The sequence below is a fragment of the Choloepus didactylus genome, chromosome 19, assembly GCF_015220235.1.
Source record: "Choloepus didactylus isolate mChoDid1 chromosome 19, mChoDid1.pri, whole genome shotgun sequence".
Taxonomy (NCBI): Eukaryota; Metazoa; Chordata; class Mammalia; order Pilosa; family Megalonychidae; genus Choloepus; species Choloepus didactylus.
The window spans coordinates 32,939,136-33,054,170 of NC_051325.1; the positions used below are offsets into that span (position 1 = coordinate 32,939,136).

Genomic DNA, 115,035 nt, shown 5'->3' on the forward strand with positions numbered 1-115,035 from the left:
GATAGTCGACATGACGCACAGATGGTGTATTATATGTAGCCGTGTGCTCAAGAGGAAATAAAAGTGAAGCTAGCAAGGAAGACAGGGGAGAGGGAGAGAGCCGGGCATCTCAGCAGAGTGACGGGATCAAAGCTCTGAGGCAGGCATGTGTGGGCCCGGGGTGTCCGCAAAATAACTCAGAATCGGATGGGGCTGGTGCGGTGTGAGGGAGGGAGGAGGAAAGCCAGGGCGGGGGCGGGAAGGACCGCGGAGGGCCTTGGATGCTGTGGTTGGGCTGGAGCGTTGACCCTCAGCGACATGGACGCTGTCGTTGCAGGTTTTGAGCAAAGCAGATCTGAGGGTAAATCAGGTCCTGCAAACATAGGGCAGTGCCAGGTGAGGGCATTGGCTTCTGTCCTCCAGCTTCACTTCCTCCTCTGCGAGCGGAGCTGGTGACCGCCATGCCTCCAGCAGCCATTGCAGGGAGCCGGTGGGACACCTGCTGCCTGTCCCACTGTGTTACTTCTCCGCGTCTGCTCCCTTCCCTGGCCACTGGGCCCCACTTCAGGTGGCCCTGAGAGGAGAGACCCTGGGGAGGACCCAGCAGGCAGGCAGGGCTGTGGCTGCTGAGAGAAGGAAGACCTTTTTGAGTGACCAGTCCAGTTGTCTTGCAGGATGTCCCTCAAGTTGAGTGAATTGGATTGTCCCTCCTGATTAGATTCAGGTTAAACATTTGGGCACTAACCCTTCCTCAGTGAGGTTGCGTCCTCCCCATCATATTACATAAGGAGGATCACTTGATTATGGTGGTTCTAATAGATCTTCTTCATTTGTAAAGATGACCTTCCTTTTTGTAAATAACTCATCTGCATGATGATAGTTGAGACTGTGCGGATACCCTGTTTCTCCACAGAGGTTTTAGCAGCCACTGATAAACTTGTCTGAATCAATCGTCGCATTGGTGGCTGCAAAATGGAGATTTTTCTAAATCTGTTATCCTTTCTATATTCTTCTGTAAAGAAAAGTTTTCCCTTGCTTCTGTCTTCCCTTTTTGTAGACACTCATGGATTATTTATTATTACCAATGTATCAAAAATCCATTATCATCATTGTTCCTTTTGGTGCTTCAATTGCCTGAAGTTTGGCCAGTGGGAGCCCTTTCAACCTGGCTCTTTTTTTTTTTCTGAGGCAGTTTTATTGAGTCATAATTTATATACAATAAACTGCACATATTTAATAAGTTTTGACATATGTGTGCATCATGAAATCATCATCACAATCAAGGTACTGAACCCCAAATTTCCTCTTGTGCCTTTGGAACTCCGTCTCCCAGCTCCCTCTGCTCTCCCTTCCCAAAGCAATCATTAATCTGCTTTCAGTTGCTACAGATTTGTTTGCATTTTCTGGAATTTTATATAAATGGAGTCATACAGTATGTATTCTTTTGTGTCTGGTTCCTTTCACTCAGCATAATCATTTTGAGATTTGTCCATGTTTTTATGTATATCAATAGTTCATTGCTTTTTATTGCTGAATAGCATTCCATTGTGTAGATACATCACAATTTTTTATCCATCCAGCTGTTGATGGACATTTGGATTGTTTCCAGGTAAACAAATAAAGCTGCCGTGAACATTTGTGCAAGTCTTTGCATGGACATGTATTTCCTCTTCTCTTGGGTAAATACCTAGGAGTGGAATGGCTGGATCATATGGGCAAGTCTATGTTTAGTTTTTAAGAACTGCCAAAGTGTTTCCAAAGTGGTTATACCATTTTACATTCCTATCAGCTGTGTATAAGACCCCCGGTTCTACACATGTGTCAACACTTGGTATGGTCAGTCTTTTTAATTTTAGCCATTCGAATAGGTACATGGTGGCATCTCATTGGGGTTCTCATTGTATTTCCTTAATGCACCAGGGGCTTACTTCTGGGAACTGGGCCTGTGGTGGGCAGCATGCCCCATGAGTTGGGCATCTTTTCATGTGCTTATTTGCCACATGCTTATCTTCTTTGGTGATGTGTCTGTTAAAATCTTTTGCCAATTTTTTATTGGGCTGTTTATTTTCTTGTTGTTGAGTTTTGAGAGTTCTTTACATATTCTGCATCCAAGTCCTTTATTTAATATATGCTTTGTAAAGATTTTCTCCCAGTCTATGACTTATCTTTTCATTTGCTTAAGTGGTCTTCTAGGGGTAGCAACAGACAAGATGAAATTTGAAGGATTATGAATACTGAATCTCTATATAATTTTCTTCTTCTTAGTTGCTAGGGTATTAGAATAGCTAGAAGGAAAGAACTGAGATGGTGGAACTGTAACCCATAGTATCCTTTGAAATTTATTCTATAGCTACTTGTTAAATTGTCATTTGAAAGTTATCACCTTTTTGTATATATGTTATATTTCACAGTAAGGAAATAACTAAAACTATGGTACTGTAAGTCATAACACTTTTGGAAATTTCTTATATAACTACAGGTTAAATAATACTTTGAATGATATTACCTTTTGCAGATATGTTATATTTCACAATAAGGAAGTAACTGAAACAGTGAAACTGTAAAAAAAAAAAAAAAAAAGAGAGAGAGTGAGTCTTAAGAGCAGAAGTTGTAAATCTGATGTAGTTCTATTTGTCCATTTGTTCTTTTACAGATTATCCTTTTGGTGTTGTACCTAAGAAATTTTTGCCTAATCCAAGGTCACAAATATTTTCCCCTATCTTTTCTTCTAGAAGTTTGTGTTTTAGATTATACATGTAGGTCTATGATCCATTAAAAAAAATTTTTTTATTGTAGCAACATAAATACAACATAATTTTCCCCATTTTAGCTACTTTCAGGATACCATTCAGTGGTATTAATTATATTCACAATATTATGTTACCATTACTCCATCCATTACCAAAACTTTTCCATCACCCCAAACAGAAACTATATGTACCTATTAAGTATTGACTCCTCATCCCACACCTCCTGCCCCAGGAACTTGTATTCTACTTTCTATCTCTATAAATTTGCAAATTCTAGTTATTTCACATAAGCGAAATCAAACAATATTGGTCCTTTTGTGTCTGGTTTATTTCACTCAACATGACATCTTCAAGCTTCATCCATGCTGTAGAATGTATCAGAACTTCATTCCTTATTACAGCTGGATAATATGATTCATTTTGATTTAATTTTTGCATATGCAATGAGGTATAAATAGAAGTTATTTTTTTTAAATGGATATCCAATTGCTCCAGCACCATTTTTTAAAAAGTGCCATCCTTTCTCCACAGCATTGCCTTTATACCTTTGTCAAAAATCAGTTGTCCAAATATGTGTAGGTCTATTTCTGGAATCTCTATTTTCTGTTCTATTAATCTACTTATCTATATTTATGCCAATATCATGCTGTTTTGATTACTGTAGCTTTTTAATAATCCTTGACAGCTTTTTCTTTTTCAGAATTGTCTTGACTATTCCAGGTCTGTTTTATTTCCGTATGAATTTTAGAATCAGCTTGTCAATTTCTACAAAAAGTCCTCCTGGGATTTTGACTGTGAATGTACTGAACGCATAGATCAATTCGTGGAGAACTGTCATCTTAACAATGTTTTCTAATTCATGAACAAAGAGTATCTCTCCATTTATTTAGTCTTTCTTAATTCCTCTCAGCCATGTTTTGTAGTTTTCAGTGTACCAAGCTTTCATATCTTTTGTCAGACTTTTCCTAAGTAGTTCATATTTTTTGATGATATTGTAAATGATATTTTCTCAAATTCAATTTCCAATTGTTTATTGCTAGTATTCAGAAATATAATTGATTTTATATTGATCTGTATATATCCTACAACCTTGCTATACTCAATTATTAATTCTAGTAGCTTTTCTTGTGGACTCCACAGAGACAGTCATGTCATCTGTGAATAAAGACAGTCTGATGTCTTTCTCTTCATATGTAGGCCTTCTATTTCTTTTAATCTATTTCTTGCCTGATTGCTCTGACCAGAACCTTTAGTATAATGTTGAATGTTGAGATTGGACATCACTGTCATGTGCTTGATGTTAGGGAGGAAATATTGAGTCTTTCACCATTAGGTATGATATTTGCTATAATTATTTTCATAGATGCCCAAGGAAGGACAAACTTGGAATGCGTTCAGAAGAGAGAATGCCATGGGTTTATCCAGCTGGAGCTGGTCTGGAGTTGCTGGGTGAGGAGCAGGCACCCCTCCCACGTTTGGGAAGGGGAGCAGGCATCCAGCAATCAGTGGCATGGGCATGTAGTGGGAGCCCGGGCACCGACAGGGGCAGGAGGCTTTCAGAGCCCCTGGGCCTCACATGGGCTAACAGAGGAAGTGTGGCAGATCTGGGTGGACCCTCCAGGTCACAAGCAACTGTGTGCAGGCCATGCAGGGGCTTTGGTTTCAAGGGGGCTGCAGAGAGGTTATTGCCAGGTTGAGGGATCACGTGCTGGGGCCGGGGCTGGGGTAGGCAACCACCAGAGACCCCCTCACCCGCACTGGAAATGGCAGGAAGCCTCTTCCTCCTGCAGTGTCCCTTCAGTGTCCTTTACTGAGAGCTTAAACTTCTGCTCACTTTACTTTTTTTTTAATTCATTTTTATTGAGATATATTCACATACCATGCAGTCATACAAAGCATACATTCAGTTGTTCACAGTACATTATATAGTTGTGCATTCATCACCAAAATTAATTTTTAAACATTTTCATTACCACACACACAAAAATAATAAGAATAAAAATTAAAGTGAAAAAAGAACAATTAAAGTAAAAAAGAACACTGGGTGCCTTTTTGCTCCCATTTTTCTACTCATTCATCCATACACTGAACAAAGGGGAGTGTGGCCCATATGGCTTTCCCAATCCCATTGTCACCCCTCATAAGCTACGTTTTTATACAATCATCTTCAAGATTCATGGGTTCTGGGTCGTAGTTTGATTGTTTCAGGTATTTACTGCTAGGTATTCCAATTCATTAGAACCTAAAAAGGGTTGTCTATATTGTGCATAAGAGTGCCCACCAGAGTGACTTCTTGGCTCCTTTTGGAATCTCTCTGCCACTGAAGCTTATTTCATTTCCTTTCACATCCCCCTTTTGGTCAAGAAGATGTTCTCCATCCCACGATGCCAGGTATAGATTCCTCCCCAGGAGTCATATTCCACGTTGCCAGGGAGATTCACTCCTCTGGGTGTCAGATCCCAAGCAGGGGGGAGGGCAGTGATTTCACCTGCCGAGATAGCTTAGCTAGAGAGACAGGGCCACTTGTGCTCACTTTAAAGGAGAGATGTTTAAAGGAATTCTGTTGCTTGTCACAGAGCGCATATTTCAGGAGCATTCAGAGCTGATAGGCAGTAAGTTAAGAACTGATACATATGGGCAGAGCTTACTATTTGAAACTCTTTCTGAAGTTGGCTGGAGAGTGGGTAGGAGGGTCTCAAGAACAGGGTAGTGGTAGGAGTGAGATCAAAGGGGCAGCCCTGGGAAGCAAGTTGGGGCCCTGAGAGCAGAGAATTGGCTGGCTCCGGGGTGAGGGCAACTGGCTCAGTGATGCAGCCATCCATCGCTGATCATCTTTTGTTCATAGATTACTGCTTATTTGATGACCCAGGAAAATAAAGTCCAGCTTTTCTGTGCTGGAATTGGGTAGCCTCCTCTCCTTGCCCCATCCACAGGCCTGGCCTAGCGGCCTGTCCAGAATTACGGGGCTCAAATGTCCACAGGTAAATAGTGGAACAGTAACCCACAGCATCCTTTGAATTTGTTCTATAGCTACTGGTTAAATTGTAATTTGAAAGCTATTACCTTTTTGTATATATGTTATATTTCACAATAAGGAAATAACTGAAACTATGGTACTGTAACCCATAACAACTTTGGAAATTTCCTATATAACTACTTTCTAAATCATACTTTTAAAGATATTATTTTTTGTATATATGCTATATTTCACAATAAGGAAATAATTGAAACTGTGGAACTGTAACCCATAATATTCTTTGAAATTTGCTCTTTAACTACTTGCTAAATTGCACTTGGAAAGTTATCACTTCTATGTATATCTGTTATATTCTACAACTACAACAACAAAAGAAACAGAAAAAAAAAAATGTCCATAGGTGCATCCCGGTGGCAGAGCTGGGACCAGACTCCTAGTCTTTTAGCTCGTCAGCTCCATCTTGCCTGAAGTGAAAGCTCTTAGGATGTGTTCTCCAGATATCCCACACCCACCCCATGGATTCTGCCTAGGCTGTTCCAGTATTTTTATCTGTGACAGAGAACTTAGCACACAGTAGGGGCTCAGGAAACATTCACGTGAGGCAACACAGGTCTAGAAGGATTTCACCTGTGTGAATTATCAGTGCCCAGCAGAAGAGGTGCTCAACAGATGCTCAAGGAAGGCAGCAAGAAAGCAAAGTAGGGATTGAGCAGCTTGGGGGGTCCATTGAAGGTGCCCAGATGTGGCCACGTGACTAAATTCTAGCCAATGAGATATGGAAGTTTTGTGTGGGACTTCAGGGAAGTTTCCTTAAAAGGGGCCGGGAGTGGGGGGAGAGACCAGCTCTCTTCCTTCCTTCCTCTTTGCTGCTACTTGAAATGAAGACGAATGCCTGGAGCTCCAACACCCATGAGAGGCAATTGCTAAAGATGCTGGAGGCTTGATGGCTCCATGTCACCAGCAAAATAGACCTGGAGTGCCCATCTCCAGATTTCTTTTATGTGAGGGAGAAACCAACATCTTTCTTGTTTAAGCTGCTGTTATTTGGGGTTTCCTGTTTGTGCAGCAGTATCTAATCCTCACGGACACAGATGCAGTTACTATCCCCATTTTACATGTGAGGAACAATTGATTCAAACCCTGTAGAGCCCTGTGTGCTGAACCACTAAACTACAGGTGCCTCCCAGCAGAATGCTAATGGCACATACCAGGCACTGGGTAAACACTAGCTGGAGGTGGCCAGGCTCCGCCGACATGGGAACCAGGAATGTGTTTTTTGGCAGCATCCTTGGCCTGCTGGCATGGGGAACTGCTCTGTGTTCTCACTGCATTCAAGTTGTCTGGGCCTGGGCCCTACAGCATTTTGGCAGGGGACTCAGACCGTGGTTATTAAATTCCTCATATTCTGGTCTGCCCTCAAGGAACCAGTAGACCAAGCACAGGCAATTACTGGAAGCTTTTTCAAGGGGAAGTGATTCCAACTCCAGGAGAAACAGGACAGGCCAGCTAAAGTTCTCTGGAAGGGAATCAGTGTCTTCAAATTGCAAAGATGACCTTGTTTAACATCTTTCAAAGTGGGCTCCAAAGCATTTCCCTTAAAACCCCAGTATCAGGAGATGTAGGTGTTCAGTGTGGAAGCAGTGATCTGAGAAGCTTGAGAAACACGACTTATTACAGGACTTCACAGAGCCTTTAAGTGCACTGGGGCACTCCAGGGGGCAGGGGGATAACTATACAGCATCCCTTATTCAACATTATTTGAATTTGGAACCCCTTCTTTGAGGAGCATCTCACAGAATGTTTTTCCCCTTTTGAAAAATTTTATCAATAGATACCATTTATGGATAATTTACTGTATGCCAGGTACTCCGCTATGTATCATATATGCACTGTCTCACCAATTCTCAGAAAAAGTCAATGAATTGGATACTGGTATTGCTGCCATTTTATAGGCGAGAAGACTGGGGGGCAAAGTTACAAGCTTGTACGTGGTAAAGCAGTAATCCGGACCCTTCTGTCTGATTCAGAATCCACCAGTCTATTAGGCCCAAGGAGAGGAGAGAGTTGCCTCAGCTCACAATGGCAGGAGATCATGCTGGACCTGGATTCAGGTTTCTTGGCTTCTGTTGCAATTGCCTTTTCTTCCTACTTTGTTGCCTCTAAATTCATGAACATGTGTCAGTTTGCGGGTGATATCCATCTCCCTTAATCGTATTCCCCTCCCACACACCCAGAGCTGTGGCCCGGTACCACCTCCAGGCCTGGTTCTTGCTCCATCACCAACATGCTAGATGACCTGTCACTACTGCTCTGGGCCGGGCACATGGACTAATCCTTGAGCTGGACCGAGAGTCATGGGGCATGCTGCCCACCACAGGCCCAGCTCACAGAAGCAAGCTCGACTGCTCTGAGTGTGTGGATTTTACATCTTTAAATGGTTGAAGAAAAATAAAAAGAACATTTATTGGGTCACAGCCACCCTCATCTGTTTATAGTGACTATGGCTGCTTGGACACAAGGGCAAGGTTGAGTAGTTGTGAGAAATCCTATGGCCTGCAAAGCCAAAAATATTTACTTTTTGGTCTTTTACAGAAAAAGCTTGCTGACCCTGTCCTAGATGAAAGAAATCAAAGCCCAATAGTATCATTAACCACATTTGGTGATTCCTTCTCAAGCTGCTTGTTTCATTCCTACAGCTCAGGGGTGGACACGTGGACTATGAATATGCCTCAGGAATGGAGAGAAGTTGCAGGCCAGGCAGAGGAGGGTGAGCCAGGGCACAGGGGCCCTGGATTCCTGTGCCCACCCTATCTTCTGCCCTGTAGGCTCCAGAGCAAGTTTCTTCCACTGGAAACATCCATCTACTTACTCAATAAGCATGTAAAGAATGTCTAATGCATGTTGTTTATATATATTATGTACAATACATACAAAGCTTTCTGCTAGTTGCTAAGCACTAGGTAGAAAGATAAGGCATGTCGAGAGATGGAGTGGTGGTGGTGGTGGTGGGGGTATTTCTTTAAATAAGGAAGCCAGGAATGCTCTCTCGGGTAATAGGAGACCCGGATGAAGCAATGAATTACCACATCCCAGGCAGAGGAACAGCTAGTGCCAAAGACCTGAGATGCAAAAGTCCTTTGTGCTTAAGGATGAACAATAAGGCCAAGATGGCTGGAGGGCAGCGCCTCAGGGGGTGTACTTGGGTCTGAGAAGGAGGAGGAAGACTGAGAAGGACCTTATAGGCCAAGGGAAGGGGTCTGGATAATATTCTAAGTGCAATGAAAGCCAATAGAGTTTGAGCCTGTTCTCATGATTTAAAAGGAAGTCTTGTTGTGTGGAGGCTGGATTGAGGGAGTGGGACTCAAGGCCAAAGCATCGCCTTAGGGTGGGATATGAGGAGGCCAACACCTCCTGGGAGGCAGGGAGATGCTACAACTCTCCAAGTCAAGAAGAAGCACTAGAAAAGGCTGAGGGTAGTGTGCCCACTCAGAACATTAGATGGTGAGCAGACCCCATCAGGTGGACTGTAGGCTGAGGGCCTAAACCATGGCCTGGAGATCTACAGGCCTCAGGTCAGGCAGCAGGTTGGAGGAGCCTGGTCACTTGGGCCTCATCTCCTCCAGAAGGCCTTCCCTATGCCCTCTGGATTGCATGAGGCTTTCTCTATGGCCCACAGCTCCTGATACTTCTTTCTCTAAGAGCACAGCAGGCTATGATGGTGTATCTGTCTTTTAAGGAATCCTTCTCCGTCTGGACGAGAAGCCTCTTGCCAGCAGGTGGGAGCAGGTAGGCAGGGGAAGATCAGTGAAGGCCCAGAGGACTAACTTCTGCTACTGGAGTGAACACTGGCCTGGCTTGGACATAACAGATCCTTCCAACCAGACTGTAACTTACTGCAGTCAAGTCTGGGTGACTTACCTCTCTTAGTGAAGAGACCCTTGTGTGAGTGAGATGTCCCGTAATCCTCATCACCCATGTCCATACATGAACACTGTGAGTTCCTCAAAGACCCTTCATTTCTGATGCCTGCCCCAACTCTATAGTGCCTAGGACATTCCCTGAAGGAATGGCCACCATGTATTTTGCGTAACTCTTTATAGTTTTTCCAACCATTTTAGGAAGTATTTGCTACTTTGCACATGGAAAAATGGAGTCAGAAAGGTGATCTGTCTCAAGACCAAAGACTTAGTAAATGGCAGAGCAAATTTGTTAACTCTACTAGGTATACAGACACCTGACTAATATTTGCTGGTTCAATCAGTGACTGAATGAAGCATCTAAAGCATCTGACATCTTAATCTGCCATTATTTTTACCTTGGTGAAGGCATGGAGGAAATGACTCCTAATGGATCTGGATTTCTTTTTGAGGTGATAAAAATGTTCTGGTATTAGTGGTGAGGGTTGCACAACTGAATAGCTAATATCAACTGCATTGTATGCTTCAAAAGGATGAATTTTATCTCAATAAAATTGGAAGAAAAAAAAAAAAAAAAAAAAGTGTGGGTTGTCCTACAGGCTTCAGGTCATCGTTCAGGGTGGGCATGGAAGTATCTTCTCCGTAAGGAGGCGCTTCATCACCAGCAGCCACTGAACACCAAGCCCTGGGCCTGGAATGCAGTGTACTCGCTCAGATTAGGCAGGAAGCCAGTGACTTCTGCCTTATCTTTTCCTTGAACTCCACATTTCAAAGTCCTGACTCTATCCTCCTGCAGGAGTTTTATTATTCTTGGGTTCACCAGGTGTCCTCAGGAAAAGTCCCCTGGGCGGTAGGGGTTCCATGTAACACATCACTCTTACTCAACTTATAAGCTTTGTCAAAGCTGCACAGTGCTGGGAAAGTCAGGCTTAAGAGTTCAGCAGATTCCACGACAGTCCCAGCTGTGTCCCTTTGGGAAAAGGAAACTATAGAACCATTTGTTGAGACCCTACCTGTCAGGCCCAATATTAGGTTTTTATTTAACCTTCAACTGCTCTGAAGATAGATATCATTTCCATTTGACAAGAAACGGAGGTTCTGGGAGACTAGTTACCTGTCCCAGCTGGTCAGCAGCAGCAATTTGTTCTTCCCAGGGCACCAAGCATTCACCTAGTGGTCTTGATTTCTCTGGGCTTCAGTTTTCCCATTAGGAGAGGGGCACACACCACACCTACCACGTAAGATGTACACAAGTAGGCCTTTCCTCATAAATGCCAATCCCCATTCTTCATGGAACATGACTTTTGTTGGCCCAGGTGGAGTGGGAGATGGGCACTATGCCATTTTTCCACCCCCAACCCAACCACTATGGCCTGGCTTGACTAGACTCCTAAGCTCTCGGCAGAGCTCAGTTCCAACCTTCTCCTCTGATGAGGCCCAGCTCTTTGAGTCACCCTTGCTTCTGTGGTTTTGAGAACTGCCTTTTTCTTTTTATGAAAAATCCCTAGAGGACAGAACTTGCAGAATCATGATGCTGGGGTTGAAAGGGCCTTTGAGGTTAACTGGAGGAGTGGCTGCAAACTTCTTCTCCTGCCGGCCCCTCTGAGGAGCACACCAGGCCTGGTCTGGATTCTTGTTCCCCTAAGTACTAGGTTTTTTCACGTCCAGCGACCTCTTTCCTCAGGTGTGGAATGGGCGTGCCAGGTGAAGGCCCGAAGGCAGTCTCCTCAAGCACTGGCCGCCGAGGCAGCTGAACACCCTTCCCCTCCCCCCTTCCCAGCCCCCCCCAAGGACTGCAGCACCGTGGCATGGGCTATTTGTGCCTCCCAAACAGATGCCAACAAAACCACAAAACACCCGTTTTCAAATCACATATGGCTTCTTTGACCCCATCAAATAACTTTATTCACACAAACGTCCCTTAATTTACAAAGCCTCAGTCATTCATACACATTAAGGGGATCCACAGTGTTCAAGGAACTTAAATATAATGTATCATACCAACCCAGTAAACCAAGTACAAAAAATATTCATATAAAGTTGTTCACACATAGGTCCTAGATTACCAGCTTCTGTGCAAAAAAAGAAAATAAAAGAAAATAAACTTAACTAGTATTTGAAACTCTGTGCCTGGGTTAAAACATCCTTCACACCTAACTCTGTTCCACCTGGATGTTAAGCCACTGAAACAAGCTCTGTTGCTCTACCAGAAAGAGGCCATTGGGCACAAAAGACTTCTTTAATGTCCCTAAATCAAACTCCCTTCCTCTTGTGGCCTCTCAAGGAAAAAGATATGGGGACCTCCCTTCTGTTACCCCCTGAAATCTTAGGGGGCCTTGGGCGACTGTGGCCATGTCAGTGCTCAGGGGTTGCTTCTGCGGGTGCTAGGGGGGCCAATGGCAGTGGATTAATCTCTGGATGACGGCTATGGACACTTTAGTTGGCCAACCTTAATGCCACACCTGCTGGTTACTCTTTGGAGGCATCTCTGCATACATGAGCCCCCTTGCTTCACCCTGGCTCTCAAAGTCTTGGTGGGGCAGGATCAGGGACAGATCTGTGTTGTCCTGAAGGCTGTGCTGCTGCCCAGTATGGGAGACTGGCAGAGGCAACACCAGTCAGTTTCCCCAAATCCGGTGGTCTGAAAAGCTGAACAATGCAAGCATGGCTGCTCTGAGGTTGCCAACTCCTAGGAGACTCCCAGTAGCCGTGTCTATCTGGGGGCTGCCAGACAGGTCTAGGAAGGGGAGTGATAACCCAGGAGACCCACTTAGAGTAAGAGCCATTGGTGTCCCCAGATGGGGGAGGAGGATGTGTGAGCAGGAACAATGGTGGAAGGTGCATTTGGTGGGCAGGGCCGGAAGCCCAGGCAGAGCAAGGAGAAGGAAGAGTTAGGTCCCTCCTTAGACTGTAGAGGCCCAATCCTGCTTTTCCAGCCTCCAAAAGATATCCCAAAGCTAAAACCCAGACATCTGTTTTCTAAAAAAAAAAGTAAAACAGCCAATAGCACAAAAAGAAAGATTCCCACAATGCCAGCTCCTTCCTTAGAAAGAAACTCAAGCAAAAGTAATAAACTTATTGCTCCAAACACTGGTTTTCTAGCAGACAACTGATATGCTAATGGGAAGAGAATCTTGGAGGAAGGGAATGACAAGAATGGAAGGAATGTCCAGGGGCGAGAAGGCTGTGAGGAAGGCGGTGAGTGGTCCTTAGCACCACAGGTCAGCGAGCAGAGGCAGTGAAGTGTGTCCCTGCCCCTCACATCTCTGCTTTCACTCGCTCAGGTGCCACCACTGGCAGCCCCATAAAGGAGGCTCTGCCCTGTCCAAAGAGTCAAACTCTAGCTTACAGTATATCCATCTCCACCCAGCATTGGGCACATTCCTGCTCCAGCTGTAAACAGGGTATTTCTTAAGTAAACATTTAATACACTCCCTCAGAAAGGCAGCCATGGAGGGGCAAACCATGTCTGGGTGAGAAAAGTCCCATTCTCCTATCCTAATGCCTCTGGGATGAAAGGAAGCCAAGACCTACGACCTTGGCCCCCAGTGCACACGGGGTCAGATGGAGCCACTCTTAAATGAAAAGGCTGGAGGTAAGAGGCGGGGGGCCTGCTGGGCCGTAAGAGGCAGAGGGCACACCTGTTGGAAGCACAGTTGTTCTGTTCTTGGCTAAGGCTGCAAGTCAGTGCCCTGGTGATGGGACCCCAGGAAGGTATGGGGTAGGGGGTGGGTGGGTGAGGGAGTAATCCTTCCCAAGTGGCTATCTGTGAGTGGGAGAGAGTGAGAGTGTGACAGACAGACACAGACAGGGAGAATGAAGCCACACACTTCCAGCTAAGCTGGGAGGTCTGGGCAGGGCAGAGCAATGGTCTAAGGCACTAACATCCATCCTGCTGATTCCTCTCACTGACACCAAGAACCTCCCTCCAACAGGCCATCCTTTCCACAGATCCAAGATGACAATAACTGTGGTTTTATGGTTTGGAAACTCCTAGGACTAGAACAGGCCCAAGTCCTCAGTGGAGAGGCCAAAGAAGCAGGAAGAGGCAGGGAACAAGATGACGATGACCCACAACCAGAATAAGTGAAAGTGGCTGAGAAAAATGACAGGTGCCACCTGGGGCCAATCTCAAGACTCATCCACTGACTGTGGGCAGAGCCAGCACTTACCTGGGGCTGACCTTCTGCCTGCTGGCTAGAGAGAGCAGGGGAGGGAAGGAGAAGAGAAGAGGGAGACAGGCACTTGGGCTAAAGTGTCGGCCCTCATCTGAGCTAGGGAAGGAGGTGCCATCACCAAACAAGAACTGGCTGGTCGTCCTGGGAGGTGAAGGCGCATGAGGCTGCCCACCTCACCCCAAAGGTACAGACATTCTGTGACACACAGGGAATATTTAGACAGAGATTAAGAGACCTGGGGAGGGCATAAGAAAAATGTAAGCTAAAAGGTAAATAACTTATTAGGCTTGAGCCCTCGTTAGGGATTTTAGAGCATGGGGCTGTAGCCAGGGAGAGTGGGGGTGCTGAGTTTGGGGACTGTTTTTCCCATGTGCTCATGTACAGAGACAGCTGCCCCCAAGGGAAGGCAGGGTGGTGGGGCAGAAGAGGAACCTGCACTGCAATTAGGGGACACCACTGTTCCAACTCTCCCAGCTGCGACTCTCAGAGTACACTCGGGAGGTTGCCCAGGAAGTCAGAGAGTAAGAGATGAGACAGGCATGGTGGAGTTCAGCCAAGGAAGGGAAGGGCCTGGCTACCACCTGCAGCCCTGCTGTGTCCTGCAAACCACAACCAACCGTCTGCTTGTGAGGAGAAAGCAAGCTTGGTATTTGAAGGGTTTGAGAGAAAGTCTAAAGGAACGTGAGAAAACATAGTGCTGAGTCTGGCCTGCTGCTGTGCTGGCCTCCCCCAAACTCCCAGAGCCAAAGGACTGTTGCTTTCAGGAGAAAGACCCCCTTGGTCACAAACCAACTTAAATGCCTGCCACTCTCTCCCCTATCAATCCTATGATGGTTTAGGTAAAACAAAAAATAAAAACAAACCCAAAAGAACAATTCCTTTCCCCTTCCCCAGAGACCCTTTCCAATTTGGCCATTATGGGGTGAAAAGCCTTTGGAATTGCCAAAGTAGTGTCCAGACAGAGAAGGATGTCACAGGGACAGCTCCCCTTCTCCTGGCGCAGGGAGCAGACACCCAGGCAGAAAGAAGCAGCTCTGAGGAGGGAGCCTCCCTTAGAGAGGCTGCAAGGGCATCGTGATATGCACAGACAGACACTGGTGGTGGGTCAAAGTGGTTGTGTCGGGGGAAGTTTGAAGGTGGCAAGCCCAGAAATGGGAAGCAAAGAGCTGCAGGCGTTCCACTCCATCCCTGCTCTTGGCAGGTCTGTTCTTTCCCCACCAGACACCTCCACACCAAGAGTGGGCACCTAACAGTAAGTGTCTGTGGCTGAGAGATGTGGCGCTTGACATTATGTCTGCAGGCCGAGACCATGGGCACAGGCATAAGGGCACACCCTTTCCCCCTACAAGGAGGTGGCGGTGGCAGCCGGTTCAAGACACCCTGTTAATTGGCAAAAGTCGTAACTGCATTTTAGGGTCTGGGCAGTCTCTGTGACAACCTGGGCAGGCACATCTAGAAAGAAGGCAATCCAAGAGGCAGTTGATGATGGTTCTGACTTCAAAAGCAGTGGCAGAAGTCTGCTGAAGACCCAGCTATGTCCCAGGCAGAGGTTTGGCACAAGTTTTTTCCTGGGAAACTTCCTCAGGGAAGGAAGAACATTAACAGAAAGGTAGATTTGGAGAGCTGGGATGGGGAGGTGATGCGACTGCCAAGGGAGTGGGAGATGATCCCCGCCACCCTCCTCCCCTTTGAGTTCCTGGTTATCAAGGGCAGAGGAGGGAACTGGTCCCACCACTGCCAAGTTCTGGTTGTGGCCTGCAGCTGCTAACAACTTAAAGAGAACAACCCCACAGTTTAGACCTTCTCTCTTGAGCGCCCCTGGCCTTCCTCTTCCAGGTAGTTCTTCACCTCTGATCATTTTGCCAGTTCCTGCGGTGGGTGGGGGACAGCCCAGAGGCCTCCTTATGTTTTCACGTCCCATTCTGGGAGAAATCCCCCAATTCTCTCTGGAGAGGCAGGGCTTTTCTGGGGAAGTGAGGTGTTACATTTGAAAAGCAGAACTGAGATTTGTGTAAAAGAAAGAAGACAGAGGGAAAGTGAAGGACCAAAACAATAAAGGCTCCCCCAATTCCTTATAAAAATTAAAAATAAAATTTATACATATGCTTTGTCCACGTTGAATTTTTTTAAAGAAACTGGTGCCTGTCCATAGCATAGCTTCCTGCTTTTCTAAAGTCTCAACTGGTTAAAAACAAAAACAAAAACAAAAACAAAAACAAAAAACAGGGGGTGGGGGGAATGGAAAGATAAAAAATAAAAGGCAAAAAAAAAAAAAAGCAAGCAAAATAAAAGGACAAAACCCAAACAAAAGCTTCACATTGCCGGAGATCCAGCTGTCGGGAGAATGTCAACCAGCCAAGCCACCACTTGTACCCTCTTGTCATCCTCTGTGCGAGACATGATGAGCCTGTGGGTCCCGAAGGATCAACCTGGAAGACAGAAGGCAGGGAGGGGTGGACATTGGGTCAGCAGGCTTGGGCGCCTCCAAGCTCCAGCTCCACCACAGGGCACAGGACCCAACCCAGATGAACTTGGAAGCTGCGTGGGTGTTGAGGGTGGGGTGGTGGGATTGGAACAAGGAGTTTTCTCAGTAGTTTATGTAGCTAAATCTAGCGTCACTACAACCACTCTGATGCAGAGACATATTATTCTTCATTTTCCAGATAAGGAAACCAAGGCTAACTTGCCTAACCTGCCCAAGGTCACATCAACTAAGGGGCAGACCCGGTTGGGAGCCCAGGCATGACAAATCCAATCACAAAGCCCATCCCTAACACTGCACTGTTAGGACAAAGACGTCACTGGACCCTGCCTGATGACAGACGTCATCTGTCCCCACAGACCTTGCCAAAACCTTGGTTCCACTCATACTTCCCTCCCCTCCCTCCATGACTGATTGTGCTGTACTCAAACTTCACAGCAACCCTCTCAAGATGTATTCATTCTGTTTTAGAGACAAGAAAGTGAGGCACCTCAGAGATGTCATATCAGGGCCTCCAAGAACCTAAACCAGGCTACCTGCCAAGGTCTCAGGAGGAGCCAATTCACCCAGGGGCTATGCTGGACTCAGAGCCAGGTTTCCAGGGTCGGCTGCTTGGTCCCACTCTGCTGCACTGCAGTCCACTGCCATGGTTAAGACTGCAAGCTCTGGAGCAAGAATCGGTGGCAAACAGGCACCGCCATTGGACGGTGGGCAAGTTCATGTCCTCTGTTCCTTGGTCTCTTCTCTGTACCTAGTTACAGGCTATTATTTGGACTCAATAAACTACTACATATATAAAATTTAGAATAGTGCCTGGCCCTATTATTATTAGCTATTATTTGAGAATTGTCTTGGTACGAGGCTCTCAGGAATGATTCGAGAGGCCTGCCCTTCAGGGACTTACTCTAACAAGAGACCTAGGACACAAGAGTCTACAGTGACTGGCTTTGGGCCAGTCCTCTTCCCCACTTAGGCTTTCTAGTCTGAGCTAAGGACAGCCCTGTCCTAGGCAGGATGAGCCATACAGGATAGTAATGTTCCATCCTGGCCGCATAGGGGAATCATCTGAGTTTTAAAATGTCTGGTGCCACCCCAGAACAACTGTTTCAGCCAAGTCTTTTATTTTGTGCTTAAAATCCCACCATTAATGTTAATGCTTTGCAAGAAACTACTAAAAGCCATTACTGTCACTATCACCCCAGTCTCAGATGGACCAGGGACCTAAGGAAAGGGATTCAATGGGAAAGGCCCATCATCCTGGAAACATTGCCTGAATCACAAGGACCACTGGTATCCAAATAGCATCCCTCTCCCCAACCCTCGAGATCCTGGCCTTACACTTCACTGCTTCCACCATTAATGCAGCTCAAGAAAAGGAGCTGCTCTCCAGAGAAGTCTAAGAAAAGGTCCTACAAGGGGGAGATGGGGTCACAAGAAGACAGGATCAGGCCTGGCTGGACTACTAGTCTTGGACAAGTCACCTCTTCTAGAAAATGGATAAGTGAAGTGCTTCTCAGACTTTAGTATGCATACAGATCACCTGGGGAGCTCCAGAAAGGCATGTCTGGAATGGGGCCAAGATCCAGCATTTCTAACACTCTCAGGGGATCCTGAGGCTGCTAGTCTGCGGATGGCACTTGGGGCACCCAGGGGTGAGTTTATACTCATGCCTGTACCAGGGCTGTGCTGAGCAAGCTTGTTGCTGCTGGGGGCCTTCATTTCCAACACAATAACATCTGATTTAAAGGAATTCCACTTCTATGGCTTTATCCCAGGGCAAGAATGTGGATTTAGAATAGGGTTGTTCACTGAAGGGTTTGTCCAAGTGAAAAGCTTGGACACTATCTCAAAGTTCAGTGGGGGTTGGCTAGATCTATCAAGGCACAACTGCACTGTGGAATCCTATGCAGCCTTTAGAATGATGTTGATGATTATGCAGTGATAAGAAAACACATTCTTCACCTTTTGGAAGTAGAAATAAGTTATACAATAGTTTGCACTCTATGATCCCTTTTAGTCATGCACACACACCTTTCATCCTATTTAGCAAAGTGGCAGAGCAGAGGGCATTCTCATGGGGAGTCTGGAATCAAGTGCATCTTGAATGAGTCCATTCCAGAAGAGCCTGCTGGCTGACTCGCTGCCAACACAGCATCCGACTAGACCTGAGCTGGGTGGACAGTGGTCACAGACTTAATCCAAAACATGCAGAACACCTTTTGTGCATCAGGCACTGTTCCAGACCTACACTTTATTATTTAATTCAGTAGCCACTGGCCACGTGTGGGTATTAAAATTAAAAAGTAATAATCCAGCTCCTCAGTCACATAGCCACATTTCAAATGCTCAGTGGGCACAAAGTGGCCAGTGGCTACTGGACTGGACAGCAGGAGGAGAGCATTTCCATCATTCTATTGTACAGCACAGTTTCTAAGGTTTATAGATTTAATTCAGACAACTGCATGAGGTATTAACCAATTTTAGAGATGAGGAAATGAAGAAGTGCAGGGCCATTACTCTCAGTCCTAAAGCTGCCTGGAGTGAACCAGGTCTGACTCCAAAGCCATATTCTTTTCCTACTGCACTATGCATTCAAGGAAGTTAGGGATCAGAAGGACAAAAGAACTTTATCCAGTCTAAGGTTTTCATTTGACACATGGGAAACTGAGTCTCCAAAGGTAGAAGTGACATAAAGTCACACAGATAAACAGTGGCATTAGGACTTCAAGACATTCTGTCCCACCACTCTGCTACTCCCACCCACTCCCACCTGCCTTGCTTCTCTTCCCAGACTGTTCTCTGCAGTCTAAGAGGTATGCTCTGGTAATCCAATGCCACTGAACCCCAACTTGCTGCCTATGTAGCCTGGCAACACTGGCTCATTGCCCTCAGCTCCTGGAGGGACTGGCTGGTAGAGGCAGCAGGGTACAGAGATGTTGGACAATTTACTTCCTCCCGTCAGCCTTGTTTCCTCCTCTGAGAATTGAGGCTCTTTTGAGGTTTGAGTGGAATGATACCTCAAAAAGGTAAAGTACTTGGCCCACAGCATGTACTGATATGCTTGATGAGCCTCCCCGCCACCCTCCAACCAACGGTTATATGTTTAGATTTAAACAGGTCAATGGTCCTCAGCCATTCAGCCATCAAAATGGTTTCAAGCTGAGTGAGGGTGCCATGAAAGGGCACTCTCATGCACCACGGAAGGGGTATAATAAAACCTTCAAAAAGACATTTGGCAAACATTTTCAGAGCTTTAAATATGTTTAGATCTGAAGACCCTGTAATTCTACTTTTGGAAATCTATTTTAACCAGTAACCCTAAAAATGGGAAGGACTTGATGAATAAAGATGCTATTTGAAGTATCATTTGAATTATGAGGCAGTAATAGCTCACCCACAAGTCCAAAAATAAGGGATGGGTAAACGAAGGAACCATCCATTCATGATATACTGCAAAGGAGAGGAGAGGAGATGGTGTGTGGCCTTCTGAACACTGTGGCAGAAACACTTTCCTGGGTTAAGTGGAAAAAAGTAGGCTACAAAGTTGTGCGATATAGTTATGACCACAGCTATGTAAAAAAACAAAACTTCCACGTGTAGGAAAATCCTACAAGAAATATCAAAATGGTGGTGTGCTCGTCATGGGTGACGGTTCTTCTTCCCTACTCCTCCTCTGTATACTTTGTATAATAAACATACATCACATTGTCATGCTTTACTTTTTAATGGAAAAAATAATGTACTTTAATGAACAAGAAAAGCTGGCAGCCCAGACAGAAAGGTCTCTGGAGCAGCAGTCCAAGAGCCTAGGTGCCGGGTCTAGTCTGGGCTCTTCCACAAGCTCGGTGGACAAGGAGAATTTCCCACACCTGTCAAAGAAGAGGGCACAGGTGAGGAGTGATCCAGGGTCTGTGTACAGAGTAAGGAGGGGATAGAATACAAAGACCCTGGAGGGCTGTGACCTGGAGAGGAAATGCCAGTTCTCAGGCCCAGTCTTGTACTCTGCTGTTTCTGTTACCCTGACTGTTACTTCTCCTCAATAAAAATCCACTGGTGGGTCTTGTATCTCAGTTTTTTATTTGGAAAACTATAACCTTCATATACATATCTTCTAATGCTTCAGCCATCTCAAATTCCAGTTGTATTTCACATGCCTACTGCTCTTTCCCCGTGCGTCCCGCAGACAAAGCCGATCACCTAGAAGATGGGCGAGGTTAGGGGGACAACCTCAGTATCCAACACACTAAGATCTTGAGAAGTATGACAAGGTCTGAGAAGTTGTAGGCCCACTTGTGATCTACTAGTTAATCTTAAATTACGACCTTAGTTAACCTTAAGGTATGACCTTTTCAACACCCCTTTCCTCCCTTCCTGATAGGACCCAAGTAAAGAACCATCTCCGCAAAAGGAGGTCACCAGCAGGAACATGGCACACAGCAGCTGAAAAGCAGTGTCTGTGAGGAGGCAGAACGATTCTGAAGCCAAAATTCCCTCTTTACATAATAAACTAGTGGAAGAGAATGTGATTGCAGAAGGTCAACCAAACAGCACAGCCCTCTGCAATAGCTCCTAAGACACCAGCTTGTAATGACTGCTGTAATCACCGGCTCCCTGGACAGAAACTGAAACTGACATTTCCCATTGGCTCCCCACCCTCCAGCTTTGGCATGGCTCTGGCCCTCCTAGTTGTAAGCCTCAGGCCAGATCACAGGTCTGAGCCTGGTTCTTCCTTGTGGGCAGGTAGGAAAAGAGAAAGAATTCTTTTTTCTTGGAGGACCCTGTCTTTACGGTTCCTCTCTGGTCTCCCACCAGAGAAGGTATACCTCCCACAGGGAACCAATGGCACAGTACCTGTGCTGGAAGATAGTGGAGCCCTTTCTAGAACCATGAATGGCTTGGACCACATAGTTCTGGGTTAATGCAGCAGCAGACTCTCCCAGGAAGATGTTGGAACAACAAATGGCATAACCCCAGCCCTGGCAGGCCCTTGGGAGGCCTCAGGTTTGTGGTACTTCATCCCAGCAGACTCCGTATCTCAGCTCCCTCACTGCCTGCGTTCTGGTCTGACTGCCTGGTTATCAGCTTCAACCAGGTCTTGCCTGGTCCCCTTCAGTGGAAGTCCTCCTGATTTCCCTACCTGACCACAGAACCCTCCTAGAGGACAAAGCCAAACCCACCTACCTACTAAGCATAATAAAAAGTGGTGATATGGTAAATCTGCAATTGCCACCTGTAGTGTGTACCATCTTTCACGTCCATGATATCTAATCTTGTGAGGATGGATATTCACCCAGTTAGAGGAAAACAGGCCCAGAGAGATGGAGCAGCTTGCTCACATTACAGAGCTAGTGAGTAGTAGAACCAGCACTTTTCCAACTTCACTGTCCAAATCTCTGCACTGATAATGTTCATTTAGTGTTTTCAGAGCCTTAATACTAACTGTTCTAAAATGCCTTAAAAGCCTTCTCACATATGTATTTCTACATGTTCTCCCAAAACATGATCCGGATTTATCTAGGAGTAAGATCAGGGTATTTAGGGGGCAGCCTCAACCAGTGGTTCTAATAGCCTGCATTTGAGATGGTCTTGGTGGGGAAGGTATTAGTGATCTGGGAAGACATGTTGGCAAATTCTTTCTTTTCCTGTTTCGGCTTTATACTAAGTTCCCTCAGTCAATCAGACCTCTTAGTTTCACCATTGTTATTAACAGCAACCACTCACTGAGCATTCAATATGTGCTGGGCATGTAAGTACTTTAAAGGTAACAACAATCTAGCAACAGAGATGCTGTTAGCCATTTTATAGACAACTTTCAACTTTCCTATGCTGCTTTCCATTCACTGTGTCCCCAAATGGACCAGTGTTTTACATCTATTGCCTCATTTACCTCCTACCTCTGAGGTAGGACTTATTATCACATCAGTTTTAGAGATGAAGCTCAGAGAGAAGAGGCACACAACTAATAAATGGTAGAGAAATGGGTTTATAGACTCAGATCTGCCTCACTCCGAAGCCCCTGCTTTTAGCATGTAACTCTGTAATGTGAAATCTCCTAGAGACAACAAGTGCTTAAAACCCATTCAATCCTTTCATTTAGAAATAGACCCACTCAGAAAGGCTCAGGGAAGGCTTGGCTTGGGTGCTGCTGCAAAGATCTGGTGTCCGGGGAACAAAGCGGGATGTGGTGTCAAGCAGGCAGTCCTCTGCCAGCCAAGCAGTTGTCTGGTCTGTCCAAGGAGACTGGGGAACTAAATTATTCCCACCAAGCCCATTAGCAGCATGGAGAACAGAAGCTGGGGACGGAAGTGAGGGGGGAGCAAGCAACAGGATGATAGGGTTAAGGCCTGAATGGGATCATATCCACCTTTTCCTCCCATTCTCTAACCTGCAGAGATGGACCATTAGGTGAACAAAAGATCATCTTATGTTCTGAAATTATGCTTTCCTACTTTGTCGGTGTTAAAATGTCATTTCTTTGATGAAATGATGATGAAAGTAAATGGTAGTGGTTTAAAATATGGGTCCCCTACTCCCTAGTTTTAAATTGTACTGGCTATGAAATGTGTAAGTCTGGTAAATCCAGGATTTAAAAATCTCCAGGAACCACAACCACATTTTAAACTCTATCTAACAGGAAAACAGCACAGGATCTATGGTAAGACAGTCCTGGGTTCAAATATGAGCTTTGCCACTTAGTAGCCATTCACATTATCTGAAAATCCTTTTCCTGACCAGAAAATAGAGATGGAGCTATTTACCCTTTTGGGGTTTTCCGTGAGGTGTGACAGAGAATTCAGGTACACTGCCCATCACAGTACCTGTACAAGGTCGGGTGCTCATAAGAGCTATCTCACTGTTGGTTAATAGCCACTGTGGTTCTTAACTATAATTTATCTAGAGTCAAGGCTTAATTCAGGAACTGTCTGTCCTATGTTCTTGATATGGAGATAGCAAAAATGAAGGCAGTGGTGGTGGATCGGGGGAGGGGGGTAGCTCTCCAATTCCCACTCTGAAGGCTCTCAGCCTCTGCCACCCCATTACTATAAAGGCCCCAGGGACAGCCAGTGAGTGTCTTCAGCACCTTTGGACCTACTCACACCTAAAGATGGATTTTTAAAGTCCAAGTGAAGGAGCCCAGGGACCTAGAAATCTGGATTTTTGCTAAGATCTGTTTTCTGTGGTGTTGTACAAAAGTTATCACAGCTCCCGTTACAGGGTAGGCTAGTACCCCAGACACCACTGGCACTAGTTAGAGGGTGGGCTCACAAGCCAGCCTACAGGCTTCGGCGTGGCTCAGAGCACCTGAGGTAGGCCTACCTGCTGCAGGTAGGCAGGACTACTGAGCTTCTAAGACGTCAGGTGCAGGCCCTCACATATGTGCTCTCTCTACTCTACACAGACATTCATCTGGGAAAAGGCTGCTCTCTGGAGATGAGGAATTTCAGTCGTGGAGGTTACTGAGCAAACTGTAAAAGGTTAAATGGCTACTAAATGGTTAAATGGAATTCAAACCCAAAGCCCACAGTTCTCTATTCCACCTTGCTTCTTATCTTAAAAAGGAAAGCTGTATGCATGGACTAAGGCACAGTATAAACTTCAAGTGCGGCATTACTGGGTGAGGAGCTCAAAAACTCATTCTTACTCAATTCTCCCTGCAGTCCTCCAAGGTGGTATTTTCACAGTAACTAATGACACCTTTGATGTGCTGGACACCATGCAAGGCTCAGGTTGTTAATTTCCAGCTATCATCCTGTGGGGCAGGCCAGGTATCACAGGCCCCACGGAAGCACAAGGGAAAGGTAATCCGTCAAGCTCGCAAAGGACAGTCATTCTCCTTCTAAACGGGATTAGCTCCAAAATGAATCATTCTTCTGTAGTTTAATCCGCCAAAACATCTGGCTCTTCATACTCAGATATCAACATACCAGCCCTTGGGAGTTCAGTGGCTCCAGACACTACTCTCTATCCCAACCAGCCAGAAGAGGTGAGGCCAGGAAATTTCGGATGCATCATCACTCTATGTCTTAGCCATCAACAGTGGTTCTTAACAGAGGGTAAAACCAGGGACGAATGGGCTGTGAGCAGCCTACAGCACAGACACGGATACTGTTGTAGGGTCAAAAGAATGAGGGTTTTCAATCACCAGGTCTACAGAAGGGGCACGGTTAGGGAAAAGTGAATGAGAGCCAGGGATTATGAAATACACCAGGAGTTTCATAGTCGTTTACATCAATCTGGAAGATGACTGGTGCCCCATCTTATGATCTCTGAGCCCTTGCCAAGAGACCAAAACAAGACAGATCCCAAATGTGGGTGTGGTATCATTCAGTGTATTTTACAAAATGGCAAATAGTGTTCTTTCAGGAGCATGGGCTCTGGAGTGGGGCAGATATAAAATGTTTTACCCAGCTTTAGCAAGTTAGCCCTCCTGGCCTTAATTTTTTCAACGTAAGATGTGAGGCTGCCCACCCCACAGGGGGTGAGGATTAGTGATGGTATGCAGAAAAGGCACAGTGAGGCACACGGGAGGTATGTAATAAGCTATGACAGCAGCTTGAAATCCAGATCCAAAGCAAAGCAAACCGAAACCTCACAGTAGCCAGTCAGTCAAGAATTCCAGACAAGAGGACGCGGCCTCAAGTCAGTCTCCCGAGGCGATGGTGTTCTTTCTACCCTGGGCCTCAGCACCTGCTGCTCGGGGTTGCCTTCTTCACCCCCACCTGCCTTCTTGCTCTGTGGGCTCAGAACACATTCACCCTCCAAGGCCCCCTCCGCATGCCTCCCTTGGGAAGCACTCCCAGAGCACTCGATCTAAAGGGACTCCTCTGTCCTCCAGTGACCCCCACTGGCCGTCCGATGTGCTCCCACCTTACCACCCTAAGACTACAAGCTTCCATAAGGAAAGGAACAGTCTTGTGTTTCTCTTAGGCCTCTCAGGCTGCCAAGCACAGCATTGGGATTTTAGAAGTTCAAATATTGGGCGATTGATGGAAACTGGGAGTTAGTACATGCCAATAAAAAAAAATTTATGAACTTTATAGAATCATTCATTCAACATGACAGGATTTTAAACATAAAAACATAATTATAAAAATCCCTGCCTTTGGTTGAGTTCCCACTTCCCTGCTAAGTACTCTGTCCGAGTTCCCAATGAACAACCCAAAAACCCAGGTACAGAGAGGGATGCTTAGCCTCACCTCAGAAAGCTGGGGCCACTTTCTCCAAGCTCCGATAGCTGGGAAGGGATAGAGCGAGGACTTTACCCAACCCTGAAGCCTGTGCTTTTCCCTACCATGCTACACAGCCCCTCTCCCTTTCCCATACCTTCAGAGCTGGGTGGGGGAAATGAGGCACAAGGGATTAAGGATTTTCCTGACATTACATGGCCTACTGGTTAAAGAACCAATCAGGAAGCTGCGGTCTCGATTCCCCCCCTCTCCACTACTCCTTCCCCTGCTGACCTTTCCACAAGAGGCCCTCCCTCAAAGGAGAAAAACAGAGCCAATTGTCTGTGCAAATACAGTCTATTTTATCTGGAGAAAGACCTTGAGATTCAGGGGTGGGGCTAGTAGGAGCTGGCCTGGCTTCAGAATAAGTCCCTAAGTCAAAGTTAGTCATAGTAAGAGGTTAATGAGAAGAACAGATTAAGGACTGGAAGACTTGGATTTGACCCTAAACTCTGTGGACTTCCCCAGATCTTAAAGACCCAGCATGACCACTTCCTGGGTCCAACCACCTGTAAAATGGCAAAATGCCCCCCAATTCTCCTTAACTAACCATTTGGCTCCACAAATTCTGGCTGGAAGACACCCAGATTCCTCATTCAGATACATGGATTGTAGAAGGAGGTGGATGGGGATGGTGGGCAACTCTACTGAGAACTGAGTAGTAGTCCTCATACAGCTGGCAGTCTATCCTGTGCCTGAGAAGCCCCCCTCCCCCCATCCCATCCTCCACTGCCTGCTCACCTATCCACACGAGTAGAAGAAGCCAGCCCCGTGAATTCTCTGAATAGTAGACTGTTGCCCAGGCTGTTAATAGCACGATACAAACCTAGGAATGTATTCCCAGGTGGCACCCCATTAAGAGACATATAAGTAAAATGCTGGAATGATGATAAAGGATTGCCTGGTGGTCCAAAAAGAAACAGAAGTCCCGGCTTCTGGTGGTCTCATCTAGTTCTCTGCCCCAGAACTTCCAGAACTCCCCCCTGGGGACTCTGTTTCTTCATGTGCCAAATAAGAGGGTTGGGACCAGGCCAAGGGTTCTTAACCAAGGGCCCTTCTAACCCCAAAGACTCACAGGTTCTGCAAATCCTTTGAAGGTACATGAAGTATCGCAGCATAAGGCCATGTGCCTTTTTTCTGGGAGACTATCTCCAACATTCAGGTTCTGAGAAGGGTCCCTGAACCAAGGGGACCTTTGTGGACTCCTGATAAATTAAGGCAAAAACTCTAGAAAGCAGCACCTGAGTGCTAAAGGGGGCTTGCCCATGGCAAAGGTGAGTAGTACAACCTGTGAGGCAGGGAGTGAGGGTAATTAGATCAACAGGGAGTGTTTTGGGGGAGGCAGACTTCCACCCAATAGATCAGAGCCCTTTGGAAGGGTGGGATGGTGAGGGCCATATCCCTGCAGACCCTCTCTGAGCAGATGAATGCTGTCAAGAGGAGCAGACTCTCTGCCATGTCAGGGAAGCTTAATTCAAGCACACTTGCTACAATGAGAATACACACTCTCCCAGCCACAACCGGCAAGCCCTATGTACAGCTGGGCACAACTTACTGAGAGAAGGTGTGTTTACACAAGCAGGTGTCGGCTCCATCTCGAGCATGTCAGAAAGGTTGGTCAGGGCAGTGATTGGTTCTACACAAATTGCAGCCAGTGGTCACTGTAGACACTCTTACAGACACGGAGCCGTGGCCACACAGTAGCAGTGATTGTGTTGTCACCACTGCTGAATTGCACAATATTGTGAGTGTGCGGCCAAAAATGCTAGCATTCAAGTCTGCCAAATGCAGAAAACGAAGGATCACTGGGCAAGACCTAAGGTCTCTGTGGTGACCAGCAATACGGAGGACTCGCACCTGAGTCATCCTGTCTGGGTCTGAGGATCCAGACACACTTGAACCAGGTCTTGCTGGCCTTGAAAAGTCATGAGGCCATTAGGGCACCAAGGTTGGAAGCTTCTCCTAAACACCTGAGCTGGTAAACAGGTACTGGATGGAACTCAAGGCAAACTCAGGGAAACACTCCTGGTAATTGGCAGTCAACTATGTGAATACCCCAATTCCCTTCCTTAACTTATTAAGTGTATGAATGAAATAAAAGCTGCCAACTGCCACAATTGGTCCCCAAAGAGTCTGAGGTTCAGCTGTGGCTGCTGTGATTAGCAGAGAAAGGGCTGGGGGAAAGGCTGGGGTCCTGTGGGGGTTATCCTTAAGGGTCCTTTCTCAGGAGAAAGATGTCTAAGGGGTTGTCACTAGCTAAGAGGGAGGAGTCACTCTTCCATATGGAGAGGAAAATTTGTGGTTATAAAAGGAAAGTCTTCACCAAGGTCCTGCCCATAGGGTGGTGTGGACAAAAGGAGACCATATGGACCTCTGGTACTTTTGGTTAAGGTAACTGGCCCAAAGCCAAACATGCCAAGGGGAACTCACTGGGGGCACTTGCTAAGTAGGATGGAGACCTTAGGGGAAAAGGGGACTACAAATTGTTAGTGAGAAGTGAAGTGAAAATGAATGATTAGCCTATGAGGATTTGGTAAAAATAAACAAAACGGCAGGATGAAATTAACATAGACAATACACAGAACTCTCACTATATATTAGGAATTAAACTGGATACTTCGTATTTCTTGAGCATTTAGTCTCCACAATAGTGCACACATTGAGCTTCACTACCTGAACTTTACAGACAAGCAAATGGGGTCCCAGAGAAGTTAGATGACTTGGCCCAAAGTCACCCAGCTAGTAAGTGGCAAGCAGTGATTTAAATCTAAGTCTATAGGTCTATCAGGTTCAAAAGCAAGGACTTCTTCCAGTAATGTCCTGACACAAACACAGAACCACAGGGTTTCTACTTACCCTATTTCACTGCTGCCATTTTTTTCCTTCATATGCCCAGGAGGTGCCTGTGTAGTTTCACACCTTCTAAAGACATGTACTGTCAGGTGCGGCATCTCATCTCCTTCCCCTGGGGGCAACAGTTTTCCCTACTGGTACCAACTCAACTTCCTAAAATACACCTTATATGGCCCCCTCCTCTCCTCACTTGTTTTATAAGATGAAGTTCATCCTCCTTAGACTGACAGTCAAGGCTCTGTGCAACTCAGCACTATTTAACTCCAACTTTTGTCTCTGTGTGAACAGCCCAATGACATGCTCGTTCTACATATTCATAGTGTTCTGCCTTTGCTCATGCTGTGTCCCCTGCTTAGCATACTCCGTCCTCCTTTCAAGGACCATCTTAAGTTACATGTCCTATATGTTGCTACTACTTTTTCAACAAGCCAGCACTCCTTTCCTCTGGCTTCTGTGGCATTCAGACAGTACTGTGACATGTGCATCTGCTATTAGGCCCTATTGCTGGAGCTCAATGGAAAAGATCAAGGGCACCTGAGCTCCAGCCTGTGTTAGCTGCGCTTCGGTGCCGTGGAGTGGCAGTGGAGAGGACAGCAATAACCAGGGCATGTGAGGGGATTTAACAAGATAACAAACACAGAGAGGAGAGTGCTACGCCTCACAAACAGCATGTACTCAGTAAGTTCAGGTGAGAGAGAAAGAAAACCCTCTCTCCTCCTTATGCCTTACGATGACAGACTCCAGGCTGCACCAGGCTTGTTCCTACCCAGAAACAAATATAGTGAATGGAGGACATACTCTTTCTACATATTCCCAGAAAGTCTTTGGTAAATGAGTGCAAAAAAAGACCAGGGTCTCCTGGGTTCCAAGGAAGGGGATCTGGTGAACAAGCAGGGGAGCCAGGTGGGGCCAGCCCCTGCCCCATCAGCCAAGTGGGAAGTTAAGGCTGAAGGCCCACCTCTCAGCTCCTGATACTTATACATAGAAACCTAAAGGCAACTGAGACCAGAGACTTTCTCCCTCCTTTCCCCTCCCTCCCCTCTACTCCTTTCCTTAACCCAAAATAGAATGTATTTCCCAATTTACAAATTAAAGTGTCTCATATAATCACTTTTATAGCCAGCAATCATGGTGCTGATGTTATCTAACTACTAAAAACTAAAAGAGCAAAAGGCCAGCGCTAGAAAGCTGCTTTTACAGAACTAGCTTGCCCATGTGACAGGACTCTGCACAGGTTTTCAGCTCTAAAAAACAAAACTTAAAGACAAAAAAACAACAAAAATGCTATGTTCCTGAGAAACAATTACAGTCGAGTTCATATGCAAATCAAGACACAGAAGAGCCACACGCATCAGTCACCTAATAAGAAACTGATTACAAAGGGAAGGACAAAACACAGCAGGGCCCAGCCATTAAATAAGGGGCACGAATACAGCCCAGGGTCTAAGGACATCATTCCCTGCCTGTGAAGGTGCCCTGGGGTCAGCACCAAACTCCACTCCAAAGGATGTGCAGATCCTGGAAAAATAAGGGAAGCTTGTGAGCCAAGATGCAACAGTCCTCCAAGGAGAACCAGAAACTCACTCACAATTTACCACAAGCATCCAGTATTGAGAGGATGGTTTTGTGTCCTTACAAACAAGATACATTTTTGTATTACCCACCACTCAAAAAAAGCTCTACTCCTCCAGTGTTCACTACCTCTAAAATGCCACTGACTGCTCAATAACTCGAGCCTCAGAAAAAGGAGTCTCCCAGGACTCAACATCTGCAGAGTGTCCACTGCCTGCCTTAGCATCCCCTTGCATTAATTTTCCATTGTGTCAGTGAGGGTTTCAAGGCTCAGATTAAAATGGCCTGAGGTTTAAGTGGACTGAGGTCAAGGACTATCTTCATCTCCAGGGCTCAAACCTGGTACACAGCAAGTGCTCAGTAATGCTTATGGAAGGAATAAATGACGTTTCCAATCAGTATTCAAAGCCATGTCTAAGACCTCCATTTAGAGACCTAGTCTTCTCCATGCATCTCACTGCTTCCCCGTTCTCTACCCCACTGAACTCTCAAGTCCCCTTTTCCTTAAGGGTGGTCTCATCCTTTCAGTCACTCAGCCTTCATAGGGACTCCAGTAGCACCCTGGGGTGCTCAACTGCTGTCATCCTAAAACAGATTATTAAAATGGCTCAGCAGTCCTCTTCCCAGGGACAGGGAAGCCTCTGGTGAAGCTACATCGTTTCTCCCCGGAGCAGGCCATAGGGCTTCACCTTATCCTAAGGACAACCGCACTAAGGGAGTCAAACCAACCAAGAGTCAGGGGAGTCCTGGGACCTAAAATCAGTTCCTCTATGGAACTGTGAGCAAGCTGGGGATTGTGTCGATCCTTTGGACACCCTGCTTTTCTGGATGAGGAAACCAAGGCTCAGAAGTGACTTGCCTAAAGTCACAATTACAGAAGACAGAGCCACGATGAGACCCTCTGTAGGTTGTTACGGCTCTTAGGCCTAGATCCAAGCTTTTTGAGGGTCAAAGCGTAGAAGACAAAGTAGATGGTTTGCATGTTTAAATGATGTTAAGGTGGCTAATTATACCTTTGCCCTCTTCTGCTAGGGGAGCTCTCATATGTGAGCCTGAATCAGCATCACCTGGAGGGCTTATTAAAATACTCCTCCCCCAGTTTCCAATTCAGTAGGTCTGAGGTGGGGCCAGAAAATAAGTATTTCTAAGAAGCTCCCAGGTGATGCTATAGCTGCTGGTTTAAGGCCCAGATCATGAGTGCCACTATGCTAGGGTTTCCCTTTGACATTGTGTGTGTGTTGGAGGTGGGGTGGGATGTAGTGAGGAGGAGCAGGGAGAGTGTGGTGGTTGCTTGGAGATACCTGCAAGATCATAAGGATAAAATCTTGATCTATTCAATAGAAAACTCCTTACCTGTGACACCTTCAGTTTCTGCCACCGATAAAACTGATGTGATCCCTCTAACCATGGTAACACTTTCCTCTGGGTCAGGTAATTAGGCTGCAGATCCTGAAGAATCACATTGAGGTATGCCTATGGCACTAATACTCTATGCTTGACTCTTAATGAAATTCTAAGACTGGGTGGGAAACACATTCTAGGAGAGCTGTCTCACTACAACAGGACCTCCAAATAGTGGTATGGAACTACCTTATCTCCAAAAGCTCTTAGGGCACTAGGACTACACATGTTGGTGTCCATGCCCTAAGACTTCCAGGAAGGGACAGGGAGGAGGACCTCTGGACCATGTCAGCAGCTACATGTGGATTTCAATTTAGGCAGCTGGCCTAAATCCTGAAATGGTTTTTTCAACGGTAAAGTCAACCCTGTGTTTGTCTGAGGTGTGGTTATTTTCACTCATTTCTGCTGTCCCAGGCAAACGAAGGGTTTCTTCCAAACATTCATCAAATCCAAGTATGCAATCTGGTTACTAACAACAAATAAGTCTTTACTTGTAACTTCCAGTTCTCTTTATGTCTGGTACAAGGCTGGGCTGGGCTGGTAATGCCCATGCAATCTGCCAAATCTGACAGCACTCAGGCAGCCTGAGATTTGCCCTAGACTTAAGCTTTCTGGGAGGACATGTCTTTGACATATCTGAAAAAAGCAAAAGGTAAAAACCAAAGGGGTGCTGTAAATGAATTTTTAAGGGTTTCCTTTTCCAAGAGGATGGAAGTAAATGAAGAATGAGTCAAAATCCATTGGCTCACATCATCTTTGTGACTTTCCCACTGGAACAAATGATGAATTCTAAAATCCTGTACACAATATACCCAAGTCAATCTGCTTCCCATGACTGCTACAATATCATGCTTCTGAATTTGGAAAAACCAAAGTTACCATTCATAAAATTACCTCCCCAAACCCCACATCAAGATCCCTTCTGCAGCCTAGGGAATAGAAGCATTTCCATCTTTCTCACCATGCCCTATGGTGAGCCTGGGTGGCTCTAATCCATTCCTCCAAAGTCCCCAGACATCACTTTCTTTTTCAAAAAGCAAAACACAAAATCTGACCTATGTACAGTGGAGGCTGAGTTATAGCTTTCCCCTGGCACCTCTAACTGAAAGTGAAATTCCTTTAAAGTTGGGAAATACATTGCAGTGTTTTATGGTATTGATTTATTTTAAACTTGGCTGGCAGTTTTAAGGCCTGCCATGCCTCCAAATCTTAGAAATGCTGCAGGTCTCCAATTCTTCTGATTTTGTAATACCTCTGAGGACTCACTAGTGGAAAGAAAAGAAGGGCTAGGGCTTGGATGCTGCTGCACTAGTTTATCAAAACAGAACCTAAGTCATTCTCCCCAGGCCCTAGGTCCCAAATGATCTCCACTTGGGAGATTCACTATTAGAACAGTACCCTTTCCCCTTGCCAGTTGACAGTCCTGTATACAACAAAGCCTTAGACTGCCAAGGTGAGTTTCTGATAAACTCGAAATGGAACCTCCTCATTTCTCTCTAAAGCTACCTTTAAAATCAGCCCCCATTTGACTCCTGGGGATGAGCCTAGACCCTGCACCGTGTGACTGAGAAAGCCTTCTGGACCAAAAAGGGGAAGAGAAATGAAACAATATAAAGTTTCAGCGGCTGAGAGATTTCAAATGGAGCCGAGAGGACATTCTGGAGATAATTCTAATGTGTTATATGGGTATCCCTTTTTAGTTTTTGGTTTATTAGAACAGTTAGAAGGAAATATCTGAAACTGTTGAGCTGCAATCCAGTATTCTTGATTCTTAAAGGAGAGCATATAACTATACGGCTTATATGATGTGACCGTGTGATTGCGAAAACCTATGGCTCACACTCCCTTTGCTCAGTGTACGGACAAACAAGTAGAAAAATGGGGACAGAAAGTAAATGAATAATATGGGGTAGGAGGGGTATGGGATGTTTTGGGTATTCTTTTTACTTTTGTTTTTATTCTTATTCTTATTTTTTGGAGTAATGAAAATGTTCAAAAATTGACTGTGGTGATGAATGCACAACTATATGATGATACTGTGAACAACTGCTTTACACTTTAGATGACTACAGGGTATGTGAATATATTTCAATTAAAAAAAAACCCAAACACAGCCTCCTCCTTGAAGCTCTCCCCAATTGTTCCCTTCCTCTTTGAACTCCACTGTTTCCAGTCTTCCTGTTATCTTTCCTGAGCTACAACAAAATACAATTAAGTGCCCATGTCTTAGCCCCACTACCAAACTATAAGCACCCAGAGGACAACACTGGGGGTCTAAACTACCAACATCACCACTGGCCAGCTACTTGCTACATGCCAAGAGGGCTCTTGCTCACCAAACTGACTTGGCCCCAGAATCCAACAAAGGGCTGTCTTGCAGCCACATCAATCAGAGCAGGCACAAATACTAAATCTGCTTTCGTTAGGATTCAATGAATGAGCTGGAAGATTTGTCAGAATCACAGCCAAACCCTGCCTGTTGCTTTGAGTCCTCATCAACCTCAAACCCCAGGCTAATTCACTTGGAATGGGCTTCTGCTTTCGTACCTGGGAAAAGACACAACTTGGACTGCCTTTGGGTCATGTCAGAGCCCTTTCGTTGTAACTGGTGCTACTGTCAGCATCCCCTCAGTGCCTGGTGCTTTCTTGGCTGTTACTAGGCAAGGGGGTGCTTTGGGTCTTCCACTTTTCAACCTTTTGGTAATTTTGAACTGTCTGCTTACATGGCTTCTGCCTGGCCTGTTTCAATCCTTGATTATAATCCAGCCTTGCTTAGCCTGCCAACACGTGAGCCTCTATCAGTGTGGCAGGAGAGGAATACACACGAAGAGGAAGATAATGGGTCCCTGCTGCGGTGCACCTGTGCTTTATTCAGTCGTCAGATTGTGGAGGACACTCATGGGCAGCACTTGCGCTTATGCCTAAGGAGCTCCTGTGTAGTGCTATTTGCAGGGGGAATGCACCATCTACCTTAAAACATAGACCTACCCAAAGGTGCTTTTGAAGAGGCTGTAAGAGACAGAATGAAACAATGGAATTTCCAGTCAGGCACCTTGTTTCAAATCCTGGCTCTCAAAACTTGAGCAAGGTGGCTCTCAGTTTCCTCATCTACAAAATGAGGGCAAAGAATCAGGCAGTTATGCAATGATGTGATTAATATATTAAAGTGCTTAACTCAGGGCTGGGGATAAAAAGTCAGGGGACTCTGCAAAAGTTTTAATAAGCAGTAGCTATTATTACTGGTGGTGGGAGTGTCTTTGTGCCCCTGGGGTGAGAGGAAATGGGAGCTGGAAGGACTCCTAAACCATCACACATCAGGCAGCTTTGCTCACAGCTGGATGATATCAAAAGCCATTTTGATTTGCCTGAAGGGATAACATCTAGACTAGGTGGAGCCAAGGATGTCAGGGAAGAACAGAAAACCAGCAGCAACTGGGCCTTGATGTCAACAGCCCCCGGGCAGGCCTGTCCCTTCATGGATGCTTTGATGAACTGCAGAGCTTCAAGGGACAGATCATCCCTGGGGCCCCCAGCCCCATTACATAACTGGCAGCTCAGCTTCCTCCCCTTGAAGCAGCAGAAGCAGTCAGGGGATGGCAATAGCAGAGGCAAGAAGCAGGCCACTGGGGAACTGTGTGGGCCTTACCAAAAACCAGCCTTCCCCTTCTGGGGAGGAAGACTTCTTAGAAAAACCCCAGTAAAGATGAGGCCCCTCTTTGTATACTGGTATTTGGGGCCATCAGGATCTTCAGTTGAAGGCTAAGCCTCAATTTCCTAAATAAAAGACAACCAAACTCACTTGAACCTTTAGTCACAACCCCTCCGCTCTGGCACAGCTCTGTGAAGTGTCAGTGAGACAGGGTGAGGCAAGGTTGTTATTCCTATTTTACAGAGACTTAAGAAGCTCAGTGGGGGGAAAAAAGAGCCTCAGAACTTCTGGATCTGCCTGGATCAAAGAGCTAATCAATGGCCAAAATACACCCTCCTCTACAATCTCTCTACTTTAAATAAAACCCCATTCTTTTTTTCTCTAATGTTGGGCAGCTGCCAAGATCTCCTATGGAGCAAACAATATTCTCCATGACCCTCAGGTCACACCAACATCTGATTTCCTTCAGCAGGCCTTAGCTGCCCATCCCAATTTGTCATTCAAGGGCCTTAACTTCACAAGACCCTTGTAATGGAAGTTTGTCTAGCAGAGACCACATCCTTGGCCATGAGTGCAGATTCCCTCATCTCACAACGCCCTCCCTGGTAATGTGTGGGTGTTGACACCTGCATCACCAGTTTGGCTGGCATCCTGACTTGGGGCAAGGCTTGTGGTTGGCTGGCAGGAACCACTGGAAATTAAACACCTTCAGAAAGTGGCAAACAAGGGGGAGGGGCACACATTATCAAGTAATCTTTAAAAATTGATTTTTTGGGGGGGGACAAGTGGGCAGGGTGGCCTTGAGTCAAGTTTTTGTTTCTGGTAACCCTCAAGCAAAACTATTAAAGACCCCTGTTTGCAGAGGGGCATGGAAGACAGGGCGACATTGCCACCTCAGGCTAAACAAATTCTACTGTATAACATTTAACTTATAGTTTATATAAGGCACTTTCACTTTTGTGACCTCTTGTGCTATTCTCAACAACCTCAATAAAATAAATATGATCTACCCCATTTTACGGATAAGAAAACAGGCCATGTCTTTTTCTCATCTGGCTTCCAGGGCACCATATCTAGGTTCTCCTACCTCTCTGACTCAGCCCTTTCTCCCCAACCCCAATGTTGGAGGTTCCAGGACTCAGTCCTTTGACCTTTCCCCTTCTCTATACCCACTCTAGTCTCTTGCAATCTCTAAATCTATCTCTAAGCCCTTCCTTTCCTTTGAACTCCAGACTCATCCAACAGCCTACTCTACATCGATACCTGGATTCTAAACAGGCATTCCAAACTCTCAGCCACACCTATTCCCCCCCATGTCTTCTCCATCTCACCTGATGGCAACTATATGCTTCCCACTGCATAGGCCAAAACCCTGGAGTCACCCAAGACTCCTTTCTCTCCTACCTCACATCCCATCCTGTAGGAAATCCCATTAGCTGATTAAAATACACCCACCAGCTCCATTGTTTCAATACAGAATTAGCTCACCTAGGGTTCTGTAAAGGAGCCTCCCATCTTATCCCTTCACTTCTACCCTGCTTTCCCAGAGTTTATTCTTAGCACAGCAGTCAAAGTGATCCTTTCAAAAGATAAGATATCACAGAGTCGGTAACATGCCAATAGCTCCCCATTTCACCCAAGAATGAATGTCAAGATAAAAGCAAAATCCTTGCAATAGCCTACAAGAACTACTCTAGTTGATTCCAGCTACCTCTACAGTTTTCCTCTCCTCCTTATACTTCAGCTTCCAGGCCTTTATACTGGCTCCTCCCTCTGTCTGGGATGCTCTTTCCCCAGAAATCCTCCTGACTCATTCCCCCAACTTTTAACATTTGCCCAACTGTTAGTCTCAATGACATCTCCCAACTCCCCAGCATTCTGATCTCATTTACCCTACTCTCCTTTTTGCCCCCATAGCATTTATTTCCTAACAATTTCAAAATGTTTACAGGCTGTATTCCTAACAGAATATAAGCTCCACGAGGGCAAGAATTTTTTTGTCTGTTTTGCTCACAAATGTATCTTCTCTGCCTAAAACAGTACCTGCAAACAGTTTCCCAGAAAAAGTTTGTTGAATGAATTAGCAGAATTAGCTCCTCCATCTATAAAGCTTTAGCAGGGATGGAGATGGGAATAAGGAGTCTGGACTTGATGATCCATCCCAATTCAAGCCTGACGCTGTCACTAGCCAGACACAGTTCATTTATACCACAACTGGTTTGAAGCCTCTGCCACCACCAGGCTTGGCTCCCTGCCACACAGACCTGGGTACAGGCCCACAATTCTAAATGCCAAGCTGGGATAGGCTATGGTTAAAGAGGTACCAACTGACCAGGTACTGTGATTATCACCAGTAACCAAGTTCCTTTCCTTGTCTCTTCTCAAGGTTATCCTCTTTCTCCCAGATGAAGGAGCCAGTCCTATTTAGCTAAACCTTCACCCTGATAAAATAGTACAAATTCCAAGTGTGGAAGTCCAAATGAGAGCCCTGATCTCAATTAGTTGTGACAATCCCATAATCCTAACTCAAAGTCAGGTCCCTCTTTCAACATCTTCTTTCTACCACAAGGTAAGCTTGAAAGGTCTTTGGAAAGTGGAAAAGATGAGGTGGAAATGGAAAGCGACTATATGAAAACCAATTAAAACAATCTAACCCACTCTTTTAGGTTTCTAACACAGTACTACCCCAAACCTAGCTTTGGGGAGTGATACTCTCTTACTTTTTGGGCAGTAGGACAAACTGGCCTGGCACATGGAAGGTACTCAATAAATGTTTGCAGAATGAAAGAATTAAACTACTGACTCACTCCATAAGTAAGTCCACTGAGAATACTACCGATTATTCAACTCCACCCAGAAATTTAAGGGTGATGAAGGGAAAGGGAGGAAGTTCTAAGAACCCTGCCCTCCCCATCCTTACCCCAGGTGACTACTGGGATCAGTACCATCCTCCATTATTCATCTCAGTCTTCAGCAGAATGTAAAAGAAGCTATTTCCAGCTTTGCTATATTGATATTAAGCAAAAAGGCTCGGGTGGGGAGATGGGGAGAGGTGAATGGGGGACCTAGATATTGGGTATATTACTAAACCCCTTGCAGGGTTGTAATGATGAAACAAAATGGTACATGTGAAAATACCTAGCTTTTGTGGGGGTCAATGTTCTTTTCTTTTCCCTTCTCACATAACAAGGCTGGGGATCCTGTTAAGGATAATGGTTCAAATCTAATATACCAGCCAGCATGTGTCAACTGCCATCAGTCTCCCAATATTAATTACACTCCTTCAATTTCCATATCCAGCCAGCCATCTTACCAGTTTTCCCTGATCATCCAGGTACTCCTCTACTCAATTTCAAGTTCAACAACTTCTCTTACTAGTGTGAATAAAACAATTAGTCTAACTGGCTTCCCGGTCCCCAGTCCTTCATCTGTCCAATCCAGCTTGCACATGCTGAAGGAGCAACAGCTTTCTTAATACTGTTCCTGTTCTGGTCCGCAGTTGGCTCCCAAGTACCTACTAGGTCAAGGTCAAATTCCAGGATTCCATGTTCTACCTAATTTCTTATCATATCTCCCTTTCCCACACCTCACACTCTGGTCCAACTAGACTACCCCTGCTGTTTCTAGAACACTTCTTTGGACTTCCCGCCTCAACCTTTGTCCACACTGTTCCCTCAGCCTGGCAGGTTCCTGTTCTCCCCAATCTCCACATGTCTACATCCCTCACTGCCCCAAATTGGTCTAGTCTCTCAAATGTGCCAGGCTCACTCTGGCTTCAGGTCCTCCGCAGAGGCTAGTCCTGCCTGGAATGCTCTTCCCTCCCCCCAATTCCTTCTTCTTGCCTCCAGGCAGCATCCCTGAAAAGTGAATCTCCTGTAAAACCTCTTCTCTTTTATTGCAAATCAACTATTATAAATATTGATTAACATTTGTCTCCCTAATAAGCTGGAGAATTTGTCAGGATGGGGAAATCACCATTGTCACTCCAGAATATAGCATAGTATTTGACAACTGTAAGCCCGCAAAAAATCTGTCTAATGACATGGGGGGGGGGGGGCGGTGAGCGCTCAGATTACCACTGAATGAAAAAAGCAGGAAACAAAACTGCACCTAACCAGAGCATAATCAGAACTACGCAGAACTGGGTGGTGAGCAGGATATGATCAGGGACAGTATTTATTCTCTGAAAAATGGCCTGTATCTCTTCTGCACATTTTCTGCAGTATTTATTCCTTGATGATCAGAAAAAGCATTTCTAAAAAACTTAAAAGACCTGGCTCAAAAGCAATCCCTTCTCAGAAGACTTCTCTAGACTTTCTGACTAATAGGCAAATAATCCCACACATCTCATCAAGACTTGGAGGGTCTTTGATAACAAGCACTGAGGCATTTTCTCCCCACTCCCCAGGCCCAGCCCAGGGCCCAGGATGAAGAACTCAGTTTCAGTAGTAAGTGTGCATGCAGAACAAAAACCAAGTACTCACCTAGTTTAAAAACACCCAAGATGCTTTGCCCTGAATTTTAAGCAGCACATGTGACCTGGTCCATTCTGGTTTCAAGTTCAAAGGCATCAGGCCGGTCCTGTGGGTTAGCAGCTAACATATCTTTCAAGAGCTGCTTAATCCCCTCTGACATGGAAGTCCTGCGTTTCTGAGGGATGTGCAACTCCATCTTTGGGTTTTCTAGCAGTGCCTCACCAACAGGGACGATCTCGGTCCCCTGTTTGATATAGGTCCCCAGGAGCTCCTTCTTGGTTTCAGAGTCAATGAAAGTGATTCTTTCTATCATTGCCCAGATGATAATGCCCAGGGCAAAGATGTCAGCCTTGGCTGTGTAGTGTCCCTCCCAGACTTCAGGGGCCATGTAGAAGTCTGAGCCGCAGGCTGAGGACAGCCAGTACTTATTCACATTCACATTTTTGTTGTCTTGATTGCCTTCTTTGCCTCGGGGAGCCAGACCAGCACAGACCTTGCTTAGTCCAAAGTCTGCCACCTTGAGGATGGGGGTGCCAGACCGCTCAGTGATGAGGATGTTGTCTGGCTTTAGGTCCCTGTGCACAATGTGGTTTTTGTGCAGGAAGGCAATGGCGCTTGTGAGCTGTAGCATGAAGCTTTTATTTGTGGCTGGGTCCGGCCTCCGGGACAGAACGTACTGATTCAGGTCTCCACCTTCACAGAACTCCATGACAAACCAGAGATAGCAGGGCTCCTCAGCATAACCCAGGATCCTTTCTCCTAAATCAAAGGAAGACAGGAAAGACTTTAAGAGAGATGGACACAGCCACATCACCTTTCAACCAAAGGAATGCGGCAGATTAAAGGAAGAGTGATGGGGGTGACAATCATTCCAAGAAGAGCACAACTGGCGAATGACACAGCTTTAAACACACAGGTCCATCTGTCACTCACACAGGACAGGTCAAGATATAACTCTGGCGTCAGGCACCTGGGGTTTGGAATGAAGAGTATGTGGATGGGAACTCTGGTTTTATTGCTAACTGGCTGAATAACCAGGAGGTAACTTAGTTCACCTTTGCAAGTTTGTATTTCTGCTTCACCTGTAAATGGCCTACACTTAAACATTGTCAGCAGTGAAGCACTGCGCAAATGGCTATTACTATCACCACTTACTCCATGCCAGGCCAATGGCGTTCCCAACCTTCTTTTCTGGCCTACATAATGATCCTTGTTAATGCATCTAGAATGACACTAGACTTTCTTTGCCTATTTCAGATACATGCTCCAATTCATCAATATTTTCTGCTAACTCTCCATATGTCAAGTTAGAAGCATAACACATCCCTGTCCCTATGAAGCTTAGTTTCAAGGAGATAACAGGTATCTAAAACAGGAACCAACACGAAGCTGACATGCAATCAAGTGGCTACATCAGGCATGAAGGTAAACTTCTACAAAGTGAAGGGTAGGCAGGAGTCACCAGACCTGAAGGAATCCAAAGGGGCAGCACTCTTTGCAGGACAGGAAGTAGATGAGCTGAGAGAAGTGAGAAGGGCATTCTAGGCTGAGAGATGGAAAGAATAATGGAACAGGGGGGCAAATGGGTTGGAGAGGTGTAAATAGGAGGTCTGGTGGGAACAGCAGAGACCTACATAGGATGTATAAGGCAGAATCAAGTTATACGGGCTTGAAACCCCAGATTTACCTTTCTAAGAAACTCCAGGAAAAGTGGTGATTGCCATCTTAAAACAAATTCCAATATTCTTTCTAAGGCAATGAATATCACATTGAGCCCTTACACAGAAATTATTTAATAATTACAACCAGCCATAAGGTAATTTTAAGTAGGCAGATGCCTTATCTTGCTGATGAGTCTCAGTCTGTGAGTAGAGACTTGTCCCAGCTGGTCACATGGATCAACCCAAGGCCAAAAGACAAATCTTCTAATCCTCAGTAAGGTGTCTCCATTCTACCAAAAATAAGGGCTGCATCTCCTCACGTAGACTCTGCCAGAGAGTTCCTTTCATTAGCCATTTACTCTATCATAAAGAGAAGTGGTGATCCTAATGACATCCACTAACCCAAATGGCCCTGAAATACCAAATCACACAGCCTATCAAAGCCAGTGGTTTGGGAGTTCTAGGCTAAGCCAAGAAGATAACTAAATGGACAAGGCAAAACCTTCAGGTTTCTGACCATGATCTGACAGACCTCACTTCCCCTGTAATTATATAATTTGTTTGTTTATATTACTAACAAGTAAAGTGATACAGGTAGAACCAGTTTAGGGCAGATGGGTTTCTGTTTTTTTTTTTTTAATCAGTTGTTTCCCCTCTCATAATCCTCCTTCTAGGTCATCGGCTCAGAATGGGCCAAGACTCTCTATCTGAAAACACTGCAAAAGGAAGCAGCAATCTGAAGCCCCAGTCAATCTAGATTCTAGAGTAAAGAAAAAAGGAGCAAGAAATATTTACTGGTGGTAGAACCAGAAAGGAAAAGATTAAAGAGCCATCAAATTCCTTCTGCAAAGGCCACATCAGAAAACAGTGAAACTTTTGGTGGGAGGGTAATGGGTGGGGAATGGTGAATATTTTACTTACAAAGTTGGTAACTATGGCAACTTAAGAAAAAAGAAAACAAGCCTGCAAAACAGACTGTATACTGTAAGTCTAGGTTATTAGATTCCAAGGAAAGAATAAAAGGATTAAAAACTGTCCCGTTAGTAAGTGGGTGGGTAGATGGGATGCCTGGACCAAGGAGCTTGCTTTGGGGAAGTGAGCTAAGCTCAGGAGATGCTAAGGAAGGCGGCTGTTTGTTGAGGGGAAAACATCAGACAGGAAGAAGCATTCCTCAGAATCAGATACAGATCCGTGAGCATGACAGAATGGAAAACTGGAGGAATACAGCTACTTGTCCTCCCAGAGACAAATCCTTTGCACAGGCAAGGGCCTTAGGCTTATTTCATTAAATCAATTCTTTGAAGATGCTGGAGCACGTGTTTTCATGCAGGGACACCCACCCCCCCCCCAGATGCTCACTTGAAAACATAAGAGCACATTAGAATCCCAGTCCTTTGCTCCAGACAGACTGCTACCTGGGCCTGACAGAGACCTCACTGCAAGACCAAGGGAGGGGATGTGGATGGGGTCTGGCACTTAGCAGGCACTTGGCCCATCTCTGTCAAGAAGAAAGCCAGGGTGAAGACCACAGACAGAAGGCAAGAAGTCTGGGTTCAGACTGCAACTCTGCCAACTTTTACTGATTAGTTTCTTAGTTAAAGGAAAACATGGGGAGATGGAAGTATGATAGAAAGATGGCTAGAACCCCAGGCAAGTTCCTGAACCTCTCCAAGCCCCAGTCTTCCCATCTATCAAATGAGATGACACCTACTCCACATGATTACTATGAATTAAGTTACAGATGTGAAATATGTTTTGCAGAATGCAAGATACTTTGGGGGAATTACCCACTAACCATTACTAACATCATCATTTCCCCCAATTCCTCCAACCTAGGAAGTCAGCAATTTCAATAATCCCAGAGCTATACGCCACAAAATAAAGCACTCACCTTAGGCAAAAGATAGATGCAACTGAAAAAATGCCCAAACCTATGTGAGGGCCAGTGAAATTTAGAATGGAAAATGAGAAGCAGAAGATTCCATCTAAGATATCACATTTCTCAGGCTGCAATAGCTAAAATCCATATTCTAGCCAGGCCAGGTGACTCTTTACTTTGCGGTAAGTCCCCCCACTCCATGTCACCCCCACCATCTGTGCAGATATAACTGAATGTGAACCTTAAAGCCCATGAATGCCACCTGCTTTACCCTTCCTGATTTCCCAGGTAACTTTCCTCTTCTGACCAGCCAAAGCCCTAGCCTTAAATTTTTATTTTAGTTCTTACTAAATTATACTGGATATTCTGGTGAGCAGCCCATGGCTTATGAGTCTTCCTCCCAGCCTCCCCAAAGGGACCTGTGGCCATTTATCAAGGTGACTTTGCACTGGGAAAGGGAAAATGGTCAGATATTTTTGGGTTTACTGGACACTCGCTCTGAACTGACTAACTCCTGGAGACCCAAAATGCTACTGTGGCTCATGAGTCAGAGTAAGGGGTTACGGAGATCAGGTGATTGATGGAGTTTTGGCTCAGGTCCACCTCACAGTTGGTCCAGTGGGCCCTGAATCCACCCTGTGGTTATTTCCCCAGTGCTGGGATGCATAATTAGAATAGACACATTCAGCACCTAGTAGAATCACATGGAATTTACAATTTTTTAAAACCAATAGAAACAAACAAGATTTATTTACATTTTATAATTTCCTCATCTGGTATGCTCTGACAGTTCTATTAGATTACTAACAGTTAAAAATTTAGCTTCCTAGAAGGGGAGAGAAGAGTGAGATTGTTATGTGGAGGTGACAGGATTGGAGACTAATTAACCGTTACGGGCCCACTGGGTTCCAGACTCTATTTTAAAGGCTTACTAAATGATCCATCTCATTCCAGTGGACACTGTCTTTTTCATAGGTTGGGAAACTAAGGCTGAGAAAGGCTAACTTGTCCAAGACCACTGCCAGGCATGGCTGGGTAGGACATGAGCCTCCAAACAAGCCCTTCCACCAAATAATACCATTTCCCAGTTCACCGAGGCCTGGGTGTGATTAAAGAGAGGCAGGCCCACCTTTGGGATAGTTTTACTACTTTTTCCTCAAGTCTGATAGTCAGATGAGCACAAAATAAATTCTGTATTTCAAACATATCCTATGCCACAGTTCACAAGGAGAAAGAGAAAATGCTGACAAATCAAGCAGGGGTCTTGAGTTTCCTTATTCATGGAAATAAATAAGTAATGTTGAAGTATCTCAATAAAATGTGGCCTACTTTACTCAGAAAACTTGAGGTCAGAAGGCTCAGCATAAGGACAAGACAGGGTGAACTTTGGAAAGGTAGACACCTCCTGATGAAAAGGGACACAAAATACCCTGGAATTTATAAGCTTACTTCCAAGCCTCCTCCAGAAGTCAGGTTTCCAGGTTCTAGTCAATTCCATTCAAACATTTCCTGAGCATACATTGTGCACTACTTATCAGACACCAGAGACGAGAGGTGAGTTAAGAAGCAGTCTCTGCCCTTGTAAAGGCTTCTGATCATTAAATGCAGTCACCACAGCAACACAAACAAGGAAAACTGCACAGCTCTGCCTGGAAGAGGGGAAAAGTTAGGACAAGAGAAAGCAGGTGAAGAATAACTGCAAGAGTAGCCCTTCAGCTGGGTCTCCCAGGATGAAGAGAGTGAGCACATAAGCACCAAACAAGCTGTCTGGGATAATCACAGAAGAGATGCAGTAGGAAATGGGTAGAAATGAGGCTAGAGATGAAGATGGAGTCAGGTCTCTGGTGGACTCTAAGAAATGGGGAGTACTAAAAGTTCTTGATATACTGTAGAAAGATATACTGTTTGCTGAATCTAGGAGGACATCAATATTAAGACATACCATTTAAAACACACAGGCTGTTAACAAAACTATGATATACCATTGACTGAGTTGACCTCTGATTTCAGAGTTGTTAACATGTGAAAGAGCCTGTCTTAGAATTGATGAAACAAGTTCCCTCCAGAGACATGAGGTTGGAAATGGAAGAGACCAGTGAACAGGAATCAGGGGGTTCTGAAACTCAGAAAAGAAATAAAGGCTAGCAAGGGAGATGCTGGCAAAGGAGGTGGGAGAAAGGGATGGGAGAATGGTCTTGGAGGTTTAAAATCATCAAACAGAATCACAAGCCACGTGTGAGGTTAACAAAAAATTCAAGAGTGTACTCCAGACAATCTCTTCTTTACTCCAAATTCTAATCCACTTAGGATTTAACAGTGTTTGCAAAGTGCCTGGCACTTTTCTAAGTGCTTGCAAGAATTAATTCAGTAACTTAATCCTCTCAGCCGGTAGGGAGGTACTATTATCCTCTTTTACAGGTAGAGGAAATTGAGGCCCAGAAGGTGAAATGACTTGCCAGTGGTCTCACAGCTAGTTAGGGGCAGGACTCAGAGTCTCCAGAGCCTGGATCCTAACCAGGACACCTTATTACTGCCTCTTAGTGCCAGCAGCAGAATTTAACACCTGGATGTTCTACTTCCCACTTTGACACAAGCTCCCTGTAAGTATGCCCCAAGGAGTTTAAAGTTCAACAAGTCTCCAGTGTTAATGATCCAACCACAGTCTCATTTTTCAGTAGAGGGTAAATAATGATTCTCACTTAAACGATGATAGCATATGTGGTGGTTTGAAACTGCATGTACCCCAGAAAATCATGTTCTTAAAGCTAATCTATTCCTGTGGGTGTGGACCCACTGTAAGGAGGATCTTTTGATGAAGCTATTTCAGTTAAGGTGTGACCCACCTCATTCAGGATGGGTCTTAATCCTTACTGGAGTCCTTTATAAAGGCAATAAATACAGAGGGAGAACATGTTGACAAGAAGCTGAAATCACAGAACCCAGAAGAGATGAGAGAGACGACCAGATGCTGCTATGTGCCTCACCACGTGGCAGAGACAATGATCACTGGCAGCTGGTCTTCGGGAAGAAAGTATCTGATGATGCCTTGATTTGGACATCCTCATGTCCTCAAACTGTGAGCTAATAAATTCCCATTGTTTAAAGCCAGCGCAACTCCACAGTATCTGCTCTGAGCAGCCTAGGAAACTAAAACAGCATATAAACAGAATAGCTCTTGGAAAGCAATTCAATGATACGTATCACAGGTCTTAAAAATGCTCCATTCATTTGACACAAAAATCTCACTCTAGGAATTTATTCTAAGAGAAGAGTACCTAAATAAATTAATTAATAAATAATAAATAAAACAAATAGCAAAACATACCAAACACCAGAAATACTCAAAACTAGTATTCCATTCAGCACAGTAAAAACAAAGAATTAGAAACAAGTGTCCAAGATGGGGACCGGTTAATTATAGTACTGCCACCTGGATGAATGTTTTAAAAGATCTTGCAGCAAAAATGCACCTAAATAGAAAGCCCCAAAAAGTAGAGGTCACATAACATGTCATGAACACGTTTTAATGTGAAGTGAAAACAAACCAGAATACAATATGTGTGAGAAAAAGGACTAGAAGGAAACTCGGAAAAATAAAGTTCAAGTAAGTTATGGCTGGTTTGATTAGTTAAAAGTTGGACAACAAAACATTTAAGAAGTGGCTCAGCTGAAGATCAGTCCTGAGAAGCAGATCACAGACCCACCTAGCATGTCTTTCCAAATAAAGATGGGGAGGATACAGACCAAGCCTCTGGTCCCAGGGATGGTGATCCCGGGCAGTGTCATGTCACTAAGGAGTCTTGGCACCATGTCAACACCACAGGGTGGGTCCAGAGTACTTCAAGAGTTTGGTCAAATGTAACTGTGCACAAGGGAATGAAGCTATTACAGCAGCTGCCAGGACAAGATACAGGGTACTATAGAGGTCAAGAGGCCAATTATGAATCCACAGGCAGAGCAGAAAGGACAGGTCTTGGGGTCAATGCCAAAAACTGGTAATAAACACCTACATCACTGGGTTGTTGTAAGGTTCAACTGTGACATATGAAGCACCCTGCACCATGCCTGGACACCACAGTGGACAACTACAGGGTGTTAGGTATGTTAATGTATCTGGACATCACTGGCAGATGTTCAATATAGACATAAGGCAGCGTGTCAAGAACATGAAATCAGAAAGAACACCTGGATGTAAATCTAGACCCTCATACTTCACTAAGTATGGTACTAGACAAGTTACTTAACTTTGATGATCTTGATTTTCTCATCTATTAAGAACAGGTTATTAAAAAACACCATCGTCACTGTGGAGAGGATTAAATGAGAGAATGAATGTAAAAATACTATGATAAGCTAGGTCTTACTACTTGCAACTACTTGCAGAGTGGGAGGAATCCATGCAATTCCAGCTTAAGTCTCTCTCTCTCCATATACAGTGGGCCTTGCCATGTACGTAACCCTTGCTTTTTCCCAGTGTCTTTCCCGATTTACCCTTTTACAATGTATCCTTCCCTCCTCCAATCTTGGGCCACATTCCTAGCAGCTGGTTCCCCACTGAGCACCTCTGCCTGGATGCAGTGAAGGGACACCTGTTGTACCAGATCCATCTCCTCCATTAGGTACTGGCAGAGGAGCGGACCCAGGTGTCTGTGTTCCCCTCGGTGCACCTTACACACAGCAGGTGCTCAAAAATTGGGTGACATGAATCAAGAGCTCCTGAGCTAGAAAGGCTTAAAAGAGAAACAAGGAAGGTCCTAGTACTAGGGCATGCCAACTGTGTAGACTAAAGATAAGTAGGCAATAGGTAAGGGATCTAGCACTTGTGAATCACTAAAAAGGGCTCCTGGCTCTAAGGATCCCATCAAAGGCTGAATTCAAGTTGAAAATGAAGCTAAGCTCTCCTCAAGAGTTTATACCACAAAAAACCTTACCCAATGCAACCCCAATTAACAAAAGCTCTCAATTAAGTAAGAGCTGTTTCTATCTCCTGGGGCTGGTACCTAATATTCCCAATGCACACAGAAGGAAGGCAGTCAGCCAGTACTAAGAGAGAAGTCTTTGTGATAGCCCCCAAAATGTTTAAGAGTAGACTGGAAAAGAGGTACAGAGTTACTGGCAGCTGAGATAAAGGGAAGGCACCAGCAGAAATTGAAGTGCCATAAGCACTGCTTAGTTCGTTTAGTTTCTGAACTATCTTCCCCTCCATCACTCCCCTTGAGTTTTAACTATCCTGAGTAAAATATGACTATGCCCATTTTCCAACAATGAAAAACAGGAACCCAGAACTTCTAAGCCACCTGTTCCAACAGAGTAGCACAGTGGTTAAGGAAGCTGACTCAAGTTAGAATACCAGGGCTTGAACCCTAGCTCTATCATTTGCTGAGCTATTTTACATTGGGCAATTTCATTAACCTCGGTGCCCCACCTGTAAAATAATTATAGTATGGGCTTCAAAAAGTGATTGTGAGGTCTGAATGAGTCCATATAAAGCCTTTAGAATAGTACCTGCACATAGTGATAGTTCTTACTAACAGGGTGAAACTGGAACCAGAACCCCCTGACTCCAAGTTGAGGGTTCTACTGTATCCCATTAACTAACAGGGATACTGATGTGTTCTGAGGTGTGCTTTGCTGAGGCGTCATCCTATCCCACCTGCTCAATGAAGCCTTCCCTGATTACCTTCCTCTGCTTCCCCAAATCTCTAACTAAACTGCCAGAGAACCCTCCTCTGCTTTCTAGGATACCCACCACTCACTTATGACCTTGCATTGGGGCATGTGTCTCCTGCACACCCCATGGGGGAAACTCCAGGTAGTTCTGGTAGAGTGCCTGGCTCACAGTGATGTCCACAGAGGCCACCCAGCACTGGTGTGTAAGGGCTAGGTTCCCGCCTACCTCAAACCACCTAAAGATTACCTTGAGTACAGTAAGCATCAAACAATTGATAAAGCAGAACTAGAGCCTCACCAAGTCAGGGATAAGCCAGGTTCCTAGCTTTTCCAGGCTTCTAAAAATGCAGTTTTATAAGTCTTGAGAATTTGTTCTGCATGTTTTTGTCCTCAACAGTTGCTGTTTGTCAGAAGGATCACTGTGAGTTATAGAGAGCACCAGAATTCCTGCCTTGACAATCAGCTCGGGCTTTCCTGCTGGCTTCTAAATGGCAGTTTTGAATTTTGACCTAGGTGCATTCAGGACAGGATCCTTTAGCAATGAAACAAGGGAATAAAAGCAAACTGTCCTCCTTTTCTGTGAAAGGTAACTAAAAGCTAAATATCAATCAAATAATTTATAGGATCATTAATCTGGTTTTTAAAAAAAGTACAGGAGGTTGGTTTAGTGCTTGCTACTTATTTGGGGCAAGTCCTGCACCTTTGCTGGGCTTCAGTTTCCTTCTCCATGAAACAGAAGGTGAGATCAGACTTCTAAAACTTCTTCTGACTATCTACAGCTTGCACTCTCTACATAATGCTCCTGAGTAGGACTTGTTTGGTCTATGTTCAGAGAGAGGAAGGACCAAAGACATACAAGTCTATCAAACAAAGTCAGAGAAGACCAAGAAGAGCACCTAAAGAAGTTTCCGTTTTCTTTCTTTTGATATTGGGTTATGTGCATATCAAACAATTTGTTGAGACAACACAAAAGCTTTCTGTATATCCACTAGGGAATTGAGATGGAAAAGGAAGGAAAAAAACATTCTGTTTGGCCCAATTGTGAACTAGATTTCATTTTCTTTCTTTTCCCCATCTGTCCACAGTCCTAGGCATGCTTCTTTCAAGTCTACCTTCTCCACTAACTCCAGATTCTCTCTCCTCTTAATTCAATACAACAGAGCCAATTTGCCATTTCCTCCTGTGACCTTGATTAGCATAAAAGTCTTCTAGTGATACTTAAACTTTTCAAATGTAAGTTCTATTGCAGCAAGGAGTGTTTTCCTCCCTCTACACAAACCACAGTAGGCACTCAGTAAAAAAGTATGTGGATTTGGTTCAGCTGAGACTTAAAGGCAAAGTAGAATTTTTTAGTTTCTTTCAAAACCATTCTAAGTTGCAGGAGACTGGACAAAGCGTGTTTCCAAAGAACTTTTTTGTTTAATGACAGAGTTGAACTAGATTATCTCTAATAATCCCTCCAGCTTTGACATTACTGAATGATACCAGCATGCTATAGATCCAGGGCCCTGGGAGAGATTAAGACCACTATATTTTGAAGCATGTCAGTCAGGAAAACTCAACCTGGGGTAATGTGGGTCTTAGTTCTCCTTTAGCAGTATTAATAAGCAAAAACAATTGTTTATTTAACCACTTGCTAAATTAACACTTAACATGTAACATGGAATGTCAGTTCCATAAGCAGGAAGAATGCTGATTTTCTTCACTGCTTTAACTCTGAGCCCAGAATATTACCTGACCCATAGCAGAGGCTCAAATATTTTGAAAATGTGTTATACAACCAAAAGTATGTGGTCTAAAGCTAAATATTTCATTTCCCTAGGCCTCAGTTTTAAACAGCAAAGGGAAGATGAAAATAACAGTGTTTCTGTCAGCTCACTGCCATGAACACAATCATGCAGGATGCTGACAGGAATACTACAAAATAAGATGTGTTCCATGATTAAACAAGTGTGGAAAACTTGAACAAGAACATTGTGAATTGTAAAGGGGGCAATGGTCTGAACTTATGGAGGCAGTGGATTCCTCCTTACCTGCAACACTTCCAGTCTACACAGAAATCCTGTGACCTAGGTACCCCTATCTTACTGATAAAGAATGTTCCTTAGAGGTTTTAAACAACTTCTCATGTCTCAGGCAGGATTGAAAGTGAGTCTAATCCCAGTCCATGGTATTTACCACTATGTCATTGGTTACTGTGGAGTTGTGACAAATGCTATCAGCAACAAAAACTTGAATTGTATTTCTCTGTAGGGAGAATAAGCAACAGTTTCAACTCAGTTTGAAAAACTAAAACTCAAGTTTCAAGACTAGCATCAATGAACTTGGGTAGAATGGGACCATTTGGCAAAGCCAATTCCCATACTCACACAGTCCTTTACTGTGTAAGTTCAGATCATTTATTAACCATAGTGGAGGGGGGGAGACAGAATAAGAATGGAAGAACTCAAGAATAAGCCAAGTGTGTGCAGAATACAGACTGACTGAAAGAATTTCCTGGGGAGTTTTCTTCAAAGCAAATACATTCACCCTAGAGAGGATGGGCTTTTCAGAATAGATAGGCCAAGGACAGTCATGAAAGTGGAAGTCTATTTTGAAAAAGGACCCCATGTGATACTAATCATGTCCCCAAACCCACTGTCAAACAACTGACTTGAAATAAGGGAAGGGCTTTTCTTGGGATGGGTTGATGGGATCTCAAAAAGTAAAATTGGGCCAAAATCCCAAAGAAGATTTTTAGGAAACCACTCCCATTGAACCCCACCCAAAAACATACTAATTCTTAAAAGATTAGTTCTAGTTCATCCTGGGATAGGAAAGGTACCATAATCCATTTGAGAGGATCCAGGCCATCAAGGCAGATCTGGGTTTGCAAATATGAGCAATGTTGGGAGGCCAGGGTAGTATACCTTTGGAGTCAGTTCTGACTTCCTTACAAGTTGATTAACCTTGATAGTTATATTTTTTCACTTCTAAGCCCTTCTTCGTTTATAGAAAGGGAACAGCACTTATTTGTAAAATCATTACCTAAAATCACTTCCTTAAGACATCTAGGACAGTGCTCAGATCTTAGCTGGGACTGCCTTTCCCCTGAATTCTGCCTCAGGAAGGCTCCTGAGACTTCTCTAGCACACTGCTCCTCTCCTCTCTGAACAGATCCTCGGCCACTTGTAGTCTGAACATGGTGAGTACTGAGCACTCAGGATGAACACACTCTCTAAAGGCAGTTAAAACTCTCCAACTAGGATTATTAGCTCTGCCAAGGCTGCAAGCCCCCTTGCCTAGCTGCGCTGAATTTTCCCAATAAGTAAAGCCAGCCTCAGAGCGGCAAGAAAAAGATGAAGGATGTTTTGTTATGTGACAGGTCTCGGCCCACCTGTGAGGTTGTTATTCTGCATGCCCCCAGAGGACTTAGCCAGTTTGCTTGACTGCCCCGGGATGAAGGGCTGGAGGTCTCAGAGGAAAAAGACTAGGAAGCAAGAGTTTTAGGGTGGAGCTCGAGAGTGTCAAGGGCATTTGAACCTAACCAAGGAGGGAGCTGGGGAAGAGTCCTGTGTAAAGTTGATTTTTGTCTTATTTGGGAGGGAAAGAGAAGAGGTCCCAGAGACTCAGGAAGTTCTGCAATTCTTCCACTAACTCTGAACCCAAGCCCCTCCACTTCCAACCAAAAAGTGCTAGACTTTTAATAATAATGGCTCGCGCTTACTGAGCACTTACTGAGATAATGACTAGCACTTAATGAGTGCTTGTTATGAAAATACCAGCTAACGTTTGTGCCAGGGACTGATATCGGGTCCAAAAATGAGAAGAGCCCGAACCCCGAACGTCTGAAAGTCTGAGCCCGGGAAAGGAGGCAGAGGGTGTGTCTGGGCCCAGGGTGACAGACCGGCGCCTGGGCCTAAGGGTGCCAGGAGCACTTTGAGCCAAGCGAACCTGAGAACAGCGGGTTCAGGCCCGGAGTGGGCAGGCGGCCCAACGGCGCCCTTACCTTTGAGTGAGGTTTCCACCAGGCGCAGGTAAAGCTGCGAACTCTTATTGCCGTGGCTCATGCGCTGGGCTAGCCCGTTACGCTGCAGGACACACTCCTCAAACTGCACGACGTTTTGGTGGCGCCGCTTGAGGCTGGTCAAGGCCCAGAATTCCGCCAGCGCGAGCTCCACGTTCTCGGGGGCGTCGCAGCGGATCTTCTTGACCGCCACTCGGGCCCCACTGCGCCCGGCCACCGCCTCGTAAACCACGCCGTAGCTGCCGCGCCCGATCTCGGCCAACAGACTGTAGCGCGGCCGCGCCGACCCGCCGCCGCCCTCTGGCCGCCGCCGCGCCAGGTAGGCCTCGCCCGGGCCCTGCGCCGCCAAAGGATCCATGGCCTGGGCCGCCGCCGCCGGCCTCAGCTTCGCGCTGGGCGCCCGCGGCACTGGGCTTCGCCTTTTCCGCTCGGGGCTTTGTGTACCTCTGCGGGCGCCGTCCTCCTCCCCCGTTTCCATGGCTGCGGACGGCGGGGGGAGCAGCAACGGCGCTGCCCGAGACCCCCCTGCCTCATCCCTCCGTCCGGCCCCGGGACGCGGAAGAGGGTGACCTTGGATTGCGCTCTGCGAGAAAAAGAATCGGTTAAGCGACCAGGCCGTGGCTGGGAAGCAAGAGGCGCAGGCCCCAGGGCATCCCACCTCCTCCTCCGGCGGTCACGGCCCCTTTAAGACTGAAACCACCCGGGCTGATAAAACTAGGGACGGGAGGGGGAAGCGGGAAAGACTGAACCACAGGGCGGCGGCTCGGAGGGAGAACCGGAAAGAAGAAGCAAACAATCCCCACTCTTTCGGCCAATTTATCGTATGGGAATAGGAAAAAACAAAGACCAGACGGTTTCGCGACTTATGAAAATCTACTTAAGGCGTGTTTCTGACTGTTGAAATATTTTTCCCTTCCTAGCCCCTTGTAAAACCGCCCTCTCCGCGTCTGGCCTTGTGTTCTCCCGAGTGTAAACAGTCCATTGAATTAAGCCAGAGCTTCGCCCAGCGGACCGACCCAAGTCCCCGTGGGCAGCAGGGTGAGGGGGTTGGGTTACCAGTTAGGCGTCCCTCTGCGCGCCAAGCTGGGGGCCCGCTTGCCCTCCCCAAACAGTCGAAACAGTGGGAGTAGCGTCGGCTTAGGCTCTTGCCTTTGCTCCGGGGACGGCGCCCTTACCTGGCCGACGCTCCTCCATTTCCTGGCAGCCCGTTTCCCCCCTGAAGTCGCCGGTTGGGGATGGTCCACTCCGGACCGCGGCTGCCTCCGGGACTTAGCTGAGCGAGAGGCGGTGGCCAGGGCCTGGCCTGCGATGAATTCTGCTGCTGCACCGGTGGTAGCAGCCGCGCTCTTAGAGGAAGACCGGACGCCCAGGCTCCCGCGGCTCTCCACGTGTTGGCGCTGGCTGAGCCCTTTACATAACCCTTTTATATTAGCCGCACCTCCCGTCGGCGCTCGGGCCAGCGGGGACTCCTGGTGGCCCATCCCCCGGGAGGCCGGCCGAGCGCAGAACCGCCGGGGTCCCGCGGAGATCGACGGAGCAGCCGCAGCCCAACGCACCGGGAACTCTGCGCCGGGGCCCAATCACGGGCGAGAACACTCAAGGACACCTAACCAACAAAAATTACGCGCCAAATTCCCGCGAGCCGCAGCGGCCTCCGGGTCTCAGTAGCAATCTGCGCACTGTAGCCCCCTCTCTCCTTGCTTCCGCGAATAGGCACCGCACGCAGTAAGCGCCTAATAAATACTGATTGGGTGATTGGATTGGTCGGTCTGATTGATTTATAGCTCGGGCCTGGGAACCTAACGGAATGGAATGGAATCCCGGCTCTACCTCCTAGCTCTGATCTTGGGCAAATTATTACCATTCTCTAAACCTCAGTTCCGTCCTCTGCAAAATGGGTGGAATCCGCCTTACAAAGTTGTTAGGACTAAATGAAAATATATAAAATGGTTAATCGGGTGCAGGACTGAGAGTGCTCAATATAATCTCCAATTTTTGAATACTGGTTCACTGATTTCTACACCAGTGCCTAGTAGGTACCTAATAAATATTTGTTGACAGGATCTACAGATATTTGTTGACTGCCTGGAATGTGCTAAGGCACCGTTCTAAGTCGCTGGGGTAAGAGCAGTGGACAAAGTCTCAGCCTTAATTGAGATTCAGTGCCACTGGAACAGACAGAAAACATACCTGGGTGACTTTGAGCAAGTTAATCAACCTTGTGTCTCTGTTCCTTGTCTGTAAGGGGATTCATTGAGATTATACAGTTAAAGCACTTAGAATAGGACAGAGTCTAGCCTAGCACATAATACATCTTACATTTTATTAGGTAAACAATAGGATAATTTTCACCAATGATAAGTGTAATGGATGAAAAGAGTGAGATAGAGAGTACTTGGGGGTGGGGGACAGGCCACTTCTGATAAGGTGGTCACCAAAAGCCTCTGTAACTTTGTTTTGGATAAAGTTTTAAATTCACAAGTTTCAGATTGCAAGAATAGTAAAGACACATATACTTTTCAACCAGATGAGCAAATTTTTACATTTTGCTACATTTGTATTATCAAACTCTTGTGTATCTATATTGTGTATATATAGAATATGTATGTGCACTTTTTTTCCTAATCCATTTTAGAATAAGTTTCAGACATCACACCCCTTTATTCCTAAATACATCTGTGGGTATTTCCTAAGAACAAGGACATTTCTCTTGCATAATCTCAGTACAATTATTAAAATCAAGAATTTTAACGATACAATTCTTTTACTTAATTCACAGTCCATATTTAAATTTTGCTAATTGTTCCAATAATGTCCTTTATTGCTGTTCTCCAGAACCCAATTCAGGGTCACGTGTTTCATTTAATTGTCATGTCTCTTTAGTATCCTTTAATCTGGAAAGACAGTTCCTCTGCCTTTCTTTTTCTTTCATGACCTTGACATTTTTTTACTGGCCAGTTATTTTGTGTAATATTCCTAAATTTGGGTTTATCTGCTATTTCCTCATAATTAGATTCATATACATTTTGGACAGGACTACCACTAAAAGAAAGTCTCCTCAGTGCTTTTCTTCAGGAGGCGTGTGACAATGGTTTGTCCCAATATTTGTGATGTTAACTTTAAGCATTTGGTTAAGGTGGTGCCTGCTAAGTTACTCCATTGTAAATCTACTGTTTTTTTCCCTTTGTAATTAATAAGTATCCTGAGGGTAGAGATTTTGAGAGTATTTAAATATCCTGTTCTTCCACAGACTTTCACCTATACTGGCTTTACCATTAATTGATGATTGTTGCCTGAATCCATTATTATTATGATGCTTGCAAAATGGTGATCGCGAGACCTCTTTGGAATAGACATTTGAACTGAGTCATGGACGTCAAGGAGCCAGCCATGCTAAAAACAGTGGAAAGGCATTCTGGGAAGAGAGAACAGCAAGTACTTGAGGCTGGAACAAGTTTGATGTCAAATTTCAGTCAATTGGTGAGAGCATAAAATGATACAACCACTTTGAAAAAACAGTTTGGCAGTTTCTAATAGAGTTAAATATATATCTACCCTATAGCCCAGCAATTCCCTGCCTAGGTATTTACCCAAGATAAATGAAAATGTGTTCACAAATAGACTTGCGTAGGAGTGTTCATAGGGGCTTTTTGCATGATAGTCCCCAATTGGAAAAGACTCCAATATCCATCAACAAATGAATGGATAAAATAAATTGTAGTTTTCCCATTCAATAATATTCTATGCAGCAAAAAAAAAAAAAAAAAAAAAAAAGGGTGCGGGATGAAGTGTTGAAACTTGCAGAAACATGGACAAATCAAAATAATTAATTTGAGTGAAAGAAGCCAGGGACAAAAGAGTACATACTGGATGATTCTATATAAAATTCCAGAAAATGCAAACTGATTTATAGAGACAGAAGGCAGATCAGTGGTTGGGATGGGGAGGGAGGGATGGAATACAAAGTGGTGTGAGGGAACTTTTAGGTGATGGATATGTTCATTTTCTTGGTTGTAGTGATTGATAGTTTTAGTGGGGGAGGAGATGTCAAAACTCTCCAAATTTTACACTTTAAATATGTGCAGTTTATTGTTCATCAATTTTACCTCAAAAAGTTATTGAAAAAATTGGATGAAAAAGAGTACATTCTCCATTATCTCGTTTATAGGAAGTCAAGCAACACTGATCTATGGTGGCAGAAATCAGATCAGCAGTTGGTTTTGAGGGTGGGAATTGACTGCTAAGGGGCAAGAGGGAATTTTCAGGGTGAAGGGATTTTATTGTATGGAAATTATACCGCAGTAAACTTTATTGACGGAATGAAACAACAAACCAAAACCCTGCAGCCATGAAAACCTGTATCATCACTTGGAGGCTTCTGAGGACATTGTCCCTCCTGCCAGGCAGGGCTCTGGTCCCAGCTCTGTGCATTGAGCAAGGCCAGCGAGTCCCTCTCCCAGCCAGTTTCCCCACCTGAATTTTGAGAGAGATCAGATCTAAAGTTATGGGAGAAACACAAAGAATATGAATCCCTTTATGTGCTGTGAGAAGGTGAGACCACTTGATAAATAGTTGATGACCAATTATTTTGGTTTGCTTATATTATAGAAGTAATCTGTACTTACTATTATGACTAATAGCCAACAACATTTATTAAAGATAATTACCAGCTCTGCCAGGGGACAGGGATTAACAAAGAATTCTCATGACAATGTGAGGTAGTTACTATTATTAGCCCCATTTTACAGATGAAGAGACTGAGGGTGGAAGTTGCACAGCTGGGGTTCAGCGGAGGCCCCAGGCTCAGCCTGGTGAACACTCGCAGCAAGCCTTCTTACACACCTTTCTCTGTCAGCAAACATGCTTGCCTCGGTATCCTTGGAGTTTCAGTTTTGGACACATGACTAGAGCTCAATCAGTATTTAGTGACAGAGAAATTATGGAAAAAAGAAAGGCAGCAGTGAGATTTTAGGCTCTTACAGTAGGCCTGGGATACAGAAGGGAAGCGAATCATTTGCCAATGTCCATTAGCTGCATACAGCTGCAAAGAATGTGGGACCATCAGTTGTGCCCCTATATACAAGGAGCTCTGGGTTTAGTACTGGAGCTAAAGCCACACTTGGCATAAGAAAAGTCATTCAACTAAATTTTTTTGAGTCCCTACTGTGTTTTAGATGGGGTACAGAACAGAGAGGGTCTGTCGGAGAAAATAAGACAAATATGTGATTCCAAATAAAATTTAGTGCTATGAAAGATGATAAAATAGTTAAAGAGATAGCAGGGGATGGGGTGGGTGCTATTTTAGAATCAATGGTTTGGGAAAAACTCTCCAAAGAAGTGACCAATGATCAGAGAGACCTGGTTTAAGTGAAAAAACAAGCCAAACGCATATCTTCGGGAAAAGAATACCTGTTAGGGAGGAGCAGTGCAAAGATCCCGAGGTGGGAGCGTGCCAGGGGGCCAGTGTTCCTGGATCTGAGCGACGGAGAGGCAGAGTGGTGGGAAATGAGGGGGGAGAGATGTGGCCCTGTCATGAGGCAGGGAATTATGGGTTTTGGTCAGGACTTTGGATTTATTTAGCTCTTACTATAGATCAAGCACAATGGTCAGTGATGCAGCTGCACACAATTGTTACTCCTTTCACAGATGAGAGAGCCCAGGCTCAGATAGGTTATTCTATTAAGAGCTGGTCCCAGAGTGAGAAGGCAGAGCAGTGAGGGTGGGGCTGGTAGGAGGTGAGAGGGGCTGAAGAGCTGCAGATTGAGGTGGGGCCACTCAAGAAGCAGAGAATGCTGGGAAGGGTGGGGGGAAGGGGAGGAGGCATGCAGCAGGCTTTCCTTCCCGTACTGGAGCTGGAGTCCTGAAGGCTGTCTCCAAGAAAAATCAGAGCTTGTCATAAATGGGTAACACCGCGTAACTTACTATGTGAGAAAGTGTTTTTTGTCTTGCATTTGTGAAAGGGCAGAGTGAGGCTTGGAAGTTACATTATGAAGGAGGGGAACGACTGGGATTTGAACCCAGATACCTTTAGGTCTGTGGATCCATACACTTAACTACTATACCAATGGATCCCAAGCTTGAACCTCCATCAGCATCACCTGGAGGGCTGGTTGCAGAGGCCCCACTCCCAGAGTGGCTGATTCAATAGGTCTGGGATAGGGCCCAATAATTAGTAGTTCTAATAAAGTCCCAGGTGATACTGATGTTGATGCTGCGGGTTTGGGGACCACACTTTAAGAACCACTACATTACATTATACAGCACCTAGACAGAGTACAAAGATGAGGCAACTATAGAGGATTTGAGTTCTGGCAAAGAATTTGGGGATGAATTCGAGCTATTACATGGAAAACTAAGCAAATAAGATATGAGAAGATTATTAAAGTCAAGAAACACAAAAGCTATTTACAAGAAAAACACATTATAATCATTGTAAACTACAACTCTCAGCTGGAAATAATATTGCATTGTCATTATGATGTAAAAACTGCACATTGATTTAGCCAAAAATTATGATACAATTATTTGGGGGAAAATTAGGGAGGGGAAGTATGTGTGTGTGAGAGAGAGAGAGAGAGAAAGAGAAGAAAACTAAATCCTTATCTTCCATAGCTATAGATTAATCTAAAGGTCCTAAAGCTGAAAAATCTGAAGTGATTGGAGAGGGAGCCACAGCTGCGAAGTTATTGCTCCATGAGCTGGGACTTGAAGGTGGAACCAGGGATTTTTGTTACAAGCCTTGTAGAAGTATCTAACTCTTGATTGTTATGTATATTTATTAGCTGGATTAAAATTGAAATTAAAAACAGAAGTGGGCACGGGCATCGGCCACCACTAAGCTGCCTGTCAGCTTGGTGGCGCTGTTCAGTTTCTGTCTGGAGAGGATCGCCTGTCCTTGTATTACTTAAAAGCATCCTGAGGGCTTCCGCTAGCCCCCTCTGCACACTTGGGGAAACCCTGAACTAGAGACAATGTGTCCAGCAAGATTCAACAGAGAGGGCCTCTTGGCTGTGAACGGAGGGGCCCAATTCACAGGAAACAAAGATCCCTGCGGCCACAGCCCCCCTGCTTCCAAAACTGAATGGTGTGCCAATTTCAAATGCCTGAATTCCAACGTTTCTTCCTCTCCCCTATGGGAATGGCATAAAATTATTTGTTGGGCTATGTTTCCAAATATTTGGTACAGAAAATGGGTTGCCAGGTTCTTAGCAGTTGTTTTTGGATTTTGGAAAGATAAAGGAAGACAATACAAGGCCACTACTGGGACATCCAAAATAAATTATTGGGGAATGTTGTTGAAATATACACAATTATAAAGCAACAATGTACCCTCCATCATCAAAGTGTTAAGCGATACAATCTTTTTGGAAGGCAATTTGATAAAGCCTCATTGTTTATTAATACATTTAAAAACTCATACACTTTGATTCAGCAATTCTATTTCTAGGAATTCATCCTAAAGAAATACTCAAGTGTGGAAAATATATACGCAACAAGGATTTTTACTATGCCATTTGTAATAATAATGTATTAGAAAACACTCAAGTGCTAACAGCAGGGGATTGGTTACATTCGGTCATCCATTTGAATATAATATGGCCATCAGAAAGAAAGAATTAGCTCTGTATGCACTCCCACAGAACAAATGTTCATAATATATTGTTACATAAAACAGCAAACGTAAAATAGAATCTACAGTGTGACCTATTTTGTTTAAATATGTATACATACTTGCTTACCTTTATTGAATTATTTCCCCTTACGTGGGGCTGTCCTATGTCTACATGTTCTAATTTATTATCCCAATAAGCTTACAGGGTAGGTTTGCTTATCACCTACATTTTACACAGAAACTGAGGCACAGAGTTTAAATGAATTTCTCAAGGCCCTACCACTAAGAAGTGGCAGAGCTTAGATTCAAACCCAGGCATATCCGATTCCAAAGCTTGTGGTCTTGAGCCATTACATGATGTGTCTCTGTATTTAAATGTTAGTTTATGCATAAAGGGAACATTTGGATACATAACACTCTACATGCCAAGAAGGATTCTTTCTAGGGCTCCAGATTCTGGCTTTTCTTTCACTTTCAACATCATTTTGTATCTTCTCAGCTTCTTATGTATGTATTTTTAGTATGCATTTTTAGAGTTGAAATTCACATAGCATAAAATTAACCATTTTGAAGCGAAGGATTCAATGGCATTTAGTACATTCACAATGTTGAGCAACCACCACTTTTATCTAGTTCTAAAACATTTTCATCACCCCAAACCGAAATCCAGTACCAGCTAAAGGGCTATTCCCCATCCCCTCCTCCCTCAAGTCCCTGGCAACACCATTCCATTTTCTATCTCTATGGATTTACCTATTCTGGATATTTCATATAAATGGAGTCATACAATACCAGACCTTTTGTGTCTGGCTTCATTCACTGAGCGTAATGTTTTAGAGCATAATGTTTTAGAGGGTCATCCATCCTTGTTATGGCTGAGTAATATTCCATTGTATGTTTATACCACAATTTGTTTATTCATTCATCCATTGTTGGACATTGGGTCATTTCCACCATTTGGTTATTATGTATAATGCTGCTATGAATAATGATGTACACGTAATCTGTTTGAGTATCTGTTTTCAATTCTTTTGAGTATATTCCTAGAAGTGGCACTGCTGGGTCATAAGGTAGTTCTATGTTTCACTTGAGGAACTGCCGAAGTGTGTTCCATAGCAATTGCAGCATTTTACATTCCCACCAGATAAAAGGGTTCCGGTTTCTCCACAACCTCACTAACACTTGCTGTTTTCCTACTTTTTTTTAAATGTAGCCATCCTAGTGAGTGTGAAGTGGTATCTCATTATGGTTTTGATTTGCATTTCCCTAATAACTAATGATGTTGAGCATCTTTTCATGTGCTTGTTGACCATTTATGTATCATTCTTGGAGAAATGTCTGTTCAAGCTCTGTCCATTTTTAACTTAAGTTGTTTGTCTTTTTTATTGTTGAGCTGTAAGAGTTCCTTATACATTCTGGATACTGGACTCCTTTCAAATATATGGTTTGCAAATATTTTTCACATTCTGTCAGTTGCTTTTTCACTATCTTGATAATGTCCTTTGATGCAAAAAAGATTTTCATTTTGATGAAATGCAACTTGTATATTTATTTGTTGCTGTTGTTCACGTTTTTGGTGTCATAGCTAACAAACCATTGCCAAATCCAAGACCTCAAAGATTCATCCTTATGTTTTCTTCTAAGAATTTTTATTTTTGGGTTGTTGATCCATTTTGAGTTCATTTTCATATAGGATGTGAGGTAGAGGTCCAACTTTATTCTTTTGCATGTGGTTATCCAGTGCATCCAGCACCATTTGCTGAAGAGAGTATTGTTTCCCCAATTGAATGGTCTCAGTACTCTTGCCCAAAATTGACTGGATATCCAGAAAATAAACATATATGTATTTCTGAAAAAACATATATCTCTCTCTATATATGTATATATATACACACATAGATAGATAGATAGATAGGTTTATTTCTGAACTTTAAATTCTATCCCATTGATCTGTAGGTCTATGTTTATGCCAATACCATGCTGTTTTTGATCACTGTAGCTGCTTTGTAGTAAGTTTTGAAATAAGGAAATGTGAGTCCTCCAGCTTTATTCTTCTTTTTCAAAATTATTTTGCCTATTTGGGTCTCCTTGCAATTCCATATGAATGGAGGATTAGCCTTTCCATTTCTACAAAAATGGTCATTGGAATTTTGATAGGGATTGCACTGAATATGTAGATCTCTTTAAGGCCATGAAATACATTCCAGTGAAATGTCTTTCCATTTATTCGGAAAATCTTTAATTTCTCTCAGCAATGTTTTGTAGTTTTCATTGTACAAGTCTTTCATCTCCTTGGTTAAATTTATTCCTATGTATTTTACTTTTTTAGATGCTATTGTAAATGAAACTGTTTTCTTAATTTCTGTTTCAGATTGTTCATTGCTGATATATAGAAACACAATTGATTTATCATGTTGATCTTGTATCCTACAACTTTGTTGAATTTTCTTATTAGTTGTAGTAGGTTTTTGTGTGTGGATTCTTTGGGATTTTCCATATAGGCTCGTGTCATTTACAAATATAGTTTTACTTATTTTTTTCCAATTTGGATGCCTTTTATTTCTTTTTCTTGCCCAACTGCTCTGGCTAGAACTCCTAGTACAATGTTGAATAGCAGTGGTGAAAGTGGGCATCCTTGTCTTGTTCTTTGGTATGAATTTTTAAGAACTTTTTTTGTAGGCATGAAAAAGCAACGATATTCAATTAAAAATAAATAATGTAGAAGGCATCTCATAACTCATTTGTTCAGTGAATACTTATTAAGCTCTGATTGTCTGCCGGTGAGAGGACTGAGATGCATAAACCCATTTCCTATCATAAAGGAGCTCATGTTCTAATGAGGACACAGAAAGAAATAACCAGTCTATGGTCCTTTCCAGCTGTATCACACTGTGAGTTTGCTTCAGATTTTGATTGTGTAACCATGGCTACAGATGGATGAGGCTGAGACATAAGTATTAGCACTCAAAGTACAGCCTCTTTCAAGCAAGGGGAACCAGGTGCTGGGCTGGACCTTGACTATTGTATTCTAACTTCTGGTCTTTTTCTGTAAAATATTTTCATGGCTCCACAAACAGTAACTGGGTATTATGCCCTATGTGTGAGTTGGGAATCCCAGGTTGAATCCAACAGGATCCCTGCTGGTGGAAGCTCACTGTCTTTTGAGGAAAACTGACATGTTTACAAATAGTTACAGTTTTCCCTTGCAAAAATAGTCATAATGATAATAACTAATATTTAAGAAGTGTTCACCAGAACTTTTTACACATACTAATTTACTGAATCCTTAAACAACCCTATGAGGTATTATTACTGTTATCTCTATCTTACAGGTAATTGAGGCACAGAGAAGTTAGGCAACTTGCCCAAGATCACACAGCTAGGAAGTCAAACAACAGGGAATTCTAATCCAGGTAAGTACATAGAAAAGCCCAGCTAGAGAGCCCAGCTAGTGGTAGAACAATCATAACTAAAATAATATTAACAATTATAACTACCTGTCACAATTAATTAACACAGGACATCGTAGGTTTTAAAATACTTTCACATACTAGATGAGATTTAATATAAGGTGGCCCCAAATATAAGATGATCTTCCTATTTTTCACAATAAGAAGATCTCCAAACTGAAAATATTTGGGGGACCAACCTGAATATATACGTTCTTAGGACTGTAGGTGAAATAATCACATATCAATATATAATATTTAATTTTTAATTTTAGATAGGTACACACTTTAAAAATCTTATATTATTTAAATAATATATTAATTTTGAAATGTTGAATTTTTTCCCATTCTCACATTTCACAAAACAGTTTTATTCCATTTTCTCCCAAGCATTTTCACCTCAGTGTCTTTATTATCATGGGGATGATTTCTGCAAAACCCAACTTGTTTTCCGGATCATATCATCTTCTCTTCTGTCTAAATTGTTCACAATCCAGTGCTTTTGAGCCTTTATATGATACTACCAGTTAAGTAATTTATCCTACAATATGTTAGGACAATATTTTTTCTATTTGCCTTATAGGTTTGTATTCATGATCACAGCATCCTGATACTTAATGTATTCCTTTTAAAATTCATCTTTATAAGGCTTGTGTCTCTATAAGGGATCTTTATAAGGAGCATGCGGTCAACCCCCAGTATAATGTGTGTCAAAATTTATTTCCTTTTTTTAAAAAACAAACAAACAAATAAAAAACATAAGTCCTTTGGGTGACTTCTATAAACTGGTCTTCCCTGAACAATACTTTTGTTTTGAGAGAGTCTAGGGAATAGGAAAGATTTTGTGAACATTTGTAAGAACTTAAATATAAAGCAACTCTCTTTTCTGTTGGATAATTCTTTGGGGGAAAATACATTGCCTTATTCTCAGATACATACGGTTTGTTAACCTCATTCATTCAGTAAGGCAAACGTGCCTGTATAAATCTGTATAGTATCACCATTTAACACATGAGTAAACTGAGACATACATGAGGTGACTTACTCAAGGTCACTTAGCAAGTAAGTGGCAGAGCTGGAACACAGTTCAAATCCAGATCTAATTCTCTCAACCCCCCTCCCTTCATTAGAGTCCTGAGAGTTTCTAAACCACCTTCTTAATTTAGATTGCTGGCTGTGGTAAAAATGTGGGGCTGTGTTGACAGAATGCAAACACTGATTAATTTCTTATTCTTTTACTGCCTTATGGTTGTATAGCTGTGTGCAGTATTTCATAGTGAGAATGGCAAAACAATTTGCAAATATAAAACCCAGATACTTAATTTTAATTTTGGGGTTTCTGTTTTCAAATACATTGTAAGACTAGGCAGGTTGTTTACACTATAAACACCCCCCACTCCACCCCCCAGTATCTATCTATCTATAAAGATCTTTGGAAGCTGTTCTCAGGTATTGAAATGGTATATTTATTTGCTTTCACTTGTTTTGTTCTTGAAAAGCACCTCTTTTAGACATGAAGTTGGAGGAGCCAATGGTTTCTTCTGCAGAAGTGCACTGTCCCTAATGTGCTGGAGCTGGCTCCTCGAGGCTCCTGAGAGCTGATTGTGAGCATCCCTGCCCGATTCTGTGCTCAGTGACAGCATGTTAGTAGCTTGAAATCACCTGTGGGAGATGGAAATTGGCAAATCCCAAAAATAAAGACTTCCCACACTGTCTGTCCCCCCACACCAAAAGTTATTTAACCTTAGAATACATACACACAACACACACACACACACACACACACACACACACACACAATGAGAATAATAAGAGTACTTCCTTCCAGGTTATTCTAGAGATTTAATGAGCTAAAGCAGGTAAAGCACCTGGCACTGCTTATATGTCCATGCTCAAGGCTGAAAAAAATCAAAACAAAAAACAAAAACAAAAAACCAGATTACAGTGAAGAGAATTGTGCCAGATTGGATATATTATGTCCCCCCAAATGAGCCGTGATTGTTTAACCCAAACTTGTTGCATGGAAACTTTTGATTGTTTCCGTGGAGATTTGACCCCACTCATTCAGGGTTCTTGATTAGTTTACTGGGGCCCTTTAAAGGGATCTCACACAGAGAGCAAAGAGTTGAAAACGCCCCAGGATATGCTAAACTAAGGCCCAGATGCTTGCTGATACTTAGGGATTGTTGGAGATGCGGACAGAAGGACATTTGGAGATGCTAAGCTAAGAGATGAAACCCAGAGTTTGCCCTGGAGAAGCTAAGAGAGACCTAGAGACATTTTGGAGAAAGCCATTTTGAAACCAACCTTGGAGCAAAGAATCAGCAGACGCCAGCCACATGCCTTCACAGCTAACAGAGGTTTTCCGGACGCCATTGGCCATCCTTCGGTGAAGATATACCTGTGCTGATGCCTTAATTTGGACATTTTCATGGCCTTCGGACTGAAATTTGTAACCAAATAACCCCCCTTTATAAAAGCCGATTCATTTCTGGTATTTTGTATAACAGCAGCATTAGCAAACCAGAACAGTTATGTTTCCTTCTCAACCTGAACTTTGATTTCAATTCGCATCCTGAAAAGCAATATGTTTTTCTAGATACTTCCAGAGATGTGCTCTACATATATAACCATATATACATGCATATACACTTACCTCTTTTTTTTAATATTTCGGAGTTCGTTTGAAACCAGCTCATATCAATCTAACTTGCTATTTTTAAGGACTGCCTATTGTTCAATTTGGGGGAGTACCGTGGTTTGTTTAACCAGCCCTCTATGGATGACATTTAGGTTGTTTCATATCTCTTGCCAGTACAAACAATAGTCATTGAGCGAATAACCTTTTCTTTTGCACATAAACATGAGTGTATCTGTAGGGTCAATTCCTGAAAGTGGAACTATGGGGTTAAAGGTAATTCTTGTTTGACTGTCCAATTGCCCTCCAGCAGCTGTGCCAATTTACTCTGCAACCCTGATATAGGAGAGTGCCTGAGTTCCCACAGCCTAGAGGCCATGTCTAACTTTTTGATCTGTGCCACCTGGTAGTCCTTGGCACCTCAAACAAGTAAATAATCCTCATTGAAGGAGAAACCAGGGTCCAGGGCGAAATGGGACCTACCCAAGCCCACCCAAATCCAGGCTTCTGCACACAAAGCAAAGGACTGGTGGGTCCCTGCTGTTGAGTCTTCCCCCATCAACCCTGCCAGGGGGAGGGGAGTGACCCTCAGGTATGGGAATTCTATGGACTCTGCTTTGCAATCTCTTTATCATCTGTTTTTCATGAGTGAAACTTCTCAGGAACATTAAGGAACAAGAAGGGGTGGAGCTCTAGTACTCTGGGAAGCTTCAGTACAGCTCATTCTCTATCTCTGCACCAGCATTAGCTTTCTGAAATATAGACCTCATCGTCTCACTCTTACAACCCCACATGTCCTACTCCAGTAGTTCTCAAAGTTCCTGGCCAGCAGCATTGGCATGAGCGTCACCTGGGAACTGGCCAGAAATTGCATCTTTGGGCCCCACTGCAGACACTCTGGGGGTGGGACCCAGAAATCCGGGTTTTAACAAACTCTCCAGGGAATCCTGGTGCTTGCTCAAGTTTGAGAATCACTGACTTACAGATCCTCTTCACCATTTGGCCCCAGCCCACCTTTCCCACTGTATTCCTAACCCCCCACCTCATCCCCAAATTCTAAGCACACCTGATTACTTACTTCTTCTGTACCATCCCTCCACTTTCTCACCTTTGTCCTTTGGGCAGAAACCTTTAGTTTATCCCCTAGTTTCTTCTAGAGTAATAGAATCCCCAATTTGTATACTGCATTTCCCAGCCTCCCTTGCAGCTGTGTTCTGGTGAATGGGATGTGAGCAGAAGTGAAGTGCACCATTTCTGAGTTGTGCCCTTAAAAGGGAAGAGCATGCTCCCACTTCCCCTTTCTCTCTTCCACTGGCTGGATTTCCAACGTGATGGTCTTGGACCACACAGACAAGGGCTGGGCCTCAGGTATTGTAGAGCCTCAAGAGGGAAGGAATCTGGGTTCTTGAGACTGTGGGGTCAGAGTAGGGGCCACAGACCACTTGAGCCTGGACGGTGATAAAAGAAAGAAAGTTCCTTTCTATTTAGACCACTGTTACTCTAGGTCCCTGTGAAAACAATTGAGTCTGTCTTCACTAATTCCATGCCTTTGGGTGTGCCATTCCTTCACCTACCTGGTCACATCCCAGTTTTCCCCTCAAGGACAAAAACAAACGTACCTCCTTTCCCGAAACTAAGCAGAGTTGATTTGTCCCCACAGTGTGCTCACTCCACTTTGAGCGTCTTCCTTACTGTCCAATGTGGGGTTATTTTCCCCACTAGAGCTTCGGAAGGCAGGGACCAAGTGTGAACGTGACATATGCCCACAGCTCTGGTTCACTGTCTGATGCAGAGTGGATACCAACATTTTTCAGCGGCAACTTTAAGTCAGTTTCTGCCTTTTTTCCATGCTCCCTGCTAAATTCTAAATTATGCCTTGATGAATCATTTGGATGAGAACTGAGAACTAATTCACAATCTGAAATGGTCGCAAGAAATTCTTTTCCTCTTCCTCACGCAGTTATGGACTATGTGGACTGAGACCGATCACTAATGGAGGCTTTGGGGGTGGCCTGGGGATGGAGTGTACGAGGAAAATAATAAATCAAGAGAAAAGAATTCATGTCTCTGAATAACCCTCCAAGCCTCTCTCTGCCCGCTTGGTCTGAGTGGTGTGTAGAGAGGCCTCAAGGTCAAGAGCTATGAGAAGTCGTGACACAGAGAGACCTTTCTTGAAAGGCCACTCCATCATTGCAGACCCAGGTTTCATGCCCCAGGAGCCTCCTGGTTTCTTCGAGCAGTGTTTGTTCTGTGGGATGAAGCCATCCTGGAAAACTCTGACCTTTATTCTGATTCAGAGCCAGAAGTCTTAAAGCAATATCCTGTCAACCAGATTGGCTTGTGCTCCCTCTGTCTTCCTAGAAAAGGGCTAGGAAGTCATAAATAATCCATTGGCTCATCAGATATTGATTGGGTATCGGCTTTGTGCCAGACACTGTACTAGGCACTTGGAATATAAAGATGAAGAAAGATACTCTCCTTGTTCTCCCTCGCTGTAAAGTGCAGGAGCAGGTGTGTGAGCAAATGTTTCCAAAGTGTGGTTCCCAGATGCCAGGGAGTCCCTGAGCCCTTTTGAAGGGATCTGTGAGGTCAAAACTATTATTTGCCTTTCTAAATCTCATTCTATCACAAGTGTGCAGTGGAGTTTTCCAGCAGCTGCACAAGGTGTGATATCACAACATATTATAATGTAGAAGCATAGATGAGAACCTGGCTGTCTTTTAAGGTTGAAGAGATTTGCAAACAATTAAAACAATGTCACTCTTCTCACTATTTATTTTTGTTTTGGAAAATATGCTTATTTCTCACAAAAGTGTCTTATATATATTATTACATGTAATGGGTTTGTTTTAAAAATAAATAAGTATTTTTAAATGTTTCTGTTTTAATTCTAATATAGCAAATATCAATCCATAGAGACCACATTAAAAGTAATCTCTTTGGGGTCCTCAATAACTTTCTTTTAAACCTTTTATTTTGAGACCATTGTTGACTTACACCCCTTGTGAGAAATAATACAGCAAGAAACAGGAAACCCTGTTTCCCCAATGGTAACATCTTGCATAACTGTAGTACAATATCTCAATCAGGAAATTGGCATTGGTACAATCCATTCATCATATTCAGATTTCACCAGTTTTACCTGCACTCATTTGTGTTTATGTGTGTGTGTGTGTGTGTGTGTGTGTGTGCAATTTTATGACATGTGTAGATTTGTGTGACCACTACAGGCCAGATACAAGAACAACTCCATCACAAGGACCCCTCAGGTACCCTTTTGTAGCCATAGCCACATTCTTCCTTCCCTGTTTTCTAACCCCTGTTCCTCATTGCTATGATTTTGTATTTTCAAGAATATTACAGAAATGGAATCATATAATATGTAATCTTTTGGGATTGCCTTTTCTTCACTCAGCATGACTTTCTTGAGATCCCTCCAAATTGTTGCACATATCAATAGTTTGTTCCTTTTTGTTGCCGAGTAGAATTCCATTTGTTTAATCATTAAACCATTGAAGGACATTTGGATTCCTTCCAATTTCTGGCTATTATGAATCAAGTTGCTATGAACATCTGAATATGGATTTTTGTATGAACATAAGTTCATTTCTCTGGGATAAGTGCCCAAGAGTGCAATTACTAGGTTGTATGGTAAGCACATGCTTAATTTTATAAGAAACTATCAAATTCTTTTCCAAAGTGGCCGCACCATTTTACATTCCCACTAGCAATGTATGAGTAATTCAGTTTCTCAGCATCCTTGCTAACATTTGGTATTATCACTGTTTTAATTTTCATTTCTCACTGATAGGTGTGTAGAGATATCTCATTATGGTTTTAATTTGCATTTCCTTAATGGCTAATGATGTTGAAAATATTTTCATGTAGTTATTTGTCAACAGTATATCCTTTCCAGTGCAATGTCTTTTCATGTGTTTTGCCCATTTTATAATCAGATTGTTTGGTTTTTTACTGTTGAGCTTTGATAGTTCTTTATATATTCTGGGTATGAGTCCTTTGTAAAATGTGTGTTTTGCAACTATTTTTCTCCCCACATTTTATTGAGTTTATTAATTTTTTCTTTTATGGGTCATGCTTTTGGCACCAAGTATAAGATGTCTGCAACTACTCCTAAGTCCTGAAGATTTTCTCCTGTGTTTTTCCCTAAAAGTTTTATTATAGTTTTACACTTTTTCATTTAAGTTCATGATCCATCTTGAGTTAATTTTTGTATAAGCTGTGAGGTTTAGGTTGAAGTTCCTTTTTTACCTGTGGATGTCAGTATTTCTAAGAGTATAAAAAGGAATCCTGAGACCAAAGGTTTGAGAGCTTCTACAATAAGGTGTGTGAGATACTTCAGAACAGGTATAAGCAAAGTACTATGGGAAGGTTAACTTTGAGCAAGACAGTTCTGGAAGACTTCCCAGAGGAGGTGGCATTTGAGTTCTGCTTTGGAGGATAAACAGGATTTTGCCAAGCAGAGAAGAAATCCACCACACAAAGTGGAAGCCAAGCAGGGTACAGAAAATAGGAAGATTGACTGAAAATCCTTGTTGTGGGACATTTTATTCCCATGCAGCCAGGAGGTCAATTTCTACCCCCAGAGGATACCAGGGGTTTAATCTCTGGAGAATTTGAATCAGAGTGGTTCCAGATTTACTGACCACAGTCATGGCATAGGGGAAAGACGGAAGACTGGACTGAAAAAGAGTTAACTAAAAAGCTGCATTCTGAATGATGAGACCCCAGCCCCCTTCCCAGCCAATCTAGGCTCATTAAGCAACATCCCCTGCCCCCAACCCAGGGAGTAGATCAGAGCCTCTGAACTACACCAGAGAAAAGACCTGAAATCATGACATTTGGGAATTCCCCATGAAAAATCTTGGCTGGACATTCAGTTGCCTACAGTGAAACCTATCGGCTGTCAAGTACTATCCATGTTCACAAAGCTTTCAATCAGCTTTACCCGCCTCACTTTGAAATAAAGATCATCAACCATTTAAGGAAAGTTCCCAACTGAAAGAGAGAGAGAGACCCAACAAAATATTTGTGCCGAGACAATGCTTTGCTCCTTCTGCCACTTGAGCCTTCTCTGGACCTGGCTGCCCATACCTAAGTGAAGGGTTGTCTTACATAATTGTGTTAACCTGCACCCCAAGACACTGGGTGCCAATTTTGTTTATGTGTGCACATAGTCTCAATTTTGGAGTAGAATCCATCAAATTCTCCAAGGGGATCTTAGATCCCCCTCAAAAATTGATAAACCACCTACTGACTGGATTTCTAAGATCTCTCCCTGTGTTTGTTCCCTGAATGCATTTTGCCATCTCATACCTCTGGGCCTCTGCTCGTGCTGGGTGCATTGACTGAAGCACCCTTTCTTTTCCTTTCCTGTAGAGTTGATTCCTGCTCTTTCTTCCAGACTCATCTGAAATATCATTTTTTCCAGGAAGTCATCCCTGAACCCCAGCTTCCCATCTGGGTCAGATGTCCTCTTGATATTTCCCTCTTCTCCTTTCGACGGACCGTCTGCTGCCTCGGGGTGCAGAAGTTCCTGCTCTCCCAACAGCCTGTCTGGAGCCAAGCAAAATGTCACCATAGCATTTCCTTTCCCCATGTCAGCATGAAGCACTTGTTAATTGGGCTGAGAGCTGGACTGGATAGGTGCTTGGGAACAAATCAGCTCAGTTCTTTGAATTACACTTCAAAGCTCAGCAGAAGGCAGAGTGAACTGACTGGAAAAAGAAAAAGGAGAAGAAAGGGTAATTATTAAAACTCTTTGTGCCTCTGTCCTTAGGTTACCTAAGGCTGACTGAGGCTCTTTTGAGTACTGTAGAATTGGACTTGAACTTGGTAAAGGGAGTTGAGGTTAAGGCACAACACTTTGACTTTCTGATTCAGTCCCATTTGCTAGCATCTGTTAGGAGAGGGGTGTGAAGTGCCCAAGTGGGTCCAGCCCTAATCAGTGTGGCATGTGGAGTAGACATTAATCATTTGGGGGCCACACTGCATCTTTGTCCCTTCCCTATATTTAGAGAATTCCCCACATTATGAGTCAATAGAAGGCAGAGACCATTCCAGATTCCAGATTCTGGAAGCTTCAAAGGGCACTTATTCAATTTCCCAGCCTCCCTTGCAACTATAGTATGGACATGTGACCTAGGCTCAGCCAGTCAAGTCCACTCACACACATTTCAAACAGAGAGAAAGTGACACAAGGAAATGAGGATGGGGCGGGGGAGGCTTGCTTGAAAGGGCAGCAGTCATGGGAAATTCATATTCCTGCAGCATGGGTGGCAGTGGTGCTGAGGCAGCATCCAGACTCCCTGGATGGAGGGGTCACAGATGCAATCCACCATGTCTAGTGCTTCACAACCCAGATGAGTTCTGTACTTTGATTTTCTGCATGGTTCTCCACTGCAGAATACCTGTCTTTCTTTGCTTTAATCCAAAAGCAGAGCCTGAAACAAGGACCTCAGGTGAAAGTGGTTTATTTGGTAGGCAATCCCAGGAAGCAAGAAGGAAGAAGTGAGGAGAAAGATAGAGGAAAGGAGAAAAAGTCTACAAAGGGTGTATTATCAAGGTGACTCCTAAAGGCAATGGGGGCTCAATTCCACCTGGAACCTCTGGGAAGCAAAAAGAATGGTGGCATTTACCCACCAGGTCCCTCCCCTACTGGATTGTCCCCAGGGATGATAACTGTCTTGCACTTGTGGACTGCAGCTGTGCATGGACTGAGCAGGGTCCTGAGGCTTTGAGAAAGCCCTGGGGCAGAAAAGCAGAGATGGCCCTTGAAGTGGGAGATGATCAGTGTGCACAGAACCATCTGCCACAACCGTGGCCTGGCAGTTGTAACACGGGGCATCTGAAGCATCTATTTCTGCCCCTAGACTGGTTCTTCAACTCTACTGGGAATTCTCTGTACTATGACGTATGTTTTCGGGATATTTCCTTTTCTGCTTTTATCAGTCAGAATTGGTATCTATGGTTTGCATTCAGGAACCCTCACTGATAGGGAGTGAGCCAAGGCAGCTGAGTAAATTGCTGACGGTCTGACATGGACACCCCTCCCCTGTCCAGGCAATACATTTAGTCCTGGGTCCTGTGGATTTTTCTTCTTAACTCCTGTACTTCCCCTAGCCACTGCCCAGGTTCAGGCCATCATCATCTCTTACTTGAATACCTGTTCAGTGTCCTGGCTTGCCTTTCTAACTCCATTCTCCTCTCCTCCTGTGCATTCCCTACCTGCAGCTACACTGCAGCCAGAGTCAATTTAAAAATTCAAATCTGGTTGGCGGGTAGGGGTAATTGGTGCATAAAAATCCTCTCAATGGCCCCTGCTTCATACATTTTCCTCAAAGCAGGTTAAACTGTGGTCAGTTCTCAGAATCCTAAGATCCTATGCAGGTCAGTTTCTGTACAGTTTCATTCGATGAAGTATAGTCCAACCTAGTAATGGTACCTCCTCAAAGGGTTGCAGTGAAGATTAAATGAGATAATATATACAACATATGTAAAGTGCCTGGCATGCAATAAGTGCTAGGTTTTAAATTATTGTTGAAGCTGTTATTAATATGTAGGGAACAACTGCTATTCTTCTACTGGGATTTGGGGGCATCCTTCTCTAGAACATTTTTAGGATGGAATGGGGCATCATGACATGCTCTTGAGAAGGGGGTGCTGATGGGATCGATGTGTGTGTTTCAGAGAGGAAGGGTCACTAAGGGGAGAAGCTGGGGAGACAATGGTGATGATCCTTCAAGCCAGAGCTAAGCAAACTGCCCTGAAAGTCCGACCTAAATGGACACATTTATCAAAGTAAATGTCCTGGGTGCACATTGACTTCATTTCACCAGTTTTGTTTTATTGTTTCATCTGCCCAGGAATGGAACCTTGAAACTCCCTGAGAGATGAATGGGAAGATTCCATGTGCTAATCTCATTTCCAAATGTAATTGGTGCCTGAATGATGAAGCTCTCTGCTTCCAAAAGCCTGTGTTAACAGAGCCATCCATCCTCCTGCTCCATTTAGGTGGGCCAGAATGCCACCATGATGCACATTCATTGTTTCAGCGATGGAGAAGAAGTAGTTGGTACAACCTTTCTGGAAGGCAATTTGGCAATATGTATCAAAATTTTAAATTTGCAGAACCTTCAGTCTAGCAATTTCATTTCAACAATTTAATTTATCCCAAAGAAATAATTGGACAAACATGTAAGGAGGTACAAAGATGTCCAGCACAGCTTTGTTTATAATTGTGAACAATTGGAAACATTCTAAATGTCAAACAATAGGGACAGATTACATCAATGATGGCACAGCCACACAATGGCATGCTTACTGTGCAGCTGTTGCCAAAGATGAGGTAGAGCTGCATGTATGCTAAGATTGCGGTAATGTTCAGGTATATCCTGCAGAATGTTTCCCTGGTTAAGATTTTCCCAATAGAATATCTCTTGGTTTATAATAACTAAACTTGATAGAATATATCTTTTTCTCAATAATATGCTTTTTTGGCAAATGCTTACATAGGAAAATATTTATAGTTTGCATCCCTAAAACTCAATAGAACATTTTAAATAAAATTATTTGGAGGAAAACTTTTCACATCATATCCTAAATAAAACTGATACATCAGAATTACATGTAGAAATGTTGAAATATCAACCAACTGACCCAGCCCCTCCAGTACCAAGGAGTGGCCATTTGATGCAATTCTAGCCAAGGAAGTATAAGTGGAAGTCACTGGGTGAGATTTCCGGGAAAGCTTTTATAAAAGGGTCAAAGATCACTTGCTTTGGCCTTTTAGCTCCTTCCCCATTCCTCCTGCCTGGAACCATGGATGTGTTGCCTACAAGTGCAGCAGACATAATGCAACTATGAGGCCACAGAGCCTGAAGAGGAAGGCTTCTGCACTCCAGCACAAAGGAAAGAAGCCTCTTACTTGTTCATATCACCCATTTTGGTCATTTTTTCTGCTATACACTCCCAATCACAATCCCGATACAATTGCCACTATTTTCCCTTTTTCCTCTTTCTAAAACCAAATGACAAAAACCTATCATGTACTAGTAAATATACTTTCTCATCATGGTAAAGGGCATATATAAAAAACCCACAACTAACATCATACTTGGGAACAAGATAAGGACACCCACTGTCACCACTAATGTTTAACATTGTACTGGAAGTTCCAGCCGGAGCAATTAGGCAAGAAAAATAAATAAAAGGCATTCTAATTGAAAAGGAAGACATAAAATACTCCCTATTTGCAAATGCCATGTTCCTATATATTAAAAACCATGAAAAATCCACAACAAAGCTTCTAGAGAAAATAAATGAATTCAGCAAAGTTGAAGGGTATAAGATCAGCATGCAAAAATCAGTAATGTTTCTATACACTAGTAATGAACAATCTAAAGGGTACATCAAGAAAAATGTTCCATTTATAATAGCAACTAAAAGAATCAAATATCTAGGAATAAATTTAATGAAGGATGTAAAGGACTTGTACATGGGAAACTGCAAAACATTGCTAAAGCAATCAAAAAAGACCTAAATAAATGGAAGGATATTAAGATGTCAATTTTACCCAAAGCTATTTACAGATTCAATACAATACTGGTCAAAATTCCAACAGCTTTCTCTTCAGAAATGGAAAAGCCAACCATCAAATTTATATAGAAGTATAAGGGGCCTTAAATAGCCCAAACCATCCTGAGAAAGATAAATGAAGTTGGAGGACTCACACTTCAAATTTTAAAACTTATTACAAAGCTACAGTACTCAAACCAGCATTGTTTAGGCAAAAGAACAGACATGTAAACCCATGGAATAGAATTGAGAGTTCAGAAATAAACTCTCACATCTATAGTCAATTCATTTTTGACAAGGTTTCCAAGTCTACTCAATGGGGAAAGAACAGTCTTCAACAAATAGTGCTGAGAAAATTGGATATCTGTATGCAAAAGAATGCAGGTCATCCCCTATCTCATACCACATACAAAAATTAACTCAAAATGGATCAAAGATACTGAAAATAAGACCCAAAACCATAAAACTCCTAGAGGAAAGCAAAGGAAGCATCCCCAGGACCTTATGTTAGGCAATGGTTTCTTAGACTTTACACCAAAAACATGAGCAAAGAAAGAATAAATAAATAAATGGGAATTCATCAAAATTAACACTTTTGAGCATCAAAGAATTTTATCATGAAGGTAAGAAGACAACATATGAAATGGGAGAAAATACTTGGAAACCACATGTCCAATAAGGGTTTAATATCTAGAAAACACAAAAAAATTCTACAACTCAACAACAAAAGACAAACAGCCCAATTATAAAATTGGCAGAAGACTTGAATAGACAGTTCTCCAAAGAAGCTATACGAATGGCCAATAAGCACATGAAAAGATGCTCAACATCTTTAGCTATTAGGGAAATGCAACTCAAAACCACGTGATACCATTTCACACTCACTAGAATGGCTACTATTAAGAAAATGGAAAACAGAAGTGTTGAAGATGTGGAGAAATAGGAGCCCTGATTCATTGCTGATGAGAATGTAAAATGGAGCAGCCACTGTGGGAAATGGTTTGGCAGTTCCTCAGCAAGTTGCGTACAGAATTACCATATGACCCAACAATCCTACTTCTAGGTATATACCCAAAAGAATTAAAAGCAGGGACTTGAACAAATAAGTGAACACCGATGTTCATAGTGGCATTATTCATATTGCCAAAAGATTGAAGCAATCCAAATATCTATGAATTATGGCCATTAGTTAATAATAATGTGTGAATATTGGTTCATCAATTGGATCATGCACCACTCTAATGTGATGTTAATAATTGGGGAACAATAATTGTGTGTATGTGTGTTGGGGGGGTATGTGGGAACTCTGTAATTTCTGTGCAGTTTTTTTGTAAACCTAAACATCTCTGAAAACAAAGTTTTTTTTTTAAAAGACCCCATTAGCCCCAGAAATAACCATGGCTAACTATTTGTTGTATAATATTTTATATTTTAAATACACATATACTGAATATGTGGGTCTGTGGAAGATGGTTGTGCTGGTTTGAATCTGTTAAGTACCCCATAAAAGGCCATGTTCTCTTAATCCATTCCTGTGGGGGCAGACCTATTGTTGGGTGGGACCTTTTGATTGGGTGGTTTCCATGGAGATGTGACCCAGCCCATGTGGTGGGTCTTAATCCCTTTGCTGGAGTCCTCTATGAGAGGACAAAAGACAGATGACACTCAGAGAGCTCAGAGAAGCTGAGAGAGAAATGCCCAGAGACATTTGGAGAAAGCCATTTTGAAACCAGGGCTTAGGAGAGAAGGACCAGTAGACATCACCATGTGCCTTCCATGTGACAGAGGCGTCCTGGATGAGAAGGTATCTTCCTCTTGATGCTGTAATTTGGACATATTCATGGCCTTAGAACTGTAAATTTGAAACTTAATAAAACCCCATTGAAAAAGCCAACCCATTTCTGGTGTATTGCATTCTGGCGGCTCTAGCAAACCGGATCAATGGTATTACCAAAAATGAACACAGCAATATTTCTAGTCTCACATGCTCTTCCCAGTCATTACCATTCCCTATAAAGAGGTGAGTCTATCTCTCCTCCACCAGAGCCTGGCCCATTGAACATGGCCTTGACAGAATGTGGCAGAAGTGATGCTGCATGATACCAGGGTGGGGTCCTGAGGTCATGCAGCAGCACCTAGACATCTCTCTCACGTGGGGTGCTCCCCCCTGGAACCCAGCACTGTGTGGTGAGGAAGCCCAGGTCACATGGAAAGGCCACAGGCAGATGTTTCAGCTGATTGCTCAACTGGATCCCAGCTGACAGCATCAATTGCCAGACAAGTGACTAAACGAGCCTCCAGATGATTCCAGCTCCTAGCCTTCCAGCCATCACAACCAATGCTGTGTGAAGCAGAAACAAGCTATCCCCACCAAGCCCTGCCCAAATTGCCTATCTGTGAACAAAACAGATGTTATTGTTTTTTTAAATCACTGAGCTTTTGGGTAGTTTGTTACACGGCCATAATAATTGGTACAGAGGCAATATTTGGGGGTTAAGATTTTGGGCTCTGAAACAAGACTTCTTGGGTTTGAATGTGGTCTCTGTCCCTTATTTCCCATGTAATATTTGGCAAATTGTTCTAATCCTCAGTTTTTTCATCTGTAAAATGGGGAAAATTATATTAAAAACCTCATGGTATAGGATTAGTGTAAAAGCACTCATCTCAGTGCTTGGTGCATATTAAATTATTATTATTGTTGACAATCGTGTCCCTACAAGACCACCGGGAAAACCTGTTGATCAAATGATGCACTTTATATTAAACTTAAACTTAATGCAGTAAAGGAGAAGACCACCTCAAAAAAGTCTTAGTATTATCTGAAAATGAAGAAATTAGGGAAGGTAGATTTATTGGGTGTTAGAGGCTGCACTGGGTGATTTTAGGGTGGGTTATATAAGGCAGAGCACTGGTTGGAATTGGGCAGAATTTATGACATAATAGCTCTGGATTGATGGGCCCAGTGAGGCAAGGACATTGATGTAAGTATCAATGAGCAAACTATCTATTTTGATAAGTAAGGTGGTTTACAGTCTCATTTTCCAGAAGCAGACATTTATTTCCTGAGCATGCAGCTAAATCATTTTACTTGGTTCCAGTATTGTTCAACATAGGGACAGAAAAGTGTGTTGCTTTCAGTTATTATTACGCACATTTTTGTTTTCATGGAAAAGGGATCACACACTTATCTATTATACTGAAACTTGCCTTTTCATTAACAACACACCTTGGACACCTGTCCCTTTCTGCATTTATCGATTAATTTAATTCTTTTTTGACAACTGCCTGGTATTCATTTACATAGATGTGTCATCATTTGCTTGCCCTTTCACTTACCCACATGCACCTGGTGTGTGCACCTATGTAGTGAGGTGGAGGACAAACACTTAGCATAGCACTTGGCACAGAGCAGGCACTCAAGAAGGGTTTGTTACTGAAAGGACAAACACGAAACCCATAAAATGCCATATTCTTGTAAGATGTTGGTGGGTAGTTGGGCTCCTCTGATTTTGCATCCTATCCCATTCCAGTTTTGTCACCTATGTTAGGAATCACCTTGACATGGGGGAGATCCAGAAGACCCCATGTACTCCAGTAAGGAATGGAGAAGATTGCTGAGATTCATGACAGTGAGCCTGTGGAGCTGTGGGGTGACCAATTTAGGGCAAGGCTGGATGGAGGATGTGGCTGAGACTCAGGAGCCCAGGAGCGTTGGGGTGGTGCTGAGCTGGTGCCAGTGATAACAGATCAGAGTTTCCATGTGGCTGTGGACTCCAGCAGCTGGTCCATCAGGACACCTACTGACCAGGCAGCACAAGGGGCATCTTGTTGAAACCAGCAAAGGCCCAAAGGACAGTACCAGGGCCACCTTGCCCCGTAGCTGTCAGGACATTTCCCGTACATCCTGCCATGGAGCAGGAAGGGTAGAAAGAAACATTTGAGGAAAAAAAAGCAGCCCCTATAGAGGTTCAAAACTGATCATTGGACACAACATTTATAGATAAGAGATTGAGACAAAGCTAGGGTATGGGTTTTCAACCAGGGGCAGTACCACACCAAGGGGGGCCATTTGGAAATATACGGGGCATTTTTTCCCACTTTTTATTATGGAAAATTTCAAATAGAAAAGTAAAAAGAACAATAGAATGAACACACGTATATCCATCACCTAGATTTCTCAACTGTTTTTTTTTTTTTTCCATATTTGCTGTATCTGTTTTTTTTTTTTTTTTTCCTGAAGTTCGTATCTCTGAAAACTAAGAACATTCTTCAGCCTGATGTGGGAGTGTTCTTGATTGTCACTGGGGAGTGTTACTGGCACTCACTGGTGAGGGGCAGGGATGTCCCACAGTGCATGGTTTACTTCATAGGGAAGAATCCTCAGGTCTAAAGCACCAATAGCATCATCTTCTAGAAAACCTGCTCTATAGGAAGACAAATGTGTGAGCATGTGTGCAAATGTGTGTTGTGATATCTTTATACATTTTATATACTTGCCTTTATTATAAAAGTAACACAGCAAGGGTAAAATATGGAGATATACCAAAAAGAAAAAAAAAAAAAAAAACAAAAAAACAAGTATAAAGAAGCAGTAGGGAAAAAATCATGTATGATCCCATTCCCCAAGGGTCATTGCTAACATTTCAGCATATTTCCTTGTCTCTTTTTACATAGTTAAGCTCATACTAAAATGTATAGTTTCCTATCTTAGAAAGGCATACTTTTAATTGATTACTTAAGGCTTCCTGTCCTCTGCCCACTCACTACAACCTGGTGGGAAGCGGAGCTGGAGAGCAAAAGGAGAGCTATTTCTGAAATTTTTTAAAATGCTACATTAAAACACATGCACCCGTTTTGCAGCTTGTTAATTCGCTTGCATCCCTAGCTGTAGCTTTATGATGTAGGGATTATCATCCCCATTCTCCAGGTGAGAAACCTAAGACCCAGGTTGCTTAGGACACCTGCCCAAGGTCATAGTTCGTGGAGCCAAGAATCGTGGTGTGATTCCACAGCCTATGCTCTTGGCCATTCTGCTTTACAGCTCCCGGATACAACGATCCATTTCTTGACCATCTCTAAGGAGAAGGAAGGGGGGATACTGGGAACCCAGTGCAGGCACTTGACACAGGGATGTTGGGAGATGGGACCCTCACACACCCTCTTTTACTGAATCTTAAATAACAAATAGGATTTATTAGTCAATTTGGGGGTGTCCATTCTGTTACCGACTCGGGGCCCCTCTCTGGGTCAGACCCTTGCAATGGGTTTCCTGGCCGGTGTCGCTCAGGCCAACTGAACGAGACCTGATTCGGAGCATGGAGAAGGGTGGACTCGTGTCCATAAAACCCGAAGGGAGGTGCGCTGGGTCCTTTCATGAGAAGCTGGGGTGAGATTGGGGGTGGGGGCGTGGCCTGGGCATGCGCAGATGGTCTTTGTGCTCCGCACTTTTGCATTCGCTATTGTTTGCCCTACGAGCCCAGGCGGCATCTTGGGCAGGAATGGTTTGCGCTGCTCTTGTGGTTACTGGCAGGAGGGGCTGGTGTCGTGGTTAATGGTATCCTGCGCTTGGTTTCTGAAAGCAAGTATAGCTCAAACAAAGGGTTAGGTGGAAATTTCCGTGAGCAATCATCTCGGAGATGCCCATTCCTGCTAACTATTTCCCCTTTGATCATCTGCTTCTAAATTGGGGGTATGGTTTGGGGAAGAAGAGATTACCCATATATGTCTGTGGAAGTGTACCTGGGGCCAGTAGCTGGAGTGAGAACAGGAACTACCTGTAGTAGATTGAAGGTGGCTTCAAGTTCTTTGACACTCTTTCCATTCAAGAAGAGGGGTCTAAGAGCCTCCTCTCGAATCTGGGCAGGTTTGGTGACTGGCCAATAAAACAAAGTAGGAGTGAAACTTTATTCATTTTCAGGTCCAGGCTTTAAGAGACTGGAAGTTTCTATCTTCTGTTTCTTAGGGTATTTGCACTTAGAGCCTAGCTGCCATGCTGTGAGGAAGCCCAAGCAGCCCTGTGGAGATGAGGACTTTTCTGCAGCCTCTGCTGAGCGCTTAGCCACCAGCCAACACCAACTTGCCACCATGTGAGTGACACAATTTGGAAGTGAATCCTTCAGCCCTTCTCAAACCCTCTCAGGTGGAAAAGAGGGGCCAATTCTTTTGAGCCCTGCCCAAATTGCATGTTTGTGAGTAAAGTAAATGATGATTATTATTTTAAGCCACCAGGTTTTGGAATGGTTTGTTGTGCAGCAACTGATAGTCAGAACACCACCATTTTCTGAGCTGAACTTCAAAGCTGAACATGTCAAACCCTTTACAATTTTGCCTCCTTTAATACTCACACCTTCCTCCAAGGCAATAAAACCAGTAGTTAACATTTATCGAGTGCTTGCTGTATGCCCAGAGCAGTTCTAAATGCTCTTCCTTTGCCAGCTCATTTAATTGTCCCAATTATCCTGTTTTGTAGGTTCTGTTATCTGCATTTCACAGATGAGGAAACAGACACAGAGAAATTAGAGAACTTCCCCAAAACCACACAGTAGATGGCAGAGCTGAGGACTCACACCCACACAATCCTAGCTGGAAGCTGGCAGTTGTAACCACTGCAGTGTACTGCCTTGCAAGTACACAGGGTTGTTGTCTGTAGTTTAGGGATGAGGAGACTGAGTCTCAAAGAGGTGAAGTGACTTCCCTGAGGTCACACAGCTTGTGACTTTGGACCCTTTATTCTCTAGGTTGCTTAGAACTTTCTCCATTGAAACTGCCATGGCCCAGATAGTTTTGAATGCCATGAATGCCATGGCCTGTCTCTGTGTGAGCCACAGCTGCTTCTCAAGTGCTGGTGGCCCCTAGCTTGACCTGCTTCCTTCCTCTGCAGCTATGGCACCCAGTCAGCTTTGACTGCTCTCACACATTTGATTCCATCTCAAAGTACAGGAATTTTCAAGAAAATTCTTTAGAACAAGTGCTCCAGTCTCAGAAAGACTTTCCAAAAGAAGTTTCTGACGTTCCAAGAATAGTTTGTGCTTTGAGCACTGCCTGGCTCTAAGCAGGCCTCTCTGCCCTTACTGTTGGCCTTTTTCCTCTGCTCCTTCTGCAGATGACAGAGGGAGAGGATAAGGGCAGGATACCAGGGATAAAGAAAAAAAAAGCAAGAATGAGCTCTATAGTCACATGGACCTGGGCAATTATTTAACCTCTTATACCCTTGCCCCATTTACTTCTCTGTAAAATGGGATTATTAATAGGATTGTTATGAGGATTAAGTCAGGTAATATATGTGTTTCCCAGAGCCCCTTTCAGGCTAGGACTTGTTGCTCTCAGGAGTGTGTCCATTGCAGGGGGCCTCCCTGCCCAAGATCTTTAGGAGTACAATGGCCTGGTTGTCTTGGCCAATTTGGAATAACACTGGAAGGTCATTCTAGCCCCAGAGCTGTCTGTGGAATTTGGCCATGGCTGTTGTTAGAACTCCATCACAGTTTGACCTCGCCTTCTGTCCAATTCTCCATTCATTCCCTCCCTGCCATAGGTGCTGATCCCAAGGCACTCCTTTTTTCTTTTAAATTAAGATTTATTCACATACCATACAATCATCCAAAGTATTGATCACATTACCATCATATAGTTGTTCATTCATCACCCCAATCAATTTTTTTAACATTTTCCTTGTACCAAAAAAAGTGAAAGCAAGAATTAAAAAAACAAGAGTAAAAAGAACAGCCAAATTCCCCCTGCCCCATTCTTCCTTTGGTTTTTTTTTTTTTTTTTTTTTTTTTTTTTTGCCCCTGTTTTTCTACTCATCCATCCATACACTGGACAAAGGGGAGTGTGATCCACATGGCTTTCCCAATCACATTGTCACCCCTCATAAGCTGCATTGTTATACAATTGTCTTCAAGATTCAAGGGTTCTGGGTTGTAGTTTGATAGTTTCAGGTATTTACTGCTAGCTATTCCAATTCATTAGAACCTGAAAAGGGTTGTCTATATTGTGTGTAAGAGTGCCCACCGAGTGATCTCTCAGCTCCTTTTGGAATCTCTCAGCCACTGAAACTTATTTCATTTCCTTTCACATTCCTCTTTTGGTCAAGAAAATGTTCTCCATCCCATGATGGCAGGTCTAGATTCCTCCTTGGGAGTCATATTCCATGTTGCCAGGGACATTTACACCCCTGGGTGTCTGATCCCATGTAGGGGGGAGGGCAGTGATTTCACCTGCCAAGGCACTCCTTAGTAAGTGTCCTGCACCCTGAACTCTGTCTCACCTGTGACAGTAGGTCCAGCACATAACTCAGTGCCCAGAAGGCAGTAATCATGCCAGGTGAGTAATCATGCTTCTTTTTATTCTCCTCCTCATTATTATTACCATTTGAATGATCTCTGTATGGTCAGCATTTATGCCTGGTATTTAACACACAGTGGAAGAGTTTCTTGTCTCCAATATCCACATCCTTCTTTTCTATAATAATAGAATTTAAAGCTGGGCACAAGGTCATCATGAAGATTAAATATAAAGGACTTAGCACAGCTCCTGGTATGTAGTAAGCATCCTTTATTAATCAGGTTCATTTGTGGATAACAGAAACCACTGAGACCAGGTTAAGCCAAAAGAGCTTTAACACAGGGGATTAGGTGCATATAGTCATGCTGGATGTGCTGGACCAACAGGTTCTAAATAGAGCTTCTGGATTGGTCCATCCAGGGAGCTGCTGTATCCACCATGATCAGGAAGATGAGGATTCAAGAAACCACTATCCCAAGCTGGCTCGGAACCACGTTGCCTCAGCTAAGATTCACAGATCAGCAAACTGCGCTTCCACTGTCAGGTTCCATGACCACACTGCCTCTGCCTTGATCGATGGCAACAAAATGGATGGCCCCTGACCTTCCTCTTGACAATAGAAAGCTAAGGACCAGTCACTGGACCTCTGCTGTCACTGGTGCAGTGAAGACCATGCCTGCCAGTGGAGACAGCCAAAATAGAGTCTCCACCTCACTTCCAGTTTCCCAGTCTCAAGCAGTGCATCCAATTTTGGAGGATAAGTGACACAAGGACCCAATCTGTGGACTTGTGCATGCCAGCTTCTAGCATGCAGTAAATCATACCTAAAAGGGTAGAAGAGAGCTGAGTGAGCCAATCCTCAATGTCTGAAACACACCCCAAATACAGGAACCAATTTTACTGTTTATTATACTGTTTTGCTCCTACTACTGTCACCTTTTGGGTGCCCTGCTTTGCTGGTATCCTAAGCACATGCTTAGTCTGTTCAATCTAGCACTGACCCCACTGGACGAAGAACCCAGTGAGAGAAGGTCTTGTGTCTCATTCATTTTTTCTGTATCCAGGATGCTTTTGGCTCTCACTAATAGGAAACATAATGCATACTAACTTAGACAATAAGGAAATTTATTATCTGTCACAATACAGTCCAGAGGTAGGGCTGCCTTTAGAGTTGGCTAATTCAGTGATGAAACAATGTTGTTAAGGACCAAGAAACTTTCTGTCTCTCGGTTCTACTGGCCAAAGTGTTGACTTCATTCCAAGACTCATGTTCACAGGATGGCTGCCAGCAGTAGTTAAGGCTTCCTTGTTCATGCCTGTCATGCATGAGGGAGAAAGAGAGATGTGTCACCTTTACCCAACCATGGATTATAAATCTTTCCCTTCAGTTGATTGGGCCAACCTAGATCACATGCCCACCACTGTTGCATGTCATCAAGTAAATGCCAATGACTCAAGTCTAGGTCCCAGATTCAATTGCAGGAGGATGGAATTTACATATTGAAGTAATGCTAGCTGCACTAACAACAAGGTCCCTAATGCAATAGGGACTTTATTTCTTGCTCAGATAACATCCAACACATGTGTTCCTGATCAATGGGAAGCTCTCTGCCAAGTGGTAATTTAGGGACCCAGACTCCTTCCATTTTATGACTCTACTGTCTTTAACACATGGTTTCCAAGATCACCATGCTTGTTTGCATCAAACAGCAGGAGAGGAAAGAACAAGGAGGATCACATGTAGGAGGTTTCTTGGGCCAGGCCTGAAAGTTATACACATCACTGGATTAGAACTTAGCAGTGGTGTGCTGGAGCCAGCTCCCATGGCTCATGAGAGCCAGTTGTTAAATTTTCAGGAATTTTGTGAGCTGGTTGTTAAATAGAGCCATTATAGAAATTAAATTGTATAAATTTAAATTATATTAAAAACAAAGATAGTATATACTCAAAAACTCATCTTTTCTTAATTATTTTACCACATTTTACTTTCATCTAAACTCTAGAGTTATTTATGTATCAGTGTGTACGTGTTATGTGTCTTATATCTATTGTATCTGTATACCTTAAAATTATGTGCCATTGAGCTCCATTCTCAACTTTGCTTTCAGGACAACACAACGGTATCTTGAAATCAGCGAATCAGGAAGTATTTACACCATGGAAATCAGCAGATGCTATAGTCATGCCTCCATGCACCCTGGTGAACCAGTTGTTAAAAGTTACCAGCACATAAGCTCTTTGTGTATAACCTGGTAGTTCCCTGGAAGTTCGAGTGTCTCTGTGACACCTGAGACTCAGCGCTAGAGCTTGGCAGCTATGAATGTCAGTATTACCCCATACAGCAACTGTTAAAAAAGCCAAAAAAGAGTTCAGACTTACTAGAGATACAAATGAAGTAGATCTGGTTAGGACTAAGGCAAATCAGACTAAACGGGTAAAGGATGCTATCGACTGTGTTTTAAAAAACTACAATTTCTATGTGAGACCAAAGGAAGAGGTATTTATTCGGTGCATAATCTATATTTTTTTGTAGCACTCTAGATAATTTAACTTGTATGGTCAGTTTTATTCAAACACCATAATTACATGGAGCTTTTGAATAGGGAGTGAGATCTGGTTGATTTGTACAGGTTTGTGTGAAATAGTGATACATCCCAGAGTAATTTGGGCTGAGAATAAAAATGTATTTACAAAGCTCCCCTGAGGGACTGGGGGAAAATGTGGAAATATTAAAATTCCCCACCTGGGGCATTACTGGTATTCTCACAAGCATTGGGGACTACCAATTTAGAAGGCTGAGCCCTTGTTCTTGGGGCTTGCCCTTATGAAGTTTGTTACTGCAAAGAAGAGGCTGAGCCTACTTATAATTGTGCCTAGGAGTCTCCCCCAGAGAACCTCTTTTGTTGTTCAGATGTGGCCTCTCTCTCTGTAAGCCCACTTGGCAGGTAAACTTCCTGCCCTCCCCCCTACATGGGACATGACTCCCAGGGGTGAAAATCTCCCTTGCAACATGGAACATGACTCCTAGGGATGAGCCAGGACCCACATTGTGGGATTCTTCCTCACCAAAAAGAGGAAGAGAAATGAAGCAAAATAAAATTTCAGTGGCTGAGAGATTTCAAATTGAATTGAGAGGTCATTCTGGAGGTTATTCTTCTGCATTATATAGATAACCTTTTTTAGTTTTTAGTGTATTTTTGGAATAACTAGAAGGAAATACCTGAAACTATTGAACTGCAACCCAGTAGCCTTGATTCTAAAGACAATTGTTTTATGTAGCTTACATGGTGTGACTGTGTGATTGTGAAAAATTTGTGGCTCACGCTCCCTTTATCCAGTATATGAACAAATGAGTAGAAAAATGGGAACAAAAATTAAATGAATAATGGGGGGGGATGCGGGAGATAGGATGTTTTGGGTGTTCTTCTTTACTTTTATTTTTATTCTTGTTTTAATTTTTTTTGGACTATTAGAAATGTTCAAAAATTGATTTTGGTGATGAATGCACAACTATATGATGGTACTGTGAACAATTGATTGTACACTGTGGATGACTGTACAGTACGTGAATATATCTCAATAAAACTGAATTTTAAAAAAAATTTACCAGCACACAGCTGGAACTTACTCACATGGCCACACTAAACTGTAAAGGAGATGGGGAAATCTAGTCTAGCTCCATGTCCAGAAAAGAGCAATGGATTCAGTGACTAGCTAGCCAGTCTCTAGCACAAATACCAGGATTGTCATAGGTGGCATAGATTAATCAGGACCCATTCCTCAAACTGGAACAATTCTGAAAGCCACAGTCTTGCTTCATGTAAATTTGGGTTTAATGGATGTTGGAGGTGTGGCCATGTTGTCCAGCTTAGGACCTGGCCTGGAGCCTGCATTCCATGAAAGTTGAATCATCTCTTTCCCAGAGGTGCCCAGAATTTAGAAAGCCCCGGGGTCCTGGAGAGAAAAGTTAGCAGCAACGGTTTAGATCTCACAAGGCTTCAGAAGGACAGAAAGTGGACAGAACATCAGTTTGTTCTGGGCGCAGGTAAACCAATTTGACAGAGCAAAGAGTTTTGCCATACAGTTGTCTTTGCAAGTCTAGAAGCCTAGATTCATAATTAATTCCCTCCAAGGGACTCTCAAAAGGTGGTGCTATATGGTGCTCTGGGGCATGTGTGGGCAGAAGAGGCCAAAGCTGCAGGCAGGTAGAAGCCTTTCTCCCACTCACTTGCGCTGTCTTGAAGGGACACCAATTAAGAAGGAAGAGAAGAAACAGAAGACAGGCCAGTTGCTGGCAGCAGCTTCTCCCAGAGCTAACCTGGGTCATGTTTGACAAGGGAAGATGCTGGCAGCTGAGCTCTGAAATCAGTACAGTTGGGCAGCAGCATGTCAGAAATCAGCCCTCGGCAGCTCAGTGTGATGTAGGGGTTACAGGTGAGGGCTCTGGAGTTGGACAGACTTGGTTCTTATGTGTTCTGTGACCTTGTGTTCTCTAAGCTCTGTTTTACCTTCTGTGAAAGACAGCTAGTACCTGTATTGCAGGTGTGGGTGACAATGCCTATAATGCTGGCCATGGAGTAAGCCCTTAATATGGTGAAGCAATTATTAAAATAAAAAGGAAAAGAAATTAACTCACATTGAAGACTTACGTATGTATCAGGTGCCCTACATACGTTGTCCCTTTAATTTTCACAGCCACTCAGGGTCTCCAAGTTTTGAATAGCAACCCCTGGAGTTTGCAGTGCAATGGCACAGAGCAACCCTGCACTGCAGGACTTCTCATCCCCATTTTATAGAAAAAGAAACTGCGGTACAGCACATATTTAGGGAACGCACCCATATCCCCTTGCCCTTACCACCTCAGTGACTCCCAACAGCTAGCACCTGCATTTCTCTGCCCAGGGTTTCCTCTTGCTGTTGGCCTGGCAGGATGGATGCGCTGAAGCATTAACAACTCCCTCCCCAGCAGCTGTCAGCACCAACTGATGGGAGTTTGTGAGTAAATACCCTCACTCCCTTGCCCTCAGGGGAAACCCCCCCACCCCCCAGGTGTGTGTTCTACACTGTCTCCCTGAAATCCCTGGTGGGATCAAGCTCCTGGCCCACGGTGCTAACTGCCTTACCCTCTCTATTGGCTCCTCCTTTCCTCACTGCCCTTCTCCCCTATCAGTGTTCCCTTCATCTTTCAAATAAACTACTTGCAGTTGAATTCTTAGGGTATGCTTTGAGGGGAAAAAGCTTAGAGAGGTAAAGAGATTCAGCCCAGGTCACTCAGCTCACGAGAAGGAGAGCTTTTCGATGCTAGCTATATTGATTAGGAATGTTTTTGGCTGCAAGTAAACAATTACCTTATAATAGTAGCTTAAGCGTGAAGACATTTGATTATCTCACAAGAAGCCAGAAGCTAGACAGTCTAGGACTGGTGCAGTGGCTCATCAAGAACTCTGTGTATTTGGGTTTTGTGAACTAGAGATGTAGATGGTTTTGAAGATGTCCTCTACCTTATCTTCTGAGGGTCTGTGTGATAAATTCCTTTATTTCTTAGCTACACAGGAGTAATTGATACTCTTCTAACCAACTGGCTTTTTTTTCCCCTCGGGAGAGAGTGCTTTTTTTATTTGAAGCATAACTAGAAGAATATAGGAATAGCAGATATGAGGAAATAAGGAAGAGCTGCTACCCTTAGGGCTGAGATAGACTGCCCAAGAAAAAGCTCTCCTTCCTCCAGGCTGAGAGCCAGACGTTGGAGAGGGAAAGACCATGGCTCCGTAGGTGACAGAGATGTTACTCAGGTTCAGTGGCAGCAAGACTTGTTGGAAGTCTGTCCTCTAGGGTACTTGGGCAAGCCAACCACAGGTAGGTGCCATGCCTCAGAACTCACTGAAAAGCTGCCTGAGAGGATTCTTGGGTATCCAGTTGCAGGACGGTACATTGATGGTGGCACTTTGCTATGAAGGTGCCCAAGAGGGAGCTGGAGAAAACTGCTGGCTGCTGCCTGCTGTAGGAGCTGGACACTGGGGAAGACTTCTTCTGTGAAAGCTGAGTGCTGAAGAAGCCATGAGTGATTCTGGACTCAGACCCTGCAGTTGCTTCACACACTGTAGGAACTGAGTTCTGGAGAAGCTACATCTGCTGTTGGCGTGGAGCACTGAGAGGCTACCTGCTGAGTGCTGGTGATGCCACATATGTTGCCAGAGCTTGGTGTTAACAAAAGCACATAGCACTGTAGGAACCTGCCTAAAATATCACATGGGAATGAGAGAGGGTAACCCCTTCTTCCTCCAGTGACTTCCACTGTCCTCTACTGATAAAGTTTAACATTGTGCTGGCTGGTGAAGGAGATATATTTACAGAGATCGTCTGAATTATTGCAGAGCAGATAATGAAGGGTGGAGTTGGAGCTGAGAGGTAATAAATTGATAACTAACACAGTCCACCCATTTGGCTACCATATTAGTTTTCTATTGCTGTGTAAATTATTACAAATTTAGCAGCTTAAAATATCATGCATTACTATAAAGCTAATAATCAAAATAGTGTGGTACTGGTAAAAGGGTAGACATATAGATCAAAGGAATAGAATTGACAGTCCAGAAATAAATGCATACATTATGGTCAACATTTGTGGGATGGATGTGCAGTTTGCAAATGTTAAAACCAGTCAAACCCTCTGATCTCCCTAAGGCTTTGAATTTCCTCTTCCACATTTCAAGGAAGCTCTGGCATCTCAATCTCATTAAACATAGGCTGCTGTTGAGTCTAAATTTTGGTCAAGCAACCATATAAGCGGTTAGAGGTGCCTCCAGCTGCATAAGATAACACATTACAACTGGAGTCTCTATAAGTGCACCTATGTCACTAAATTCTGTTCATTGTAGTGTTATAACCCCCTTGGTTTAAAAGTCTTCAAATTCATAATCACATATTCTCCAGGTTTATACTAATGTATGTTAGAAAAATTCGCGATTATTTTGGTGTGCGAGCTGTGTCCTCCAAGGGCACAATGTGTTCCTGTCTGTATCCCTGGAGCATGGTGATGGCCGACCCTAGTTATGGGTCTAGCTAGAAACAAGAAGTGGTCGTAGAGGGTTTTGAGAATGAACATACCCTTTCAGGGCATTTGCCTCAGATGTGGTTATCACAGGGTTTTCAAGCAAAGAAAGGTTCCTGTCCTAATATACCAGAGGGCAAGCTACTTTTACTGGCAAGGGAAGCTCAAATAATTTGGGGGTTCGAGATTGTCCGTTGCATCTGGATGCAGCTCATGCCCCCATTTCAAGTTTAGGAGCCTGTATTTTCTCAATTGACTTTCATATGAGCAACTTGGTAAGACTGTGAATTCAACTCACATTGTAACTCAGCAACCCACAAAATTTTGTACTTTATTTTCAACATTATCAGCCTTGTGTCTATAAGATATAAAATATTTTTTTAACCTTTCTGGTTCTCAGACCATGTTTTGAGATGAGCTTGTCATCTTCTCTCTGTAACTACTCAGGTCCACTCGAAGGAACCTATCCCACACTGCAGCCTTATGGACATAACCAATGGCAGCCTCCTCTTGGGCTCCCTGGACCCTTGCTTTAGTTGGCTCCTCGCCACAGTCAGCCACAGGTGGTAGCTTGTTTAATTGGCACTGCATGCGACTGATTACCAGCACCCCATTTTCCATGGGCAAGGAGCTCATCACCTCACTGAAACCCCAGGGCACAAACCAGTGCCCAAATCCCAGCTTTACGGGTCCATCCCCTGGGACCAATGCTGTGTCAGCCAGAGTTCAGTCAGGAGACAAAAACTACACAGTAATTTGAACAGAGAAAGTTTAACATAAAAGTTATTAACTATAAGAGAGGATTGGAGAAACAAAGGATTGGCTAGTAAGAAGTAAAGAGAACTCCAAAGAATATAGGAATGGCATATATGAGGAGTACCAGCCACCCCTGGGACTGAGAAAGAGTGCCCAAGAAAGAGCCCTCAGCCCCGTGGCTGTGATCCTTGTTGGAGATGGCATGGGCCTGGCTCATTGAATGGTGGAGAAGTCTCTGAGGTGCTGTCCCAGTGGGACTTGCTGAAATTCTGCTCTCTGGGATTCCCAGGGGGAACCATCCATGCCTTGGAACTTTCTCAAAAACTTCCCAACTGGGAGCCAGGGGAGGCTGTCCCCAGGGAGGTGCTGCACCGATAGCGTTCCACTCTGAAGCCACCAGCAGAGGGGCTGGGCACTACTGCCTGCTGTGCATGGTTGCAGCCAGGTGCTGGAAAAGCTGCCTGCTCTGTAGGAGCTGGGTGTGGGAGAAGCTCTCATGTTGGTGGATCCAGGTGCTGCAGAAGCTCCATGGAGAAACCATGTGCGCTGCTGGAGCCGGGACCTGCAAAGCTGCATGCGCGTTCAGAACCTGGTGCTGCATAAGCCACACAGGGCTGTTGGAGCCTATACAGAGGAGTGCACTGAAAACCAGAAGAGAAACCCTTTTCTCCTTCAGTCTCTTCCCTGTGCCCCCTACTGGCAAAGCTTAACATTGTGCCAGCTGGCAAAGAGAAATAATTACAAGGTCCAGCTACATTATTGCAGACCAGGCGATAAAGGGTAGGTTTGGAACTAAGAGGTACTAACTGGTACAATGAGCTAACATTGTGAATTATCTGATACTGTGCTCTCCAATATAGTACGTAGTAGCCACGTGTGGCTATTGCCATTTATATTAAGTAAAATTAAGTAAAAATTAAAAACTCCAATCTTTAGTTGCTCTAGCCACATTTAAAGTGCTCAATAGTCACATGTGGTTAGTGATACTGTATTGGCACAATACGGATATGGAACATTTCCGTCATTGCAAATCTTTATTGCTTCTTTGCTTTGGCGATAGAAACCTTGGAGATAAATTCAGGTCAATCTCTAGCAAAGTACAGGCCTATATTCTCACCCCTGGCTTCCTCTTATTTTCCCTTTATCCCAATTTCCTAATCTATTTTATCCTGCTATATTCCTTTCAGGACTTTTTTTTTTAATGTATACACTGTCATATCTTATCTGGAGTTTTGCAAAGGCCTTCTGATTGTCCCCAACCCAATGTATACTCATGTCTGCATCAAAAATCTTGGTTTTTTAGAAAATGATAATTTATGTACTATAAAATTCATCTGTCTTAGTGTGTAGTTTGGTGAGTTTTGACAAACCCACACAGTCGTGTAACTACCACCACAGTCAAGATATAGAACAGTTCTGCCAGTCCCAAAAGTTTCCCTGTCCCCCTCCACCCAGCCCCAGCCCCTGGCAACCATTGATCTGTTTCCTATCCACATAGTTTTGGTTTTTCTACAATATCATATGAATAGTATGTAATCTTCTGAGTATGCTTCCTCTGCCAGCAAAATCTTTATGAGATTCATCCAGGCTGTTCTGTGTATCAGCAGTTTGTTCCTTTTTGCTGCTGAGTAGTAGTCTACTGAAGGGCTGTACACAATTTATTTAGCCCTTTACCAGTTGATGGACATCTGGATAGTTCCCAGTTTGGGGTATAAATAAAGCTGCTACAAACATTTGCCTCCGGTTTTGTGTGTATGTGTGAACATAAGTTTTTATTTCACTTGGCTAAATACTTAGAAATGGGATTGCTGGGTTGGATGGTAAGTGTATTTTTAATGTCATGTGAACCTGTCAAAATGTTTTTCAATGTGGCTCTGCCATATTGTATTCCCACGAGCAATGGATGAAAGTTCCAGTTGCTCCATTTCCTTACAGTGCTTGGTATGGTTGATATTTTAAAAAATGAGAGTGTTTTGTTTTTTTTTAAGATTCGTATTTGATCACTTCAGTGCCCTGTGGAAAATCCCCTGATGGCTCCTTTTTGCTCAAAATGCTCAAGATGGCCTTCAAGAGTCTTCACTAGTCAACACCCATCCCTATCTTTCAGCTTTCATGTGTGCTGTTGTTTCTGGCCAAATACTCTCCCCTCTCCCCCAAGTTGTTTACTGAATTCCTACTCTCAGACTAAGCATCACTTCCTTATGCTCTTGGAACATCATGTACCTATCAAAAATTGTAATATGATCATTAATTTTGTAATTAGGCCTTTAATATCTGTCTCCCTCATTAGAACGTCAGCTCCACGGAGGCAGGCAGCCTGTCTGTCTTGCCCACCGTTGTATCTGCAGGGTCTGGAACACAGCCTGCATGTAGCAAGTGCTTAAAAAGGGTCTCCTGGATGAGGGCTGCCATTTAATTGTTTCAACAACCCTGAGTGGGGAATATGATTATTTTCATTTTACAGAAAGGCTCGGAGAGGTACTATAAATTTCTTGTGTCACTCAGCTAGAGCCAAGATTGAGGCCTGGTCATTGTGAAGCCATTCCTCTTTCCTCGGGCCTCTGCTCCTGTGGTTACAAGAGGCCGGCAGGAACTGGAGCCCGGAGAGGAGAAGGTGGCCTGCTGAGACTCACCCACTTCATGCACCTCTCTGTTGTATTTCTCTTCACTGTAGAGGCATGTGCGTTTCCAAACCCGATGAACCAAACTGTTGAATCATCCAGGGCCTGCCTTTCATCCCAGGGACATTTTCCTCGGGTCTTCTGGGAAGACAAAGCAGAGGTGGGACAGGACATTTAGTCTTGCCATATTCCTTATTTCATTGACTCCTCACAATGACCCTGTGTTTTCACCCCCACTGTATGGTTTAGAAAAGTGAGGCTCAGGCAAAGGAAAAGACTTGTCCTAAGCCACACAGTGAATGCTGCTACTTTTTTCCACCTTAGGGGAATGGCCAGTGAGGAGTGTTTTAGTGGGAACAGTGGTGGATCTTAAGGCAGTTCTTCTCAGACTTGATCTCGCATCAGCATCGCCCAGAGGGCTCGTTAAAACCTAGGTTCCTGGGCCCTGCACCCAGGGATACTGATTCACTGGGGCTGAGAATTTGCATTTCTAACAAGTTCCCTGGTGAAGCTGGGGACCACATGTTGAGAACCACTGCCTTAGGGGATGCTTATTTCTCCAGACCAGTGGGGCTTCTCTCTGCCCCCTGGAATCCTAATAATAATAATGTCCCACACTTTATAGAGCATTTACTAGTGCCTGATACTGTTCTAATGACTTCACACATAAGGGCTCACTTAAACCCACAGTGTCCCCATTTTCCCAATAGAGAAACCAAGGCACAGAAATGTTAAGTGCCCAGGCAGTCCGCCTCCAAAATCCACACCCATTAGCACGGCACCCTACCACCCACTTCTCAGTAGTACCTCCCCTTCCACCAAGACTGGGCCACAGGCCACTTTCACTGTGTCATTTACAACTATCCTCCCACACACGCACATATACCCAGTTTAGTTTCTGAGACACATTTAAATGGAATGGGAACCCTCGCCAGTGTCTCAAGCAAGTGACAGTTGACACTTCTCCTGGCATTTCAGGAGTCAATCTTCTGGCACTATGCTACTTGTTGACAGCTCCTGAGCTGGATGCAATCAGCAATTATACACTGTCAAAGGCTTATAAATAGCTTCCCCCTTGGATTTAGTGGCTCTGGAAGGCAAAGGTTTCTTGAAGAGGATTCTGTAGAGACGAGCTGATGATGACACCCAAGAGCTGAGAGAACAAAAGCCTCATGTTGAACAGCGGCCAAAAATAGCTCTTTTATATTGGGAGGAAGAGCCATTGGGACTTCAGAGTAGTGGGAAAAAAATGCAGATGTCTTTCTTGAGGCTGCTAAAAGTAGCACATTTAGCTGCACCGTTCCAGAAAATATCGGAGGGAAGCTATGATGTCAGAGCTGGAGAGATTCTTGAGGATCTGTGAGCCCAGGCCTTTCTTATCCATGTAAGGAATCTGAGACCCAGGGAGGGTCGGGACTTGGCCTCCCAGACAGCAAGTGGGCTCAGGGACTTGGGAGGTGAGGTACAGGTTGCTTGGGCAAAGCCTGGCATGCAGAAGAGACCTATTAAAGACAAGCTTATGGAAAAGACCAGTCTTGCCTTTCTCTGTCCATCTTCTGTCAACAGAGGGGATTTTTTTTTAAATTCAGTTTTATTGAGTATATTCACATACCACACAATCATCCATGGTGTACAATCGACTGTTCACAGTACCATCATATAGTTATGCATTCATCACCCCAATCTATTTTTGAACATTTTCCTTACACCAGAAAGAATCAGAATAAGAATAAAAAATAAAAGCAAAAAAGAACACCCAAATCATCCCCCCCATCCCACCCTATTTTTCGTTTAGTTTTTGTCCCCATTTTTCTACTCATCCATCCATACACTGGATAAAGGGAGGGCAATCCACAGGGTTTTCACAATCACACTTTCACCCCTTGTAAGCTACATTGTTATATAATCATCTTCAAGAGTGAAGGCTACTGGGTTGGAGTTGGGTAGTTTCAGGTATTTACTTCTAGCTATTCCAATACATTAAAACCTAAAAAGTTAGTGCATAATAATGTCCACCAGAGTGACCTCTCGACTCCATTTGAAATCTCTCAGCCACTGAAGCTTTATTTTGTTTCATTTCGCATCCCCCTTTCGGTCAAGAAGATGTTCTCAATCCCACGATGCTGGGTCCATATTCATCCCCAGGAGTCATATCCTGCGTTGCCAGGGAGATTTACACCCACGTAGGGAGGAGGGCAGTGAGATCACCCACCAAGGTGGCTTAGAGAGAGAGGGCCACATCTAAGCAACAAAGAGGCACTCAGGGGGAGACTCTAAGGCACAATTATGAGCAGGTTTAGCCTCTTCTTGCAGCAACAAACTTCATAGGGGCCAGCCCCAGGACAGAGGGCTCAGCATATCAAGCCGTCAGTCAATGGAAGGAATATTTTTAATACACACATTTCCTGGGGAAATATTTTCTTTAACTCCTAGTTGGGGTATGAGCTTCTCTGAAGACAAAGGTCAATCACAGCAATTTAACACAGAGGTTACGAGCAGGACTTGGAGGTCAGAAGGTGGGTCTGAGTCCTCACTCTTCCACCTACTTGTTGTGCAACTTGGAGATGTGCCTCTCTAAGTTCCAATTTCCTTATAGGAATAAAAAATAATAATGATCTCAAAGGATTTTGTGAGGATTGCAGGAGACAATCTCTGTAAAAGGCTAAGTAAGTATTCCATGTCTGCTATTATAAACAAGGAGTAATTGAACACTGAAGTATCTGTCCATTCTTGGTTGTTTCTTCACTTCAACCTAAGCTACTGCCTAATCTACAGGTCATTTTTCATGAGCTTTTTAAGTAGGGAGCAAGTCTATGCCTCTGTCCATTCACCTACCCCCCATTCATTTCTCTATCTTCCATCCACTATTCATCATCCACCATCCATCCATCCTTCAATCCACCACTCACCTACCTTTCATACACCATCCATCCTTCTCTCTACCAGTCACCCACCATACATCATCCATCCATCCATCCATCCTTCCATGGTCTCCACCAATATGGAGTGAGCACTGACTTTGCTTTAGAACTTGTGGAGCTTTAGAAAGAAATGAGTGGAGGCAGTGGGATGTCATAGAAAGATCAGGAGCTTTGGCATCAGACAAACCTGGGTTCTAGACTAGTCCAACTCCATGACCCTTAACTTTGCTTTACTGTGAGATTTTGGCAAGATATTTCTCAAACAACATCTATGCTTAACAAGTTTCTCTTTCTGGACATTTAAACATGTATATAGTCATTCATCTGAGCATCTCCTTGGGCTTGATTGTATGCTGACTCCCAGCACCAGAGACGAATTAGTTCTCATCCTCACCCTGTGGTGCTCATGTAAACACCTGTGCTGGGTATCTGAGCACCTGCGCCACTGTGACACATCTCTTACCCGGGACTCCTTTTTAACTGTTTGCATTGTTGTTTCTCTTCCCCCTGCATTTTGTCCTTTTCCTCAGCCTAGTTGTGAGATTCTTGAGAGCAGGGACAATTATCTTGGCCCTTTGTATCTGTCTCCATGTTCTAGTGATCTGCTTCTGTCTAGCAGTTCTCCACAATTGTCTACCTTTGTCACCACTAGAGTGTCCGCAAGAAGAATAGCTAATAGTTATTGAGTGCTTCCTAGAGGCAGCTCTTGCAACTCCATTATTTCATGAGCCTTGCCACAAGGTAGGATTTTTTTAATCCCCATTTTACAGATGAGGGAACCGAGGCTCAAAGCTGCAGTCACTGGTCCCTGGTTACAAAGCTGCTAATTGGCAGAGCCAAGATTTGAATGCAGGCAGTCTGACGCCAGAGCCATGCTCTTCTCCATGACACCACACCACCCCCTCTGCTCTTGGATGGATGGATATGATTATATTTGTCCTACTTGCGTCAAAGGATGGTCTGAGCACAATAAAATGAAAAAAGAAACTGGAAAATGCTTTAAAAAGAAGTTAGGAGGTTATAGGAAAACCACTGTCATTAAGCCTTGGGGATTTCCAGAGGTTATTTAATAGTACTGGTTCCCTGACATTATCTTCCGGTACCATCTCTCCTTTATTAAGGCCTCCCAAGGGAATGCTGTTGACGCGAAGCAGGTAGTAATTGGGAGGAAATTGCCCCTCATAGGTGTTTTGGAGGGAACCTTAAATCTCTGCCTTTGCTGATAAAACAAGTTACTGAAAAGTTCAATTTTGGTGCTTCATTTGAAGGGATGACAGAGAAATGAAAAAAGCATTGATCCTTTTTTGAGTTCCTTTGGGGTTTGTGATACTAGGGAGCTGGGTCTGCATATTGCCTGTCTTCTTTTCTAGCCCGAGGGTTCCTCCAGGGCCAGGCTGGACTTTATCCATTTCTGTATTTCTGGTTCATTGTAGGCATTCCAGAAGGAACTGGAAAAGATCTTCTGGGGAGGACTCTGCAACCAGGATAGCCAGGAGGAAAGAGAACTTTGCAGGGCAGGGTCAGTGGCCACCCTGTTATAGTGGAGCAAGCAGAGCTAACACAACTCAAACCACAGCGAGTGGACTGCCCACAGAGAAGAGGGTCCTATTACCTGAAGAAGTTAGGGAAAGGAGCAATAAACCATAGGTTTCCATGGGCCAGGAATCCAAACTCAACAGTCAGAGCAAGACCTCTTTCTGCTCCTATCAATAGCAGATAGCATAAACTGTGACCACCCTTTTTTGAACTGACAAGAAAATAGCAGAGCTTATTAACTGGGTGATGATTTTTTTGCCACATCAAGAGAAACTCAAGACAATGGAATTATACATCCATTAAAAGAAAATGAGGTAGATGATAATGACAGTTAACATTTACTATGTCAGGAACTATGACACACACGTTGCAAGCAGTATCTCAATTAATTTCCTCAACAAGCTCATGAGTAGATTCTATTATTATCACCCTTATACAGTGGAGGAAATGGCCCTTGGAGATGTTGTTACCTGACCACGTGGATCAGGGGGATCAGACTCTAGCATCCAACTCCTTTGTCCCCCCAGCTGCTTATTTTGAAAAATTTTAAATCTACAGAAAATTTGTAAGAACAGTACAATGAACGCCAATATATCTTTCACCAAGATACAATGGTTAATGTGAGCATTTTGCTACATTTTCTTTCTCTGTCTCTTTCACATTGGACTATTTGTGGTAAGTCACAGTCTTCTTGACCTTTCACCACTGAATACTTTAGCACTCATCTCTTGTGGACAAGAGCATCCACCTACATAGCCACCATGCCATCACTGTGCTTAGGAAATTCAACAATAATATAATACTACTTATTATTCAATATACAATCTGTATTTAAATTTCCCCAATTGTCCCCGAAATCTCCTTTTCAGCTGTTTTTCTTTCCAATCTAGATTCAACCCTGAACATGCACTACACTACATTTAGTTGTTATATCTTCAATTGCCCTTAATCTAGAACAATTCCTGCCCCTACCGCCCAACACTGACATTTTTAAAGAGTCCAGCAGAATATCTCATACTCGGGATTTGCCTGCTTATTTCCTCATGGTTAGATTCAGGATGTACATTTTTGGTGGGAATGCCTCAGAAGTACTTTGTGTCATTCTTAGTTTGTCACATAAGGAGAGTGGTGGTATCAATTTGTCCCATCATTGGTGATGTTAAATTTGATCCCCTGGTTAAAGCAATGTCCTTCAGATTTCTCCATTGGAAAGGGACCCTCTGCCCTCTGCAAATAGGTAAGCTTGGAGTGATAGTTGGAGACTGTGTGACTATCCTGTTTTCCATACATATGTCTCCTGCACAGATAGTCTTCTATGTATAGACATGGGGTGTGTCCACAATGCATAATTAAGCAAGAAAAATAGATAAGATTTTAAAGCTATTATACCCATTAATAGGAAAAAGGTGTTGGCTGAGACATGGCTTTTCTGTGGTGGGATCTGGCTGGACTGTTTATTTGGGGGAGGTTCCAGTCTTTCTCTTGTGCTGCTTTTTCCAGTTGCCTGCTTGGCCATGTACAAGCCTGGTCTTCTTGGGGTAGAGGAGGGGAATGAGGTCTCAGCCTCCAGGTTGAACCTTTTACTTAACTCAGCCCTGTCCTGGATTCCAGGTAAGGCCCTCAAAGGCTGGAATCTCTTGCTTCTGCCTCTCCAGAAACACAATGTCCAACCTTCTGCCTGGGTGAAGAGCCCAGAGCCCAGTATCTTCTCTTATAGACTTTTAACAAGCCTTCCATTTCCAGCTCTACCTGAACCTTACTCTTAAGAGGCACATGACACCTCCAAGTCCTGAGCCTTTTGGGGTTCCATAGTGTAAATTGGGTAGCTTTTTTTTTTTTTTTTGGCTTCTCTACCGTCTGTGTAGGTTTCAAATTTCTCAGATCTGCTAAATCAGTTTCTGTTTGTCCAGATGCTTAGCAGTTTCAGAGTTTTCTTTCTGTTGTCTTTTGTCACATTCTCTTTATCCTTGCAGTTCATCTCTCCATTTCTTTAATCTTTTGTAGTGGGAGTTTGGAAGATTGTAGAGGTGAGCCCATGTGCTTCATCGGTTATATTTAAACCCAGATATATACTTTATACAGTTTTGTATGGTTTCAATTTTTTAAATGAGCCCATATTTTGTAAAACAAACAAAAAACAAAAAACAAAAAAACCCAACTAAACTAAAATAAAATAAAGAAATATGCATTTTAAAAGGCACCGCATACACAAAGTGTAATATTGCAAGGGAGAGAAATTCACCTCAAACTAGTTTAGGTAAAGGGGGGTTATTTATTGGCTCACGTAACTTAAGACGTCCAAGGTGAAGCCTCAGAATCTCCATATGGACACCAATAACGTTGTCAGGAATCTCTTTCTATCTTTTGACTTTATCACTTTTTTTTATTGCAGCTTTTCTGCATTGTTCTGCATCTGCACATTTTTCCACCTGCAAAATGGGGCTGTCAGAAAGAATGACTGACGGAAAGGGCTGAAAACTAATGCACCCGGCAAACACAGAAGGTTTCTGAAATCCTAACCAGTAATAAGCATAATTGCTCTTCAGAAATCTACCCAAAGCCTCCGCCCCCAAGTGCAGGCACACAATGAGGCAGAGGAGAATTTTCAGCTTTGCGTTAGGAAACGCCTGAGCTAGGAAAATGGAAAGGTGTTGGGTGAATGAGTCAGCTGTCAGCCCCGGTACAGGCTGAGCCCTTGCAATGTCCTGGGCATCTCTGCTCCTCTTGAGAGTTGCTCCACGTCTCCTTGTTCGAAAGGCTGAGCCCCGAGGATGCAGGAGGGAGAGAACTTGAGGTCACAACTGACCTACATTTCCTGATGACTTGGGTATGTGTCTGGCTGACCTCCCTGGCTCTTATGTGCAAGCTCTGTTTTGCAGGTTGAAGGACGGGAATTGGGTCCATTTGTACGTTGGACATTGGGACAACAGGAGGCTGTGGCACAGACTGTGACAGGAGACAGCAGGAGGGTAGGCATGGGAGTGAGAAGATAACGCTGCAAGTTTAGGGAAGAAGGTAGTTCCTGTTGCCAGGCAGCATCCCAAACAGTTTCTTAGCCATCTAAGTGGAGGACCTCAGACAAAGTGCATTCTTTTATTTAGCCTCAGGTGTCTTGTCTATAAAATGGGGGCAGTAATAGCCCCCTACCTCATAGATGTTAAAAGCCAGAGAGAGCACTTTATCCTCCCACCTTTTTTTTTTTTTTCCTTCTGTTATTTGTTTGGGAAAAATATACTTTGATATGCCTGTGAAATGTGAGAGACACCCACCCACTCCCACCAGGGCCTGTTCAAACCACCAGAGGTGATTCAGTGCTGTTCTACCCCTGGGGGTGGGGGTGGAGGAGGGGATGGGGGTGTGCTTTGCTCCTGAGATGGAGGAAGGAAAAGAGAAAGAATGGAGTTGGTCAGACAGTATGCAGCATGCCACTTGCCTTCTCCCTCCTAAGTCTTTATTCAAGTTAATTAAACTCATGAGATTCTCCATATGAATAGAGTTCTTGGAAAAATAAGTGAAGAAGCCAAACACATAAGGGGATCTGTTCCCTGCAGATCCTTTCAGAAGGCGCAATAAAGGAAACCCCTGGGGGGGTGGTGTTGCAGCAGTCACGAGGTTGACAATGTAGCCATAAAAGGGGTCTAGCAAAGCTCTAGGTCTCCAAGAGGCGCCCTAAAGGAGAGAGTTGCCTATAGTGTCAGAGGAGGTTAAATACGATGATGAATGGAGCGTGTTGGAGAGACTGCTTTGATCCACAGCAAAGGCTAGCCATTATTATTTAATAATCATTATAATTAGTGCTCTTGTTACTCTCCATTGCTTTCTCGGAACTGAGGCCTGTTGACCTTGATTCAGTTCACTCTCCTAGGCACTTTGCTTCTCTACCAGGAGACGCAATTTGTAAGGAAGGAAATGAAAGTCATTGAGCCTCACTAGCAATAAAAGAAATGCAAATCAAAACCAGAAAATATCATTTTGTCTGTTTGGCAAAGATTTTTTTAAAGTGTTAATACCCTTTGTGGGTATGGGTAGGAGACCACCAACAAACTTAAAGCATGTTGGTGGAAATATAAATTGTTACAACTCTTTTTTGGAGGCAATTTGACAAAAAGCAACAAAAGCCTTCAAAATGTGCATGCCCTTTGGTTTAGCAATTTCACATTTAAAAGTGATACATAATGGATGGTTGCAAAGATTTAGTTAAAAGGCATACTGTGCTGATTGTTGCAGTTGAAAAACTGGAAGTAAGCTAAATGTTCAAGAACAGGGATATAATAAATAAATAATGGTCCTTCCACTCGTAGGACTACAAGGTAGTCTTTCAAAATGATGTTGTTGGAAGCATATTTATTGGCATGGATATAAACTTAATAGGAAAAAAATAAGGAAAATCTTGCATGTTTTGTATGATCTCTGCAGTTGCCATGAGCTTAGCATCTCGCCAGAATCTCTTGAGCTTCAGAAAATATATGCTCCAACCATCTACTGCTGTGGAATAAACCATTACAAAACTTGGCAACTCCTTAGAATTCATCCTTAGAATTTTGATAAACCTCTCAGGAGAGAAGCAACTCTCTTTTTACAGGCATAAGGACAAAGGACCATAACTTCCAAGAGCTGTATTGTCCCTTTTTGCCACCATGTGAGATGAAACCGACCAAGAGAAAGCAGAGCCAAGAGCTGTAGTGAGACGGATCCCCAAAGCTCCTGGATCCAGCTGTTCCTGAAGTGAGACCCATGGGCTTTACAATTATATCAACCAATAACTTTTCTTTTATTGCTTAAATTAGCTTGATTTCGGCTTCTCTTACATTCAACTAAGAGTCCTGACCAAATCTATTCCAGTTTTGTAAAAAATCAACAAAAAAAGGATTCAGAAAGGTATATATCAAGTTACTGATTATGATTTTCTCTGAATGGACAGGGCTGGGTTGTTGCTTCTTCTCTCCTTTTTTACTTGAATATTGTGATGGTTTTAAAACATGTCCATAAATTCTTTGACACTCCTGCCAGCAAAAGGTGGGGTTTATGTTCTTGCCCACTGAGACTGGGCTGACCTTAGTAACCAAACATCAATGGAGTGTGGTGGAAGTAGGCTTTGTGACTTCTGATACTAGGTCATAAAAGGCCATGCAGCTTTAGCCTCAGAGCCTTGATCTTCCTTCGCTGTAAGCAGCCCAAGGCAGCCATGTTGTGAGGAAGCCCAGGCCACACAGAGAGGATGTAGCAGATGTTCCAGTCAATGGCCCCAACTGGGGTCCCAGCAGACAGCCAGCTTCAGCCAGACCGGTGAGGGAAGACACAGCCACATGATTCCTGCCCCTTGCAGTCAAGTCAGTGCCAGTCTTCTGTCTTCCCATTTGATGCCCCAGACATGATAGAGCAAATATACACCATCCCTGCTGTGTGCTTCCTAATTTCTTGACCCACAGAATGCGGGGGCATATTAAAATTATTTTAAGCTGCCAAGTTTTGTAATGGTTTATTCCACAGCAGTAGATGGTTGGAGCATATATTTTCTGATTTTCTTTAATGAACAACAATTGTTTTATGTATTAAAAGAACAACCAGTAAAAGTCTTTTTTGTATCTGTATGTTTTTAATTTGCAGACATAAGAAAATTCACAGCACCTCTGTGAGCAGAAATTTGTGTCCCATTGTTCCTCCAGATCAGGGGTGACAGAAATCACTTCACTTCATATTTGACTGCTCACTGCAGACCAGTGTGAATGAATCTACATCCTAGAGTTCTTGTGACTCCTGATGATCTGATTTACTGAATTCTCAGAAGCAGCTGTCTTACCTAATAGGTTAAAAACAATTTCAGCCTTATTGAAAATTGACAATTCTTTTGAAAAGCAATGTGGGAGCATGTAGTACATAAGTTAGGATGCTTGTGTTTGCAGGTAAAAACAACAGTGCAACTTAAAGTAGCTTAAACAAAAAAGGGAAATTATTAACTCACATAACTAAAAAGCTGAGAGGCATACCAGCGTTAGGTAAGGCTTAATATAGCAGCAACATGACCATGATCAGTTTCTCTTTCTAAAAGTATTTCTGTCCTCTAATTCCTTAGGGGAACAGGGGCCTGATCTTCAGAAACCAGCAGGCTCTCCCCTTATGGCCACAAAACAGCTGCCACCGGCACCAGGGCTGTCGGCTTTCAGATTCCAGTCAGAAGAGTATGATTTCCTGATAGTAAAAAAGAATCAGGGCCAAGCTTTGATCACGTGATTGTCCCTGAATCAATCACCGTGTGTGTGTGTGTGTGTGTGTGTGTGTGTGTGTGTGTGTGTGTGTGTAGTTATAGGATATCCTGCTTGATTGGTCTATATCAGGGACTTACTCAAGGGATTGAGGATTGGGTCAATCCTGTCCAAACTTCGTTCAAGTTCTTGCTAGAAAGGAGGAAAGGAAAAGTGTGGCGTGAGAAACAAACCTACAGCCAGAGATACACAGATGTTTATGTCCTTATGTCAGTAACCCTCTACTGGGGAAGTATTCTGAAATATTGGACATATTTCATATGGTTAAAAACAATTTCAACTGAATTGTAAATTAACGTCTCTTATGAAAAGCAATTTGGCAGCATGTAGTACATGAGTTGGGATGTACTACATCCTCATATTTATGGAGATGTCCAATGATATTTATAAAAATAGAAAGCTGGAAGCATCCCTAATTTTCTAGTCACTCATTTATTCCTCAGTGATTAAGCTCTGTTACTATGTGGTGAATATAGTACTAGACTCTGGGGACACCCACAGGTAATAAGACAGCCTGGAGTTAACAAACCCAAGGTTCAGAGGGGGAGAGAGTAAGTGTGTGCACAAGTTCACTGAGGTAACGAATGTCATCACAGTAGGCTTAGAGTACACTGGGGAGGCTTAGAGAAGAGCACCCAATACATGTTGGGGAGTGGCAGCTGGGAAGGCTTCCTGGAGGAAATTAAGACCAAAAAATCCAGTGACAGTTAACCACCTAAGGGAAGTGGAAAAGGTAATGGGGTGAGGCTGGGGTGATATTAAAAAAATACAAATGCCTGGGTCCCACCCCCACATTTTGGTTCCCACTGGACTAGGGTGGGGCCTGGGCATGGTCCATCTTAAGAGAGCCCTGTCATTGTTTAAAAGAAATAAGTTGATAAGTTCTTTGGGGTGGATGGAGGGTGACATCCTCAAGACCACTGCTTATGTCAAGAAGTGATTGCTCTAATGTGGAAACTGGGACAAGGAGGGGAAGATATTCTGGTTCTGAAATGAATTAGGACTGATGATGGGGTGGGGTCCTCCTGAAGTGTTCGTCCTCCCTCCCTCCTTCCCTCAGTGCATGTGTTTGTTCATGCATTCATTTGACTCCTTTGTTGAGTACCTACCATGGTCAGATGCTTTTCCAGATGCAGGGGCTACATGGTCCGTGGCCAGCATCCCAACCCTTAAGGACACTGTTCCATGAAGTCACCCTGACTCTTGATTAAAGCTTTCTGTGAGTGGCCTTCCCACGGAGCCTAAAAAGGGGCTGAATGTGGGGTCTGGGAGGATGCAGGGGATATCAGAGGCAGCACCCCCAGATACACCCAGTAGAAAGGACCAGGCAAAGCTCCAAGGAAATCACAGGAACTTGGAGGTGGGGGAGCATAGCATCCTCAGGCTGTGGAGTGGGAGATTCCAGGTTCTTGGAGAGCTGTCAAGGCAGGATGCCCGGTTAGATAGGAAAGAGCGAGTCTGGCTCCTTTGGGAGCTGCACATTATTGATTTCAGGTGGTGGTGGTGGGTGTGGTGAGTTAGAGGACCGGGAAGAGCACTGGCCAGATCATTCAGGGCCTGAAAAGCCAAGTTAAAGAGCTTGGACATTAACTTGAGGGCAGCGAGGAGCCAATGAATGTATTTGAGCAGGTGCCCTGATCAGATTAGAACCTCAGAAAGATCCTGGTGACTGCTGTGTGAAGAACACCTTGCCCAGAGCAAAGCTCTGTTTGGGTCCTTGGGAAAGTGATTTGACCTCTCTGAGCATCGGTGTCTTCATCTGTCAAATGGGGATAATAGTTACACCCTTCTGGGTTGTTGAGAGGATACAATGAGATAAGGCCTGGAAAGTGGAGTAGTACCATGCTTAAGAAGATAGACCATGGAGCCAGACTGCCTGGTTTGAATTCACTGACCACCTGTCTGAGCTTTGACAAGTCACCTGACCTCTCCGTGTCTCAGTTTTCCTATCTGTAAGATGGGGATACAATAGTTCCCACCTCATGGGATTATTCTGGAGATTAATTGAGTTAATATTAGTAAAATGCTTAGAAGAGTGACTAGAGAAGTAAACTAGAGAAATAAGGAAAGCAACTGATAGTGGCTGAAAGGGCCTCAAAGGGGGATTGACTTGCTCAAAGTCATATGGCAGGTAAGTGACATCAATGCTTGATCGGATATAAAGCCTTTCTCCTGTACAATGCCTTTCAAGTTAGATTGCTCATCTGATTATTCTTGCTAATAATTCTTTCTTTGGAATAGGAGAATAGCATGGATTTGAACCATAAACACTATACAGTACGGTTTCTCCTATATATAAAATACCTGGCATTTAACAATGATGAATAATCAAAGAAGCAGTTTCCCCTCTGTCATCCAGTCTGGGTCAGGGGGATCATCCCTGTTAAGAAAAGGATAGCACAAGGTGCTATGGAAAGCCTGCAATGGATTTGTGACCCCCTGGATCTGGGTTTATATTCTGGGTTCACAGCCGGGTTCCAACAGTTAGTAGATCCGTGAGCTTGGACAAGTCACTTAACCTCTTTGTGTTTCTTTTTTTTTTTACATCTGTAAAATGGGGGGAAATAATAGTACTTCTCTCCTAAGATTGTTATGAGGATTAAATGAAGTAATACATTTAAAAGTGCCTTTGTACCTGGCACATACTACAAACACACTAAAAAATGTTAGCTATGGTGGTGATGATGATGATACTTAAGTGTTTACTCTGAGCTAGGTTTTAACTCCATTGTATTATTTGAGACTCACAAAAATTCTAGAAGGTACATACTATTTTTTTAACCCCTGGCAGTGAGAACTTGGGCTCGGAGACCTTAAATAATTTGCCGAGTTCACATAACAAATATAGGGTGAGACTGGTATTTGAATCTCCATCTATTTGATTTCAGAACCTAAATCCTTACCCACCCACTCTCCTTCCTGCTGTCAGTCAGAAGCCCCACCAGACTGAATAACATGGGGGCGAAGAGCATGTCTTACTAATTTTCGTAGCCTTCACCACCCCACTCCCACTCCCAAGTGCTCGTCCCAGAGTAGGCATCAGGAAATGTTTGGTGAATGAAGCATTGATCTTTCCTCCCACTCCTGGCACTCCTAGTCCACATCCTTGAACCAGCTTTTACTGAACACAAAGGGAGGAGTGTTGAAAAAACAAAAAAGAATTTCTCTCCAAGGATACAATTAATCAGAATGCTTCGCTTGCGCACATACCTCTGTATAAATACATATACTTGTATCTATATAAATAGTAGCACTCACAAAGGTTGCTGGCTCAGTGATGTGGTTGAATGGGAGACTGACAGCATGATTCATGGCTCAGGTCAAATTTAACTCTAACCTGTTTGTGCAAGACAAATTTACTTCAGGAGCCCTTTCTGATACATAATTGCCACCGGCCCACCTTCTCCCCAGGGAGAGGATATTTCTGCATCAGCCCACAAGCTCCTGCTGCTACACACCCAAGTGAGATCTGGAGTTGCTTGGCTACTTTCCAGCAGTGTGGGCCCAGGTAAGATCCAAGTAGACAGTTTTTGTCAGCAAAGGGAGGAGGAGTAATCAAAAGCTGCAGCAGGAGGCAGCCTGCTAGGAAACCTGGGAATATGAGATAGAGAACCCTCTAGGATAGGTGGTCTAGAGAAGGCCTTTCATCCATCCATCCCTCCCTCCCTCCCTCCCTCCCTCCATCCATCCCTCCCTCCCTCCATCCATCTACCCATCCTTCTGTCCATCTATAGCATCCATCTATTCATCCATCCATCCATCCACATACCCACCCACCCACCCACCCACCCATCCATCATTATATCCATTCACCTACCACATTCATTTATCCATCCATTTGGGCATGCATAAAATATGTACTGAGCACCAACAATGTTCCAGGCACTCTGATAATGCTAGGGATATAGGGAACAAGTCAGACATGGTTCTTGCCTTCTTGGAGCTTACATTCTAACGTGAATTCGAACAACAAAAAGACAGTAATGCCAACTTTTGAGATAGAGTTTCCAAGAAGTGCTATAGAAAAGAATTAGGTAGTATTAAGAGATCCGATACCTGGGGAACTTGACCTAGTCTTGGGGTCAGGGAAGACATCTTAGGGTTGATGGAAGAGAATGAGCCATCTGTACATCTGGGAATTGAGCGGAGCTTTCATGGCAGAGAAGCTGGGAAGACTTTGCCATGAGCAAGGAGCTAAAGTGACTTGAGAGCAGTAAGCAGAGAGAGTGACAGGAGGCTGGGTTGGGGAGGCAGTTGGATGTCAGATCACTCAGAGCTTTGGAGGCTAAGGAAGGATTTGGTGTCTGGAAATGTTCCAACTTCCCTGTGGTTCTATTTTTTTCTGAAGAAGTGTCATAGCTTTGCTTAATACCAAGGTGGTAAATCATGGTGGAAAAGCACACAGCTAAGCTGAACTCTTGGATTCACCATTCCATAGATGTATGACCTTAGTTAAACAAGCCATTTAACTTCTCCAAACCTTAGATTTTTCACCTATAAAATAAAGATAATTCTGCCTTGCCTCCTTCCTTTGTGTAATATTTATAGAGTACCTACTATGTATCAGGTGCTGTTTCTGGACACTGGTGATATTCTAATGATCAAACAGACTACACTCACTGAGTTGTCATAAGAATTAAATGAAATAATGCATATAAAATATTTGGTATCATTCCTGGGCCATTGTAAGTGCTTATTAAATGGTGGCTGTTTTGATAATTATTTTAAAAATTAATCAAGGAACACTTTTCCTAATATTGTTCAATCTACTGAGAACCCCAAAGAGATAGCAGATAGCATTTTCCCCTCTAACCCCAGCATCCACATTCACCTATTCTACCAACCCAGAAACCTGAGAGTCCTCTTTCATTCCTCTCTTCCTCACACTTGACAGCCAGTCAGTAATGAGTTCTGCCCTCCCTATTTTCTAAATATCTCACATTTATTCAGTCATATTTAGCCCCCATTCACCCTGACATGGTTTGGGTAGTTTCATCTCATACCTGCTCAGCAGACATTGTTAATTGCTTATCTAAAATATGCACGCCCTTCTTCTTCCTTGCTAAAAGAATCTTGGTTTTGTTTGGGTCTGCAATGTACATTGCCTCAGGTTAAATATTCACGTTCCCAACTTCTTTTGCACTTAGAGGTTACAGTTCTGACCAAGGAGATGAAAGCGGAAGTCTCCTGGAGGTAAAAGGAATAGATACTACCCCTGAATTTTTCTTTCTTCAAACATGTATATGATGTCTGGAGCTATGGCAGCCATGTTGGGACAATACAGTGACAAACATGAGGATGAAAGCCAGTATGATGGGTCAAAAAGACAAAAAAGCCTGGGTCTTAGATGGCATGGTAAAATAGCTGATAACACCAGTAATTGCTGACCTTTGAATTTCTTGTGAGAAAAATAAACCCCTTTTGTATAAGCCAATATTAGGTTTTCTGACACTTAGAGCCAAAAAAATTCTTAACTGTTCTACCTCCTTTATTACAATAGCATCTCGACTTGCCTCCTTCAGGTTTTGCTCTCTAATTCACCCTCTGCATAACAATGACTGGTATCTTTTGAAAAATACAAATCTGATCATTCCTGTGTTGAAAAGTTTCCAAAGGTTTCTTATTACCTACAACAGTCTGTGGGCACGGTGTTATGTTCTGGCACCCACTTTCCTACCACATTTATTTTCCAGCTGTATGAAATTTTTATATTTCTCATAACACACTTGGTATCTTATACTCCCAATCTTCACGTATGCTTGAAATTCTCTTTCTCTTGCAATAGATATATATTAGTCGCTTCCTAGCATCTTTTTTTTTTTTTTTTCCCTTTAGGAAGTTAGAAGTGTTCCATTCTCAGCCACGGAGTTTGGGTGCAGCTGCTTCTACCCTTAGCTCCAGGGCTTAATCCAAGCCTGTTGACCACAGAGATTGGGTCACAGATGGGCAAAGAATGTGATGTGAGCATGGAGACATTTGCTTGGGATTCCTGGAAAGATGATTTCTCATGCTGCCTTGGGAGTTGTCAGGAGAGGTGTGACGTAGGGAGATGTCCAGTATCTCAAAAGCCACTGATTATTCCAGCCGAGGAAAGTCAACAGCACTGAGGGGCAGAGCAGAGCCCGAGAAAAGCAGAGTGCAGCAGAGCTGGAGGGCTGTTACCTCTGAATCAACTCATACTCGGAACCAGTCACATCTCTGGACTTTTCAGTTTTGTGAGCTAAGTCCCTCCTGTTTGGTTAAGCCATTTAGGTTGGGTTTTCTATCATTTGATTAAAAAGGTAACCTAACTAAAAAAAGCCACTTCTCCATCTGGCAAATGCCTACCCATCCTTAGACTCAGCTCAAATCTCACCTCTTTTGAGATGCCTTCCCTGATGCCTCAAGACATGTTAAGTCGTCCTCTCTCTGGGAACCACTGGATCTCACACTGCACAGTATGTTAAAATCAGAGATTGCCTGTATTCTCAAATGGGCTGGAGAATTGAGGACAAGGCCTGTATATGATGTATGCATCGTTTATCGAGTATAGCAGGTTTAAAAAATAATAATTGAGTGAATGGATGAGTGAATAAATGCTATTTAAGAGTTCTCAGAGAGCATTTCAACACCTTGTGCAATTTTTTTTCTGATGACTATTGAGCAATTCATCCCTTATTCCACTCATGTGACACTGGTGTTATTGCAGTAGTATTTCAAATAAAAGTATTAAATTTAACTTTATCTGAATTTAAAAGAAAAAGAAAACCCAAATGAAACTGAAGTAATTGCTGATTTTCAAATAATTTTTCTTCACCCAAAAGATGTTATTTCTTAACAGATCACTCTAAAAGACTAAAGAGATAGGACAACTAAATGCTTCCTGGTATGTTGGATTGTATTCTGGACCACAAAAAGGACCTCACTGGGAAAAGTGGCAACATTTCACTAAGATCTGTAGTGTCATTAATAATATTGTATCTGTGTTGATTTCTTGGTTTTGATAATTTTACCATGGTCATGTAAGTTGTTAACTTTAGGGAAAGCTATTGAAGGGCCTACTGGAATTCTCTGTACCGTTTTTCAACTTTTCTGTAATTCTAAAATTATTTCAAAATAAGTTAAAAAAAGGACACTCTCAAGTTAAGAAAAAATTATAAAATACAAGAGATTGGAGTAATTTTTAATTATGTTTTAATTCTAGCAAGTCTGGAGTCCCTGTTATGAAACATAATGGCCTTAACACCATTGGGAATTCTTTTCATTTTCTTTTTCCCCACTTGCCAATGTCTGTTAATTATTTTCATACTGTCAAGGTTTAGAACATTCACATCATTTTTTTTTGGTAATTATAATTATTACTGGAGCAGTTTTGTCTTAATTATGTCTTAATTATGTATTTGAATACATTCAGTATTCACTACTGCTCCTTTTATTTCCTGATTTCTTTATTTTGATTTATCTCTTTATTGGCTGGATTTCATAAATAGGTACTTTTCTCAACAACAGCTCATGGCTGTTGTGTTCCTTGAACTCATATATATTTGAAAATATCTGTGTGTTGTCATTTGTGTATACAAGTTAAAACTTCACTGCGTATAAAATTCTGGGATTTTATTTTGGTTTAAAACTTTGTAGACATCATTCTACCACTTTTTGTTTTATCATTGAGGTTTTATTTCTTCCTTTCTACTCGGTATGTCTTTTATTTCTTTTTCTTGCCCTATTGCAGTGGTTACGACTTAACAATGTTGAGAAGGGATGGTGACAGTGGACATTCTTGCCTTGTTTCCAATCTTAGGGGAAAAGCATTCAGTCTTTCACCATTAAATGATGTTAGCGTCTCTTTATCAAGTTAAGGAAGCTCCCTTCCATTCTAGTTTGCTGCAATTGAAAAAAAAATAATAACTGATGGATAATGAGTGTGGTTAATGCTTTTTCTGCATCATTTGATATAATTTTGTGGTTTTCTTCTTTACTGTGCTAATATGGTGGATTGCATGGATTGACTCTCAAATGTTGAGCCAGTATTGCACTTCTGAGATAAATGTCATTTGTTCAAAATGCACACATGTGTGTATATGGATTTGATTTGTTCATATTTTGTTGAGAATTTCCACGTCTGTGTTCATGAAGGATATTGATCTGTAGTTTTCTTCTAATGTCTTTTTCTGGTTTTGGTATCAGCGTAATGCTGACCACACAAAATAAGTTGGGAATAGGTCCCTCCTCCTCTACTCTGGAGAAGATTGTGTAGAAATGGTGTCATCCTTTCTTTAAATGTTTGGTAGAATTCCATACAGGCCTGAACTTAACATTGTTCAGAATGTTTTTAATTACTAATGTGATTTCTTAACAGACATAGAAATATTCAGGTAATTTCTTCCTGGGTGAATTTTGGTAGTTTTTGGCTTTCAAGAAATTGATCGATTTCAACTAAGGTGTTGAATTTAAGTGCATAAAATTGTTTATAGTATTTTCTTACTATGCCTTTATATCTGTGGGGTTTGAAGTCATATTCCCTATTTCCTTCTACATATTGGTGAATCATATCTTCTTTCTTTTTTTCTTTGTTAGTCTGTCCAAAGGTTTATCAATTTCATTGATTTTTTTCAAAAAAGCATCTTCTGGTTTGATTGATGATTTTCTCTTATTGTTTTTTTGTTTTCAGTTTCATTGATTTACATCATTATCTTTATTATTGCATTCTTTCTGATTGCTTTGGATTTATTTTGCTCCTTTTTTCCCAGTTTCTTAAAGTGGAATCTTAGTTTATTGATATGACACCTTTCTTCTTTTCAAATATAATCATTTAATGATACACATTTTTCCTGAAAGCACTGGTTTAGTTGTATCTCCCAAATTTTGAAATGTTGTATTTCCATTTTACTTTAGTTCAAAATTTTTTCTAATTTTCTTTGAGACTTACTCTTTGACTATAAATTATTTAGAAGTGATTTTTTTCCTAAATGTTGGAGATTTTCCAGATAACTTTCTGTTATTGATTTCTGATTTATTTCCATTATGCTCAGAGATTGGTTGGATTTCAATTCTTTTAAATTTGTCCAGGCTTATTTTATGACCCAGGATTTAATATATCCTGGTGTGTTCCCTGAGCATTTGGAAAGAATGTGTATTTTGTTGTTCTTGGGTGGATTATTCCACAAATGTCAACTAGATACAGTTGTTTGATGGTGTTGCTCAGTTCTCTCCTATCCTTGCTGATTCATTGTGTATTTCTTCTATCAATTACTGAGAGAGTTGTGTTGAAGTCTCCAACTATGATTGTGGATTTGTCCATTTCCCCTTTCAGTTCTAGAAGTTTTTACTTCACAGATTTTGAAGCTCTGTTATTAGATGCATTTAGGAGTGTTATGTCTTTGTGAATCGACCCTTTTGTTGGCACTTAGTGCCCAAATTATCCTTGGTAATTTCTTTTCTCTGTATTAACTGTATTAATACAGTTGCTCCAGCTTTTTTTAAATTAGTATTTGCATGACATATTATTTTCTATCCTTTCACTTTTAAGATACCCATGTCATTATATTTAAAATATAATATTTCTAAGGAGAGTTTATAGTTGAGTATTGTTTTTTTAATCCAATCTGACAATTTTTGTCTTTTAATTGGTGTTTTAGACTATTATCATTTAACAT

General features: G+C 43.3%; 1 protein-coding gene and 1 long non-coding RNA gene across 4 annotated transcripts; one reads left to right on the forward strand and one right to left on the reverse strand.

The window, feature by feature from the left end:
• Window positions 1-16,082: 16,082 nt before the first annotated feature.
• STK35 (serine/threonine kinase 35) lies at window positions 16,083-54,289 on the reverse strand. Its single transcript, XM_037811705.1, has 4 exons — window positions 53,852-54,289; window positions 52,659-53,259; window positions 39,470-40,219; window positions 16,083-16,230 (listed from the first exon to the last, which is right to left on the reverse strand). Exons 1-3 carry the CDS (start codon window positions 54,155-54,157, stop codon window positions 39,507-39,509), a joined length of 1,620 nt encoding a protein of 539 aa, XP_037667633.1. The 5' UTR covers window positions 54,158-54,289; the 3' UTR covers window positions 16,083-16,230; window positions 39,470-39,506.
• LOC119515624 lies at window positions 53,147-82,237 on the forward strand. 3 transcript variants are annotated; one of them, XR_005213108.1, is made up of 4 exons: window positions 53,147-54,401; window positions 55,927-56,156; window positions 63,621-63,701; window positions 81,932-82,237. It is a non-coding gene; the product is annotated as an uncharacterized LOC119515624 (long non-coding RNA). The 3 variants fall into 3 exon arrangements; XR_005213109.1 differs by lacking the exon at window positions 81,932-82,237 and adding an exon at window positions 74,259-75,583; XR_005213110.1 differs by lacking the exon at window positions 81,932-82,237 and adding an exon at window positions 65,237-65,981.
• Window positions 82,238-115,035: the final 32,798 nt, after the last annotated feature.

What these genes read in the sequence shown, in the direction of transcription:
- STK35 (XM_037811705.1), bottom strand. Translation starts at nt 54,157, where the DNA reads ATGGGCCACCAGGAGTCCCCGCTGGCCCGAGCGCCGACGGGAGGTGCG. An exon ending in AATGGAGGAGCGTCGGCCAG is followed by an intron (nt 53,260 to 53,851) that starts GTAAGGGCGCCG and finishes TTTTTCTCGCAG; the next exon opens with AGCGCAATCCAAGGTCACCC. An exon ending in GGTGGAAACCTCACTCAAAG is followed by an intron (nt 40,220 to 52,658) that starts GTAAGGGCGCCG and finishes CCTTTGATTTAG; the next exon opens with GAGAAAGGATCCTGGGTTAT.